We start from the raw sequence: 104341 nt of genomic DNA on the forward strand, positions 1-104341 counted from the left end.
TTTAGAGGTTTATTTTTCTCAAATTATACAATGATCAGCATTCAAGGCTCCACATTTATTTGCCTAATAAGGCAGAATCATTTTTCACGCTGTTCTGCCCTGTACCAAGGAGGGTGGTTGCATGATGATCTGAGACTGAAGCGAACATGACATCAGAAGCGGACTCGTCACTCATATATGGTCACAGCTGGAGTTTTAGAATTGTATTGGATGTTTTGGCTGCATAAAGTTTTAGATAAACTCTCTGATAATGTCTAAAAAGGTGAATGTTGTTTCTATTGGTTCCTTCTGGCAGCTGATGCTAGTGTCTGAATCTATATATTTCCCTGCAACTGCTTTGTTGTCACTTGTTAGACACAGAGAAGCCAGTGCAGTGTCAGGAGGGCACAGGGGTCAGGATGGCAATGAAGGGACATATCTCTGCTCAGCTGCTTTGGCTGTTTCTCCTCTCTCTTCAGGTCACCATGGGTAAGTGCCTGCTTTATTTCTCTTACTGAGCCGGGCAGTCTGGAACTGAGAATCCACTAGAAATGTGTTTTATTCCAGAAGTCAGTGGACAAAAGGCAAGCAGGCAATTGAGTTAAAGTAAATTTGTGTCTCAAATTAGCTCCCAAAGGTGATTTTGAGAGAGGAGGTTTATATATTTACAGTAATCATAGATTTTACCCAGTCACCGACTGTGCGTATTTATGAATTGTCCCACTCTTGTAGCACTGTGAGCCCAGATTTGGTTTCAAGGAAAGACTGACTTCAGTGCTTAGAAATTCCTGATAAAGAAACTTGCTACAAGACAAGCAAAGTGGGCTTCTATATTGTGAAATCCAGTCTCATCCCCCTGTCCAGCTCTGTGCCTGAGTATGGGGCCTGTAAATAATTCCAGACATACAGTCCATACAATTTAAATAACACTGCTATGCTGTGTGTGTCAAATGTTCTGGGCCAACTTCAGCAGGGTTTGAGCGATCCATGTGTCAGGACATTGAACGGTCCAGTAGCAGCCTGTTTCTTTGAATTGGTGCAGTGTGAGACACTGAAGTATAAATCGGTGAAGTTGAAGATGGGAATCAGATTTTAAAACCTCAAATATTTTGCTAGAGACAAACCGTGGTATCACACCTGGTAAGTGCAGATCACAGATAGCTCTGCAACATCTCTGTGTCTGGGAGGGTAGAAGCTGGGGATTGCAGAGCAAGACATATTCAGGAGCAGTTAATGTGAGGTCAGGGCTGTGGTTAGGGAAATTGGTGCCCTGGGCAAACTTGTATTTTGGCCTCCTTGCCCCCCATTGCCCTGGGCCCTGATGCCTCCCTGAACTCCCCCTCACCCCCCATGGGCCCTGCTGCCTCCCTGGGCTCCCCCCATCACCCCTGACCCCCACTCCCTATCGGGACTCTCCTCTGGCCCCCATTGCCTCTCTGGGCTCCCCCTATCACCCTGTGGGCCCACTGCCTCCCCTGCTCATTGCCCCAAGCTCCCTTCCACGACCTCACACCCTAGGACTGCCCTGCTCCTTGCCTCTTGGCCATGGTGCCCCCCTGACCACAACGCCCTGGGCAGTTGTCCACCATCGTCCTCTCTGTCTGGAGTTTGTACCTGAACTTCCCAAGAAATTCAAACAGAATTAGCTGGAGTTTGATCTCACAATAAAACTGAACTTCACCAGAGAGAAGCAGTAGAGAATTCCACTGGGATTCCTGGGTAACCACACTGACAGGCTTAATGTGAAAATATGGGACCCTATTCTCTCCACATGGTCAGAATGATTTCCATTAGCTACCATGGGCGTAACTTGTACCTTTCAGAGAGAGAGGGTGGCTGCGGATTCCATTTATGAACAGTCTGGTGAGAGTATTAATAGGAGTTGGTTACAGTATTGCTTTTCTTGCCTTTAATGTGGCTCTGTGGAACAGGAATATCATCATCACACTTGTGTCTAGTTAAAAGTTCATAATCCAACAGACCATGAGCATGTTGTATGAGCTTGAAATTAAATAACAGTTTAAAATGGCACGGGAGTTCTCTGCCACCCTCCCTCAGTAATGGGGTGCTTTTCAAATCTACAAATGCCCATTTATATATGGGCCAGATTCTCACTCTTGAGAAACTTCTCGTGCTGTGTAGGCCCTTGCTGCATGAATAGTCCTGCTGAGTCCAGTGGGACCACTTGTAGAGTTAGGTGGTGCTCGGCATGAGGAAGAGTGTCAGAATCTGGCTATCTCTCTCTAAACACAATCCCTCATAGGATATACTAGAGGAAATATAGATTAATGTTATGGGGAATGTTCCCCCTTAGTGTATGGAGTACCCCCAACAAAGGCTCTGATTAAAGAATCCCATGAAATTTAGTATGCTGAAAAGAACATGTGCTAAAGGACTTAAAATTCAAGCATGGAAGAGCTGAAATCATTCAGCTGTAAGACCATTTCCTTTAATCCCCAAAATGGTCAAGAGAAGGAGAGTAAATATTGTTTGGTTAACTTAACTGTGAATTTTAAACCTTAATTTAGAGGTTCCATGTTTTTCTTATTTGTGGGTTTGTTTGTTTTTTTCCAAAATCTAAAATATTCTCAACGATTTGTGTGCTTTAAATTACCCATACTTTTCCAATCTGTATTCCAATTTAACAAGGGCTTTTGGTTTTTGCCTTGGGATAATAATTTACAATGGGCTAAAGGGGATTTTGTTGTTAAAGCAGTAGTACTATATACATTACTGACTTTTTTTGCTAAAATTCGTAACTAGAAGAGTACTTTAATTCCCTTACTCTAAGAAGTTATTGGAGGAGCATTCACTTGAATAATCCACTGTTGACTTCCAGTGGCTTTGAGTCAGAGATACCAGCAAATGCTATGTGGAGGTCCAGCAGTAGTGTCATGGATATATGACCCTTGCCCATGTATGGCTCTTGCCCATGGCCAGGAGTAAATCATCCATCAGGGCCACTAGTGCCATCTCTGCTGCATGTCCTCATGTGAAGCCTGATAGGGAGAGGACCGGCTGTTGGCCCTACAGGTAGAGTTGGAGGGACCTTTGGGTACATCTACACTGTGTTTTAAAACCTGCAGCAACCAGTCTCGGAGTCCAGGTCTACAGACTTTTTGGGTTTGTGGGGCTCATGTTACAGCACTGTGTAGATGCTTAACCTATGAAACCCATGGAAGGGAAGGGATTAGGAAGGGAAGGGATTAGGGTTCAGAGCCCAGACAGCCGTGTGAGTGGCAGCTTCTGCACTGCTGTTTGTAGTGCAGGGGAGTGAGCCTGTGTCTGTAGACCTGTGCTCTCAGGCTTATGGCAGTGGGTTGTAAAACACAGCGTACCCTCGGTGAACCTCACCATTAGCCTGCACAGGAATGGGAGATTAGATACCCGTTAGTAGCTGCAGAGATTGGCTGAATCAAGCAATGGTTTATTAAGTAATGGCTGGATTATGTTAAATTTAGGGGGATGTTTCGGCACTGACTCCATGGGTGCTCCAGGGCTGGACCATCCACGGAAAATTTAGTGGATGCTGAGCACCCACCAGCAACCAAGCTCCCCCCTCCCCCCTGGCACCTCCCACCCGCCACAGTCAGCTGTTTTTCAGCATGCAGGAGGCGTTGGAGGAGCAGGGACAAGGCATGCTCAGAGGAGGGGGCAGATCTGGGTGGGAAGAGGCAGGGCAGGGGTTGGGGCTTGGAGGAAGGGGGCAGGTGGAGGCGGGGTCTGGGGTGGAGCAGGAGTGGGAAGAGATGGTGTGGGGGCTTGGGGAAAGGGGGTGGTTGGAGGTGGGGCATGGGATGGAGCAGGGGGTTGAGCACCCCCAGAGCCCGGAGGAAGCCAGCGCTTGTGGGGGGATGATGGTGAGGGGCAGTAGTGGACAATCAGTTTGTAAACAGCTATAGGGTAATAGGTCTATAAGGAATAGCCAACATGGATTTGTTAAGAATAAATTACGCAAAAGCAACCTAATACCTTCGTTGACAGGGTTATTGGCTAATGGATGAGGGAAGCAATAGACATGCTATATTTTGACTTTAGTAATGTTTTTGATATAGTCCCATGTGACATTCTCATAAGCAGACTAGGAAAATGTGGTCCAGCATCCGATGAAGTGAGCTGTAGGTCACGAAAGCTTATGCTCTAATAAATTTGTTAGTCTCTTAAGTGCCACAAGCTCTCCTTTCCTTTTTACAGATAAAATTGGAGGTTTTTAAGAGAAGGTTAGTCAAACGCCTGTCAGGAATATTCTACGTTTACTTGGTCTTGCCTCAATGCAGGAGGATGGACTAAACAAGTCTCTTCCATCCCTTCTTTCTATGATTCTCACCTCAAAGGAAGTGAGGATGATTTCTATTAGAAGGGGTCCGAGGCGCACTCAACTTTCACTGGGCAAGAAAGACTAGGATCAAAGTCGCAATGTGATGGCTTGGAGTTTCTGGGATCCTCTTAGATTTTCAGTTGGGTGAATGGGTCAAATTAAAAGAAAGGTTGCATTCTCTGGCTTTTGTCTGATCTGTAGTTATTAGTGTCCTGAGAAGCCCTCTGGCATGCAGGTGATTTTTTCTAAGAAGTGAGCTGACAGTTCAGTGCAGCAGAAGGTGCTGAGTTCTGGAGCTGTGTAGACACTTAGTGGGCTGATAAAATTATTTATTGTGTCTCAGTCTTGCATCCTTTAAGCAGGGAACACTTAAGATGAAGTTCTATCTCTAAGGCTGGCAACATTCTGATCTGTTGACCCATGAGCAGCTGCTCAAGGTTATTCTGATAACTGACATGGGGCCTGCCCTACAAATGAGCTGATATGGGTCTTTTTGCTACAGAATTTTGTTAGCAATGTGAGCTGCTATTTCCAGCATTTTATTCCCTCATGGGTGGGGGAGGTGGAAATAATATACTTGAAATCATACTATACCCTGAAAAGGTTCTAATTCAGAGATGGCAAACTGTGGTCCATAATACCAAAATGAGAGGAGATGCCTTTTAATGTTGACAATGGTGCTGCAAATCTAGAAGAACACCCATGGCTATTGGGCCCAGGTGTGTCCCTTTTTCTCACACAGATCTAATTAGAGATGGTTGAATTGTTCGTGTGGAAAGTTTTTTTTCTCCAAAAAGATGGTTTTGTTATAAACAATTTTTTTTACAGGAAAATTTCTATTTGGTTGAAAAATTTCAATTTTCACATAAGGACTATTAAAATGATTTCATTTTATCTTGATGTAATGTTCTATTTCAGCATTTTAGTTTAAAGAATCAAAACACAGGGACAAATTTTCATCTTGTTTCAAAATGTTGCCTGGAATTTTTTTTTCTTTAAATCTGTTCAAAAAATATTTCTGGCAAAAAAAAAAAATTTCAGTAAAAAATATTGGTTTTCTGAGGGAAATTTTGATTTTCCAATCAGCTTTTGTTCTAAAGTTGTTCCTTTCCACAGCCTATCAAGTGACACAATAAGTAGGGAAGGATCTTTGAGTTGTATCTTCCTGGTCATTCTGCAAGACTTTCATGACTCTCCATGTGCTACCAAACCAACATTCAGGCTCATTCCTGGCATTTTGTGAGGCCCTGGTTGTCTCTCCTGTTTCCAGTACCACAACAGGAATATCATAGGTAACCAGAGTTCACTGTTGGAGAGCTCCTGTCATTGCACAAAAGTCACAGGCTGAATGGGGATCTCTGAGATATAGTTGAGCCAAGCAAGTCTAATAAACTTGGATGTAATTTGCAGTTGTGTATCAGCAATAGTGCCTTTCAAATAAGTTCTATTTCTGGGCTGAGGCTGGCAGGGCATTCAAAATGGCACCCATGTGTCCTTGTATATCAACCTGAGCCTCTAGGCAACCTGTGTGATCAGTCAGGCTCCTTTAGAATGTGTTATTCCTTATGTGGTGTACAGAGAACTGTTAAAATTACAAACAACCACCTTAAATTGTAAGAGGGTTCCTGGTCCTGCTTGCAGGCTAGGGACCTCTGAGAGAAACCCTCTGACCTGTGTCCTCTTAGGCAACCTGCAGAGAGCTAGCCTTGAGCAAGGTGGGTGGAATTGTGCATCTCTGCTTTAGGGACCATCCTTCTTTTTTTTGCGGGGGGGGAGTTGTTCCTGTGTGTTAGGGTTCTGGAGTCTAAGAAATAAAATTGTGTTCCATTGCAACCTTCCAGAAAGAGTATTTATATTTTCTTCTACTTCTCTGGGTGTACGCTGTGTTTAAAAAAAAAAAACAACAACAACAAAAACCTCACTAGGGACTTCCATGGTTCATAGTCTCCTAATGGTTTAAATCTCACCACTTGCATGAGCAGTCTTGTAATAAGGGACTAGCTCTTTACTGTTTATTTGTGTCACTAGTGGCTGTTGGTTTCTCATAAGCTTGAAATTATCAAACCTTGCAACTATCTTGTGTACCACGTTCACACCCATACATTTGCCAGATTATCTCTCCCTAGTTGGGTGTAACTGCTCTTGGAATCTGAAACCCTCACAGAATAATATTGTTACCTCTTTTGACCTGAGCAGTTAAAAGCATAAGAACGGCCATATTGGGTCAGACCAAAGGTCCATCTAGCCCAGTATCCTGTCTTCTGACAGTGGCCAGAACAGGTAATCCATTCCCCAGAGGGAATGAACAGAACGGTGATCCATTCCCTGTTGCTCATTCCCTGCCCATCCTGGCTAATAGCTATCTGTAGACCTACCCTCCATGAATTTTGAGGCTTGGGGCAGAATTTTGAGGTTTTGCAGGTTGTCCCAGTTAGGAGAAATTATTGGTAGAATCTGATATTTCTTTGATGCATTCCTGTTTATTTCCAAGGAATGTACGAAGTGCTTTCCTCCAGAACATGGCAGGAATAAAACAAGAGACAATTTCTTTGCTCACAGCTCCAAGCCCCCTTTCCAGTCAGCACTTAGCCCAAAAGCTCTGTCTCTAGGCTTTTCTCAGGGCCATGTTCCCAGTGTTTATTATGGCTGTGTCCTTGTATTTGCTGCTGCTTCTACACTCTGGTGTTTTCTCCTGCAGTTCTGCTTATCTCAAAAACACAGTAACACACATAGTGCCACCAGTCAATACCCCAACCCTGCATTTGCTATATCAGCCCCTGGGAAATCCTTTGGGCCATATCATACAGCTTCTGCTCAGCCTTGCCATATGGGCCTATGTTTGGGGCAGTCGCCTCTATTGTTTCAGCTATTGATGAACAAAGGGGCATTTAAATTCTCGGTCATTTAGCCAGAATGGAAGGGCAACTGTTACATCTACCAGTTTCAATGGGGTTTAACCCAGCCATAACAATAAGCTACAGACAGCCAATCATCACTGGAATAGCACCTCAATGTGCAACCACAGCTGTTTAGTTTGTGGAAATGACTGGAACCGTCAGAAGATGCTAGTACTGGGGATGTGGTCAACAGATTGTTAAATGATCAAAAACACGTTCTGCTTTGTCCCAGAATCACACAAAGGCCTGGCTGTCCACTTCTTGAACCTTTTACCAGGCAAAGTGCATATGAAGTATTGCCATTCTGAATACATCGTGTTTGAAACCCACTGTACATGCAGATTGCACAGGCAGAAATAACTACCCAAAGTGCAAACCAAAGGAGAACCAGACACAAGGCTGTTTTAAGCAGTTCATAAATAATTCCAGCTGGTAGAACTCAGAGTATTTTGTAACCTGCTGTAAATTATACTGTTGTCCAACATGCCCTGGCTGACTCACCTGCACGATGCAAATGTAAGCAAGGTAAAGGGGCTTGACCCTGTATTGGGATATATCATTTAGGGTGTGTTCAGGGTGAATGCGCTGTCTTTGTTTCATGGAGCGGCGATAGCCCCTCCCTCTGAGAAAGTGGGAGTAGGTGGCCTCTCCCCTTGTGGGGTTGGCGGGGAGAGTGGCAATTGGAGGAGAAGGACGGTTGAGGGACAGGGGCAGGGAAAGCCTGAGAAAGAGACAGAGAGAAACAGAGTCTGGGACTAAATGGAGAGAAACAGGGTGAGGGGACAGGGCAGCCAGAGGGATAGAGGGAAACTGGGACTGAGAGGAACCCAGAGTGAGTGGAGAGGCAGAGGCTGGGCAGGACAGGCAGGCAGGCAGGAGAGGGTCTCTGTCAGTTTAAAGCTGGCTGGTCAAGTCAGTTCATGTTTGACGATGTGTTCCTGAGCATCCGTCCCTGTTTGTTCCTGAGCATCGGTTCCAGTGAGTCAGGTCTAATGACCAGTGAATATCATGAGTCAAGTTCATCCTGTCAGGAACTCACAAGAGGCACCTAATGCTCAAAATCTGACTTGGTCATTATCCAGCACCAAGTGAGATATTTGGGTAAAGGGGAACCTTGAAGAAAATAATAATAATAACCTAGAAAATAATAGCTTGTGCATACAGAGATATAGATATATTTTTTTATTTAAGTGCGTTACATTTAGTTAAGTACACTTAGTAGTAAATGATAGAATGATTTGAACACACACACACACACACAGTTTTTTATATTATCTATATTCATCTATTTAGTGTTATTGTAGTTAGGTGGAATCCAGTTTTGTTTGTTCCAGGTTAAATATGTTATGTAATTTTTTTGACAACCAGTTGTAGTGTCTTGTCTACCATTAAATAACCTTTTATCATGCTGTAACACTACCCTGCCCCCAGCTCTCACCTGCTGAGTAAATTATGCCGCCACAGTGTTGGACTCTTAATAAATCTTGGTCGGTGGTTTTGGGACAGGGTGACCCTCAGGTGTATTTCAAATTATAACACAAATAACTCTCCTCTGAGAAAAGAAAAGGAGTACTTGTGGCACCTTAGACTAACCAATTTATCTGAGCATAAGCTTATTTCTTTTTGCGAATACAGACCTACACGGCTGTTACTTTGAAACCTTCTCTGAGAAGTCAGTTTACACAAAGCTCCATTCAGGTGTGGGTCTGGTCTTGTATCTTCTGTGCTGTGAGGAATACAGTTTTTTTTTTCTCCTTATTCCTTCATCGATCCTCTCTAGGGGTTAGTTTACATTAGAATTCCTACAGTGGCATAGTTGATAAAGTGACCATTCGGAACCTCATGTACCTGATATATTTGATGCCAAGAAGGTCAAGGATGGGTCTTAAACCTCCTTTGTGTGTGGGTACCAGAAAGTACTAGCAGCAGTGAGTGGTCCTGATCAAGGAGCAGTATCTCATGAGACAGGTCCCTGAAGAGGGATATGAAGAGAGGGTGAAGAGGAGATGTGGAGAGGAATTGGATGGCATAACCCGATCTGAAGATACTTAGGACCCAGCTGTCGGTAGTGACTGAGCCCCAAGCATTGTAAAAGTGGGCTAGCCAGTCCTAAAAGGGGAGGGAGGAGCAATGACAAGAACAGTGCTCTGGACCAAGGAGTCAAAATGGACACTTGGGGGGTGCCAGGGTCGGTCATGTGGACTGGCCAACCCTGAGTCCGACTGCTTCCTCCTGTGGGATCTGTCCCTTTCTGGAGTAGTCCCATTGCGCCTGAGGAGGGAAAAGCTGGCCAAAGGTGCACTGTGGATGATATTACTGCTGCTGCCCAACGCCATAGCGGTATGTCTGCACTGCTGGTATGTACACCCCCAAGAATCACAGGGTAGCCCTGGAGTCCTTGAGGGAGTGCAGCATCTTATCAGTTTTGTTGGAGAACAGCGTTTGGCTGTCAAATGGCTAATCCTCAATAGTTTGCTGGACAGCTGGACCAATGCCTGAATTCTGCAGCTAGGAAGCCCTCCTCATGGTGATCTCAGGCCATCACGATGGCCGAGGTATCTGCAACATCTAGCGTGGACTGCAAGGACATCTTAGCCACGAAGCAGCCTTCAGTGACAAATGCCCCAAATTCCTCTTGCGAGGCCTCAGGGCAGCTGGTCTGCAAACTTTGACATAGCTGCCCAGTTAACAAAATTGTATTTGGACAGCAAGGCTTTCTGGTTAGCAATTCGCATCTGTAAGGAAGATGCGGTGTAACTTTTCCTGCCCATGAGGGCCATTTGTTTACAGTCCCTTTCCTTGGAGGTGGACTTAAAATTGCCCTGCTGGGCTCTGTCATTCACTGCAGTTACAGCTAGGGAATTTGGGGCGAGATGGGAGTGAAACCCCTCAAACCCCTACACCGGAATGAATGTGTGCTTTTTCATGCATTTAGCTGCAAGCAGTACCCAAACCAGAATGCTCCAGAGGGCCTTAGCCAGTTCAAGGACCGCCTCATTGATAGGGAGGGCAATTCTCCCAGGAGCAGATGGCTGCAGTATATCCACTAATTTGTGGGTGTTCTCTTGCAATAAGTCCACTTGGATACTGAGGGAAGCAGTTACATGTTGCAAAAGGTCTTGTTATGCCTTAATCCTCTGGTACTGAAAGGAAGGACGAGTCAGGCAGCACAGAGTCGTCCAGAGAACAAGACAAGGTCTTTAATTGGGTCAAAGCTGGATTCTGTTACAGAGCTGACAGACCTGGGCAGAATGGCTCTGGAGGCTCTGCAGGGAGAAGGACCTCTGGTGCCTGGCCCTGTAGCAGATTGATGGTCACCAACACAGACCTCACCAGCAATCTTGTCTTCAAGTGTGACAAAGGGTGGGAGCTCCATGATCTCAGCTGACAGACGGGGAGGATGATGACCCTGACCCAGACACCAAGGAGCCTCAGGATCCTAGGGATATTGGAGGAGCAAAACCAGACGGAGTGAGTAACCGTTCTGACATCTGTTGCCCAGAACGAGGCAGGAAACAGCATGGAAATGTAAGCAGTACCATTGGTACCAAGCATGCAGGTGCTGGAAGCGGTGTCAATCCCAAAGTCAACAGCAGTACCAGAGTGTCTGATGGTACTGATGTCGAGGGTGGTAAAAGCTGCCAAGGTAACATTTGTGGTGCCACCTGCAGCAGAGCCAAGGAGATTCCCAGTACTGAGGTCCCCTGTACCAATCCCAACATGTGGAAGGGGAACATTGGGGTGCAGTGCCTCCAGACCTGGGGGTTCAGCGGCAAGCAGTTGATGGGGCTCTAGAAGTATTGGACCAAAGGAGAGGTCAGGGCCAAAAGGTAGAATAGGCCTGTAGCTGCCTTGTATGCTGCCAAGGTGGAAACAGTCAGTGCCGGCATCTCCCTTGTTGGTATGGATTCAATGGATGCCCAGGGGCCAGAACTGGAGTCAACAATATGGGGTTTCTAACCTCCCTACTTGGTACTGGGGAAGGGCTAGAGGTACCCATGCCATCCTGCACACTAGCACCAACTGCGTGCCAGTCCATGCTTTTCCTAGGGGAGGCAGAAGTGTTCCCCTGAGAACATGAGCTGTCTTGACTAGTCTTATGTGACCTTGTCCTTGGCACAGTTGACAGGGAGCGGCCCCTCTGTTTCTTCAGAGAGGTGCTACTCTGAACGTGAAGCAACAGTACTCTTGGAGCCCGAGGGTGACCTCCGACCCAACAAGGGCCTTGGTGCTGAAACAACCTCATAGCCTGTTTGAGCAGGTGCTGTTTCGGGCAAAGCCTCTTGAATCTGTTTCTTGAACAATATGCAGATCACACAACACTCTTTAATGTGGGCCTCACTGAGACAGAGCAAGCACAGTATGTGAGTGTAACGGGGCACACTCACCTCTCATGAGCACCCCCTTGGCCAAGTGCATGTACCTGGGATAGAGCAGTGTCCCAGGGCACCCACCCTGGTGACAATGTCTTCATCCTCTTGGGCTTTCTGGCTGCAGCTCTCCAGCGGGGCCACTATAGTTCATTTCCTGCTCTGGGGTGCATCAGTGTCCAGACCACTTCCCCCCCCAGTGGCTAATGGGGCATGGGGGCAGAACTTGAGCTCGCCACTACTCCATCTGCTGTGTCCCTTTAATTAGCTTCTCTAATTCCCTTGTCCATTTCCCACACCCCCGTGCCTTATCCTAATGGAGTCCCATCAACCAGCTCAGGGTTCCTTCTCGCTCTCCCCAGCTTCTGGCAGCGCTGCCCTGTCTGAGGTTTTGCAGCTCTGCCAGTCAGCCACACACCATCCACATTCCTACAGCTTCTGCAAGGAACTGAATTCCCTCTGGCCCTGCAGCATGGTCTGTGAGGAATTCGAACGGGGCTCTCAGTAATTAGTAGCACAGTGCCACCACTGCCCAGCAGACAGCCAAGCACTCTTGTTCTATGGTGGAGTACCTAGTTGCCCACAGCTGAAGTTTTTTGCTCAGATAGAGGATTGGATGTTCTGTCCCTTGGAAGTTCTGGGACAGTACAGCCCCCAAACCTACATTGGATGCGTCTGTGTGCAGGATAAATGGTAAGTAAAAGTTGATGCATCAGACCACTGGCTGCTGCCCCAAAATGTCTTTTATACTTTGAAACACCACCTGGAATTCCTATATGCATAGTACCATATTCGGTGCCAACATCTTGGTCAGGTCTGTCAGTGGTTCTGCTACTGTTGCAAAATGGGGGATAAACCCACGGTAATAACTGGCCAGGCCTAAAAAGGCCCAAACCTGTTTTTTGTTTTGTTTTTTGAATTGGAGTTTGTTCTAGAGCTTTGGTTTTATCTTGTACGGGCTGTATCTTCCCATTCCCTACCAGATACCCAAGGTATTTTGATTTCCTGCATACCAAAGTTACATTTCTTTGGCTTTGCTGTGAGCCCAGCCTCTCTCAGTGACTGCAGAATGGATGCTACCTGCATTAGATATGACCACCAATCTTCACTGAAGATCACTACATCATCTAAATAGGAAGCTGCAAATTGCCCATGGTGATGCAGTACCTGATCCATCAGGTGTTGGAAGGTGGCTGGCATCCCATGTAATCTAAAGGGCATAGCTATAAAATGGAACAGCCCTAGGGGTATGGCAAGTGTAGATCCCCTCCCTTTCCCCTCCCCCGGAATCTTTTGTAAGGGGTATTTGCCAATACCCCTTGGTTAATTCCAATGTTATGTACCTTGCCTGTCCAAGCTGATCAACTGGGGGCATGGGATAAGCATTGAACTGTAGGGCTGCATTTAGGGCCCTGAAATTGGGTGGTGCCATCAGATTTGGGCACCAGGACCATTGGGCTGCACCAAGGGCTTTGGGATTCCTCAATGACCCCCAACTCCAGCATTGCCTGAACCTCTTGTTCTAGAGCCTCACAGAGCTTTTCAGGAACTTGGTAGGTATTGTGTTCAGGCTTGGCAGTCAGATTTGCATGGATTTGATGGGCAGTAGATGATTCCAACCTGGCTGAGAGGAGAAGAGATCATCAAATTATCCCAGAAGATTCTTGTCCTGCCATTGCAGACGTGGAGGGAGGCATTCTGCTATGGGTACATCTGCAGCACCTGCTGGGGATTGCACCACTGGTCTCAAATCATCCGGCAGGTCCTGGAGGTCTATAAATAGGCCCTCCTGTGCTTTCCATGCTTTTAACAAGGTTACATGGAAAATTTGTTTTTCCCTCCTCTTATGTGGGCAACAGATTTCACAGTCCACATCCTCTATTTGTTTTATGACCTCATAGGGCCCTTGCCATTTGGCTAAGAGCTTACTCTCGGAGCTGGTAACAATAGTAAGACACAGTCACTGGGTTGGTAGACTTTCTCCTGGGCTCCTTTATTATAATGGTGAGCCTAGGTTTGTTGGGCCCACTCCAGATTCTCTCTAGCAAACCTGGCCACCTGATCTAGTCATTCACGCATTTGTAACATACCGAATTACAATTTGGGCTTGGGTAGGTTGCTCTTTCCATCAAGGCTGGCTCCAGGCACCAGCGAACCAAGCAGGTGCCTGAGGCGGCAAATGTAAAGGGTGGGGCTGTGGGGGCACATTTCTAGGGGCGGTATGGCCGGTGCCGGAATGCCGCCCCTAGAAATGTGCCGCCCCAAGCACCTGCTTGTTTTGCTGTGCCTGGAGCCAGCCCTGTATACTGTTAGTAGTTGGGAGAGCGGGGTCAGTAGTGGAAGCAGATGCTTTTGTGTCCACAAGAATTGTGCATGGCCAGCCCCTTATTCATGCTTGTAAGTCTGGCCTCAAGGGATCTATATCTGCATTAGCAGTACGGACGAGCAAGCGTGCAGGGGGTGCGCTGGATTTTAGTGGGTCATGGAATTTAAAAGCCTGGCCATTTCCTTTTTGCTTAGGTGTGAGTAAGGGTTGGCAGCTGGTTGATATACAAGTTGGGGCCGGTTGCCCAGGGCTACTCGGCATGGGTATCTAGCTTGGGCATGATTTCCCCACATACAAAACACTGTGAGGTGTGTGAGGGGGTGGGGACGGGACGAGGACCAGATTGGCAAGGGCAGTGAGATGCTGCAGGGGGATTCAACTGGCCATGATGTGGTCCCTGACTAGGCTTTTGGGCCTTGCGCCTGCAGTTTTTTTGGGTATGCCCGAGACACCCACAATTATAGCAGGCTACATTACTGTTTGCTGTTACCACAGAAACGCGAGTAGCCTTGCTCTTTATTTATTTTTTTTTAGCTTATTTGGCTTTGCATTTGGAGGCCCACATATAGATGGATTAGAGCCTGGGTTCACTCCCAAATTAAGGGCTGTTTACAGGTGGGAGTTAAAACCTTCCTTTAACATTTTTAGAAATGCCTGATCAGTTTTCTTTGAGTCCGCAATACCTGCATTGCTGGAATACATCTCCCATTTTCTCTCACAATACTGAGAAGCAGGCTGGTCCTTGCCTTATCCCCAGTTACCGGCTCCATTCCCCAAGGCTTCTTGGATGGCTTCCTTAAACTCAGTGGAGGCACAGGTCATATCATTTTCAGATTCAAATTTTACAGAGGCCCAAACGCTGTTTCGGTGCCCTTCTGTAGGGATCTTGGCCCATGATAGGTTGGGGCATTTAGCTTTTGTTAAGATATAAAAATCCCTGGGATATAACGTATAGGTGATAACCATTTGGCTTATTCTTTTTCAGAATATCAAATTTGGGTCTTTGGGCTTTATATCAGGGAGATCTTCCAGTAATCCCCTTATTTCCTTTGTGCTGAGAGGAGTGTACTTGTGAGTATTATGGGCCACTCTGTTTTCACCTGTCCCTGACCACCAAGTGGTCACTTGGAGAGGGGCCAAGGGAGCACTGGCACTTAATTCTGGGTTAAAGGGCAGGAGGAGGAGGAAGAGGGGGCCAATTATCTCGATCTTCGCCTGTGTGTGCCAGGTTCCAATTTTGAATTTGTTTTTTAAGGTGTTTCCAATTAGTTTCATTTTGTTTTTTATTAATATTGCTGCCTAAACCAAAGTCGGTGAAATTACCCTTTTATTGTTTGCTAGCAACAATATGCCACGCAGAGGAGTTGTTTACTTTTAGTTTTGCTTTTAGAGCTTTGTTTTCTGCTTCAAGCTTGCTCATCTTACAGTTGCAATTTGCCTTTTGATTTAGCTCTGATGGTAAGAGCCTTTTGGAGTATTTCTAACTTTTGTAATTTCCATTTATATTTACAATACATTATTACAGTCCTCTTCTTTAATTTTTTTTTCTCTGACCAGACTATTGACACACTATCTATCATACTCATATCCTCATTCCATCCATTTTTTGCCATTGTCTTTTGAATCGTCTCATGTTTCCCCTTTTATAAAATCAATGAGTCTCCTTCCTGTAGAGGGTATCATTGGTTCACCCTGGGGCACGCCAACGAGTCCCCCTCCCTTAGATGGAATTGTTGACACCACCCTATACTGGAAACCTACTGACCACTATACTTACCTACATGCCTCCAGCTTTCATCCAGATCACACCACAAGATCCATTGTCTACACCAAGCTCTACGATACAATTGCATTTGCTCCAACCCCTCAGACAGAGACAAACACCTACAAGATCTCTATCAAGCGTTCTTAAAACTACAATACCCACCTGCTGAAGCAAAGAAACAGATTGACAGAGCCAGAAGAGTTCCCAAAAGTCACCTACTACAGGACAGGCCTAACAAAGAAAATAACAGAATGCCTCTAGCCGTCACCTTCAGCCCCCAACTAAAACCTCTCCAACACATTATCAAGGATCTACAACCTATCCTGAAGGATGACCCATCACTCTCTCAGATCTTGGGAGACAGGCCAGTCCTTGCTTACAGACAGCCCCACAACCTGAAGCAAATACTCACCAGCAACCACACACCACACAACAAAAACACTAACTCAGGAACCTATCCTTGCAACAAAGCCCGTTGCCAACTGTGCCCACATATCTATTCAGGGGACACCATCATAGGGCCTAATCACATCAGCCACACTGTCAGAGGCTTGTTCACCTGCACATCCACCAATGTGATATATGCCATCATGTGCCAGCAATGCCCCTCTGCCATGTACATTGGCCAAACCGGACAGTCTCTACGTAAAAGAATAAATGGACACAAATCAGACGTCAAGAATTGTAACATTCAAAAACCAGTCGGAGAACACTTCAATCTGTTTGGTCACTCGATTACAGACCTAAAAGTGGCAATTCTTCAACAAAAAAACTTCAAAAACAGACTCCAACGAGAGACTGCTGAATTGGAATTAATTTGCAAACTGGATACAATTAACTTAGGCTTGAAAAAAGACTGGGAGTGGATGTGTCATTACACAAAGTTAAAACTATTTCCCCTTGTTTATTTCCCGTCCTACTGTTCTTGTCAACTGCTGGAAATGGCCCACCTTGATTATCACTACAAAAGGTCCCCGCCCCCCCGGCTCTCCTGCTGGTAATAGCTCACCTTTCCTGGTCACTCTCGTTACAGTGTGTATGGTAACACCCATTGTTTCATGTTTTCTGTGTCTATAAAATCTCCCCACTATATTTTCAACTGTTTGCATCCGAAGAAGTGAGCTGTAGCTCACGAAAGCTTATGCTCAAATAAATTGGTTAGTCTCTAAGGTGCCACAAGTACCCCTTTTCTTTTTGCGAATACAGACTAACACGGCTGCTACTCTGAAACCTGTTACTTTGTTCTCTCCATTATTACTTGGAACCACTTAAATCCTACTTTTTATATCTAATAAAATCACTTTTGCTTATTAATTAACCCAGAGTAAGTAAGTAATACCTGGGGGAGCAAACAGCTGTGCATCTCTCTCTCTCTGTGTTATAGAGGGTGGACAATTTATGAGTTTACCCTGTATAAGCTTTATACAGAGTAAAACAGATTCAATTGGGGTTTGGATCCCATTGGGAGCTGGGTGTCTGGGTGCTGGAGACAGGAGCACTTCTTAAGCTGTTTTCGGTTAAGTCTGCAGCTTTGGGGCATGTGGTTCAGACCCTGGGTCTGTGCTGGAGCAGACTGATATGTCTGGCTTGACAAAGCAGGGCTCTGGAGGCCCTAATTGGCAGAGAAAACGGGCTCAGAGGTAGTCTCAGCACATCAGGTAACAGTCCCAAGGGGGTTTATGTGACTGAACCTGTCACACCTGCCTTGAACCCTTTGGTGGAACCTGCTGACAGTCTCGACAGGACACACAGAAATTAGTGGCATCCTTATAGATCTCTGGCCAGAAGAACTGAGCCAATAAGTGGGCTAATGTTTTTTCCCCAAACAAGATGGACAACTGACAGTATTGAATGAGCCAGCCACAAGACCTCCCTCCTGAGGTCACTAGGAGTTACTAGTAGGCTTCCCTTGTTTTCAGGTCAAGGTCAACTTGATAGAGCATATCATTCTTTAGTTCAAAATGGGGAAATTGGGCAGCTTGGGCCTCCTGGATAACCGTCCTGTCAACCATCGCTATCCAGGTGTATGATTCTCTCAAAGTGTCATCTTCCTTTTGCCCACGTATAAAGTCATAGGTCTGCGTTAAATGGGCTAAGTCTATGTGGGGAGAGGATCTCCTGATCAGAAGGCGCTTCTCCCCCTTTGCACTGGGCGTCATCCATCTGGTGAGACAGTTCCCCTGGTCCCATCTCCCCAGCCAGATGGGCCTGTAACTAGGCACTCCCTTCTTCTGGGTGTTGTCTTCAGGATTTCCTAATCCTCTGGGTTTGTGTAGACCTCTCCAAAAGGTCAGATTTCAGTACTGGAAATATCTCATCCAGTTTTTGGGGTATTGGTTCAGACGGAGCAGGAGGTCCGGATCGGGGGAGGAGCAAAGGGGGGAACTGTTGTCAGTCTCTCAGAATTATAACCTTTCAAGGAAGGCATTTTGTTATGCCAACCTGATTTTTGCTTCATGATCGCCCAAAATCAATTGTATCCAAACCATGGGATAGGAGTGGACATCCCCATGTCATGACATGTCACCTTCAGGGAGCAGCCATATTGGAGGGTGCTAAAGTCAAACAGGGACTCTTGAACCAGGGTTTGGGAGCACCCTGAGTCCACCATCCAGAGCATAGTGCATCCCCACATGTTAACTTGGCCCACATAGGCCTTATGCCACTGGTGCAGCCTGGGCACAGAGCTGCTACATGTTTCAGTGACCCCACAGTCTAAGAAATCACATTCCATGACAGGACAAGATTGGCTGAAGTGTCCTGGCCTCCCACAGCAAAAGCATACCAGCAGGCCATTAATAGGGTCTGGCTGACCCCTTCTCTTTGGGGCTTCTGGGGTGCAGCTCTGGGATGGGAGTGGGGCAGGCACCCATTGTGACCGGTGCTCTGGGGCTGGATCCAGAGGCACTTCCCTCCTGGTTGGTTTAGGTCTCTTGGGTGCCCCCTTTGGCAACCAGGCAGAGTTCCCTGGACTCCGGGCCTGCCAGTTGTCAGATCTCAGCGGGGTATATTTGAAAGGCCTGGCAGCTAACGAATACTCCTTTTGTAATCTGTACCACAGTGGCAAGCGAGTCAGAGCTATGCTGTCAAGCCCATGTTGGAATTGACATTGGCAATATGTCTAGGTACTGCTCTAAGACTATCACGTCTATGATGGCCACAGTTGTGTGGACCTCAGGGCGTAGCCATCGGGTGGCCCAGTCTTTAAGGCATTGGGCTACAGCCCGGGGGTGAGCCCCTGAGGCAAAAAACTCTGAGCAGAACCTGCACTGGTAGGTTTCTGGGGATACTCCCAGGCAGTCGAATATGGCAGCCTTCACTGTCCGATAATCTCTCACTCATTCGTCATATGAATGGGGATATGGGGAAAGCGGTGGACACGATATATCTTGACTTTAGCAAAGCTTTTGATATGATCTCCCACAGTATTCTTGCCAGCAAGTTAAAGAAGTATGGATTGGATGAATGGACTATAAGGTGGATAGAAAGCTGGCTAGATTGTCGGGCTCAACTTGTACTGATCAACGGCTCGATGTCTGGTTGGCAGCTGGTATCAAGAGGAGTGCCCCAGGGGTCGGTCTTGGGACCGGTTTTGTTCAACATCTTCATTAATGATCTGGATGATGGGTTGGATTGCACCCTCAGCAAGTTCGTGGATGACACTAAGCTGTGGGGAGAGGTAGATATGCTGGAGGGTAGGGATAGAGTCCAGAGTGACCTAGAGAAATTGGAGGATTGGGCCAAAAGAAATCTGATGAGGTTCAATGAGACAAATGCAGAGTCCTGCACTTAGGAAGGAAGAATCCCGTGCCCTGCTACAGGCTGGGGACCGACTGGCAAAGCGGCAGTTCTGCAGAAAAGGACCTGGGGATTACAGTGGACAAGATGCTGGATATGAGTCAGCCGTGTGCCCTTGTTGCCAAGAAGGCTAACAGCATATTGGGCTGCATTAGTAGGAGCATTGCCAGGAGATCAAGGGACATGATTATTCCCCTCTATTAGGCACTGGTGAGGCCACATCTGGAGTATTGCATCCAGTTTTGGGCCCCCCCACTACAGAAAGGATGTGGAAAAATTGGAGAGAGTCCAGTGGAGGGCAATGAAAATGATTAGGGGCTGGGACACATGATTTATGAGGAGAGGCTGAGAGAACTGGGCTTATTTAGTCTACAGGAGAGAAGAGCGAGGGGGGAGGGGGGGATTTGATAGCAGCCTTCAACTACCTGAAGGGGAGTTCCAAAGAGGATGGAGCTTGGCTGTTCTCAGTGATGGCAAATGGCAGAACAAGAAGCAACGGTCTCAAGTTGCAGTGGGGGAGATCTAGGTTGGATATTAGGAAAAACTATGTCACTATGAGGGTGGTGAAGCACTGGAATGGGTTACCTAGGGAGGTGGTGGAATCTTCTTCCTTAGAGGTTTTTAAGGCCCAGCTTGACAAAGCCCTGGCTGGAATGATTTAGTTGGTGTTGGTCCTGCTTTGAGCAGGGGGTTAGACTAGATGACCTCCTGAGGTCCCTTCCAACCCTGATCTTTTATGATTCTGTGATCATCCAGGGCCTGGTAAGCCACCTGAGCTTCCCAGACAGGAACAGAGCCAGGTGAGTGGCGTAGGTCTCTTTATCCCAAGCTGTGGTTGTGGCTACCCGCTCAAAGGTGACTAAATAGGCCTCCGGATCATCATGTGGGCTCAGCTTGGCCAGCAGTATACCCAGCCCAGAGTTCAACTGATTTTGAGGAGGCTGAGCTAGTTAGTCGCTGCGACAATGCCTCTGGGAATTGCTGCTCCTGCTGCTGCCAGTGCTGCTGGAGCTGAAGCCTCTCCAGTGGTACAGCCTGCTTTTATTGAGCAGCCTGCTGCACCGCATGTTGTGCTTCAGCTAAGACCCTCTCGGTTTCAGTAGAGCTGTGCTGCTGCTGGGCCAGCAGCCTTACCAACTTTTCCATTGGCCCCTTGTTTCAGGGGTTGGTCACCGAATCCCCACTTCTGGTACCAGTGTAATGGGGCACACTCACCTCTCGTGAGTGCCCCCTTGGCTGAGTGCGTGTGCCTGCACTCTCTCTTTGAGTTTGTCCCTGCTCCAGGATAGAGCAGTGGCCCCAAGGCTACCACCTTCATGACAATGTCTTTGTCCACTTGGGCTTTCTGGCTACAGCCCTCCAGCTGCGCCACTATAGTTCAGTTCCCACTCTGGGATGCCTCAGTGTCCAGGCCACTTCCTCCCTGTGGCTAATGGAGGATGGGTTCAGAACCTGGTCTCACTCACTACTCTGGGTCCCAGCCCAGGGACCCTGCTGATAGCAGCCATCTGCTGTGTCATTTAACTGTGCCACACAGCTTCTCTAATTCCCTGGGCCACTTCCCCACAACTATGCGCTGAAGGAATTGGCGGCTGTGATTGCAGAGCCATTGGCCATTATCTTTGAAAACTCGTGGCGAACCGGGGAAGTCCCGGATGACTGGAAAAAGGCTAATGTAGTGCCAATCTTTAAAAAAGGGAAGAAGGAGGATCCTGGGAACTACAAGCCAGTCAGCCTCACTTCAGTCCCTGGAAAAATCATGGAGCAGGTCCTCAAAGAATCAATCCTGAAGCACTTGCATGAGAGGAAAGTGATCAGGAACAGCCAGCATGGATTCACCAAGGGAAGGTCATGCCTGACTAATCTAATCGCCTTTTATGATGAGATTACTGGTTCTGTGGATGAAGGGAAAGCAGTGGATGTATTGTTTCTTGACTTTAGCAAAGCTTTTGACACGGTCTCCCACAGTATTCTTGTCAGCAAGTTAAGGAAGTATGGGCTGGATGAATGCACTACAAGGTGGGTAGAAAGCTGGCTAGATTGTCGGGCTCAACGGGTAGTGATCAATGGCTCCATATCTAGTTGGCAGCCGGTATCAAGTGGAGTACCCCAAGGGTCGGTCCTGGGGCCGGTTTTGTTCAATATCTTCATAAATGATCTGGAGGATGGTGTGGATTGCACTCTCAGCAAATTTGCGGATGATACTAAACTGGGAGGAGTGGTAGATACGCTGGAGGGGAGGGATAGGATACAGAAGGACCTAGACAAATTGGAGGATTGGGCCAAAAGAAATCTGATGAGGTTCAATAAGGATAAGTGCAGGGTCCTGCACTTAGGACGGAAGAACCCAATGCACAGCTACAGACTAGGGACCGAATGGCTAGGCAGCAGTTCTGCGGAAAAGGACCTAGGGGTGACAGTGGACGAGAAGCTGGATATGAGTCAGCAGTGTGCCCTTGTTGCCAAGAAGGCCAATGGCATTTTGGGATGTATAAGTAGGGGCATAGCGAGCAGATCGAGGGACGTGATCATTCCCCTCTATTCGACATTGGTGAGGCCTCATCTGGAGTACTGTGTCCAGTTTTGGGCCCCACACTTCAAGAAGGATGTGGATAAATTGGAGAGAGTCCAGCGAAGGGCAACAAAAATGATTAGGGGACTGGAACACATGATTTATGAGGAGAGGCTGAGGGAGCTGGGATTGTTTAGCCTGCAGAAGAGAAGAATGAGGGGGGATTTGATAGCTGCTTTCAACTACCTGAAAGGGGTTTCCAAAGAGGATGGCTCTAGACTGTTCTCAATGGTAGCAGATGACAGAACGAGGAGTAATGGTCTCAAGTTACAGTGGGGGAGGTTTAGGTTGGATATTAGGAAAAACTTTTTCACTAAGAGGGTGGTGAAACACTGGAATGCGTTACCTAGGGAGGTGGTAGAATCTCCTTCCTTAGAGGTTTTTAAGGTCAGGCTTGACAAAGCCCTGGCTGGGATGATTTAACTGGGAATTGGTCCTGCTTTGAGCAGGGGGTTGGACTAGATGACCTTCTGGGGTCCCTTCCAACCCTGATATTCTATGATTCTATGATTCTATGATTCTTCACCCTTACCTCAGGTTCTTGTCCTAATGGAGTCTCATCAACCAGCTCAGGGCTCCTTCTTGCTCTCCCCAGTTTCTGGAAGCCCTGCCCTGTCTGGAGTTCTCACAAGAGTGATGTAGTGGTGGGAGTCTGCTATAGACCACCGGACCAGGGGGATGAGGTGGATGAGGCTTTCTTCTGGCAACTTGCAGAAGCTACTAGATCGCACGCCCTGGTTGTCATGGGCGACTTTAATCATCCTGATATCTGCTGGGAGAGCACTACAGCGGTGCACAGACAATCCAGGAAGTTTTTGGAAAATGTAGGGGACAATTTCCTGGTGCAAGTGCTGGAGGAGCCAACTAGGGGGAGAGCTTTTCTTGACCTGCTGCTCACAAATCAGGAAGAATTAGTAGGGGAAGCAAAAGTGGATGGGAATCTGGGAGGCAGTGACCATGAGTTGGTTGAGTTCAGGATCCTGACACAGGGAAGAAAGGTAAGCAGCAGAATACAGACCCTGGACTTCAGGAAAGCAGACTTCGACTCCCTCAGGGAACGGATGGGTAGGATCCCCTGGGGGAATAACATGAGGGGGAAAGGAGTCCAGGAGAGCTGGCTGTATTTCAAAGAATCCCTATTGAGGTTACAGTGACAAACCATCCCGATGTGTCGAAAGAATAGTAAATATGGCAGGCGACCAGCTTGGCTTAATGGTGAAATCCTAGCGGATCTTAAACATAAAAAAGAAGCTTACAAGAAGTGGAAGATTGGACAAATGACCAGGGAAGAGTATAAAAATGTTGCTCGGGCATGTAGGAATGAAATCAGGAGGGCCAAATCTCACCTGGAGCTGCAGCTAGCAAGAGATGTTAAGAGTAACAAGAAGGGTTTCTTCAGGTATGTTGGCAACAAGAAGAAATTCAAGGAAAGGGTGGGCCCCTTACTGAATGAGGGAGGCAACCTAGTGACAGAGGATGTGGAAAAAGCTAATGTACTCAATGCTTTTTTTGCCTCTGTCTTCACGAACAAGGTCAGCTCCCAGACTGTTGCGCTGGGCAACACAGCATGGGGAGTAGGTGGCCAGCCCTCTGTGGAGAAAGGAGTGGTTAGGGACTATTTAGAAAAGCTGGACGTGCACAAGTCCATGGGGCCGGATGAGTTGCATCCGAGAGTGCTAAAGGAGTTGGCGGATGTGATTGCAGAGCCATTGGCCAATATCTTTGAAAACTCATGGCGATCGGGGGAAGTCCCGGATGACTGGAAAAAGGCTAATGTAGTGCCCATCTTTAAAAAAGGGAAGAAGGAGGATCCGGGGAACTACAGGCCAGTCAGCCTCACCTCAAAATCCCCAGAAAAATCATGGAGCAGGTCCTCAGGGAATCAATCCTGAAGCACTTACACGAGAGGAAAGTGATCAGGAACAGTCAGCATGGATTCACCAAGGGAAGGTCATGCCTGACTAATCTAATCGCCTTCTATGATGAGATTACTGGTTCTGTGGATGAAGGGAAAGCAGTGGATGCATTGTTTCTTGACTTTAGCAAAGCTTTTGACATGGTCTCCCACAGTATTCTTGTCAGCAAGTTAAAGAAGTATGGGCTGGATGAATGCATTATAAGGTGGATAGAAAGTTGGCTAGATTGTCGGGCTCAACGGCTAGTGATCAATGGCTCCATGTCTAGATGGCAGCCAGTATCAAGTGGAGTGCCCCAAGGGTCGGTCCTGGGGCCAGTTTTATTCAATATCTTCATAAATGATCTGGAGGATGGTGTGGATTGCACTCTCAGCAAATTTGCAGATGATACTAAACTAGGAGGAGTGGTAGATACGGTGGCAGGTAGGGATAGGATACAGAGGGCCCTAGACAAATTAGAGGATTGGAACAAAAGAAATCTGATGAGGTTCAACAAGGACAAGTGCAGAGTCCTGCACTTAGGACGGAAGAATCCAATGCGCCGCTACAGACTGGGGACCGAATGGCTCGGCAGCAGTTCTGCGGAAAAGGACCTAGGGGTTACAGTGGACAAGAATCTGGGTATGAGTCAACAGTGTGCCCTTGTTGCCAAGAAGGCCAATGGCATTTTGGGATGTATAAGCAGGGGCATAGCCAGCAAATCGAGGGACGTGATCGTTCCCCTCTATTCGACACTGGTGAGGCCTCATCTGGAGTCCAGTTTTGGGCCCCATACTACAAGAAGGATGTGGAAAAATTGGAGAGAGTCCAGTGAAGGGCAACAAAAATGATTAGGGGTCTGGAACACATGACTTATGAGGAGAGGCTGAGGGAACTGGGATTGTTTAGTCTGCGGAAGAGAAGAATGAGGGGGGATTTGATAGCTGCTTTCAACTACCTGAGAGGTGGTTCCAAAGAGGATGGTTCTAGACTATTCTCAGTGGTAGAAGATGACAGGACAAGGAGTAATGGTCTCAAGTTGCAGTGGGGGAGGTTTAGGTTGGATATTAGGAAAAACTTTTTCACTAGGAGGGTGGTGAAACACTGGAATGCGTTACCTAGGGAGGTGGTAGAATCTTCTTCCTTAGAAGTTTTTAAGGTCAGGCTTGACAAAGCTCTGGCTGGGATGATTTAGTTGGGGATTGGTCTTGCTTTGAGCAGGGGGTTGGACTAGATGACCTCCTGAGGTCCCTTCCAACCCTGATATTCTATGAGCTTCGTCAGCCAGCCACACACCATCCACATTTCTGCAGCACCTGCAAGGAACTGAACTCCTTCTGGCCCTGCAGCTCTTCTTATACTAGGCTGCTGGCCCTGATTAGCTGCTTCTCACACAGCCATTCTAGGCAGCTTGGAGGACCCTCTTCACTTTCCTTTTTTGGGTGGGGTGTTGCAGGGCCCGGAGGCCTCCAGCAGGGGGCCTCAGAGGGTCTGGTATACCTCATCACAGTGAGGATTACTATTGGTATCACTACCCCACATGAAGGACTGTGTTTAAACCCCATTGAAGGCATCACTGAGGAAAACTAAACAAATACAACTAATGCTAATCTAACAATAAGGATACTAATAACTATATGCAACAAAAGAAAACTAAACTGATTGAGAGGTTGTGAGGTTAAGACCACACACAGCTCCAACTCCAGCCTCGGCAGTAAAGAGGAACTGAGGGTTGGTTGAGGTGGCAGTGTTACCTCCACGGCCGGATTTACACCTTATGCACCCATAGGCACAGCATCTTCAGTACCCCCCTCCTCCGCCTACAGCTGACCTCCAGGCTTTCTGTAAAAAATTAAACTTTTAACTCACTTTTAAGTTTTAAGCGCCCCTAGAATGCCGGTCCCCCTAGGCATGTGCCTACTGTGACTAATTGGAAATCCGTCCATCATCACCTCATGTAGTTGGGGAGGGGCAATGGCCACAAGATGCAAGTGCTGCCCCTTGACAGGTATTGCTAAGCAAATTTTTCTTGCTCTGGAGTGCTGGGTGCGTGCGCGTGCACACACACACACACACCCCCCCCTGAGTGGCATGCACAGCTGCCTCTACTGGAAGAAGAATCTGCATTTATACTTTATAACAAGCAGATGAAATGCAGATGGTGGAAGAGCCCCTGTGACTGAGGACCTGGGGTCAGTCAGTAATTTACATGTTAAGATAAGGTAAAATTGAGCAGAAGGATTTAACACGAGCTAAATCCATGCTACTTCTGTGATTTAGCTAATACAGAAACTGGATACATCCCACATGAGGGTGCAGCTCTTGAGTAGTGCTGGAATGCTCCAGAATGCCTTTCTGGCATTTGGTTTAGGAGCCAGAACAGTGTCCCGGTACTTGTCATAACTGTAAAGCTAAAAATATTTGAATTTTTTAAGAGACCTTTTCCAAAAATCCTACATCAACCCCCTGCTAATTCTAGCATTCTGGCACTTATGTTTTTTTAGGACTCAAGCACAGTGAGGATAGGATCTAACACATAGTCAAGAGGGGAGGACATGCAAATTGAGCTGACTGCATGGGCGGCAGATATAATAGGCCAGGGGAGGCTTGCTGCTGGTGCTGGACACCTGGGTGTGGGTTTTGGGAGAAGTTTTTTGTTTGTTGTGGCCCATGCAGATTCCAGGGCATCTGAGGAGGTGGTATGTGCTATTCTGCTTCCTGGGTACATCAGTAATCTCCCTGGACTCCAGAGAGATTACTGATGAACCCAAGAAGCTGAGTAGCAGATACCACCTCCTCAGCCGTGCTGGTACCTGCATGGGGCATATCAAAATCCCAGGTTCTTCTTTGGGGGGAGATGCTGTCATGTTTTTGAGGATTTTCCGAGGTGGCTTGTGGTCTGGGGAGGGGAGGGAAGGTTGCAGTGCGGCTAGGGTTGCCAACTTTCTAATCACACAAAACCGAACATCCTAGCCCCGTTCTTCCCCAAGGCCCCGCTGTGACCCTCTGTATCTCAGCGGAACACCCTGCATCCCCTTGTTCATCCTTATAATATGATTGTGTGGTATCCAATGCAAAGTTTGTCATGTCAGGTGTCTTCGGAAGGCTCATGATGCACTGAGCATTGTTGTTATAGTAATGTTATAGCTTGTAGTTTTATGTATAAAGTTACGAGGCTGAAAATGTGTCCTTGTAGCTTAAAACAATCCCAGGCAAAACTCTCCAGGAACAGAGGGGCAGTTCACACCTCATCAGGGCATGTATAGGACAAACCCAGTGAGGAACAAAGGACACTGGCCTAGGCAGCAAGAAGTGATATGTTGGACTCCTGAGTGAGTCACCCCCTTCCCTTGGTCAGTTTGGGACTATGATGAGGTAATGCTCACCTGAACCTGAAGGTGGGGGGGGGGCAACGCCAAGAGGGAAGAAAGAACATGATAAAAGGGAGAGACATTTGCCATGCTCTTCGTCTCTCTTCCACCTCCATCTACAGATATCACCACCAACTGACTGAAGCGCTGATCAAAGAGCCTGGCTGAAGGCCAACCAGCAGCCTGTGGTGAGAAGCATCTAAGTTTGTAAGGGCACTGAACGTGTTGAGATCATCTTAGAATGTGTTCTTGCTTTTATTTCATTTGATCAAATCCGACTTGTTGTGCTTTGACTTATAATCACTTAAAATCTATCTTTTGTAGTTAATAAGTTTGTTTGTTTGTTCTACCTGAAGCAGTGCGTCTGGTTTGAAGTGTGTCGGAGGGTCCCCTTGGGATAACAAGCCTGGTACATATCAATTTCTTTGTTAAATTGACAAACTCATATAAGCTTGCAATGTCTAGTGGGCATAACTGGACACTGCAAGACAGAGGTTCGTAGGGTTGAGTCTGGGCTCGGCGATATTAGCTAGTGTCATTCGGTTGCAGAATCCAAACAATGACTGGCCAAAAGTGCTCACTCACATAGCTGGGAACAGCTTACATGCCAGAGGCTGTGCATGAACAGCCCAGGAGTGGGGGTTCTCACAGCGGCACAGAGTAAGGCTGGCTCCCAGACTCGAGGATTGGAGTGACCTAGCAGATCACCAGTCCAGATAACACCAGAGGAACTTCACAACTGCCCCCTGCTCACTACATTACCCCTCCCTCAGTGGCTCTCTCTCCCCCACCCTCACTCACTTTCACTGGGCTGGGGGTGCAGGCTCTCCGGTGGGATCAGGGATGAGAGATTTGGGGTGCAGGAGGGGGCTCCAGGCTGGGGGGTGGGGCCAAGGAATTTGAAGTATGGGAGGGGGCTGCGGGTTGAGGCAGGGGGTTGGGGTGTGGAAGGGGGTATGATATCTGGGCTGGGGGTGCAGGCTCTGGGGTGGGGCCAGGGATGAGGGGTTCAGGGGCAGCAGGCAGAGAGGGATGAGGTCTGACTGGGGCAGCAGGGGGTAAACCCCATGTTTGATACTGTCCAGGCCAGAGGGATTATTACCAACAACAAGGGGGCTCTGTGCTGTCTGTAACTCTGCTCTTTGTCTCTCTTTGAAGGTGCTGATGAACTGAGGCTGGCGGATGGAGGCAGCCCCTGTGCCGGGAGAGTGGAGGTTAAACACAACAATCAGTGGGGGACGGTGTGTGATGATCGCTGGGACATGGAAGATGCTGAGGTGGTTTGTAAGCAGCTGGGATGTGGATCTGCTGTCAGCGCCCATGTTTGGGCTCATTTTGGACAAGGATCTGGACCAACTTGGCTGATTGTAGTTGATTGTGATGGTGACGAGTCAGCTCTCTGGGACTGCAAACATCCAGGATGGGGTATAATCACGTGCTCTCATTCTGCTGATACTGGAGTGATCTGCTCAGGTAAGAACTTGGCAAATCTGCCCCCATAGAAAACTCACCACGAAAGAGAAGGGACTGAACCCATGTGTGTGACATTCCTGATGAGTCAGAACTGAACCATGCCCTGCACTGGGGTCCATGTGGAGCTGACCAGTCTCTCCCTGAGCTCCTCTGGGCAAACTGGGGATGAGTAGGCTGCAACATCCTCTAGGCTTCCAGTATGGGGCAGGTGGAGGTCAGGTGGTCCCATTAGAAGGTCTGTGCTGGTAGGTGCCTGTGTACAGAAGCCCAGTATCTCACCAGAGTCTCAGCAGCAGGTCGTGACAGTGGCTGCTGGATCTGGGACAGGAGCCAATGGGGGTTGAGTGCTGTGGAGCTTTCCCTAGAGTTCACTGAGGCAGCAGGAGAGGAGCCATGAACCTGAACTTGGCAAGGGGGAGGCAATCAAAACAACTGCACCAACTGTTAATACATCCCAGAATGATGTTCGTTGTTTGGTTTTTTTTGCAATGGTGTTACACTGTTGACTCATATTTAGCTTATGGTCCACTATGACCCCCAGATCCTTTTCCACAGTACTCCTTCCTAGGTAGTCATTTCCCATTTTGTATGTGTGCAGCTGATCTTTATTGATCTTTATTAATGACCTGGACATAGGAATAGAGAGCACACTGATCAAGTTTACAGATGACTCAAAGCTGGGGCTGGGGGTTGTCAACACTTTGGAGGACAGAGCTAAAATTCAGTGGGATATTGATAAATTGGAGAACTGTCCTATATACAACAAAATGAAACTCAACAAAGACAAATGTAAGGTGTTACACTTAGGGAAGAAAAACCAAATACACAAATACAGAATGGGGGATAACTGGCTTGGCAGCAGCACTGCTGAGAAGGATCTGGGAGTTGTGGTGAATCACAACCTCAACATTAGTCAGCAATGCAATGCTGTTGGAAAAAAGAAAATGAAATTTTAGGTTCCATTAACAGAGGCATAGCATGCAAGTCATGGGATGTGATAGTACTGCTCTACTCAGCACTGGTTAGGCCTTACCTGGAGTACTGTGACCAATTTTGGTCACCAATGTACAGAAAGGATGTGGAGAAACTGGAAAGGATCCAGAGGTGAGCAACAAAGATGATCAAAGGGATGGAATGCAAGGCATATGAGCAAAGGCTGAAGGAACTGGGTATGTTTAACTTGGAAAAGAGGAGATACGGGGAGGACATGATAGTGGTCTACAAATACTTGAAACGCTTCCATAAAAAAATTGAGAAAAGTTGTTCTCTTTTGCTACAGAGGACAGGACAAGAGGTAATGGATTCAAACTACAGCATAGCAGATTTAGATTAAATCTCAGGAAAAATTTCCTAACTGTAAGTACAGTAGGACAATGGAGCAGACTGTCCAGGGAGGTTGTGAAAGCTCCTTCACTGGATGTTTTCAAAAGCAAGATGGATAACCATCTGTCTTGGATGGTTTAGACACAACAATTCCTGCACCTTGGCAGGGGGTTAGACTAGATGACCCTTGAGGTCCCTTCTAACCATATGATTCTATGATTCAAACTCTCTCATCACTGGAGCACAGAAATTGTCAGAGTGGGTAAAGGATTCCTGCCTATTTAAAACTATCTGTTACTGGGAGAAGAAGGTGCCCTTCGTTTTGTCTCTATGAAAGTGTATGGAGGGCTATGGGATGTCAGTGCAACCCCTGCTTACTGATGGATTTATTGACTTTCTAGGTCACATTGAGCTCCGGCTGGTTGGAGGGGGCACTGCCTGCTCAGGACGTGTTGAAGTAAAACATGGAGAAACATGGGAGACAGTCTGTGATTCACACTTAGATTTCAAAGCCGCTACAGTTATCTGTAATGAATTAGGGTGTGGACAGGCTGTAGCCACCTTGGGAACAGCTCACTTTGGAGAAGGACATGATCTGATCTGGAAGGAAGCATTCCAGTGTGTGGGGAATGAGACTGTCCTTTCAAACTGTCCCAGGATGTCCCATTCTAATGAGACATGCTCCCACGCTAATGATGTTGGCCTATTGTGCTCAGGTAAGAATTCAGATTGATGACTTTAACATACCATAAACATGGGTCCGGCAGCTGGGATACTCAGTCTATTTTCTCCCACATCCACCTATTTCTCCTGTGAACGCACATCTCAGAATCCTTTGCATGTTTCCATGATGCTTCAGAGGATTCCAGTTTGCTAGCAAGGGTGGCTTCACTCTCTCTCCCCTCAATGGGAGCCAGAAGGGATGGCAGGAAACCACATTATCTCTCTCACATTCCTCACTCTATTTCAGGTATCCTCAATAAATGGGGGGACAAGGTGGGTGAGGTAATATCTTTTATTGGACCAACTTTTGTTGATGAGAGAGACAAGCTTTCAAGCTACATCAACTGCAGTTGGTCCAATAAAAGATATTACCTCAACCACTTTGTCTCTCTAATAGCTGGGACCAATAAGACTACAACAAGACTGCATCCAATAAATGGAGACACTTCTATTTACTTTTCTTCCTCTATTACATCACAGTCCCAGCAATGCTCTGATTCTCCTTCATCCTTCATTAGGGGTACATGTTCTCCAATGCGCTTCCAGTGCTGAGAACTCCGTTTCCTACACTCCCTACATTTGTAAAGGGATAGGGCATGGTCTGGTGGCTTGAGAACAGAACCAGCACCTGGGAGACATGGTTCCAGCTTTGCCATTTTGTTCATTAATCCCCGTGCCTCAGTTTCCCCATCTGTAATAATAATTACCTACCTCAGCGAATAGTTATGAAGCTTAATTCATTAATGCTTGTAAAGTGCTTTCAGGCACTTGGATACCTCATGCTACATACGGGCCATGTGTTGTTTCAGATCTTTACTGACAGAATTTGTGCAGTTGTCGCCACTTATGTATGTTATTGCCCTGTAACAGGGGTTGGCTTCGTGGCCCCCATTAATATGGATCTGGTTTTCAGAGATAACAGACACTGTCTTCTTGTTAGGGCCAAGATCTTGTCAGGACACAAATCTAAATGGGTGAGTTAAAATAAGGGCTGGACCATCTAGTGCGTAGCCTTTCCCATCACCGCTAGTAGCACAGCCTGGAAAGGATCTGTACTGCCCACCAGCCTGCCTGTGGAACACACGGTTGCCTGAAAGAGCCATCCATTGCAGCCAGCCAGTTAGCCTGTCTCTGTGTGAATAAAGAGCCCATGGTCATGCTGCTAGGTTGGGTATTGGGATGGGTGGGGGAAATGGAAAACATAATGGTCCTTTTTCCTAAAAGGTAAAGTCCTGGGGAGAGGAGGCCAGGATCTGAGAGGGAGCTCATTCCTCCATAAAGAGGGGCAGAGAGAGAGAGAGAGAGAGAGAGAGAGAGAGAGAGAGAGAGAGAGAGCCTAGTCCTCTGGTGCTCATTACTGCAAATGTCTCTGTGAGAGCTCCTAGAGATAAAGCTTTCTCCTCTCCCTGCCCCTTCCCCAATTTTCCCTTCAGTGGTGTGTTTCACTCCCTGTCTGATCTGGCAGTGGCAGTTGAGGGATCTGCTCCATATCTTGTGCGATTGAGCTCTGTATTTGGGGGACTGTGACACACCAGGGCACAGTCCAGACTAACGAATAGCTGTGTCACCCCTACCCTCTAACCTAGGGTGCCCTTTATAATATCTTGAGGCTGTAGCCTCCAACCTGGACTTCTCACAAACAGCCTCCAGCATGTAAGTCACTTCCAGTTATGTTTGTGCTGCTGCCAGTCAGCCACACCTTGGTTCTTACCAGCCTTGGTTATACTGCAGGGTGACCCCAGGACACCTCCATTGCCAGATCTTCCCCTAGAAAAGTATGTCCTGTATTGCCCAGTCCTCTCCTGGACAGTACAAATATATTAAGTTGATTATTCCTTTAAGGGAATGATATGCCAGTTTATTGCTTTAAATCAAGTACCCAGACACTTCAATTTAAACACCCTGGATTAGATAAAACAGTAAAACAAATTTATTAACTACAAAACAATTTTAAGTGTGTATAAGTAATGAGGCATAAAAGTCAGAAATGGTTACAAGAAAAATGTTTAATAGTGCCTAACTCCACAAACTATGCTAGATTCAAGCAAAAATTCTCATCACATGTTTCCAGCCAGGTTACTGACCAAACTCTTCAGGTCAGGGCCCCTCTTCCAAATTCCAGGGGCAGTTTCCTTTTGTCTTCTCAGGTGCAGAGAACGCAATGGGCAGGGAGAGAGAGAGAGAGCGGTCCGTTGGGGTGTTAGTCCCTCCTTTTTAAAAAGTCGCCCTCTTGAAAAACATTTCCAGCTGAGACCCAGGAGCGAAAGTGTCTTTGTGGAAAGTTATTCCCTGCTGGTTTTTAAACCTGTTTAAATTTTTTTGTCTTCCCTTCCTGCTTGATGCCTCTGTTTAATGCTTAACTGAAAATTAAGGCAAGCACACAATCCTTCCTTTGTTTAGGGCAGACATGACTTCTGCCAGGGCAGGGATGTGGGGTTTGGAACATGTGTCAGTCACACCATAGACTCATAGAATATCAGGGTTGGAAGGGACCTCAAGAAGTCATCTAGTCCACCCCCCTGCTCAAAGCGGGACCAATCCCCAACTAAATCATTCCAGCCAGGGCTTTGTCAAGTCTGACCTTAAAAATATCTAAGGAAGGAGATTCCACCACCTCCCTAGGTAAAGCATTCCAGTGTTTCACCGCCCTCCTAGTGAAAAAGTTTTTCCTAATATCCAACCTAAACCTCCCCCACTACTCCTTGTTCTGTCATCAGCTACCACTGAGAACAGTCTAGATCCATCCTCTTTGGAACCCCCTTTCAGGTAGTTGAAAGCAGCTATCAAATCCCCCCTCATTCTTCTCTTCCACAGACTAAACAATCCCAGTTCCCTCAGCCTCTCCTCATAACTCATGTGTTCCCGTCCCCTAATAATTTTTGTTGCCCTCCGCTGGACGTTTTCCAGTTTTTCCACATCCTTCTTGTAGTGTGGGGCCCAATACTGGACACAATACTCCAGGTGAGGCCTCACCAATGTTGAATAGAGGGGAACGATCACTTCCCTCGATCTACTGGCAATGCCCCTACATATACATCCCAAAATGCCATTGGCCTTCTTGGCAACAAGGGAACACTGTTGACTCGTATCCGGCTTCTCATCCACTGTAACCCCTAGGTCCTTTTCTGCAGAACTGCTGCCGAGCCATTCGGTCCCTAGTCTGTAGCAGTGCATGGGGTTCTTCTGTCCTAAGTGCAGGACTCTACACTTGTCCTTGTTGAACCTCATCAGATTTCTTTTGGCCCAATCCTCCAATTTGTCTAGGGCCCGCTGTATCCTATCCCTACCCTCCAGTATATCTACCTCTCCTCCCAGTTTAGTGTCATCTGCAAACTTGCTGATGGTGCAATCCAGGCAATCCTCCAGATCATTAATGAAGATATTGAACAAAACCGGCCGCAGGACCGATCCGTGGGGCACTCCACTTGATACCGGCTGCCAACTAGACATGGAGCCATTGATCACTACCCGTTGAGGTAATGATCTAGTTAGCTTTCTATCCACCTTATGGTCCATTCATCCATCCCATGCTTCTTTAACTTGCTGGCAAGAATACTGTGGGAGACCGTGTCAAAAGCTTTGCTAAAGTCAAGGAACAATACGTCCACCGCTTTCCCCTCATCCACAGAGCCAGTTATCTCGTCATAGAAGGCAATTAGATTAGTCAGGCATGACTTGCCCTTGGTGAATCCATGCTGACTGTTCCTGATCACTTTCCTCTCCTCTAAGTGCTTCAGAATTGATTCCTTGAGAACCTGCTCCATGATTTTTTCAGGGACTGAGGTGAGGCTGACTGGCCTGTAGTTCCCCGGATCCTCCTCCTTCCCTTTTTTAAAGATGGGCACTACATTAGCCTTTTTCCAGTCATCCGGGACCTCCCCTGATCACCATGAGTTTTCAAAGATAATGGCCAATGGCTCTGCAATCACATCCGCCAACTCCTTTAGCACTCTCGGATGCAGCGTATCCAGCCCCATGGACTTGTGCTCGTCCAGCTTTTCTAAATAGTCCCGAACCACTCCTTTCTCCACAGAGGGCTGGTCACCTCCTCCCCATGCTGTGCTGCCCAGTGCAGCAGTCTGGGAGCTGACCTTGTTCGTGAAGACAGAGGCAAAAAAAGCCTTGAGTACATTAGCTTTTTCCACATCCTCTGTCACTAGGTTGCCTCCCTCATTCAGTAAGGGGCCCACCCTTTCCTTGACTTTCTTCTTGTTGCTAACATACCTGAAGAAACCCTTCTTGTTACTCTTAACATCTCTTGCTAGCTGCAACTCCAGGTGTGATTTGGCCTTCCTGATTACATTCCTGCATCCCTGAGCAATATTTTTATTCTCTTCCCTGGTCATTTGTCCAATCTTCCACTTCTTGTAAGCTTCCTTTTTGTGTTCAAGGTCAGCAAGGATTTCACTGTTAAGCCAAGCTGGTCACCTGCCATATTTACTATTCTTTCTACACATCAGGATGGCTTGTCCCTGTAACCTCAACAAAGATTCTTTAAAATACAGCCAGCTCTCCTGGATTCCTTTCCCCCTCATGTTATTCTCCCTAAGGATCCTGCCCATCAGTTCCCTGAGGGAGTCAGAGTCTGCTTTTCTGAAGTCCAGGGTCCATATCCTGCTGCTCTCCTTTCTTCCCTGTGTCAGGATCCTGAACTCAACCATCTCATGATCACTGCCTCCCAGGTTCCCATCCACTTTTGCTTCCCCTACTAATTCTTCCCGGTTTGTGAGCAGCAGGTCAAGAAGAGCTCTGCCCCTCGTTGGTTCCTCCAGCACCTGCACCAGGAAATTGTCCCCTACCCTTTCCAAAACTTTTTGGATTGTCTGGGCACCGCTGTATTGCTCTCCCAGCAGATACCAGGGTGATTGAAGTCTCCCATGAGAACCAGGGCCTGAGATCTAGTAACTTCCGTGAGTTGCCGGAAGAAAGCCTCGTCCACTTCATCCCCCTGGTCCGGTCGTCTACAGCAGACTCCCACCACAACATCACCCTTGTTGCTCACACTTCTAAACTTAATCCAGAGACACTCAGGTTTTTCTGCAGTTTCATACTTGATCTCTGAGCAGTCATACTGCTCCCTTACATACAGTGCAACTCCCCCACCTTTTCTGCCCTGCCTGTCCTTCCTGAACAGTTTATATCCACCCATGACAGTACTCCAGTCATGCGAGTTATCCCACCAAGTCTCTGTTATTCCAATCACATCATACAGGGGAATCTTATAACTTCACATACACTGTTGCCCCACATAATTTACCAGGACAATACTGAACAGCAAATTATGAGTTTTCAAATGATACCTTAAGAGGCATACTTTGTACAAAGTTTATTAAGTAGTATGTACAGTGTGAATACTGGGGTATATTCCATCCCAGGGACCCTCCCTTGGGACATCAGTGTTATCCAATGTAAAGAGCCACAGGGTAAAAGGGGATGTGCTGTGTCCTGCAGTGTGAACATGCACAATAAAGCTGTTACATTTATTAATGCTATCAGCAGGGGATGGGTTGATCGAGGATTCAGGGGTACAATGTGCTAATGCTTTTCTTGGGCAGCATCAAATGCTCCATAATTTAAGCTTCTGTTAAAAAAAACAACAACAAAACAAAACCCCAAAGACTCAATAAGATAAAAGGACACATTTTCATATTTGGGTACCTCAAGTTAGGCACCTAAATCCATACTTAATCAGCTAAATAAATGGTCATATCTTCCTTGGTGAAGAGCTGCCTGGTGCTTCCATTAACATCAGTGAAACAAGAGCTCCAAGAGATGTGAATTGCCTCAGTGAACAGTGTTTAATTTGAGACTTTATGACTAATCAAGCACCAGTGACTATTTCACTGCCCCTCATTTTAGAGCTGATCTGGGACTGGGGTAGAACTGGAGACTGAGGCCAGAGTTTGGGTAGAATATCTCCATTCTTTATTTTTCTCTAGTCAGACCCCTGAGTCCTAATGCTTTGATTAAATGAACTTCCAGTAACTTAGAACACAGTAGCAGTGACATGTAAGAACCCCATTTCCTTCACATGACACTTATATGAAGTCTTGGGGACAGTCCCTGCAGAATCCTGACTAAGATTTTGGAACAGTCAAAGGAGAGACTGGCCCAGCCCTCAGAGAACCCATCCGAGGTGTGACACTGAACCCAGAGCAGTATATGCTGGGGCAGAGTTTGGTGAGTGCTGCAAGACCCCTCAGGCAGGGCAGACATCAGACATGGGCAATAACACCAAGCAGCTAGTCCTGGAACCCACCAGAGGAGAGGTAATCCTTGATTTAGTCCTAAGTGGAGCATAGGATCTGGTCCAAGAAGTGAATATAGGTGGAACGCTTGGTAATAGTGACCATAATATAATTACATTTAACATCCCTGTGGCAGGCAAAACACCACAGCAGCCCATCATGGTAGCATTTAATTTCAGAAAGGGGAACTACACAAAAATGAGGAAGTTAGTTAAATAGAAATTAAAAGGTACAATGCCAAAAGTAAAGGAGTACTTGTGGCACCTTAGAGACTAACCAATTTATTTGAGCATAAGCTTTCGTGAGCTACAGCTCACTTCATCGGATGCATACTGTGGAAAGTACAGAAGATCTTTTTATACACACAAACCATGAAAAAATGGGTGTTTACCACTACAAAAGGTTTTCTCTCCCCCCACCCCACTCTCCTACTGGTAATAGCCTATCTAAAGTGACCACTCTCCTTACAATGTGTATGATAATCAAGGTGGGCCATTTCCAGCACAAATCCAGGGTGGAACGTCGGGGAAGGGGGGAGGAAAAAACAAGGGCAAATCACACCTGGAGTTGCAGCTAGCAAGAGATGTTAAGAGTAACAAGAAGGGTTTCTTCAGGTATGTTGGCAACAAGAAGAAAGTCAAGGAAAGGGTGGGCCCCTTACTGAATGAGGGAGGCAACCTAGTGACAGAGGATGTGGAAAAAGCTAATGTACTCAATGCTTTTTTTGCATCTGTCTTCACAAACAAGGTCAGCTCCCAGACTGCTGCACTGGGCAGCACAGCATGGGGAGGAGGTGACCAGCCCTCTGTGGAGAAAGGAGTGGTTCGGGACTATTTAGAAAAGCTGGACGAGCACAAGTCCATGGGGCTGGATACGCTGCATCCGAGAGTGCTAAAGGAGTTGGCGGATGTGATTGCAGAGCCATTGGCCATTATCTTTGAAAACTCATGGTGATCAGGGGAGGTCCCGGACGACAGGAAAAAGGCTAATGTAGTGCCCATCTTTAAAAAAGGGAAGAAGGAGGATCCTGGGAACTACAGTCCAGTCAGCCTCACCTCAGTCCCTGAAAAAATCATGGAGCAGGTTCTCAAGGAATCAATTCTGAAGCACTTAGAGGAGAGGAAAGTGATCAGGAACAGTCAGCATGGATTCACCAAGGGCAAGTCATGCCTGACTAATCTAATTGCCTTCTATGACGAGATAACTGGCTCTGTGGATGAGGGGAAAGCGGTAGACGTGTTGTTCCTTGACTTTAGCAAAGCTTTTGACACTGTATCCCACAGTTTTCTTGCCAGCAAGCTAAAGAAGTATGGGCTGGATGAATGGACTATAAGGTGGCTAGAATGTTGGGCTTAACGGGTAGTGATCAATGGCTCCATGTCTAGTTGGCAGCCGGTATCAAGAGGAGTGCCCCAAGGGTCGGTCCTGCGGCCAGTTTTGTTCAATATCTTCATAAATGATCTGGAGGATTGCCTGGATTGCACCATCAGCAAGTTTGCAGATGACACTAAACTGGGAGGAGAGGTAGATATGCTGGAGGGAGGGATAGGATACAGAGGGCCCTAGACAAATTGGAGGATTGGGCCAAAAGAAATCTGATGAGGCTCAACAAGGACAAGGGCAGAATCCTGCACTTAGGACGGAAGAATCCCATGCACTGCTACAGACTAGGGACCGAATGGCTCGGCAGCAGTTCTGCAGAAAAGGACCTAGGGGTTACAGTGGACGAGAAGCTGTATATGAATCAACAATGTGCCGTTGTTGCCAAGAAGGTGAATGGCATTTTGGGCTGTTTAAGTAGGAGCATTGCCAGCAGATCAAGGGACGTGATTGTTCCCTTCTATTTGACATTGGTGAGGCCTTATCTGGAGTACTGTGTTCAGTTTTGGGCCTCACACTACAAGAAGGATGTGGAAAAATTGGAAAACGTCCAGCGGAGGGCAACAAAAACGATTAGGGGCTGAAGCACATGACTTATGAGGAGAGGCTGAGGGAACTGGGATTGTTTAGTCTGTGGAAGAGAAGAATGAGGGGGGATTTGATAGCTGCTTTCAACTACCTGAAAGGGGGTTCCAAAGAGGATGGATCTAGACTGTTCTGTCATCTGCTACCACTGAGAACAAGGAGTAATGGTCTCAAGTTGCAGTGGGGGAGGTTTAGGTTGGATATTAGGAAAAACTTTTTCACTAGGAGGGTAGTCAAACACTGGAATGCGTTACCTAGGGAGGTGGTGGAATCTCCTTCCTTAGATATTTTTAAGGTCAGGCTTGAGAAAGCCCTGGCTGAGATGATTTAGTTGGGGATTGGTCCTGCTTTGAGCAGGGGGTTGGATTAGATGAGCTCCTGAGGTCCCTTCCAATCCTGATATTCTATGATAAGCTGTCATGAGATAAGAGGGAAGGTCCTCTCATGGATTGGTAACTGGTTAAAAGATAGGAAACAAAGAGTAGGAATAAATGGTCAGTTTTCAGAATGGAGAGAGGTAAATAGTAGTGTCCCCCAGAGGTCTGTACTGGGATCAGTACTATGCAACACATTCATAAATGATCTGGAAAAAAGGGTAAATAGTGAGCTGGCATAATTTGCTGATGATACAAAACCACTCAAGATAGTTAAGTCCAAAGCGGAGTGAGAAGAGTTACAAAGGGATCTCACAAAACTGGATGACTGGGCTACAAAATGCGATAGCTGATGGATTCCTTCATCAAGTAGTTGCCTAACCGACTAGAGGGGATGCCATTTTAGATTTGGTTTTGGTGAGTAGTGAGGACCTCATAGAAGAAATGGTTATAGGGGATAATCTTGGTTCAAGTGATCATGAGCTAATTCAGTTCAAACTGAACAGAAGGATTTACAAAAATAAATCTGCGACTAGGGTTTTTGATTTCAAAAGGGCTGACTTTCAAAAATTAAGGAAATTAGTTAGGGAAGTGGATTGGACTGAAGAATTTATGGATCTAACGGTAGAGGAGGCCTGGGATTATTTTAAATCAAAGCTGCAGAAGCTATTGGAAGCCTGCATCCCAAGAAAGGAAAAAATTCATAGGCAGGAGTTGTAGACTAAGTTGGATGAGAAGCATCTCAGAGAGGTGATTAAGAAAAAGCAGAAAGCATACAGGGAGTGGAAGATGGGAGGAATCAGCAAGGAAAGCTACCTTATTGAGGTCAAAACATGTAGGGATAAAGTGAGACAGGCTAAAAGTCAAGTAGAGTTGGACCTTGCCAAGGGAATTAAAACCAATAGTTAAAGGTTCTATAGCCATATAAATCAGAAGAAAACAAAGAAAGAAGAAGTGGGACCGCTAAACACTGAGGATGGAGTGGAGGTTAAGGATAATCTAGGCATGGCCCAATATCTGAACTAATACTTTGCCTCAGTCTTTAATAAGACTAAAGAGGGATAATGGTAGCATGACAAATGGGAATGAGGATATGGAGGTAGATATTACCATATCTGAGGTAGAAGCGAAACTCAAACAGCTTAATGGGACTAAATCGGGGGGCCCAGATAATCTTCATCCAAGTATATTAAAGGAATTGGCACATGAAATTGCAAGCCCATTAGCAAGAATTTTTAATGAATCTGTAAACTCAGGGGTTGTACCGTATGATTGGAGAATTGCTAACATAGTTCCTATTTTTAAGACGAAAGGGAAAAAAAGTGATCCGGGTAACTATAGGCCTGTTAGTTTGACATCTGTAGTATGCAAAGTCTTGGAAAAAATTTTGAAGGAGAAGGTAGTTAAGGACATTGAAGTCAATGGTAAATGGGACAAAATACAACATGGTTTTACAAAAGGTAGATCGTGCCAAACCAACCTGCTCTCCTACATGATTTTTTAGACAAAGGAAACGCAGTGGATCTAATTTACCTAGATTTCAGTAAGGCGTTTGATACTGTGCCACATGGGGAATTATTAGTTAAATTGGGTAAGATGGGGATCAATAGGAAAATTGAAAGGTGGATAAGGAATTGGTTAAAGAGGAGACTACAACGGGTCCTACTGAAAGGTGAACTGTCAGGCTGGAGGGAGGTTACCAGTGGAGTTCCTCAAGGATCAGTTTTGGGACCAATCTTATTTAATCTTTTTATTACTGACCTCAGCACAAAAAGTGGGAGTGTGCTAATAAAGTTTGCGGATGATACAAAGCTGGGAGGTATTGCCAATTTAGAGAAGGACAGGGATATCCTACAGGAGGATCTGGATGACCTTGTAAACTGGAGTAATAGTAATAGGATGAAATTTAATAGTGAGAAGTGTAAGGTCATGCATTTAGGGATTAATAACAAGAATTTTAGTTATAAGCTGAGGACGCATCAATTAGAAGTAACGGAGAAGGAGAAGGACCTTGGAGTATTGGTTGATCATAGGATGACTATGAGCTGCCAATGTGATATGGCTGTGAAAAAAGCTAATGTGGTCCTGGGATGCATCAGGAGAGGTATTTCCAGTAGGGATAAGGAGGTTTTAGTACCGTTATATAAGGCACTGGTGAGACCTCACCTGGAATACTGTGTGCAGTTCTGGTCTCCTATTTTTAAGAAGGATGAATTCAAACTGGAACAGGTACAGAGAAGGGCTACTAGGATGATCTGAGGAATGGAAAACTTGTCTTATGAAAGGAGACTCAAGGAGCTTGGCTTGTTTAGCCTAACTAAAAGAAGGCTGAGGGGAGATATGATTGCTCTCTATAAATATATCAGAGGGATAAATACCAGAGAGGGAGAGGAATTATTTAAGCTCAATACCAATGTGGACACAAGAACAAATGGATATAAACTGGCCATCGGGAATCATAGAATCACAGAATCATAGAATATCAGGGTTGGAAGGGACCCCAGAAGGTCATCTAGTCCAACCCCCTGCTCAAAGCAGGACCAATTCCCAGTTAAATCATCCCAGCCAGGGCTTTGTCAAGCCTGACCTTAAAAACCTCTAAGGAAGGAGATTCTACCACCTCCCTAGGTAAAGCATTCCAGTGTTTCACCACCCTCTTAGTGAAAAAGTTTTTCCTAATATCCAATCTAAACCTTCCCCACTGCAACTTGAGACCATTACTCCTCGTTCTGTCATCTGCTACCATTGAGAACAGTCTAGAGCCATCCTCTTTGGAACCCCCTTTCAGGTAGTTGAAAGCAGCTATCAAATCCCCCCTCATTCTTCTCTTCTGCAGGCTAAACAATCCCAGCTCCCTCAGCCTCTCCTCATAACTCATGTGTTCCAGTCCCCTAATCATTTTTGTTGCCCTTCGCTGGACTCTCTCCAATTTATCCACATCCTTCTTGAAGTGTGGGGCCCAAAACTGGACACAGTACTCCAGATGAGGCCTCACCAATGTCGAAAAGAGGGGAACGATCACGTCCCTCGATCTGCTCGCTATGCCCCTACTTATACATCCCAAAATGCCATTGGCCTTCTTGGCAACAAGGGCACACTGCTGACTCATATCCAGCTTCTCGTCCACTGTCACCCCTAGGTCCTTTTCCGCAGAACTGCTGCCTAGCCATTCGGTCCCTAGTCTGTAGCTGTGCATTGGGTTCTTCCGTCCTAAGTGCAGGACCCTGCACTTATCCTTCTTGAACCTCATCAGATTTCTTTTGGCCCAATCCTCCAATTTGTCTAGGTCTTTCTGTATCCTATCCCTCCCCTCCAGCGTATCTACCACTCCTCCCAGTTTAGTATCATCCGCAAATTTGCTGAGAGTGCAATCCACACCATCCTCTAGATCATTTATGAAGATATTGAACAAAACTGGCCCCAGGACCGACCCTTGGGGTACTCCACTTGATACCGGCTGCCAACTAGATATGGAGCCATTGATCACTACCCGTTGAGCCCGACAATCTAGCCAGCTTTCTACCCACCTTGTAGTGCATTCATCCAGCCCATACTTCCTTAACTTGCTGACAAGAATACTGTGGGAGACCGTGTCAAAAGCTTTGCTAAAGTCAAGAAACAATACATCCACTGCTTTCCCTTCATCCACAGAACCAGTAATCTCATCATAAAAGGCAATTAGATTAGTCAGGCATGACCTTCCCTTGGTGAATCCATGCTGGCTGTTCCTGATCACTTTCCTCTCATGCAAGTGCTTCAGGATTGATTCTTTGAGGACCTGCTCCATGATTTTTCCAGGGACTGAAGTGAGGCTGACTGGCCTGTAGTTCCCAGGATCCTCCTTCTTCCCTTTTTTAAAGATTGACACTACATTAGCCTTTTTCCAGTCATCCGGGACTTCCTCGGTTCGCCACGAGTTTTCAAAGATAATGGCCAATGGCTCTGCAATCACAGCCACCAATTCCTTCAGCACTCTCGGATGCAACTCGTCCGGCCCCATGGACTTGTGCACGTCCAGCTTTTCTAAATAGTCCCTAACCACCTCTATCTCCACAGAGGGCTGGCCATCTCTTCCCCATTTTGTGATGCCCAGCGCAGCAGTCTGGGAGCTGACCTTGTTAGTGAAAACAGAGGCAAAAAAAGCATTGAGTACATTAGCTTTTTCCACATCCTCTGTCACTAGGTTGCCTCCCTCATTCAGTAAGGGGCCCACACATTCCTTGGCTTTCTTCTTGTTGCCAACATACCTGAAGAAACCCTTCTTGTTACTCTTGACATCTCTGGCTAGCTGCAGCTCCAGGTGCGATTTGGCCCTCCTGATAACATTCCTACATGCCCGAGCAATATTTTTATACTCTTCCCTGGTCATATGTCCAACCTTCCACTTCTTGTAAGCTTCTTTTTTATGTTTAAGATCCGCTAGGATTTCACCATTAAGCCAAGCTGGTCGCCTGCCATATTTACTATTCTTTCGACTCATCGGGATGGTTTGTCCCTGTAACCTCAACAGGGATTCCTTGAAATACAGCCAGCTCTCCTGGACTCCTTTCCCCTTCAAGTTAGTCCCCCAGGGGATCCTGGCCATCCGTTCCCTGAGGGAGTCGAAGTCTGCTTTCCTGAAGTCCAGGGTCCGTATCTTGCTGCTTACCTTTCTTCCCTGCGTCAGGATCCTGAACTCAACCAACTCATGGTCACTGCCTCCCAGATTCCCATCCACTTTTGCTTCTCCCACTAATTCTACCCGGTTTGTGAGCAGCAGGTCAAGAAAAGCGCCCCCCCTAGTTGGCTCCTCTAGCACTTGCGCCAGGAAATTGTCCCCTACGCTTTCCAAAAACTTCCTGGATTGTCTATGCGCCGCTGTATTGCTCTCCCAGCAGATATCAGGAAAATTAAAGTCACCCATGAGAATCAGGGCATGCGATCTAGTAGCTTCCGTGAGCTGCCGGAAGAAAGCCTCATCTACCTCATCCCCCTGGTCCGGTGGTCTATAGCAGACTCCCACCACTACATCACTCTTGTTGCACACACTTCTAAACTTAATCCAGAGACACTCAGGTTTTTCTGCAGTTTCGTACCAGAGCTCTGAGCAGTCATACTGCTCCCTTACATACAGGGCTACTCCCCCACCTTTTCTGCCCTGCCTGTCCTTCCTGAACAGTTTATAACCATCCATGACAGTACTCCAGTCATGTGAGTTATCCCACCAAGTCTCTGTTATTCCGATCATGTCATAGTTCCTTGACATCACCAGGACCTCCAGTTCTCCCTGCTTGTTTCCAAGGCTTTGTGCATTTGTATATAAGCACTTGAGATAACCTGCTGATCGCCCCTCATTCCCAGTATGAGGCAGGAGCCCTCCCCTCACAGACATTCCTGCCTGTGCTTCCTCCCGGTATCCCGCTTTCCCACTTACCTCAGGGCTTTGGTCTCCTTCCCCCGATGAACCTAGTTTAAAGCCCTCCTCACTAGGTTAGCCAGCCTGCTGGCAAAGATGCTCTTCCCTCTCTTCGTAAGATGGAGCCCGTCTCTGCCCAGCACTCCTCCTTCATGGAACACCATCCCATGGTCAAAGAAACCAAAGCCTTCTCTCCAACACCACCTGCGTAGCCATTCATTGACTTCCACGATTCGACGCTCCCTACCTAGGCCTTTTCCTTCCACGGGGAGGATGGACGAGAACACCACTTGCGCCTCCAACTCCTTTATCCTTCTTCCTAGAGCCACATAGTCCGCAGTGATCCGCTTAAGGTCATTCTTGGCAGTACCTTCCCTGCTTCCCTCCTCTACCACCTTCCTGGGCTAATAGCGGGACCCTTGGCACCCAAGAGCAGGGGCAAGGGGTGGCATCTTAGCCCCTCCCCAAGAAAAGCGCAGGACCCACCATATAAACATCGGCCATCTTGCCACATGTGGTGTCAGGGGTGGGATTTCTGTTCCGTGAACATAATCCAGGGTGGGTCATGACCACCCTGCCCCAAGGTGGAGGACATGGTCAAAGCACTGGTGCAAGCCACTGCTGCCCAGCAGGCGGCTACCCGGGTCCAGGCAGATGCCCAACAGGAGGCCATGAGGCTGCAGCAAGAGACCAATCACCTGCTGATGACCCAGGCCACCCAAGGTCAGCCCATGCTGCAGGAACTAGTGAACCAGGTGAAGGCCCTTACGGAGCTGAGCCATGGGTATGATGGAACACAGACCATACGGGCCACCTACTGTCTGCAGAAAATGACCTGAGAGGATGATGTGGAGGCATACCTCCTGGGCTTTGAGAGGACAGCCCTGCAGGAGGCCTGGCCCCGAGACCAGTGGTCAGGCATACTCACCCCATTTTTGTGCGGGGAGGCCCAGAAGGCCTACTATGATATAACTGCAGAGGAGGCAGCAGATTACACCTGACTGAAGGGGGAGATTCTGGCCAGGGCAGGGGTAATGACAGCCTTGCGAGCCCAGAGGTTCCATGAATGGCAGTACTGTGAGGACAAGACACCACGGTCACAACTATTTGATCTAATCCACCTAGCCCGGAAGTGGTTACGCCCAGAGGCTCTCAGCTCGGAGAAAATGATGGAGCTTCTGGTGCTGGACCACTATACAAGGGGACTACCCTTGGGCCTCTAAGCCGGGGTAGGCCAGAATGACCCCTCCACCTATAATGAACTGGCCACCCTTGTAAAGAGACAACTGGCAACCCGTGAACTGGTCGAAACCCCGGGAGGTGAAACACGGCGTTCCAGGAAACCAGTCCCGACCCTCAGGCCCCGGATCATCGAGAACTCCATGAAAGCCATAGTGGGAAGAACAGGCACCAAGGAGCGGCCTGAGGCCCCAAAGGGACCTGTGGGTCTTGGGGGAGAGGGCTGGCAGAGCGTGTCAGTGGGCCCAAGACAGAGGGCGACCTCTGGGATGAGATATTGCTGTTATGAGTGTGGGGAGTTGGGGCATATAGCAGCCCAGTGTCCCAACAGGGAGGAGCCCATGCAATGCAACTTCGGGGATCCCAGACACCAATGTGGCCTAATCAGGCTGGTGGAGGTCGTGATGGCCCCACATGAGTACACCGGGCCAGTAAGGATAAATGGCATCCAGACCACAGCTTTGCTGGACTCTGGAAGTGCTGTCACATTGGTCTCAGGAAAGTTAGTGGGGCAAGACCAACTGAGCCGGGCCAAGAGCACCAGAGTGACATGTGTCCACGGCACAGAACATTTCTACCCCACAATTCCAATATGGATTGAGATCCAGGGAAACACTACCAAGATGACTGCAGGGGTGGTCCCCAAACTTCCCTACCCAGTCTTAATTGGCAGAGACTTTTCTGGGTTTGAGAGCTTACTCCCCCCGCATCGAGTTAGGGGAGGGAAGTAAACCCCAAGCAGAGTTCAAGGCATCCATGGATGGCCCTACCATATTTTTTGCTGGGTTTTCCCCAGAGTTATTTTCACCCCCCGGGAAGTCTTGGAAATCCAGATGGGAAAGGAGGGCAGATAAAAGACTAGGAACCAGGATTTTGGCAGCAAACCAAAGAGCTGCCCTGGTTGGGAGGAAGTCCCGTGGAGACCCAGAAATGGCCCCCAGCACAAGCAGAAGCACCACAAGAGAAGGAGGGGAGCCCATTCCGATAGAATCAGGCCAGATCGGTCCCACACGCAAATATTTTGGGCAGGACCAAGCTGATGACCCACTGTATGTGAACGTGAGGGACGATGTAGTAGAGGTAAATGGTGTGCAAGTAGAAGGGAAAACCAAAGGCCCAGGGCCCTACTATTATTATCAAGCAGGATCTGTTGTACCAGGTAGTGCCAATACGGGGGGGAAGTAGTCGAACAGCTCTTGGTGCCACGGAAGCACACAAGGGCCGTATTAGAGTTAGCTCACAGTCATCTGTTTGGGGGACATTTAGGAGTAGACAAGACCCTGGATAGAGTCCTAAGGAGGTTCTACTGGCCGGGGTTACGGGCAGAAGTCTGGCGCTATTGCACCTCCTGCCCAGAGTGCCAGCTGCATAGTCCCCGACCTCAGTTAAGGGCCCCGTTGGTACCCTTGCCTATAATTGAAGTTCCTTTTGAAAGGATAGCAATGGATCTAGTGGGACCACTAGAAAACAGCCCGGGGCCACCGAAGCATACTCGTCATTCTGGACTACGCTACACGGTACCACGAAGCCATTCCTTTAAGAAACCCCATGTCCAAGGTGATTGCAAAAGAACTGGTGCAGGTTTTTGCTAGGGTAGGCATCCCTAAGGAGATCCTGACAGACCAAGGGACTTCCTTCATGTCGAGAGTAATGAAAGACTTATGTACCCTGCTTCACATCCAAGCCTTGTGAACCTCGGTCTACCATCCCCAAACAGATGGTCTGGTTGAGTGATTTAACCAAACTCTCAAGAGTATGATACAAAAGGTGGTAGCCCAAGATGGAAAAGACTGGGATACCCTCCTCCCATACCTGATGTTTGTAATACAAGAAGTTCCCCAAGCATCTACTGGATTCTCCCCCTTCGAGTTACTGTATGGATGTCACCCACATGGCATATTAGACATTGCGAAGGAGGAATAGGAGGAAAAACCCAACCCAGGGAAGCACGTCATTACACATGTAGCCCAGATGAGAGAATGAATAGCCCAAGTGACCCCCATAGTAAGAGAACATTTGGAAAAAGCACAAGAGAACCAGCGAACCTACTACAATCGGGCAAAAACACGGTAATTGGTGCTGGTACCAACCACAGAAAGTAAGCTCCTGGCCAGTTGGCATGGACCCTATGAGATCGTGGAAGCCATTGGGGAGGTGAATTATAAGGTGAAGCAGCCAGACTGCTGAAGGCCAGAGCAGATATACCACATCAACTTACTGAAACCCTGGCATGATCGGGAGACATGCCCGGCTGTCCTGCCAGTTCCATCCCAGGCAGATGGCCCACAAGGGCAGGTAAAGATATTCCCCGAATTAGCCCCAGAACAATGAACAGAGGTTGTCGAATGATCCAGAGGAACCAAGATGTGTTCTTTACACAACCAGGCCATACAACGCTGATCCAGCACCACATTGTCACCTCTCCCAGAGCAAGGGTGACGACAAAGCCATATCGCTTTGTCTATGCCCAATGGCCTTTTCCAATATACCATCCTCCCTTTTGGGCTCCATGGGGCCCCCGCGACTTTCCAACGATTGATGGACAGATTACTTAGATCCCACGCCAAGTATGCTGCCACCTATTTAGATGATGTGGTAATCCATAGCCCTGACTGGGAGAAAGTGGAAGTGGTACTAGATACTCTTAGACAGGCTGGCCTCACCGCTAACCTGTCCAAATGTGCAACAGGGTTAGCCGAGGCCAGATACCTCGGGTATGTACTTGGAAGGGGCCTGTTGAAGCCCCAGTGGAACAAAGTGAAGGCAATACAGGAATGGCCCCGCCCAATCCAGAAGAAGCAAGTCAGAGCATTCTTAGGGATAGTGGGGTACTATTGCCGGTTCATCCATCACAAGAGCTCGGGGCCCGGAGATAGTTAAGTGGACCGAAGCGGCAGAAGAAGCTTTCAGAGACCTAAGGATGGCCCTTTGCAGTCATCCAGTGCTCATAGCCCCAGATTTTAAAAACAAATTCATCTTTCAGATGCCTCGGAGGTAGGACTTGGGGTTGTCCTTTCACAGATGGTGGGGGATGAGAAGCACCCAATCCTTTACCTTAGCCAAAAGCTCCTGCCCAGGGAGCAACGATATGCCGTAGTAGAAAAAGAATACCTAGCGGTTAAATGGGCCATGGAAATTCTACAGTATTATCTGCTTGGGTGGCGGTTCACTCTTGTGATAGACCATGCCCCGCTCCAATGGATGCACACAAACATGGAGAAGAATGCACAAGTGATTAGATGGTTTCTATCCCTACAACAGGTTTCAGAGTAGCAGCCGTGTTAGTCTGTATTCGCAAAAAGAAAAGGAGGACTTGTGGCACCTTAGAGACTAACCAATTTATTAGAGCATAAGCTTTCGTGAGCTACAGCTCACTTCCTCAGATGCAGTGAGCTGTAGCTCACGAAAGCTTATGCTCTAATAAATTGGTTAGTCTCTAAGGTGCCACAAGTCCTCCTTTTCTTTATCCCTACAACCTTTCCACTTCTGGATACAGCATAGAGCTGGAAGCCAACACGGCAAAGCGGATAGCCTGTCACGACAACACTGTCACTCGTCCCAAGTAGCCCAACCCCATGGTATTGAGTGGTGGTGGTGGTGGTGGTGGTATGTGATACAGAAGGGCCAGGGAGCAGCGGTAGAGTGGTCAAGGAGAAATATATAAACCCTAGGCTAATTAAGGCGTGGTTCCTTGTAGACTAGAGAGGGTTGCTACAGATTAATTGGAGCACTGTGGTCAATTAAACCCTGTCAGGAACCTAATAAAACCCCCTGCTTCAGGCAGTCGGAGGAGGAGGAAGGAGAGAGGACTGGAGCTTGGAGGTTTGTTGAGAGATTTGGAAGACCTGAGAATTGAAGTAAGGGAGACCCTGCCCCAGTGGGACAGGGGGATTCCCTTCCCCCCAACACCTAAGGACGGAGGGTAACCCCACCTAAGGGGGACGAGAGTAAGAAACCCGCAGGGATTGAGAGGGGCTGGGACTCAGAGTGAGGAGCAAACCCAGACCCCTTCCCTGCTTCCCTCCTCTACCACCTTCCCGGGCTAATAGCGGGACCCTCGGCACCCAAGAGCAGGGGCAAGGGGTGGCATCTTAGCCCCGCCCCAAGAAAAGCGCAGGACCCACCATATAAACATCGGCCATCTTGCCACACTATAAAATGATGGGGTCTAAATTAGCTGTTACCACTCAAAGAGATCTTGGAGTCATTGTGGATAGTTCTTTGAAAACATCCACTCAATGTGCAGCGGCAGTCAAAAAAGCTTACAAAATGTTGGGAATCATCAAGAAAGGGACAGATAATAAGACGGAGAATATCGAATTCATAGAATCATAGAATCATAGAATATCAGGGTTGGAAGGGACCCCAGAAGGTCATCTAGTCCAACCCCCTGCTCAAAGCAGGACCAAATTCCCAGTTAAATCATCCCAGCCAGGGCTTTGTCAAGCCTGACCTTAAAAACCTCTAAGGAAGGAGATTCTACCACCTCCCTAGGTAACGCATTCCAGTGTTTCACCACCCTCTTAGTGAAAAAGTTTTTCCTAATATCCAATCTAAACCTCCCCCACTGCAACTTGAGACCATTACTCCTTGTTCTGTCATCTGCTACCATTGAGAACAGTCTAGAGCCATCCTCTTTGGAACCCCCTTTCAGGTAGTTGAAAGCAGCTATCAAATCCCCCCTCATTCTTCTCTTCTGCAGGCTAAACAATCCCAGCTCCCTCAGCCTCTCCTCATAAATCATGTGTTCCAGTCCCCTAATCATTTTTGTTGCCCTTCGCTGGACTCTCTCCAATTTATCCACATCCTTCTTGAAGTGTGGGGCCCAAAACTGGACACAGTACTCCAGATGAGGCCTCATGAATTGCCTCTATATAAATCCATGGTATGTCCACATCTTGAATACTGTGTGCAGACCTGGTCGTCCCATCTCAGAAAAATATATATGTTTTGGAATTGGAAAAGGTTCAGAAAAAAGCAACAAAAATGATAGGGGTATGGAACAGCTTCCATATGAGGAAAGATTGAAAAGACTGGGATTTTTCAGCTTTCAAAAGAGATGACTAAGGGGGGATATGATAGAGGTCTATAAAATCATGACTGGTGTGGAGAAAGTAAATAAGGAAGTGTTATTTACTCCTCATAATTCGGGCTCCATGTCTGTCACAGAGGTCGCAGAAGTCACAGATTCTGTGACTTTTCGCAACCTCCGTGACTTCTGCAGCGGCCAGTATGGGTGGCCTTGGGACCACCTGAGCAGCTAGTTTGGGGGCCAGCTGCTCAGGTGCCCCAGGGACAGCCGCACTGGCCACTGCTGGAGCAGCCCGGGGCTAGTCGCACCAGCTGCTGCTCTGGCAGCCCCAGGTAGCTGGCCCTGGGGACTTCCCGAGCAGCAGTTCCCGGGATAGTCAGAGCAACCGCTGCTCTGGTGCTCCCAGTAGTGGTTCCTGGGTGGCTGAAGAAGCCGCTGTTCTGGTGGCTCCTGGCAGTTGTCCCCAGGGCGGCCGGAGCAGCTGCTGCTCCAGTGGACCCCCGGCTGCAGGTGCCGCTGGCCCCAGCCCCCTCCTCCAGCAGCAGCCCCCTGGGGTGCGCCCCCGCAGCAGCCATCCCAAGATTTAGTCAGGAGTATTTATAGTATAAGTCATGAGCAGGTCATGGGCCGTGAATTTTTGTTTATTGCCGATGACCTGTCCATGACTTTTATTAAAAATACCCATGACTGAGTCGTACCCTTACTTATAACATAAGAACTAAGGGTCACCAAATTAAATTATTAGGCAGCAGGTTTAAAACAAGCAAAAGGAAGTATTTGTTCATACAACGCACAGTCAACCTGTGGAACTCCTTGCCAGAGGATGTTGTGAATGCCAAAACTATAAACAGGGTTCCAAAAAAAACTAGATACATTCATGGAGAATAGGTCCATCAATGGCTATTAGCCAGGATGGGCAGGAATGGTGTCCCTAGCCTTAGTTTTGCCAGAAATTGAGAATGGGGAACAGGGGATGGATCACTTGATGGTTACATATTCTGTTCATTCCCTCTGAAGCACCTGGCATTGGCCACTGTTGAAAGACAGGATACTGGGCTAGATGGACTTTTGGTCTGACTCAGTATGGCAATTCTTATGTTCTTAGTGTAAGAGCCTGATTATAAAGTCTGTGTGCCCTGAGTTAAAAAAGTCCCCAGTAAGCTGTGAATTAATTATTATTGATCCCAGGTAACTGGGGCTCCTTTATCTCATCTCTGTAGACAATTGTGTAAGAGAAATGTCCCTCTGATCTCCCTTTTCCTTGTTCTCAGGGTATGCCGGGTACAGGCTGGCAAATGGCAGCACAGGGTGTTCGGGGAGAGTGGAGCTTCACCATGGAGGCGCCTGGGGAACCCTCTGTGATTCCCAGTGGGATTTACAGGCTGCCCACACCCTCTGCCAGCAGCTTGACTGTGGATTCGCCCTGTCAATGCCAGCAGGGCAGCTCTTTGGGACAGGAGATGGGCCTGTCTGGAACGGCACGTTTGGCTGCGAGAGGAACGAATCCCGTCTGAGGGACTGTCCTGTTACTGCTCTGGGTACAACTGAGTGTCCCCCTGGGAGCAAAGCCAGCGTGGTGTGTTCAGGTGAGCTGCAGTGGGAAGAGGAGCTGAAAGCAGAGGAAGGAATGTCCAGTGGTTAGAGCACTAGCCTGGGCCGTGGGAGAGCTGTGTTCAGTTCCTGCTCCACCACAAAATCCTATATGACCCGGGGGAAGTTCCTTAGTCTCTCTGGGCCTCAATTCCCCTCCTGTAAAATGGGGATAACTGTACTTCCCTATCTCACAGGGGTGGTATGAAGATGCATATATGAAAGACTCTTGTCCTCCCTTTGCACTAAATGGGATGGATCAAGTATCAGTTTGTGCATATGCTGATGGAGAAAAGCCACACAGCCCCGACAGAGTAACTGCTAGCATTGAGCACGAGCAACAATCCCTTCCTGTTCCCCACTCCCTTCCCTGTTGTTGCCATTAACACTGATCACTGCGCCATCTCAACACTTACTTTCCCTTGTACTCAGAGTGCTCAGGCGGCAGGTTAGTGAACGGCACCGAGTGCTCCGGGAGAGTGGAGATCCGACATGGAGACACATGGGGAAGCCTCTGTGACTCCCACTGGGATTTGCAAGACGCCAATGTCCTCTGCCATCAGCTGAACTGTGGATACGCCGAGTCAACCTGGGGAGGAGCCCATTTTGGGGAAGGGAGAGGAACCGTATGGAGCGATGCTTTTCATTGTGAAGGGACTGAATCCTGTCTGTGGGATTGTTCTCGCACAGCCCTGGGCAACCCAGCCTGCTCCCCCAGAGACACAGCCAGGGTTATTTGCTCAGGTAAGTTTAATATAGACGTGTATATGTTAGTTACAGTGCAATGTAATGCCCAGATTAGTACATTCATGAGTAGTCCCATTGACTACAGTATTCAATGTAGATAGGGGTACCAGAACCTTACTTTCTTCATTTCATGTTCCCCAGAACAGAGACCCCTCTGGATGCAGTGAGTGGGGTCGGGAGGTAGATCCTAGTACTACAGTAGAGTGAACTGGAGAGAATGGCTATGCACTGTAAACTTGAGTTTTGCAGTTCACAGATTCCTTCAGACCTCAGCAGGACTGATCCAGCCATTCATCAGGTTGAGGCTGGCATTTCAGAAGTGAGCTATGTGCAGAGATGTCATCCAAGCTGTTGTGCCATTACAATCCAGTTTTACTCTCTGGAAAAGTAGGTGTTTGCCCCGGTGTTCTGGACAAAATGCTTCCTCTTCTCCCTCCCCCACTTATCCAAACTGTGTCACATGCTTTTACTCTGCAGCCCTAATCTGCAGATTTTGCAGTGTGTGTGTGTATATGTTTATAGATAACTAATACCCCCAAACACTTCATATAATAGTAATTTCTTTACCAAAGATCTTGGTTTTCAGGGAAGTGTTCAGATGTTCTCTTGAGCAGGCTTAGATGTCCCTAAGAGCAGGGTCTTTGTGAAATTTAGTACCTGACTCAGATCTTGCTCTCAGGGTAGGTTTACACTACCACATATGTTGATATAACGTCCATTGCTCAGGGGTGTGAAAAAGCTACCCCCCTGAGCATCACAAGTTATAGCGACCTAACTTCTGTCCACTTATAACGTTATGTCGGCAGGAGACGTTTTCCCACTGACATAGCTTCCAGCTCTCATGGAGGTGGAGTAATTATGCTGAAGGCAGAACTCTCTCCCATTAGCATAGACCATCTTCCCTAGATGATCTACAGCTGTGCAGGCTGCATCAGTAGAGTTGTGCTGATTTAGCACTTCTAGTGTAGACTAGCGCTTAGTGACAGCAGCTGGTGCTTTGCTGAAGATCTTCCTCTACAAAGCAACACAAATACTGCAGGGGTCTTTTTTTCCTCAAGGTTTCTCTGAAGCTTTCCCTCAATCAACTTCAAAGGCTTTTTCATGACACACTGGAGAACAGAAGTAGCTGACGGAGTATGTTTCATAGATTTATAGATTCCAAGGCCAGAAAGTACCATTGTGATCTAGTCTGATCTCCTGTATAACAGAAGCCATAGACCTTCCTCAAAATAATTTCTTTTCAACTAGACCATATGGTTTTAAAAAAACACCCAGTCTTGATTTAAAATTTGACAGTGATGGAGAATCCACCATGACCCTTGGTAAATCGTTCCAATGGTTAATTATGCTCACTGTTTTCTATTCTGAATCTGTCTAGCTTCAACTTCCAGCCACTGGGTCTTATTATACCTTCATCTTTTAATCTGAAGAGCCTATTATCAAATATTTGTTCCCCATGTAGATATACAGAGTGATCAAGTCACCCCTTAACCTTCTCTTTGTCAAGTTAAATAGATCGAGCTCCTTGAGTCTAGCACTCTAAAGCATGCTTCCAATCCTTCAATTATTATTCTGGTTCTTTTCTGAACCCTCTCCAATTGATAACATTCTTCCTGAATTGTGGATACCAGAACAAGATGTCATATTACAACAGTGGTTGCACCAGTGCCAAATACAGGGGTAAAATAATTTCTCTACTCCTACTCAAGATTCCCCTCTTTATGCATCCAAGGATCGCATCAGCTCTTTTGACTACAGTGTTGCTCTGATAATTTATGTTCAGGAGATTATCCACCATGACCCCAAAATCTTTTCCAGAGTCAGTGCTTCCCAGGATAGAATCCCCCATCATGTAAGTATGGCCGACATTCTTTGCTCCTAGATACATTTAACCATATTAAAACATATATTGTTTGCTTCTGTCTATCTTACTAAGGGTATGTCTACACTACGAAATTAGGTTGAATTTATAGAAGTTGGTTTTGTAGAAAGCGTTTTTATATAGTCAATTGTGTGTGTCCCCACACAAATGCTCTAAGTGCATGTAGTCGGCGGAGTGTGTCCACAGTACCGAGGCAACCATCGACTTCCGGAGCCTTGCACTGTGGGTAGCTATCCCACAGTTCCCGCAGGCTCCGCCACCCATTTGAATTCTGGGTAGAAATCCCAGTGCCTGATGGGGCTAAAACATTGTCGCGGGTGGTTCTGGGTACATATCGTCAGGCCCCCCTTCCCTCCCTCCTTCCGTGAGAGCAAGGGCAGACAATCGTTTTGCGCCTTTTTTCTTGAGTTACCTGTGCAGATGCCATACCATGGCAAGCATGGAGCCCGCTCAGGTAACCGTCACCGTATGTCTCCTGGGTGCTGGCAGACGTGGTATTGCATTGCTACACAGCAGCAGTTTATTGCCTTTTGGCAGCAGACAGTGCAGTATGACTGGTAGCCATCGTTGACGTAGTCCTGGGTGCTCTTTTAACCGACCTTGATGAGGTCGGGGCGCCTGGGCAAACATGGGAGTGACTCAGACAGGTCATTTCCCTTTTAAGTTTCATCTCATGGCGATTCAGTCCTACCGGCAGTGTACTGTCTTTTAATCAGCAGCCAGCAGAAGATGATGGCCAGCAGTCATACTGCACTGTCTTCTGCCAAGCACCTAGGAGATGACGATGGCTAGCAGTCATACTGTACAGTCTGCTGCCAGCAAGATCTATAAAGATAGATGAAGTGGCTCAAAACAAGAAATAGACCAGATTTGTTTTGTATTCATTTTCTCCTTCCTCCCTCCATGAAATCAACGGCCTGCTAAACCCAGTTTTGAGTTCTATCCTTGAGGGGGCCGTTCAGTTTCTCGCAAAGCCACCCCCTTTGTTGATTTTAATTCCCTGTAAGCCATGTTGTCAGTTGCCCCTCCTTCCATCAGGGCAACGGCAGACAATTGTTCTGCGCCTTTTTTCTGTGAAGACGCCATACCCCAGCAAGCATGGAGCCCACTCAGATCACTTTGGAAATTAGGAGCACATTAAACACCACATGCATTATCCAGCAGTATATGCAGCACCAGAACCTGGCAAAGCAAAACCGGGCAAGTAGGCAACATCAGTGCGGTGACGAGAGTGATGAGGACATGGACACAGACTTCTCTCAAAGCACGGGCCCTGGCAATGTGGGCATCATGGTGCTAATGGGGCAGGTTCATGCGGTGGAACACTGATTCGGGGCTTGGGCAACAAGCACAGACTGGTGGGACCGCATAGTGTTGGAAGTCTGGGACGATTCCCAGTGGCTGTGAAACTTTCGCATGCATAAGGGCACTTTCATGGAACTTTGACTTGCTTTCCCCTGCCCTGAGGTGCAAGAATACCAAGATGAGAGCAGCCCTCACAGTTAAGAAGTGAGTGGCACTAGCCCTGTGGAAGCTTGCAACGCCAGACAGCTACCGGTCAGTCAGGAATCAATTTGGAGTGGGCAAATCTACTGTGGGGGATGCTGTGATGCAAGTAGCCAACACAATCAAAGATCTGCTGATATCAAGGGTAGTGACCCTGGGAAATGTGCAGGTCATAGTGGATGGCTTTGCTGCAATGGGATTCCCTAACTGTGGTGGGGCCATAGACGGAACCTATATCCCTATCTTGGCACCGGAGCACCAAGCCGGCGAGTACATAAACCGCAAGGGGTACTTTTCAATAGTGCTGTAAGCACTGGTGGATCACAAGGGACGTTTCACCAACATCAATGTGGGATGGCTGGGAAAGGTACATGACGCTTGCATCTTCAGGAACTCTGGTCTGTTTCAAAAACTGCGGGAAGGGACTTTATTCCCAGACCAGAAAATAACCGTTGGGGATGTTGAAATGCCTATAGTTATCCTTGGGGACCCAGCCTACCCCTTAATGCCATGGCTCATGAAGCCATACACAGGCAGCCTGGACAGTAGTCAGGAGCTGTTCAACTACAGGCTGAACAAGTGCAGAATGGGGGTAGAATGTGCATTTGGACGTTTAAAAGCACGCTGGTGCAGTTTACTGACTCAGTTAGACCTCAGCGAAACCAATATTCCCACTGTTATTACTGCTTGCTGTGCTCTCCACAATATCTGTGAGAGTAAGGGGGAAACGTTTATGGTGGGGTGGGAGGTTGAGGCAAATCGCCTGGCTGCTGGGTACGCACAGCCAGACACCAGGGCGGTTAGAAGAGCACAGGAGGGCGCAGTGCGCATCAGAGAAGCTTTGAAAACCAGTTTCATGACTGGCCAGGCTACGGTGTGAAAGTTCTGTTTGTTTCTCCTTGATGAAACCCCCCCGCTCCTTGGTTCACTCTACTTCCCTGTAAGCTAACCAGCCTCCCCTCCTCCCTTCGATCACCATTTGCAAAGGCAATAAAGTCACTGTTGCTTCACATTCATGCATTCTTTATTAATTCATCACACAAATAGGGAGATAACTACCAAGGTAGCCCAGGAGGGGTGGTGGAGGAGAGAAGCACCAGGAGGGGTGATGGAGGAGGGAAGGACAAGGCCACATAGCACTTTAAAAGTTTAAAACTTTTGAATGCCAGCCTTCTGTTGCTTGGGCAATCCTCTGGGGTGGAGTGGTTGGGTGGCTGGAGGCCCCCCCCACCGTGCTCTTGGGCATCTGGGTGAGGAGGCTATGGAACTTGGGGAGGAGGGTGGTTGGTTACACAGGGGCTGTAACAGCGGTCTGTGATCCTGCTGCCTTTCCTGCAGCTCAACCATACGCTGGAGCATATTAGTTTGATCCTCCAGCAGCCTCAGCATTGAATCCTGCCTCCTCTCATCATGCTGTTGCCACCTTTCAGCTTCAGCTCTCTCTTCAGCCCGCCACTTACACTGTCTGCCTCCACGCATTCGTCTGTGCTCTGTCAGTGTGGGAGGACAGCATGACCTCAGAGAACATGTCATCGCGAGTGTGTTTTTTTCACCTTCTAATCTTTGCTAGCCTCTGGGAAGGAGAAGATCCTGTGATCCTTGAAACACATGCAGCTGGTGGAGGAAAAAAAAGAGACAGTGATATTTAAAAAGACACATTTTATAGAACAATGGGTACACTCTTTCACAGTAAACCTTGCTGTTAACATTACATACATAGCACATGTGCTTTCGTTCCAAGGTCGCATTTTGCCTCCCCCCACAACATGGCTAGCCTCTTCCCCCTCCCCTCCGTGGCTAACAGCGGGGAACATTTCTGTTCAGCTACAGGCAAACAGCCCAGCAGGAACAGGCACCTCTGTATGTCCCCTTAAGAAAAGTACCCTATTTCAACCAGGTGACCATGAATGATATCACTCTCTGGAGGATAACAAAGAGATAAAGAACGGATGTTGATTGAATGCCAGGAAACATACACTGCAATGCTTTGTTCTACAATGATTCCCGAGTACATGCTACTGGCCTGGAGTGGTAAAGTGTCCTACCATGGTGGACAGAATAAGGCTGCCTTCCCCAGAAACCTTTTGCAAAGGCTTTGGGAGTACATCCAGGAGAGCCGCGAATGCTAGGGCAAATTAATCATTAAATATGCTTGCTTTTAAACCATGTATAGTATTTTAAAAGGTACACTCACCAGAGGTCCCTTCTCTGCCTGGCGGGTCCAGGAGGCAGCCTTGGGTGGGTTCGGGGGGTACTGGCTCCAGGTCCAGGGTGAGAAACAGTTCCTGGCTGTCGGGGAAAACCGGTTTCTCCGCTTGCTTGCTGTGAGCTATCTACAACCTCATCGTCATCATTTTCCTCGTCCCCAAAACCTGCTTCCGTGTTGCCTCCATCTCCATTGAAGGAGTCAAACAACACGGCTCGGGTAGTGGTGGCTGAACCCCCTAAAATGGCATGCAGCTCATCATAGAAGCAGCATGTTTTGGGCTCTGACCCGGAGCGGCCGTTCGCCTCTCTGGTTTTCTGGTAGGCTTGCCTCAGCTCCTTAAGTTTCACGCGGCACTGCTTCAGGTCTCTGTTATGGCCTCTGTCCTTCATGCCCTGGGAGATTTTGACAAATGTTTTGGCATTTCGAAAACTGGAACGAGTTCTGATAGCACAGATTCCTCTCCCCATACAGTGATCAGATCCTGTACCTTCCGTTCGGTCCTTGCTGGAGCTCTTTTGCGATTCTGGGACTCCATCATGGTCACCTCTGCTGATGAGCTCTTCATGGTCACGTCTGCTGATGAGCTCTGCATGGTCACCTGCAGCTTGCCACGCTGGCCAAACAGGAAATTGAAATTCAAAACTTCGCGGGCCTTTTCCTGTCTACCTGGCCAGTGCATCTGACTTGAGAGTGCTGTCCAGAGCGGTCAGAATGGAGCACTCTGGGATAGCTCCCGGAGGCCAATACCGTTTAATTGTGTCCACAGTACCCCAAATTCGACCGGGCAAGGCCAATTTCAGCGCTAATCCCCTTGTCGGGGGTGGAGTAAGGAAATCGATTTTAAGAGTCCTTTAAGTCAAAAAAAAAAAAGGGCTTCGTTGTGTGGACGGGTGCAGGGTTAAATCGATTTAACGCTGCTAAATTTAACCTCAACTCCTAGTGTAGACCAAGGCTAAGTGATTCAGATTGCTCTGTATTAGTGACTTGCCCTTTTCATTATTTACCACTTCCTAATTTTTGTGTCATCTGCATACTTTATCAGTGATGACTTTATGTTCTCTTCCAGGTCACTGGTAAAAATGTTAAATAGTGTAGGGCCTAGAACCAATCCATCTGGGACCCCACTAGAAGCACACCCACTCCATGAGGATTTTGCATTTACAGTTATACTGTGAGACCTATCAGTTAGCCAGTTTTTAATGCATGTAATATGTGCCATCTTCATTATGTATTGTTCTAGTTTCTTAATCAAAATATGGTGCTATACCAAGTCAATTTTTTTACATAAGTCTAAGGCTATGTGTAACTTTGGAGTTAGGGGTGTGATTCCCACCTCACGAAGACATACTTACGCTAGCTTTCATTGAGCTACCATACTAAAAATAGTAGCGAAGCCATGTAGCACAGGCAGCAATGAGTGGCAGCATGGCTTAGCTGCCCCAAATATGTACCCAGGAGGTCCAGGCAGCTTTGTGCTCAGGGCAGATAGCCTGTATCTCTGCTCACTGTTGCCCATGCTACCATGCTACCACTCTGTTATTCTGCACAGGCTTGATCTCAGATTGACAGGCTTATAATTACTCAGGTCACCCTGTTTACCCTTTTTAAATATTGGTACAACATTAACTTTCTTCCTGCCTTCTGGAACTTCCTCAGTATTTTAAGACTTATTGAAAATCAACATTAATGATACACTGAGCTCCACAATCTCTTTAAACTCTTAGATGCAACTTAACTTAGTAGCTGCTGTTTATCCTCCTGAGTTACCATTGAAATGTGCAACACAATCATGTTATGATTACATCATCTGTCTTTTTTCCAAATACAGAATAAAAATATTTATTGAACACTTCTGTCTTTCCTACATTGTTATTGACAATTTTACCATTTCCATCCAGTAATGGACCAATACTATTGTTAAGATTCCTTTTATTCCTAATATACCTTATTGTCCTTAACTCTGCTGGCCATAGATTTCTCTTTGAGTCCCTTTGCTTTCCTTATCAATTTTCTACTTCCCCATTCTTCTTTTTGTTATATATTGAATTTTTATAGCTGCTTTCACTCCCTCTCTAAGCCAGGTTCTGTATATTGGTCTCTGGAAACTGTTGGATTATTTTAAGGATAAAATGTAAAAATCCATAATCAGCTAGTCCTCTTCACAGCTGCCAAGGGAGACACCTCTTTGTCCTTTTTCAGGAAAAACGGAGACTCTGAAACAGAAGAAGGCAGCCCGCAATGCACCCCTGGCCTAGGAGCAGGGGCACTGTAATTCCGCACATAGGGAACTGGGACCATTCATACTCTATAATTCAGGGAGGGGGAATGTTTGCTTTGTTTATGGAGGAGATTGGGCTCCTGTTGGCCACCGTGCCCCATGCCAGCCCTCTTACCATGTCCACACAGCAAAGTCTTGCCTATATCCATTAAACTGTACACCTTCCACTCCTTGCACATGAGATGGAAGAGCCATGTCTAATCTCCTGCTTCATCACTCCCTAGCAAATGATTCTTCTGTCCATCTTTGCCAATTAAATCTTTCATCCCTGAGCACTGGAGCCAAACAGCAGTGATGTGGGTGGCAGCAGATGAGGTCAGAGCAAAGCTGCAGTTGGATAGGTGGGTCCCTGTGTTTGGACTGGGTAGGTTAGGGAGTGGAGTGTGTCGCTAGGCCTAGAGCACAAGCTTCTCACATGTAGTGTGAAGCACAGAGTGGAGGTGGGTGGGGCAAGTGGTGACTCCAGCCTGGAGCAGTTTACATGGTCAGGCTTTCACCGAGCCGCAGAACCTGGCAGTCTGTCCCAGGACCTGCAGGCTACCAGCTCCATGGGAGTGAGCCAGGAATCCCTGAAAGCCCCAGCTCAAATTAGGCTTCTCAGGACTTCCAGGTTCTCTGCCGTAGAACCCAGAGCCAAGCTCTAGTTAGAATTAGGGCTTCCAGGCTTTCTGCTGCAGAGCTGAAAGCCCAGAATTCCTGAGATTCCTGGCTTAAACTGAGTCTCCCAGGGCTTCCAGGGCTGTCAGGCTCCCAGTTCCATGGTGGGGACTCTGGAAGTCTGGCAAGGCAGAGCTTCCCCAGAGCCATGGGCCATAGAAATGTGGGTCCCCAGTCCCAGGGCAGTCAACATGGTGGGGCTGCCCCAGAGCTTCCAAGACTAGAAGTCTGGGGTCTCCAGGCCTGGGGCAGTAAGCACAATGGGGCTGCCCCAGGGCCAGAGCCAAGAATACTAGAAGCCTGTGGTATCCAGTCCTGGGGCAGCCTGCATGGCAAGGCTCCCCAGAAGCCCTCCAGGCAAGTAAACCTACCTGGCAGAAAGGTTTCATGGGAGTACTGCCTTTGATTCAGTGAAAGTTAATTAAACACAACTGGCTTTTGTGAGAAATTTTGGGTTTGGTGAACCGGCATTTTTAATTTCATTGTAAAATTTCCAACCAGCTCTAGTCATTGCTGTCCTCTGTGACATACATATATACTTTTTTTCTTACAGCTATTTATTTAGGAAATTTTAACAGGTTTATAAATCATAATATTTTTAAACAACATGGATTCTTTGGAATGCAAGGTACTTTATGCACTTTATAAATCTGCAATAACAGTAATTAACTGAAAGAGTATGGACTTCTCCCACTAAGAACTTCAACACATTTATATGCTCAGTGGTCACAATTTTAAAATAAAAAAAAAAAGCTTTTAAAAATTAGGATGGTCTTCCCCATTTCCTGGGAGGTCATTCATCCTTCTATGCATCCTCTCCAACCAGGACAATAGGTAGAGTTCATGAGAAAGGTAATTCAGGCATCCAGAGTTGCTGACCTGGCCTGGAAAAACCCTAAAAAAAAATTATTTTGTTGGCTTCTTATGAGTTTGGAGCTGACTCGGTGATCGTGGGTCACTAACATGCATTGAACAGGGACAAAGAGGACAGGGGGGCTATTTAAAGGAACCACGTGTCCTGGCAGTGCTGGCTTTGGGAATTGTAGCAGGGAAGTGAGGAGCTTGGTGCACTCGTTGCAGTCCGATACTCAGACGCCTGTTAATCACAGCTATCCTACAGCACTGCCACTATCAGTATGTTGGGTGAGCGCTGAGCTCTTTTGCACTGGGCACTTTCGTAACCAAGGGCCTGATCTGCACAGTGCTCCTGAGCACCCCCTGCTCACATTGACTTCAGAGGGAGGTGAGAACCCTTCACACTGAATAGGAGGTGCCCAGCTCCTCACAGGATCTGGCCTCAGAGCTGGGGAAGCCTTTCCCACCATCACCCCCTGCATTTCTGAGTACAGAGACAAATGAAGCCCTTGCTAGAGGCTGCTCCCAGTATCGCAGAACAATAATGAGGGTTATCTTCCACTTAGCCACTTAGCACAGAAATTTGTGTTTCCCTTTACATCTGTGCATTATTTCTAATGCAGTACCAGCGGGGAGTGATATTCAGTGTATTTCCCATCTCTCCTGAGCCCAGGTCGTTCAGCATCACTCCGACTGTTGAATGGAGAGAGCCGGTGCGATGGGAGAGTTGAGATTTCACTCCGTGGTGCTTGGGGCAGAGTGCTGGATGACCAGTGGGACATGAACGATGCCAGCGTGGTGTGCAGGCAGCTCCAGTGTGGAGTCTCTGAGAAAGCTTTTAACCTCCCTAAGTCTGGGCGAGAAACGGGCCCTGTGGGGCTGAGAAGTGTCCAGTGTGCAGGAAATGAGACTCATCTGACTCTCTGCAACGTCTCCACATCTGAGACCACTCAGGCACGAATTGCTGAGGATGTCGGTGTTGTTTGCTCAGGTGACTTACCGTGAAATCTTAAAAATATCCTGTCCTTGTTCAATAGGAACATAACCCACCCCAGGGTCTGCCTCCAGCTCATCTTGTGCTGTGAGCTCATCAGAGCTCAAAAAAATATAGATCTGAGGTTCAAACGTTGACACTTTTATAGTAAACATATTGTTTTATAAACAGAAAAAACATAGCCACATTATAGGGGTAACCTGCAGCAACCTCTGCAGCAACCTCTCTCTCTTTGTCTTGTATTTATTAGAGCTGGTCAAGAACCGTTTTTTATCAAACTTTTTTCTGCTGAAAAATATTTGCAACAGAACATAAATTTTCACAAAAGGCTGTTTTTATTGACAATGTTCAGGTTTTTATGGAAAGACGTTTTTATTTTTTTGAAAAAAAAATATTCATTTTTGTCTAATTTTTTTCCAGGAAAATAAAAATTCTGAGCAGTTCTAATATTTTTAGTGACTTCTTAATCTTAAATCATGTGCTGTCCTACTCAGAAAGGAATAATAGGAAAAGAAAGTCATATGTAAGCCAATTTGATCAAGAGGGCCACAAATAGTGGCTCTGTGACTCAGAAGTTAAGTAGGTTTCAGAGTAGCAGCCGTGTTAGTGTGATATAGTTATGTTCAAATCTTATAACTATGTAATTTTGCTTCATTTAAAGGGAAAAATGAAGACTGTTATTGTTATTGATTGTGCATATTACCATTGTAAAAGATAATTCTATTGTTCTCTTTGCTGATATATTTACTTACTTTAAGAGTCCACAGTAAACATAAACATAGGCCCTTCACACTGGTAACTGTCAAGCAACAGATTTGTTTGTATGTACTGTGCACTGTAATGTTACTGCACCAAAACTTTTATTCATGCATATTCCGGTTGCAGGGTAATTACAGTGCATTAAGGGCCCATTCCTCCACCCATTGTGTTAGTGGAGGTGTTGCTGTTGACTTCACCAGGAGCAGAATTGAGCCCTACCTATTTGGGACTTGCATCAAATTGCCTTTCTTTTTTTATTTGCAAAATAAATTGGTACCATGTTTGCTTTTCTCAAATCCCAGGTACCTCCCAGTTCTGTGAGAATTTAAAAGAAAATTAGAGTTTTTGATAAATGTATTAGCTAATCATAAATTCCTCAAACACCCTTGATGCTTATAATCTTAGAGCTGTTTGAAAAAAATCAGTTTTTCCAGTAAGGGCTGATCCTGAAAACCCTTACTCTCACAATTACTGTCGTTCTTATTTATTTGGGGAATTCCATACGAATTACTCAGATGAGGAACGAATTCACAATTAGGCTCTTACCTTTACATACTTTTTCACAATAGCTTTCTCTAAAAAGTCTTCATAATTTCCTTACTCTACAGATTTTTTTCTTTTCTAAGTTTCTGGTTAAAGACAGATGTTTAAAAGCATTTATGTCTCAGCCATTGTAGCAACCTCACTGACTGGCATGGAAGCTGTTCACTTATCATTTTATTGCACATTAACAGTTAGGATTTATTGCTGCAGGAAGCAGGCGGATCAGGCTGGTGAATGGGGCGGGTCGCTGTGCTGGGAGAGTGGAGATCTATTACAATGGCACCTGGGGGACAGTCTGTGATGATTCCTGGGACCTACTGGACTCCAATGTTGTTTGCAAACAACTGGGATGTGGCCATGCCATAAGTGCAACTCTCACTGCTCATTATGGACAAGGATCCGGGCAGATCTGGCTGGATGATGTGAACTGCTCTGGGAAGGAATCTGATCTCTGGGAGTGTCCTTCCGGGGGCTGGGGCCAGCACAACTGCAGACACAAACAGGACGCAGGAGTTCTCTGCTCAGGTTTGTTCTGTGAATGCTTTGATGGTTGCCAGGGAATTTAATGCGGGGCTGATGTTTGAGGAGAGTGAGAATGATAGAGCCTCTCCCTCGCTGTCGTTGTCTCTTGTCTCGCTCCTACCTCCCTACAAACCACAGACCCAACTGAAAGTCACCAGTTACTATCAGTTCCCACCCAGGGGTATTGGAGATATCACAGCATTTCCATAGTGGTAGGAGGGTCAGTCACTGCTGTATCTTGGCTATCTGTGTGTGTAACTGTTGGGAAATGGTGACTTTCCCGAAGGGTTCACTGTATTGCTAATGGGCCTGTAGTGTCCAGAAGAGTCTCTGATTCTTGGAGTGATTCTCTCTGGCATTTGTACCTGCAGAATAATGCACAGGATCATTAGCGATCACTGGCATTTCATTCTTCACAGCCAGATAGTTGACCTATGTTCGGTTGACTTACAGCCACTGCAGTAATTACTCAGGTGGTTCATGTCCACACTGCCCTCCTTCTGCCAGTGGTGTGCATCCTCACCAGGAGCACTTCCACTGACTTAAGAGGGGCAGTGGAGGAGGGGGGGCTGAGAGCCTGGGCTCTTAGCTCCATGCACAGCTCCCTGTCAGGAGCCCGGCCACTGCCCCAAGGCTCTCAGCTCCCTGCCCCCTGCCAGTAGCACAACTGCACCCCCACACCCAGGTTCTCAGCTCCCTGCTGTCCACTAGGACCACAGCAGCTACCCAGTGGGGAGCTGGGAGCCTGCGCGAGGGAGCTGTGCTCCTGGCAGGGAGCTGGGAACCTTGGGGCAGCAGGGAGTGGGAAGCTGGGAGCCTCTGGGCAGCACCCAGGCTCCTGGCTGGGAGCAGGGAGCTGGGAGCCCAGGCAACAGCCCAGCTGGGAGCAGAGAGCTGTGTGGATGCAGCCCAGCTCCAAAAAGGGAGCTGGGAACTGGGAGTTTCAGGGAAGCACCTGGGCTCCCAGAGGGGAGCCAGGCGCCTTGGTGCAGCCAGGCTCCCCACATGGAGCGGGGAGCTCGAGCAGCAACACAGCTGGAAGCAGGGAGCCAGGATCCTAGGGAGTAACCAGCTCCGAGCGTGGAGGAGGTAGTCTGGGCAGCAATCTGGCAGGGAGCAGGGAGCCTGGGGGCACCTGGGCTCTAGCTGAAGCCCCCACACAACTTTCTTGTCAATTTCATGGTTCTAGCATGGAGCTGTGAAATTGACATGAATCATAGAATCATAGAATATCAGGGTTGGAAGGGACCTCAGGAGGTCATCTAGTCCAACCCCCTGCTCAAAAGCAGGACCCATCCCCAATTAAATCATCCCAGCCAGGGCTTTGTCAAGCCTGACCTTAAAAACTTCTAAGGAAGGAGATTCCACCACCTCCCTAGGCAACGCATTCCAGTGTTTCACCACCCTCCTAGTGAAAAAGTTTTTCCTAATATCCAACCTAAACCTCCCCCACTGCAACTTGAGACCATTACTCCTTGTCCTGTCCTCTTCCACCACTGAGAATAGTCTAGAACCATCCTCTCTGGAACCACCTCTCAGGTAGTTGAAAGCAGCTATCAAATCCCCCCTCATTCTTCTCTTCCTCAGACTAAACAATCCCAGTTCCCTCAGCCTCTCCTCATAAGTCATGTGTTCCAGACCCCTAATCATTTTTGTTGCCCTTCGCTGGACTCTTTCCAATTTATCCACATCCTTCTTGTAGTGTGGGGCCCAAAACTGGACACAGTACTCCAGATGAGGCCTCACCAATGTCGAATAGAGGGGGACGATCACGTACCTTGATCTGCTCGCTATGCCCCTACTTATACATCCCAAAATGACAGCCAACAGCTGATGTAAGTAACCCTCAGTGTCCACATGGACACTGCATTGCCCTAACTCCATAGACATAAGCCCTACACCTCTCGTGGAGGTGGAGTTATTATGTTGATGTAGCAGGGCACTTACATTGGTGGGAGCAAGGCTATAGTGGGTACACTGACATAATCAGTCAACCTTACGCTGTAGTGTAGACCAAAAACTTTCAGGATCATCAATTTAAATTCCCTTTTTGTGCATTTCCTTCTAGAGTTCACAGATCTGAGGCTGGTGAGCAGCAGTGACTGTGCTGGGCGCCTGGAGGTTTTCTACAATGGGACATGGGGCAGTGTTTGCTCAAATCAGATGACTGGCATCACCCCGACAATTGTATGCAAACAGCTGAACTGTGGAGATGGAGTGCTAACTGCAGGAGAATTTCAACATGGGGAAGGTTCTGGTCTCACGTGGCTGGACCATGTTAAGTGCACTGAGCAGCACAGCTCCCTTTGGCAGTGTCCCTCAGGCCCATGGAAATGGCAGTCATGTGATCACCGAGCAGAAGAGACCCATATTATTTGCAATGATTCTTCAAATGGTAATTATAAAAAAATGTATAAAAGAAGTGGGGACCCATGGTGCAATCCACTAGTAAGACCCCAGAAAAGCCTCTCAGTAGAAAGCATAATTTGTGCAGCTCTTTGGCTATTGAGCCTTTTGGGATGAACAATCAGAGATGGGTCCAGGATGTGCAGTTCGGGTCAGGATCAGAATTCCCCACAAGTCTGTTTGTGAGGATGTGTGTGTGAGAGAGGGGTGTTGTGGGTGAGTTTCAGTTCCATTTTGAGCCCAACTGTAATAACAATATTTCTCTTCTATGGATTTTTATACTAACGTGGGTGACTTTCAGATGATTAATCTGTGCACATTTGAACCCCTTGTATGAAGTGAGCTGTAGCTCATGAAAGCTTATGCTCAAATAAATTTGTTAGTCTTTAAGGTGCCACAAGTACTCCTTTTCTTTGAACAGACTCAGATATACAAAAACAAACACAGCAGCAGAAGCTATGCCTAAAGATTTCAGCATCCATAGTAAAAACTGAATAGCAAATCCATAAATGATAAAATACACCAATTTTTCGATTTTTCCATTATAAAGTGCTGAAATTAATGGTTTAATATGCAGATAAACTCTATTATCATCTGTGTCATGCACACTACTCAATTTGTTGTCTCAGAATTTTATTTCCATAAGAAGAAAAGGGAAACCATCTCAGACACTGTTTGACAAATGTCCACACACAGAGACTTTGAGAGTGGATGTTCTCCCATGTAACAAACACATCACCTGCCCCTTACTTCAGACTCTAACTCTCTTTTCCTTTCCCTTTGCAGGTGTGATGAAGACAACAGCTTCACTGTTTAGAAGAGGTAAAATATTCCCCTCCCATCAAGGATTAAATTTACCTGGTGCCAGGGTCACAGAGGAATGAGCTGGAACCTCCAGCCTGAGCGAATGAGCTCCTTTATACTGAGTGTGAAATCTAAGGACTGAATGACACATGTGTGAATGACACCTGGGTGGGAGCTGCAGGCTGTGCTGAGCAGGATGATTCCTGTCTATTGGTTCTAGCCACCAGAGCAGGGCCCATGATTTAAACAGCAGCCTGTGAGCTGCCCCTGTAGCGCACAGACTGTGTCCCAGCCCGTTACCCTGCTGCCCTGGGCCATGCAATGAGTGACTGAGGAGCTCCCTGGGGCCCCCTGACTCTCACAGGATAATTACTCCTTGTTGCATATTCATTTCCACCCAGCTCCCCCGCGCCGCCCTCCGACCGACAGTGGGAGAGTCACAGTGCCCGTGGTCATCTGCATTATCCTGGGGGCCTTGCTCTGCCTGGTCTTAATCATTCTGGGCGCACAGGTGCGAAGTGCCAAGGCACAGCGCAAAGGTGGGTGCTGATTAGTGTCACTGTCTGAAATGCCTCTGCAATAGCAGGGGGAGCTGCAGGTGTGGAGAGGGCCAAGGCTGTGAGAGGACCTAGAGCTGGATCAGCGCAGGGTGAGGGGAGGATGTAGCTGAGGAGAGGGAGGACCCTTGGTAAAACTATGAGGTTCCATGTGAAATCTTGTTTTATTTAATATTTTCCTTGATGATCTGGCCCTGGAAATGAACAGCACAGCAGAGACACTTGCACATGACACTGAATTGGGAGGAGTTGAGAGCAGTGATGAGGACAGAGAAATAATTCAAAGAGGATTAAAGAGATTGCAATAGTGGCAGAAAATAACATGTAGAGATTCCATTTGGAAATCTGCAAGAAAATCCATGTGGGGCAAAGTTTCTGAACAGAGAGATTGAGTGGGAGAGAGGGTATGAAGAAGGAGAAATGCTGGAAAAGAGCCTTGGTGATAATGTCTAAAAGATCAAAACACTGATATTAATCCATGGCACTTAGAGTACTTTCCATTGATAAATCACTGCACAACCATTAGTTAATTCCTCCCCACAGGGTCACTGGCCAGTAGATAAGTAAGTACTATTATTTCCACTTTGCAATTGGTGTAAACACCAAGTTGGTGGAAGAATTATTTAAGGTGATACAAGGAGGACTAACCAGGAGCAATGGGATGAGAGCATGAGGGAACATTTAGGATGAACACGAGGAAAGACATTATGATAGTAAACCTGTCCATGGAATCGTCTCCAAAGGGACGTTGTGGAATGGGATGTGGCTCCCATCAGCTGGGACACTCACTTGAATATAGCCTGGACAGAGCAGTGGGAATGTGCTGTAAGGCTCAATCTTGCACTGCCCCCAGAGGGAGGGGCTGGATGATCTAATAGGTTTTCCCAGCTCTACTTTCTATGACCCTGGGCAAATCCTGACCTTTGTTTCCAGACTCCAGAAGATCCTCGGACCCTTTCACTGAAGCCATATATGAGGAGATCGATTATAACCTGAATGGAGAGAAGCAGATGTTGGGTCGCTCAGGTCCGTGTGTCTCATTCCTAACGGAGCAAATATCTACTGCACTTTCCATCCCGAGGCCCTGACCCAGAGCTAAAATCTCAGCCCTCATCCCTGGGATCCCTGGCACACTGTGGATACAGATTTCTTAGTGATTTACTCCCACATAGCACTCACTCTCCATTGGTGTAAATGACACCACAAGGTGCATCTATCTCCAGGTTTGTTGTGTGATGAACTCATGAAGATGACAGGTTTCAGAGTAACAGCCGTGTTAGTCTGTCTTTGCAAAAAGAAAAGGAGTACTTGTGGCACCTTAGAGACTAACCAATTTATTTGAGCATGAGCTTTCGTGAGCTACAGCTCACTTCATCGGATGCATACCGTGGAAACTGCAGTAGACATTATATACACACAGAGAATGGTCTCTGTGTGTATATAATGTCTACTGCAGTTTCCACGGTATGCATCCGATGAAGTGAGCTGTAGCTCACGAAAGCTCATGCTCAAATAAATTGGTTAGTCTCTAAGGTGCCACAAGTACTCCTTTTCTTTTTTCATGAAGATGAGCTTCCTCCCCACTCTTCTCTGCTTGTTCCCATTCTTGGAACAGACATCCTGCAGCCTTGGGCCTTGTCTTCACTGAAAAGAAAAGGTGTGTTCTTAACTTGGGATAACTAACACAAGGTAACACCTCAGTGTAGACAAGACAGTTTGTAGCTTTCACATGAGTTAGCAGGTGGAGTTGGAGATTTTTAAATTCCTTGTTAAAGGTCACACTCAGTCCCCCCCGCACCTCCTAGGTTCAGCATGGATGTTCCCAGCATCTTCCCAGTCTGATTTTATCCTCCCCAAACCCACGTTTACCACAATAAAATGGATATTTCTCAGTGTCACTGTGCATTCAGCATCTTCCCTAAAAGAAGGAGACCAGAAATCTTTCTCCCAGCCCCCAGATGCACCAGCCATTTGTCAACTTAGCTGCTCTCACTTTGATAACATCTCATTTGTTGTCCCTACAATCTCCTATTCAGATGATTCACTGATGAAACTTCGGTATTACACCAGGGACAGCGAGGTGGGAAATGATCCTGCATCAGAACAAGGTAATGGGGAAGGAGAGATACAGAGACCATATCTGGGTGGAGAATTTAACCTCCACAGCATTTTCTGTAAAGGCTGTCATTTCCCCTCAATCAATTTCATGACCCAGAACAGATTTTATACATTCTGATGGGATTAGATTTAACCAGACTTTCAAAGATTTCTGTCAACCTTTGTGATGGAAACGTGTGATAAAATCATCACCTTTCCTGTATGTGGTTTGTGATGCCCTCCACTCGGGGAGGAGCTTCAGGGAATGCGGTCCAGAACTATTCGCTTGGCATGAAAGTACTGAAAGTCACAGCTGGAGCCTACCAGTAAACAAACCCTGATCTGTACCTATGGTTTTACCAGCTGGCATAAGCAAGTAGCCCAAGTCACAATCTAGTCCATATAAACTAAGAGACTATAAACCATCATTATAGAGTTTGGTTGGAGTCACAAAGGTCAGCTCTGGTGCAGCAGCTACCATCTTCCAGTGTGTCTAGTGTTAGCTTAGCACCAACACAGATCCTGATCCCACTGAAATGCATGAGAAAATTTCACAGAATATCAATCATGCTTTTCCCCTGGATCACCCTGTGACTTTCTCCTACAAACTCCATGGTAAACAGCCCATGCTCCAAGGCAACAGGCACTTAATGGGGAACTAGAAACCTGCTCAGGAACTGGGTGTGTTCAGGGGACACTGAGTGTGCTGTTTGCTGTTACAGAGGGAGTTTCCCCTTGGGGGTCTCAGTTGGATTTCGATAATGTGGAGGACCCTGTGTCGAGTGATGTGCTCCTGACTTCAGACAGCCAAGGTGAGGAGTAAATCTATAGCCTTGAAGCAATGATACCCTGTGGAAGAACTAGTAATTAATAACACCTAGCTTCTATGTAGGGCTTTTCATACATAGACCTCAAAGCACTTTAAAAAGGAGGGTGGTACTATTATCTCCATTTTACAGATGGGAAAACTGAGGCACAGAGTAGTGAAGTGATTTGCCCAAGATCATTTAGCAGGGCAGTGGCAGAACTGAGAAAAGAACCCAGGTTTCTGCATCCCTGTCTAGACCTCCGCCCAATAGATCACAGTGTCTGTCTATACAGGCAAAAATTGTCATTTATGGCTTGATCTTGTGAGGTGCTGAGCATCTTTAGTACTTGTTAGGGGCTTTCCCTTCACCCCTCCCCTGGTTCTTGTCATGCAGACAGAAAGCAGAAGACTGGAACTCCGAAGTACAGGCAATGCAATGTTTATTGGTGTTAATTGAAGCAAGCATATCCATAGCTCTGATGCCGCAGAGCCTTTTTCCCAGTGTCACTGTTCTCCTTCCTTAGCAGGCATAATTATACCTGTAATGCATGCCCTTGGTCCCACCCCTTACAGTTTATGGTCATGTTCCATTTTGAAGGGTCTTGTTGTGACATGTTCCCCGCACCCCATTTGGGGTGCCGCTTGGAACTGGGGTACAACTGAACCCACCTGAACCACCAGCCTGGATTCCCTTCTCAGTGTACTGCTGAGACAAGCCTGCCAAGCCCATCCTCAGGTTTCAGACTGCACCTTACCAGCACACGTAAAGGTAGGGACACACCCATCTGCAGCTTTACACACACATGTTGAGATCAGCTCTGCATGGGAAGGCTCAGCTAAGCAATTGCCCAGCAATTGTGTGCACCCCCCTCTGGGGTGTAAACCCAAAATTATACTGCCTTGCAGTTCACTGAGAACTGTACAGCATAAGCTCATGAAATTCGTCCCCTCCCTCAATGTGGAGAGAGATATGCAACAGCTTTTTGCTCCCCAATTATAGTTTCCACACACACTGGTTTTAGACAAAACCAAAAACAAGTTTATTAACTACAAAAGATAGATTTTACATGATTATAAGGGTTAACAAACAGATCAAAGCAGATTACCTAGCCAAAAACAAACAAAAACAATAAAAACCACGCAAGCTAAGCTTAATATACTAAAGAAACTGGATATGTGTAACAAATTCTCACCCTAAATGATGTTTTAGGCAGATTGCAAAGGTTCCTGAAGGCAAGCTGCACTTGCTTGCAGCTTAAATCTCCAGGTATTTCTTTCACAGGCTGGAACTCCCTCTAGCCTGGGTTCAGTCCTTTCTTAGAATCATAGAATACCAGGGTTGGAAGGGACCTCAGGAGGTCATCTAGTCCAACCCCCTGCTCAAAGCAGGACCAACCCCAATTTTTGCCCCAGATCCCAAATGGCCCCCTCAAGAATTGAACTTACAACCCTGGGTTTAGCAGGCCCATACTCAAACCACTGAGCTATCCCTCCCCCCAGGTTCAGTCTTAGGTGTTTACAGCAGTCATCATAGGTGAGGAGACAATGAAGAACCAACCACGATGATATCACTGCCCTGCTGTTAGGGGGCTTATTCCTTCACCCACTTAGAATCATAGAATCATAGAATATCAGGGTTGGAAGGGACCCATGAAGGTCATCTAGTCCAACCCCCTGCTCGAAGCAGGACCAATTCCCAGTTAAATCATCCCAGCCAGGGCTTTGTCAGGCCTGACCTTAAAAACCTCTAAGGAAGGAGATTCTACCACCTCCCTAGGTAACGCATTCCAGTGTTTCACCACCCTCCTAGTGAAAAAGTTTTTCCTAATATCCAATCTAAACCTCCCCCACTGCAACTTGAGACCATTACTCCTCGTTCTGTCATCTGCTACCATTGAGAACAGTCTAGAGCCATCCTCTTTGGAACCCCCTTTCAGGTAGTTGAAAGCAGCTATCAAATCCCCCCTCATTCTTCTCTTCTGCAGGCTAAACAATCCCAGCTCCCTCAGCCTCTCCTCATAAATCATGTGTTCTAGACCCCTAATAATTTTTGTTGCCCTTCGCTGGACTCTCTCCAATTTATCCACATCCTTCTTGTAGTGTGGGGCCCAAAACTGGACACAGTACTCCAGATGAGGCCTCACCAATGTCGAATAGAGAGGAACGATCACGTCCCTCGATCTGCTCGCTATGCCCCTACTTATACATCCCAAAATGCCATTGGCCTTCTTGGCAACAAGGGCACACTGCTGACTCATATCCAGCTTCTCGTCCACTGTCACCCCTATGTCCTTTTCCGCAGAACTGCTGCCTAGCCATTCGGTCCCTAGTCTGTAGCTGTGCAATGGATTCTTCCATCCTAAGTGCAGGACCCTGCACTTATCCTTATTGAACCTCATCAGATTTCTTTTGGCCCAATCCTCCAATTTGTCTAGGTCCTTCTGTATCCTATCCCTCCTCTCCAGCATATCTACCACTCCTCCCAGTTTAGTATCATCCGCAAATTTGCTGAGAGTGCAATCTACACCATCCTCCAGATCATTTATGAAGATATTGAACAAAACCGGCCCCAGGACCAACCCTTGGGGCACTCCACTTGATACCGGCTGCCAACTAGATATGGAGCCATTGATCACTACCCGTTGAGCCCGACAATCTAGCCAGCTTTTTACCCACCTTATAGTGCATTCATCCAGCCCATACTTCCTTAACTTGCTGACAAGAATACTGTGGGAGATCGTGTCAAAAGCTTTGCTAAAGTCAAGAAACAATACATCCACTGCTTTCCCTTCATCTACAGAACCAGTAATCTCATCATAAAAGGCGATTAGATTAGTCAGGCATGACCTTCCCTTGGTGAATCCATGCTGGCTGTTCCTGATCACTTTCCTCTCATGCAAGTGCTTCAGGATTGATTCTTTGAGGACCTGCTCCATGATTTTTCCAGGGACTGAGGTGAGGCTGACTGGCCTGTAGTTCCCAGGATCCTCCTTCTTCCCTTTTTTAAAGATTGGCACTACTTTAGCCTTTTTCCAGTCGTCTGGGACTTCCCCGGTTCGCCACGAGTTTTCAAAGATAATGGCCAATGGCTCTGCAATCACAGCCGCCAATTCCTTCAGCACTCTCGGATGCAACTCGTCCGGCCCCATGGACTTGTGGACGTCCAGCTTTTCTAAATAGTCCCTAATCAGCTCTATCTCCTCAGAGGGCTGGCCATCTCTTCCCCATTTTGTGATGCCCAGCGCAGCAGTCTGGGAGCTGACCTTGTTAGTGAAAACAGAGGCAAAAAAAGCATTGAGTACATTAGCTTTTTCCACATCCTCTGTCACTAGGTTGCCTCCCTCATTCAGTAAGGGGCCCACACTTTCCTTGGCTTTCTTCTTGTTGCCAACATACCTGAAAAAACCCTTCTTGTTACTCTTGACATCTCTCGCTAGCTGCTGCTCCAGGTGCGATTTGGCCCTCCTGATTTCATTCCTACATGCCCGAGCCATATTTTTATACTCTTCCCTGGTCATATGTCCAACCTTCCACTTCTTGTAAGCTTCTTTTTTATGTTTAAGATCCGCTAGGATTTCACCATTAAGCCAAGCTGGTCGCCTGCCATATTTACTATTCTTTCAACTCATTGGGATGGTTTGTCCCTGTAACCTCAACAGGGATTCCTTGATATACAGCCAGCTCTCCTGGACTCCTTTCCCCTTCAAGTTAGTCCCCCAGGGGATCCTGGCCATCCGTTCCCTGAGGGAGTCGAAGTCTGCTTTCCTGAAGTCCAGGGTCCGTATCCTGCTGCTTACCTTTCTTCCCTGCGTCAGGATCCTGAACTCAACCAACTCATGGTCACTGCCTCCCAGATTCCCATCCACTTTTGCTTCCCCCACTAATTCTACCCGGTTTGTGAGCAGCAGGTCAAGAAAAGCGCCCCCCCTAGTTGGCTCCTCTAGCACTTGCACCAGGAAATTGTCCCCTACGCTTTCCAAAAACTTCCTGGATTGTCTATGCGCCGCTGTATTGCTCTCCCAGCAGATATCAGGAAAATTAAAGTCACCCATGAGAATCAGGGCATGCAATCTAGTAGCTTCCGTGAGCTGCCGGAAGAAAGCCTCATCTACCTCATCCCCCTGGTCCGGTGGTCTATAGCAGACTCCCACCACTACATCACTCTTGTTGCACACACTTCTAAACTTAATCCAGAGACACTCAGGTTTTACTACAGTTTCGTACCGGAGCTCTGAGCAGTCATACTGCTCCCTTACATACAGTGCTACTCCCCCACTTACTTCCTTCTCGCATGAACAGAGAGCAACAATACCCGAAGTCCAAAGGTTCAAACAATTCGATGTTTATTGGGGTGAACTTCCATCAAGCATGATTCCAGTTTGCTTCCTTAGTGTCCCCCTTCCCAGCTCTGACACCACAGAGTCTTACCTGTGTCCCTGTTCCCATTCCTGCTCTTAGCTAAACATGATTCCAGTTTCCCCACCCCCATTTCCTGTTCCCATTCCCCCCTTTAGCAAAACATGATTCCAGTTTCCCCACCCCCATTCCCTGTTCCCATTTCCCCCACCCACACACCCACCTACTTCCTGATTGACTGCAGACTATATAGTAAAACTTGAGTTCTGCTTAGCTATACCTTATCCAATCATTTTCCTGAAATTTAACTAACCAATCCTAACACATTGTAGCATGATTATGTAACCAATTATATCCCACCACCTTAATTAGTTTACACCCAGCAAAATTAATTATACAGCAGACAGAAACAATCATAGAACCAGACAGAGATTATGCAGACAAACAATAGGGAAATGGGGACTACAGTGATAGAACAAACACAGAAGTGAGGATTTCACATCCCAGCTATTGATAAGTGAGTTCTTGCCAGACAGGCTGCTATCAAACTAAGTTTCCTTTTACATCTTCTAGGCACTTCCCTTTCTCTGGAGGTGATAGGCATTATCAGGACAGGACTGTATTCCTAACAGCCCAATAGCACCTTATTTCAATGTGACTACGTTGGAATGTGAGGAACCGTTCGCTTCCCAGCTTATGGCTGCCTCTGCTGCTTAGCCAAAGGCCTTAGCCTAAGAACAGGGTCTCAGACTGTCACAGTAAGAGAAGGCTCTTACACTGGCAGACAGTGATTTTGATTGTTTCTTTTATACCTCTATAACTAGCCAAGTGGTAAGAATACACCTAAATTCTTAGAGTATAGCCCTTTACAGACAGGACTGAATATCTATATCCTAACACCTGCCTTAACTAGTTTTTGCATATGGCGGGAATCCTTTGTCTCCCAGTTTGATTTCCACCCCCAGCCAGTAGGAAAATACTAGTATTATCATGGTGTCCAATACCAGGTGAGTTGGTCACATGTCCCTGCAGTCATAACTCAGAGGCTGTTTGCAGCATCCCCATGAAGACTTCCCAGGAAGGTGGGAGATTAGCATCTTCAAAGACCTATTGTTCTCTCTAATGGTCCATTGACTTGTTCCTAGCTAGCCATCTAGACTGATTGCATTCTGTCTAGTGGGCGTTCCCCATGTGTAAACACAATTTGTAGTACAGATACATAGTCAATATTCCTAACTTCAGATACAGAAATGATACATGCATTCAAGTAGGATAATCATATTCAGTATATCAGTGATATTTCACATACCTTATCTTGCATCAAATACATCATAATTATGCCATACTCATATCATAATAATATTTCTATGAAGAATATGGGGGCATAGTGTCACACTGGGGGCTTTGGTGCCACTTCTTTTGTATCCCATGGGAGGGGTAGGGAGTGAGATTATGTATCAGCCAGCGTCAGGATTTTCTTTGGCTTTTAGTGTTTCTTATACCTTCCCCACCATCCACCTCACTCCTCCCAACTGGTTGCTTGACCTTGCCTTGAGATAGGAGTCGAGGCAGTCTTCAAGTGTACGCTCATATATTACACTCCCACCGTACCTAGCAACACTTTAGGTCTATCTCTTATCTTTTCACATTGTACTAAAAGCCCCATCTGGTTGTGGGAAATGCAACACACAGTCTCTTTGTTTCTTGTCCACACATATTAGTAAGGATATAAGAGTATCAAAAATCAAACTCAAAATTCTATCTCAGGCTAACAAACAGGCCTATTTTCTAACAGTACTGATGCAATCAGTGGGAGCTGATCAATGGAGAAAATGCCTTACATGGGGAAATTTAAAGTGCTCAATCTGTTTAGCTTGACTAAAAGAAGATTGAGAGGTGCCTTAATAAAGAATCTTCACAGGGAGAAAATACTGATATTAAAGGGCTCTTTAACTGAGTATAAAAAGGCATAGCAAGAATCACTGGCTGGAAGCTGAAGCAAAACAAATAAAAATTAGAAATTAGGTGCAAATTTTTAACAGTATGGGTGATTAATCACTGGAACAAACTACCAAGGGAAATGATAAGTTCCCCATCTCTTGATGTCTTCAAATCAAGAATGAATGCTATGGCAGATATGGCAATTTCCTACATATCATTGGGCGGCCTTATTGAATTAAGTTTAAATATATCTGGGGTCCACTGTATTAAATGCAAAGGTTATGTATTACCATGGGCCAGGATTACATATACGCTATTTGAGGGGAGGTGTGATATGAGTTCTGGGAGTTCAAAAGACTATATTGAAAATGTGCCAGACAAGAATGGACTTTTGGGAAAATAAGTGTGAAGTGGATTTCCTGGAGAATCCCTAGGGAGCGGTTAATGCAAATTGCACCATTGCGGGTTATGTAAAAATCCAGTCTTTTGAAGCTACACCCCGAGGAGTAGGTCATTGTGTGCGGATTACCTGTTCCCAGAGATGAGTTAAAAAGCCAGAGCTGTGTAAAGAAACAGCTGTACCACCCAACCTGGGTTCGGGTTCTGAATCTGAGACAGTTGTGAACTTGTAACTCTGGAGAAAACCCATTTGTGGGTTGTGAAGGACTGGCACCTGCCAGAGCCTGAGGTTTGAGTTGGGGTGCTCTCTGGTAAGCTTTTTAGCTTGTGTTTAGGTTCTTTTATTGCTCTATGTTTTCTTTGTAATGCTTTTACCTTAAGAATAAATGTGCTTGCTTGGAAGGAGGTGCATGGCAACTTACAACTGCAGGCAATATACTGGAAATAACTTCTGGAGAGAAAGCAAAGCATACACACTGGCCCTTAGGCAATCTGACTTGCTGGGAATATCACCATGTAGGCAGAGAACTGTGAAGGCTGGAAAAATCCCGGTCAGAAGGGATGGAGGTATCTTTCCAAGAGAGGAGACAGCTGAGGAGCCGGGAGCCTAGAGTGGGTGCCCTTGGTGGCCCACAGAGGGGGAATACAGGTGCAGTTGTCCTGAACTGTGACAGACATACCTTAGCCAAACACGGGTTATTCTCCTTAATAGAGGGGCAACTAGGTAAAATTCAGTGGCCTGTTATATATACAGGCCGTCAGCCAAGATGAGCTAATGGTCCCTTTTGGCCTTGAACTCTATAAATCTGTGACTCTCAGGGTGCTCAGCATGTCATAGGATCTTCTAACTCTTCTCCCACAGAGCATGGCTGTGGGTGCTGGTTTAGGTCAGAGCTGTATGGAGGGGAAATAGTAAAGCATGTGGTACCACACAGGCCAACCAGTGTGACTCTAGAAGAAGTTTATTCAGTGCCTGCCCATGGTGCCCCTGACTCTAGTCACTGCTCCCTGACCTTCACTTTAATGTGCACTAACATTACTCACAAAGTTAGGAGACAAGCTCTCTGAGCACAGCCCTCTGCTCTGTGGTAATGGTCTCCCTCAGCCATCCCTGTCTTTGCTAAGTCCACTGATCTATACTTGAGTTTCACACATGAAAGGGATGTACAGATTTCACACCCACAGGCCCATAGAATCATACAATATCAGGGTTGGAAGGGAGCTCAGGAGGACATCTAGTCCAACCCCCTGCTCAAAGCAGGACCGATCCCCAATTAAATCATCTCAGCCACAGCTTTGTCAAGCCTGACCTTAAAAACCTCTAAGGAAGGAGATTCCACCACCTTCCTAGGTAACTCATTCCAGTGCTTCACCACCCTCCTAGTGAAAAAGTTTTTCCTATGCTTGGCCTGACTTGGTGGTGTGTGTTCCAGACACTGCAGATCAGGGGTGGGTTATGGGCCAAACTCGTTTAGAGAAATGGAACAAAATGAGCTTTTCACAATAATGGAAAGTTTAGAATAAGTGATAGAACAAATTAAAGTATCATTTATCTGTATAATTAGTATAACAACAAAGTACCATGGGCAAATCTTCCTCTGACATAAACCCCACTCCTAGCCACCTCTTCCCAAATCTCCCACAACCTTCATTTCAGTTTCTGTTTGAGGCTCCTTTGAGTAATTTACAGTTATATCAGGTCCTTGAAATGTGTCAGACAAACGTTACATGAATGAAATTCCTCTGACACTAAGGTTGGTGAGGGAGGGACTTTTGGTTTCTCATCCCCCTTGGGGTGTCAGTACCTCAGGCTGTTTGTACCTGGTGTATAATTTATTTCTCTATTCAGTGGAAGTTCTCTCCTCATTACCATTAATTCTTGCCTCTTTTTCAGAGGCTCCTGCACTGCCTGGAAATGTCACAGAGAACGGTTATGATGATGTCAAAGAAGTTTCTGACCCCAATGATAACCACGGCCCCGGGCAGTGTGCCTGGGAAGACACTGGAGCCCCAGGAGAGAGTGACAGGAACAGGGATTCACAGACAGGTGAGTGGGGAAATGCACTTTTGCCAATTCTTGCAGTTTATTGCTAGTCTCATGATATCTAGTATTTTTAAAAGTTCAAACTCCAGGAGACATGAGAGTCTCTGCTTTAATTTTTTAAAAAGCAAGTTCTCTAGCCCTGATGGTTGCAGAAAGAAGCTTCAGAACATGAACTGAGTTTCACCTAAAGGCTCAGAAACCAGAGGACAAAAAAAAGACCAAAAAAAGTCTTTTTAATCTACTGATTTTTAAGCCAATCTCATGATATGTTGAGGCCTAACTTCTGTCAGTGACTGAGACATAGGTAGTCGTGTCCAATAGTTAGACCCAGAATCAGGCTCAGTGGTTAGAGCTGGAGTCAGAGCTAAAGTCAGAAATTGGAGCCAAGGGGCAGAACTGGAGTCAGGAATTGGAGCTGAGGGTCAGGACCAGGTAACCTGGAGTAAAGCAAGGCAGGGGTAAGGCTGAGGTAAAGCAGGAACAGAAGTGGGAACAAGGCAGGAGCGATGGCAGCCATGGGTGAATGCTACAAGTAGCTGCTGAACTGCAGCTCTGCTGGACTAATGAGCCACTCTGAGGACTCTTCCAGCCAATAAGGCAGATTATTAGGTTCTCTGGAGATTGGCTCTGCTGCAGGCCCCGCATCCTGTCAACTTCTAATTTTTGAACGCTTGGGGTTGGCAAAGCTGGAAATGTCTGTGTTTCCCAGTGATCCACGGGACCAATGTCTGGATGGGAATATGGATTATGCAGCAAGGAAGTGACCCTGGCCAAATTACTTGTTGTGAGGACAAAGTTACACAGGTGCGTTTGCAGGATCACAGCCTGTGTGTCTTCCCCCAAACAAGGTGTCAGTGCCCAGTATGGTAATGGGAAGAGCAGGGCCCTGCAGTGGGGTTAGTTAGAGGCCTGGCATCAGGTTTGAAATCACTCTCTTCAATATGTAAATGGCTCCATTAGCCTTGTATGAGAGCAACTCACAGTCTGGAGCTGACGGCTGAGCTCCCACTTTGCACCTCAGAGGAAAGTGGGTTAGGATGAAATGTGCATTTCTTTGTTCTTGTTGAGAGAAACATTCAAACTCATATTGTGTGGGCAGTTGAGATCTATGATGTCCCCTGTTTTTTGGCTTCTTGTCCTTGAATGTCTTGTGGGATAGAAGCTCCAGCCTGCTCCACCCTACCTGGTTTCAGCTGGTGTATGTACCCTTAGGGACTATACCAGCCATCGGGAGTTAGAGCAGCCCCTGCTTGAGCATCAGGGAGGCGTCACCAGCTCACTGACATCTCCACACTACTCCTGCAACAGGCAGGTCTCAGCACAGAATGAATGCACTCCCAGATGTTTTCTTTGTAGGCTATAGAGAGATAATGGATTAAACTTGTAGGGCCCCAATCACAGGAACAGAAGGGATATGTCATAGCCTATACTGTGAGTATACATGGGTGTAGAATGGTTACATTGACTGCAATGTGGCCCCTTGTTCATTTTCAGATTGGAGTCTGCACTTGCTAAGAAGTGAAGAGGTCTCTGAGGCTGAGAGAGACGCCCTGTCCCTACTTCCTGGAGACCCAGGTTATGATGACGTTGAAGATGGGGTCTCTGGGACATCACTATAAGAATGCTGAGTTCAGATCAAATATCCTGTGAGGACATAAATGTTGTATGATTGGGCTATTCTTCTTTCAAATGCTCTCTGGGCCATCAGAAACAATCCCTACCTGGGAACTAGTTCATACAGCTTTTATATTGCAGTTTTGTCTGCTTGCAAGAAATATGTGTGACTGAGACAGGATCTGTGGTTTCCCCTGTAATTCCCAATTGATCAGACTGTCTGGAACTGTCCTGCTTTTTTATTCCTGCTGTTTTATTTGTAACATGAAATATTATTTCTTCCTTGTGAATTTTTACTTTCTTAGTAAACTGTTTTTGAAAGACTGTTCCAGGGCTGATGCTTCTCCAATGAGGTGTGTTGGGCAGCTCCCTGGAGACCATTGGGGGAAAAATTGAGATTGAACCACCAAAAAATTATAATGGTAAAATGTCACCCCTCGGGTATCTCAGGTTGTTGGACAGGGTGTTACATTGAGAATGAATATTCTGCCAGGTGTGTGGTAATAGTGAGATACCTAGCAACAGAATATTCCTCACTCCAAAGATGGCCCTAACACCCAGTCCAGACTTTCCTTTGAAATTCTGGAGGATAAATAGGATGCTATTTACAGGTATCTTAATGCCCATACACACACAATCAGATAGCAGTGAAAATATGCCCCTATCCTTTCCTCTTCTCTTCTATATAAATTCATGTGCCATGCCCATCATTCTGGCATCAGAGCACCTTCCAATGATTTACTTTCAGTGTACATGTGTACTTTTATTCCTCCCCAGAGCAAAAACACATGGATTTTTTATGGTGGGTCATGGGTGGTTATCGGTGAGTTTATTTTATGATGTGATATGGGCTTATATTAGCAAAAGCAGACTGAGGAACCCCGCAAGTGGAACAGAAAGAGGTTTCAGGTGATTTTTTAGATCTTGTGGGATTTTGTTCTAGAGTCTTTGATCAGCCCCCAAGAAAACTGTCTCCTGTACAAATGAGTTTTCCCCTTGCAGGAGACAGCTCCTTTGTGTCTAAGGCAGTGGTTCCCAAACTTGTTCCGCCACTTGTGCAGGGAAAGCCCCTGCCAGGCCGGGCCAGTTTGTTTACCTGCCTTGTCCGCACGTTCGGCTGATCGCGGCTCCCAGTGGCTGCGGTTCGCTGCTTCAGGACAATGGGAGCTGTGGGAAGCAGCGCAGGCCGAGGGATGTACTGGCCGGCGCTTCCAGCAGCCCCCATTGGCCTGGAGCAGCGAACTGCGGCCAGTGGGAGCCGCGATTGGCCGAACCTGTGGACGCGGCATGTAAACAAACTGGCCCGGCCCAGCAGGGGCTTTCCCTGCACAAGCGGTGGAACAAGTTTGGGAACCACTGATCTAAGGGATAAAGCTGATGGGCACAGTCCTGGAATGAGTGGGAATCTCTTAAGCGTCCCAGGCCCAAATCATGAAGTTCCTTGAATGACTGAGACATTACATTAGACATAGTGTTCTGTGGGAGGCCAGTGTAGTGAGCCCAGGACAGGCTTGGTGTGCCCTGGTGACCTGGGTTGCCAGGAGGTGCTCTGTTGCTATCTATAGCAGTGGTTGTTTCCTCAGGACTGGGCACTACATACCCAGGCAGAGTCCAATTAACCATTGGAACAACTCACCTAGGAAAATGGTGGATTCTCCATCACTTGCAGTATTGAGATCATGATTGGATATTAGAGCTGTTCAAAAAACAGAATTCCCATCGTACCAGAAATACCAACATTTCAAAATTTTGTTTAATCTCAAATCATTCATAGTGGAATTCATAGTCATTCATAATAAGACTGGATAGTCATTGGGCCAAGGACAATAGCAGATGACTCTATAGCTTGGTGGCTAGGATACTCACTTAAGATGTGGGAGACCCGACGTCAAGTCCCTACTGCAATAGCTATTTATAAATAGAACAGCTTTGGCATGTGAAAGTTTCACATCAGAATAGCCCAGTTGCCAGAGCACTTGTCTGCAATGTGAGATACCCAAGTTCAAATGTCCTCTCCACATCAGGCAGTTTGGAGATTTGAACCTGAATCTCACAAAAGCCAGGTGAGGGATTTAACCACTGGGTTGGTGCCTATGTCCCATAGCTCTTTTGTGAATCTACTCGTCTATTGCTTTTTTGAAAATATCCTAAATTGAAACATAAAATTTTGAGTTAGGTTGAATGAACCTAAGCAGAACTGGACAGGACACAGCATTCTAGTGCAGTGTTACCAGTGCTGTGTACACAGGCAAAACTTCTCCCTACTTCTACTTGATATTTCCCTTTTTATGCATCAAAGAATCACATTAGCCCTTTCTGCCACAGCGCTGAGAGCTCACGTTGAGGTGCATATCTATGATGACTTTCTCTGAGGCATTGCTTTCCAAGACAGAGTCTTCCATCTTGTAGGTATAACCTGCATTCTTTGTTTCCAGGTGTACTACTTTGAATTTGTCTATATTAAAATGTGTGTTGTTGGACTGCGACCATTTTACCAGGAGGATCTCTGTAACAATGACCAGTCCTCCTCATTGTTTATTACCCCACCGATCTCTGTGTCATCTTCAAACTTTACCACAAAAGATTTCATATGATCATTGATGATACTATTGAATAGCATTGGATCAAGAATTGATCTCTAGGGGACCCTCCACTAAAAACAGCCTCGCTCACTTATATCTCCCCATTAACAACTAGACTTTGTGATCTGTCAGTGAGCCAGTTTTTAATCTATCTAATGCATGCCCTCTTCATTCCATATAATGCAACTTTTAAAATCAAAATATATGTGGTACTAAGGCAAATGCCTTGGAGAAATGGAAGTTGAGTATATCAACACAGTTACCTTCATCTGCCAGATTTGTAATCCTGTCAAAAAAAGACAACAGGTCTGCTTGATAAGACGTATGTTCCATGGAACCAGGCCAATAGATATTATAGCAGAGCACCAAAGACAAGCTTTTTGTTTAAAGCTCAACTCTTCTATAGGTATGTCTACACAGCAATGTAAGCCTAGGGTTAGTGGGACTTGAGTCAGCTAACTCATGTCATGGGCCCCTGGGCTTGAGCATCTACATTGCATTTTAATCCTAGGTTAAGGATTTTCTGACCCATACTCAAACCTCTGCACAGACCTGAGTCAAAGTAAACATATCACAAAGTGCCTAGCTCCCCACTCCCCACAGGTGTCAACACTCTAGCCCTGTGAATGGGGTGCACTGTGGGAAAATTCCACTGCCCACCCTGTTTCCTAACTGTGAGTGTGCTATTGATGAAACTCAGGTGCCCATAAGGAGCACAAGTACATAAACTGTATAATTAGCTCTTTTGGTGGCTGTTTCAGTAGAATGACTGCAATTTGGGAAGGCTTTATACTCTAATCTGAGAACTGGACTCCCCACCTGTAGGCTGAGTCACATTGGCAGGACAATGCCCATGTGCACCTGCTCTGAGTTATTAGCCAATATAAACTTATTAGCCAACTATTTTGGTTCTCCAGTTAGGTGTGCTGCAAGCATTTCTAAGGCTCATGTGCAAAATGGGTTACATTGTACATGTGCAGAGACAGAGGCTAAGGGGGTTGAAAGCTAGCTATGCTTACAGGTACTGAATAGCTCAAGGGGCCTGTTATAGTAATTGAAATTAAGCGGCACACAGGTGCTGTAAAGTCAAATTCAGCTACAGGCAGGCATCTGAAATAAAGAAAGAGGGGTCTTGCTACAATCTGCATCTGTCAAAATATTTTTATTTATTATATTGGGGAGATGTCACCTGAGCACAGCACAGTATTCAGCAGGCACTGAAACCATTTTTTAAAAAAGAAAATAAATTACATATGCAAATGCTCACTGGGTGGGAAGGATGATTAGGGTTGGAAGAGTAGATGGAAATAGGGAGAGAGGTGTTTGGACTGCAATGAGGGTAGGGGATAAATGGGAGTGGGTGGGTAGGAAAGGGGTTTGGGTGAAGTGATAGGGAAGGACTACATATTGAGAGAAGGGAAGGGGGGACACCAGGAAGGGGTCATGTGTGTGAGTGGCAAGGGGACTGGGAGAGAACAGGGGTAGGGGGGCCTGTCAGCCCCACATTCTCCCCTCCCCTGTGTGTGCCATGATCAGCAGGGTGTTGCCTCTCTTGTGACCCAGGTTCTGTGTGTGGGGGGGTTCTCTTTCTGCAGGTGCCTGAGCCTCTCAACCTACCCCACTCACCAGGATCTGGGGGCCCTTGCCCCTTTGGGTATCTGAGCCTCTTTCCCTGACCCACCATGTGAGCTGGGATCTGGGGGGGAGCTTGTCAGAGCTCCTCTCCGTGCCAGCATCTGGGGAAGCTCTGCCCCTCTGGGTGTGAAGCTGAGAACAAGCATAGTAGACTCGTACACCAGGAACACACTGCTGATACTGGAGTGAGGCGCTGAGAAAGGGCATGCTTGATCATGGTAGCAGTGGAGATGTGGAGTGTGGGAACACTTCCTGACATGAATGGAGCAGTTCACGTCTCAGCAGTGTACTACTGTTTTAGGCTGTATTTACTTCTATGGGGAGTTCCTACTCCCTTGAAAACATCTCACTGAGATGAATGGACCACGAGGTTGCATGGGCATGTACCTTAGCTCTGTATTTCCTGGTTTTCACAAGTATGACTTTTGCTGAACTTGATGTTTTGGCAGGGTGTGAGCAGTCACCGACCAACCTTAACTCTGCATTAACAATTTTTTTTGCCATTTAATTAATTATATTTTTAGTCTCTAACTCTTTGTTAGTAGAGTCGTGAATTAATTGTACCATTATTTTACCCAGGATTCCTGTCAGGCTAACTGGTCTATAGTACCCTGGGTCATCCCTTTTACCTTTTATAAATATTGGAACTACATGGGCAGTTCTCCATTCATTTGGAATTTCCCCAGTTTTCCAAGATTTGATCAAAATTAACTCATGTCCTCATTAGCCATGTAATGCCCTTCATGGTACAGGAGAGACGGGAATCAATAGCACTGGCTACACATGAGATCCTCTATTCACACTGATGGGAATGTACAGGACCCTGGGGTTCTCTCCAGCTGCCTGTTCTGCCTAGAGTTACCACACAGGGTAGCCCTAGATACTGACCTGGACTAAGAGTCCTGGATTGGATCGCTACCTACACTACTGTATGAGCAATGGTCACTCATAATCTAATCAGTAAGCGTTAAGAACAAGTTCTAAGAGGGTGAACAGGAAGCCCTACAAGACTCTGCTGCCACTGATGGTCACTCTTAGAAGAAAAAAAAGCAGGTTGACCCAGAGGCAGATATGAGTACAGGCTTCTTTATTGCGATACTTGGTTTTTTGGACCCCATTGTTTAGTGAGCATTGAATTAGTTACAGGACAGTCTTTTTGTTTGGGTTAGTATGTACATGCCTACATCCGGTACAACTCTCCCAAAACCGTTATTAAGTAATAGAAACACCTACTGTTAGTAAACCCACCTCTATCTGTTACTCATAGCATTACACATACTTTTACCTTGAAGATACATTTCTTTGCAATAATTTGTTGCCATAAATTTTCCTTGTCAGCAGTTCTCAGGGGAGGCAGGAAGGGGCTATGACCAGTTCTCAGGGAAGGGGAAGGAAGGGGCCCTAAGCCAGGACTGGTTTATGTAGCTGAGAAAGGGAGGTAAAACATTCCTTTTACCTTCTTTTACACAAGGGCATTTCTCCTGCAGCTTCTACAGCTGCATTTTATTAATCTTTATGAGCAACAGAGAAGGGAAGAATCTGGCAACTTATATTTTAGACAAATACTGAAAAATTTTCAACTTATGTATTAGACACGAAAATATTGCCTACATATGCCTTTGTCCACTAATACCATGTCAGCACATTAGTAGCTTATTGTTATGCTTAACCCTGAAATATCCCAACAGTCACATCTGAAGAAGGAAACACTCCTAATGCCAATGCACCACTGACATTCCTGTTCCATTCAGGAAGCCCTGAGCACTGGGTTCCACAGAAGGAGCAGGGGTTGTTCACTGTGTTTCTGATACAGCTGATCCCAGGGGTACCATCCCAGATCTGTGGTTTTAGTGGCATGGCTATAATTGTGAAAGCAGGGTCTGAATGAGTTCTCCCGACAGATAGCTGGGATGCGGAGAGACTTCAGGAACAAACTGTATTTACATGAACACACGTACTCTGCCAAGATATCCAGTAGATAGAGCGGTGTTGCTCAAAGTGATCAAATCTGGCTGGTGTTGGGTGACAAATCACTTTAGTACTGAATGCAGGCATAGTGAAATGTTATCAATATTGTCTGTTGCAGTGCCTCCTAAACTCTCCAGCCTGGGCTGTCTCTCACGATGCCTTGCTAGTGACAAGTAGCAAGCCCCTCCAGGCACAGTTATCACTCAGCACAACTGCATGTGGAGCCCCATACCCAGCTAGATTGCATGAATGGATTTGTTCCTGGATATTTGTTTGTTCCTCATGTTCCTGTGGTTAATTAAGTTAGTTCTGTTTCTCTGATCTTTTCCTGAGGACTGCACCTTGATGTGGCAGGGGAGCTTCTGTGTTCCAGTGACTGGAAAGCTATGCTAGCAGGAGTGTAAATCCTGATAGGGCCACCCAAGCTGGACAGGCCAAAGGGGAGCTGAAAAGCAGATGAAAAGCAGTAGACTCGTCACCCAGGTTGAGGGTGGAGTGGTAGGCCAGCAACCCATCCTTCTAAAAAATGTTAAATTATAGAAGCAATCAGGGCAGCCATTCCTGCATACAACATGACAGACGGGGAAGGTGAAGCCTTGTTCATGTCCTAAGCAACATCTGAACAGCTGTGCTTTGCTTAGCATCTCTTCCTCCATCTCCTACTTTGAGGGGTTTGGGTGTGTCCCTGATCATCACTCCTTTGTTATGTTCCTAAAGACTTTCTAAAGAAACCATTCTGGGGTCCATAATTACTCATTGTCAACAAACATTTGTTTTATTTAGGTAACTGTTGTCCAAAACAACACATGGGAAACATTAGTCATCACTTCTACTACCTATTTGTGGGCTAGGTTATAGTAATAGCACAAGTGATCCAAAATCCTCACAGTGTACTCCCCCAAAATGCCCCGTGCATACACTTCACCCACCTACTCTGTGGCTTTTACACTGAAACCAGAAGCAGACCAGGGGTGAGAGAAATTCTGAAAATCTATGCATGGAATTGTTCTGCAAACATGAAACACAAATAACAGTAAATAAATCATATGTGGTGCCAAGCCAGTTGTCCAGTGTTGTCTGGGGGGAAAGAGGGGAAGTTCAACAGGAAATAAAAGTGCGAGTGTCCCTTCCTTACACAATTTCTCTCAACTAAAGTTGCCCCTTCCCCACACCCAACAAACACAGCAAAGACAGGAGCAATATTAGTTCTGTAGACATGAACACATTGAATAAACCAAATGTGGTGCAAAACCACTCGCTGTTCCACAGAATTTGGAACTGAACAAAGTTAAAGGCAAGAAGTGGGGGATGGGGGAAAAGGTTTCTTCATTCAACTCCTTACAGTTCCCCCCACCAACATCAACTTAGCACAGCAGCAATATTTGTTCTGTGGCTGGGATCTTCAAACAGAAAAGCAAATAAACCTAACATTGTCAGGGGCTACAAGTAAGAACAGTTGCTTGCTGCTTTTTCCATGTTATTTGGAAGAAAACTAGTTAGCTTATGAGACCGTCATGTGGGACTGTGTCAAAAGCCTTGCTAAAATTCAGGTACATTATGTTCACCTCATTCCCCCTATCCACCAAACCAGTTACCTTGTCAAAGAAGGAAATCAAGCTGGTTTGGTATGATTTGTTCTTGGTAAATGCATTCTGGCTGCTAGTGATTACTCCTTCATCCTCCAGGTATTTGCAAATAGAATGTTTTATACATTGCTCTGATAGCTTCACACTGAAGTCAGGCTGACTAATCCATGGTTCTATCTTTCTATCTTTGCTGTTCTTTTTTCTTCCCTTTCGTGTGTGTTTGTCTTGTTCTGTCTTCTAGGAAATGGGTTTGGACTTTAACAACAACAGCAACAACAATAGCTCCAAACTACCTTAATTAACATCTTCTCTTTTCTCCAAAAAAGACAGTTATTGTCATCTTTGATACCATCTAAAAGCCTCTCAGACAAGAGGGGTTTTTCCTTCTACAAACTCTCTCCAGCTAAAGGGAGCGTGAACAAGGGATGTTGTTAAGATAAAAGCCCCTTATTTAATACTGTGATGGGTTTGGTCACAGAGACCCCCTTGAGACTGTCACCTGATGTGTTGGAATTACCTCTGAGCCCATTTTCCCTGCCAGCTTGGGACTCCAGAACCCTGCCTTGTTGAGCGAGACATGCTAGCCCGCTGCACCACAGAACCAGGTCTGGTCCATGCCCCCAAAGCTGCAGTCTTTAACCAAAAACTGCTCAGCAGGTCACCTATCTCTAGCACCCAGTCACCCAGTTACCAGTGGGATCCAAACCCAAAATAAATCTGTTTTACTCTGTATAAAGCTTATACAGGGTTAACTCATAAATTGTCCACCCTCTATAACACTGATAGAGAGATATGCACAGCTGTTTGCTCCCCCAGGTATTAATCACTTACTCTGGCTTTACTAATAAACAAAAGTGATTTTATTAAGTATAAAAAGTAGGATTTAAGTGATTTCAAGTAATAACAGACAGAACAAACGAAGTCACCAAACAAAATAAAGCAAAAACACGCAAGTCTAAGCCTAATAAATTAAGAAATTGATTACAGGTAAAATCTCACCCTCAAGATAGGTTTCAGAGTAACAGCCGTGTTAGTCTGTATTTGCAAAAAGAAAAGGAGTACTTGTGGCACCTTAGAGACTAACCAATTTATTAGAGCATGGGCTTTCGTGAGCTACAGCTCACTTCATCGGATGCATACCGTGGAAACTGCAGAAGACATTATATACACACAGAGACCATGAAACAATACCCCCTCCCACCCCACTGTGGGAGGGGGTATTGTTTCATGGTCTCTGTGTGTATATAATGTCTTCTGCAGTTTCCACGGTATGCATCCGATGAAGTGAGCTGTAGCTCACGAAAGCCCATGCTCTAATAAATTGGTTAGTCTCTAAGGTGCCACAAGTACTCCTTTTCTTTTTACCCTCAAGATAAACTTCTTTTACAGACTAGCTTCCTTCCTAGTTTTGGCCCCATCCTTTCCCCTGATACAGTCCTTGTTAGTTCCTGCAGACATCTTAGGTGGAAACTAGGGGTTTTCTCACAACTGGCAGCCTGCTTTATTCTGTTCCACCCCCTTTTATAGCTTTGGCACAAGGCAGGATTCTTTTGTCTCTCTGGGTCCCCACCCCTCCTTCTAAATTGAAAACCACCAGGTTTAAAATGGATTCCAGTATCAGGTGACATGTTCACATGTCCTGTGAGACCACAGCCTCTATTCTTCCAGGGCTCGCCTGCATGGACCCAGGAAGGTTTGCAAGTAAACAGAGCCATTTATAGGTCATTGATTCTGAAGCACCCTTAATGGATTCCACTTAACATGTTTACATCAGTAATACAAGTTTATATCTTATTCTCAGGTTTCAGAGTAACAGCCGTGTTAGTCTGTATTCGCAAAAAGAAAAGGAGTACTTGTGGCACCTTAGAGACTAACCAATTTATTAGAGCATAAGCTTTCATGAGCTACAGCTCACTTCCTCACGAAAGCTTATGCTCTAATAAATTGGTTAGTCTCTAAGGTGCCACAAGTACTCCTTTTCTTTTATCTTATTCTCCTAACTCCAGACATAGAAAAAATACATGCAAACAAATGGGATGAACACACTCAGTAGAGCATATGCTTTGTAATGATACCTTACAAGAGACCTTTTGCCTAAAGCATATTCCAGTTATATCATATTCATATTCATCAGTATATTTCCATAAAACATATGGAGTGCAACGTCACAAATACTTTACATTTTAAATGCTTTAACTATTTTTCCTTCTTTTCTGTATCTTTAATAAAAGGTTAAGAAGGATATTAATTGTGTGTTTGCCATTCTGCTAAGTAAGCTGAGGTCTCTGTATACCCAACTTGAATCTTGTTTAAAATTGTTTAATGTTGGATTGTAACAGGGTTATTTTAATACCTTTTGTCCACGTATTCCATCTAAATCGGTGGTTCTTAACCTGCAGGCCGCTTGTGGCCCAATCAGCGCACAGCTACCACCCATGTGACATCCTCAGGTCCATACAGGTAGTATATATGTTGTGTGGATGTGGTCCACATAATCCATAGAGAGCTGCATATGTGCCCACAATGGTAAATAGGTTGAGAACCACAGATCTACAGTAATATAACATGGTTCTCCTGCAATGTCAATCTAGGCCACAAGGGGGTGCACAGGGATGGCACAGTCCCTTAGGGTCTCCATTGTCCCTGCAGGGTTGGAATGTCTCCTGTTAGCTTCAAGACAGATCTCGAACTCTGTGGAGACAGAAAGTGGCTGCAGACAATACTGATGAACAGTCTAGTCAGAGTACTAATAGGAGCTGGTTACAACATTGCTTTTCTTGCCTTTAATTTGACTCTGTGTGGAACCAGAATATCATCATCCCACTTGTGTCTGGTTAAAAATTCATAAGGAAACAGACCGAGAGCATGTGTATGAGCCACTATTAAATATGAGCTGAAAATGACTTATGGGGTTGGCAGCAGGGAGGAAGGCAGGAAGTGGTTTCCCTCCTCAAAGGAAGTGTGGATGATCTCTGTTACTGTAGTAGGGGTCCCAGGTGCTTCTGACGCTTTCACAAACCAAAAAATGCAAATATCAAAATCACAGGGGGTGGCTTGCATTTCTGAGATCCTTCTAGATTTCTTATTCTGTGAATGGGGGAAATTATAAAGGGAAGGTGTTGTGTCATGGACCTGTGTCCACTGTGTTGTTCTTAAAAAGAAAAGCAGTACTTGTGGCACCTTAGAGACTAACCAATTTATTTGAGTATAAGCTTTCATGAGCTACAGCTCACTTCATCGGATGCATACTGTGGAAAAGCAGGAGAGTGGGGTGGGAGGAGGTATTGTTTCATGGTCTCTGTGTATATAATGTCTTCTGCAGTTTCCACAGTATGCATCCGATGAAGTGAGCTGTAGCTCACGAAAGCTCATGCTCAAATAAATTGGTTAGTCTCTAAGGTGCCACAAGTACTTCTTTTCTTTTTGCCAATACAGACTAACACGGCTGTTACTCTGAAACCTGTGTTGTTCTTGGTGCTCTGAGAAGTCATCTAGGGTAGGATGCAGGTGATTTCCTCTAAGAAATGAGCTGACAGTGCAGCGTGGCAGATGGTGCTGCACTCTGGAGCTGTGTGGATACATAATGGGTAGATAAAATGATTTGTCTGTCAGCCTTACATCTTTTAAGCAGGACATTTGAGATGGCAGCATTCTGCTTTGTTGACCCATAAGCATCTGAGCTGAGTTTACTCCAATGGTTAACCTGGGGCCTACCCTACAGCCCAGCTAAGCTTGTGGGGGGGGGGGGGTCTTTTAATGCAGAATTCTCTTAGCAATGTATATTGCTCTTTCTGTAAAATCCACTCCCTTGTTGGTGTGGGGAACTGGAAGTAATATGATTGAAATCACACTGTTTTAAAAACAGTTTTATTCAGAGCTGGTAAACGGTGGCTCATTGTCAGTGATTATTTCCTCCAGAATGCCGAAGTGACAGAAGATTCCTTTCAACATGTGTATGGTGGTGCTGTAAATCTGGAATATCAATGGCAACTATGCCTAGGCATGTCCCCTTTCTCCATATGGGCCTAATTAGAGCTGGTGAAACTGTCTGAGGGGAAAGGTTTCTCTCCAAAATGTATGGTTTTATCAAACATTTTTTTTTTATCATAAAATGTCAATTCTGATGAAAAATTTCATTTTTCCCCACAGAAAAGATCAAAATGACAATTTTCATTTCAAATTAAAATGTTCTTTCATTTAATCATTTTGACTTTAGAAAATAAAACAAAATGGCAATTTTCATTTTGTTTCAAATGTTGACTCAAAAAATATTTTTGCTTCAAATCAGTTTGAAACTGATGCCCTAGGAGCAGTCTGGGAAAGTGCAAGGTGTCCCAAGGAGTCAGAGAAGCTAACTGCTACATTTAATTTTGGATAAATTAAATAGAAACATTTTGATTTTTCTGAAACAAATTTTATTCAGAATTTCCTTTCCTTTACACTCTCCTTACAACCAGTCAGCTGCCCACACATAATGCTGTGGCGAAATGAGCCATCTGTGCATATAGCCCTGCAGTCGCTGCTAGGGCTGAACTTCAATCCACACTGGTGACCTGTTTATTATCATTAATGTCTAAGAGTCCCTCCAAGGACAGGAGGCAGTTCTTCATTCATTGTAACCAAGGCCAGGCTCTCCTTACTGCCTGAGAACAGACAACTTTGCATGTCAGTCACTGTGGAGTTACATTAGAATTACATAACTCTTGTGTCAAAAGTGACACAATCCCCCCTCCACAGAGAGGAGGAAACAAAGGGATGGGGAGAAAAGCAAGGAATAAATGAAACACTTCAGCTGTGGGAAGGGAGAGTTTCAGTCCCTCACCCCAAGCGCTGAGTAGGCTGGGGCTGAAAGGGGAGAGCAGAAAAAGCTCTGGGAAGGGCTGCGGGGTCAGGAAAAGCCCCAGCCCAGAGAAGTGGAGACTAGAAGCAAAACAGGCAGAGCACAGAACACTAAACTCTCTTCAGATCGACAGCAAGAAGCCATAGACAGAGAAAGGGGGATCCAGAGGAGCAATGAGAGAGAGAGCTGCTTCACAGGGCTAGAAGCATCGGAAAGAAGCAAATACTGTAGTTTGGAAAGGAAGAAGGGTGATGGAGCTGATGGTTCCTATAATCCCCCTCCCCAGGTGCTTTAACCTTATTAATAAATGATAGTGAAAGAAATTGAGGCACCATTTTGAGCAGCTTTGCGAGGCATCCAGCCATGTGAGAAATAGCATGTTAGCTGCCTCCTGTTTGACATGGGGGATGAGTCAGGTCGAATGCTGATGATCTCCAGCCTCACTCCAAAACCTTGGGGAACTCAGGGGAGATAATCAAAAGGCACAAATGGCAGTTAGGGACCTATTGGCTTTCAATGAGCTTGGCACCTAACTGCCATTTGTGCCTTGGGTGATTTCCCCCAAGGTCTATAAATATTTCCCCTCTCAACAGAGGTCACTGAGAATAAATGAGGAGTGCTTCACACTGCAACCTGTGTTCCATGTACCACACTGTGTTGGGATTAGGTCAACATGCTAGGGTCTTACTCATTCAAAGCAATCTGAGCAGCTGTGGTGCAGAACATTCTCTACTTCATTCCCCATGAGCATCTTATCTAATTTGTTCTGGGCTATCTTCACTCATGGTGGCTCAGTCACTTCCCTTTATGTTTATCTCATTGCCTCCTCCTTCCACTGCTGGGGAATTATTCCTCATCTCCATCCTTTGCTATTCCTTTCTGAACTCTTGGTTATTATTCTAGCATTGTCAAATAAAATGAATAAGCACTTCCATGGCTTGTTATTCCTGTGTGATACTTGCATTTGTTGTCCCTTCCCTCTCCTTCTCCTTTATTCTCCAGTATCACAGATGGAGACTTTTCCCAGCCTCCAGTTCTGAGAACTGTTGGTTTATCATTATCCTTCCTATAAAAGGACAGATGCTCACAATATTGCAGCTGAGGATGGGCTAAGTCTATGTAAGCACTCCTCATTCCCACCTGATTCTCTCACCCACCACCACCGCCCCACACACGCACACACAATCTGGCATCTACCTATTCACTCCCAAGAATTATGTCACTGACTTGCCCCTCCCCACGTTCCAGATGCTCTCTTATTCAGTTTCTTTGCCCCTGCAACACAAGAATTGCCATAGTGGGTAAAGGGCTCTGTCTTGCCTGTTTAAAAATGGCTTTGCTATTGGGGAAAAGAAAGAAGAAAGCAACTTTCATTTCATGCCCATGAAGGTGCAAGAGGGTTTATGGAATGTCACAGTAACTAACACTCACTGATGGGTTGATCTGGGAATGTCAAAAGGGCCTGAGGCAGCTGTGTGTACAGCTTCCATTGAAATTACATGGGACTTAGACATGTAACTTGCTCCCTAAGGCCCCTTTGAAAACTCCAGCCTTTGTTGACTTTCTAGGACACATTAAGCCCTGGCTTGTTGGAGGGGACAGTGCCTGCTCAGGATGTGTGGAGATAAGACACGGAAATGTGAGCTACCATCTGTGATGCACACTTTAATTCATTATAGATAACACTGGCAGCTTTGAGATCAGAGTGTGGAACAGCTTTATCTGTCCCAGGAAGAGCTCTTTGGAGGAGGACATGGGCTGATCTGGACTGAAGAGTTCCAGTACGTGGGGAATGAGTTACACCTTGTGTACAGTCCCAGGATATCACATGTGAATCAGATGTGCTCACATGCAAATGATACTGGCACCATATGCTCATGTAAGAATTCAGCATCCCAGTGATAACTGGACATCCAGAGATGTTCCAGAGATAACTGGACATCCAACACCTTTGTGGCCTCCTTGAGGAACCCCACTTGGCTCTCTGGCCTCTAGCCATCATCTTTCTCATAGCAGGATCCTGCAATCTGCTCCTTTCAGATCAGGGACTTCTGCAATTCACTGGGATCACCTCATCAGATCTAACTTTAGTTCAGCACCTGCACTCCTGTTCTCTAAGGGGCAATGACAGGGTTAACCAGTAGCCAGCCAGCTTCCCTAAAGCAAAAGTATTATTTATTCAGCACAAAAGCATTACAGAGAAGACATATCTTAAAGAAAAACAACAAACAGCTTCATGCATACCTGGCTTACCAGGGGTCGCCTATCCTCCCCATGGAGATGCTGGCAGGTTTCAAGCAACTTCAGTTCCTTTGCATGGCCTATCTGTGGTCACTGGTTCATGTCTGTCCATTCTTGGAAAGAGTGTGAGAGACTCTTTCCCCAGATCATGGCAGTTTCTTTACACAGTTTTCAGTTCTTCATTTGCCAGGCCTCTTGAACCAGGTCAGATCAGCATATGCTATTGGCCCAGCAGTGAAACTTCCCTGATACCTGGCATTACAGATTTGCATAAATAGCCCCCAGTGATTTTAGTTTCTATCAGAAGCGTCCTTTAACTCAACCATTGAGCCAGGAATACAATCACTCGCCAGCCCATAAAGATACATATAAAACATAGATAAAGTTGATACAATAGTCTCTGATAATTCAATGTTTTCAAATCACCACATCTGTCAGAATGTGTATTCTAGATTAGGGTGCAGCAATAAGACAATCTCACTATATAGGGAGCTGGGATGATAGGGTGCCATCAGCTTCTGGTAAAACCCAAACAATCCAAGATAATAAGAAAGGGATCAGTCACCCCAACTTCCCGTACTTATCAATTTGATATAAAATTGCTCCAAGGCTCCTTCTCTAAACCCCTTCTCCCTTGGGCACACAGGGTTCCTGCTGGTGAACGGCAGCACAGCGTGCTCAGGGAGGGTGGAGATCCAGGTTCTTGGTGCCTGGGGAACCCTCTGTGACTCACGCTGGGATCTATCAGATGCCAACATTCTCCATCATCAGCTCCACTGCTGGTTCGCTGTATCAGCTCCAGGAGGATGGTATTTTGGGAAGGGAACTGGCTGTCTGGACAGACACATTTTACTGTACAGGACTCAACCCCATTTGGGGCATTGCCCTGTTACTGCTCTGGGGGCCTCTCTGTGCCCACATGACCATGATGCCAGTGTGATTTGCTCAGGTAAGTGCAGCAGAAATGCTGCCCCTCAGTGTGTGACACTGGCCCCAGAGCAGGGGAGCCTCAGGGCAGAGACATAAGCTAAATCCTAGTTCAAAGATTATACAATATGATAATTATTAGTACCTGGAAAAATCTCTGTGTTTCTGTGACAGGGTGCTGGCTAAGGAAATCTAAGCCAGGCCTCTGTCATGCCAGCTCCAGTCAAGAAAGGGGGATTGGAGCTGGCTGAGTAAGCCCAGGCCTGATTGGCAAATGGGGAACAGTTGCTGGCCTCATTAGCAAGGGCTACATAAAGGCTGGCAGGAAAAAAAAGCCAAAGGGGAGAAGGAAAGGGAGGAGTCAGAGAGTTCATAGAAGATTAGGGTTGGAAGAGATCTCAGGAGGTCATCTAGTCCAACCCCCTGCTCAAAGCAGGACCAATCCCCAACTAAATCATCCCAGCCAGGGCTTTGTCAAGCCTGACCTTAAAAACCTCTAAGGAAGGAGATTCCACCACCTCCCTAGGTAACCCATTCCAGTGCTTCACCACCCTCCTAGTGAAATAGTGTTTCCTAATATCCAATCTAAACCTCCCCCACTGCAACTTGAGACCATCACTCCTCGTTCTGTCATCAGCTACCACTGAGAACAGTCTAGATCCATCCTCTTTGGAACCCCCTTTCAGGTAGTTGAAAGCAGCTATCAAATCCCCCCTCATTCTTCTCTTCTGCAGACTAAATAATCCCATCTCCCCATAAATCATGTGCTCCAGACCCCTAATAATTTTTGTTCCCTCCGCTGGACTCTTGCCAATTTTTCCACATCCTCTTGTAGTGTGGGGCCCCAAAAGTGGACACAGTACTCCAGATGAGGCCTCACCAATGCCGAAAAGAGGGGAATAATTACTTCCCTCGATCTGCTGGCAATGCTCCTACTAATGCAGCCCAATATGCCGTTAGCCTTCTTGGCAACAAGGGCACACTGTTGACTCATATCCAGCTTCTTGTGCACTGTAATCCCCAGGTCCTTTTCTCCAGTTAGTCCCCAGCCTGTAGCAGTACATGGGATTCTTCCGTCCTAAGTTAAGGACATGGCACTTGTCGTTGTTGAACCTCATCAGATTTCTTTTGGCCCAATCCTCTAATTTATCTAGGTCCCTCTGTATCCTATCCTTACCCTCAAGTGTATCTATCACTCCTCCCAGTTTGTCATCTGCACTAAATTGATTCCATCATCCAGATCATTAATGAAGATGTTGAACAAAACCGGACCCAGGACCCCTCCCTCCCTGTCCCGGGCACTCAGCTTGATACCGGCTGCCAACTAGACATCAAGCTGTTGATCACTACCCATTGAGCCCAATGATCCAGCCAGTTTTCTATCCACCTTATAGTCCATTCATCCAATCCATACTTTCTTAACTTGCTGGCAAGAATACTGTGGGAGACTACAGCAAAAGCCTTGCTAAAGTCAAGGTATATCACGTCCACTGCTTTCCCCATTTCCATAGAGCCAGTTATCTTATCAGAGAAGGCAATCAGATTGGTCATGAATGACTTGCCCTTGGTGAATCCATGTTGACTGTTCCTGATCATCTTCCTCTCCTCCAATTGCTTCAGAATGGATTCCTTGAGGACCTGCTCCATGATTTTTACAGGGACTGAGGTGAGGCTGACTGGTCTGTAGTTCCCTGGCTTCTCCTTCCCTTTTTCAAGATGGGCACTATATTTGCCTTTTTCCAATCATCCAGGACTTCCCCCAGTCACCACAAGTTTTCAAAGATAATGGCCAATGGGTCTGCAATCACATCAGCCAACAACCTCAGCACCCTCGGATGCATTAGATCCAGCCCCATGGACTTGTGCACATCCAGCTTTTCTAAATAGACCTTAACCCGTTCTTTTACCACTGAGGGCTGCTCACCTCCTCCCCATATTGTGCTGCCCAGTGCAGCAGTCTGGGAGCTGACCTTGTGTGTGAAGACCGAGGCAAAAAAAAAAAAAAAAAAAAAAGAAAGAAAAAAAGGGTTTTTTTTTTTTTAGTACTTCAGCTTTTTCCACATCATCTGTCACTAGGTTGCCTCCCCCATTCAATAACGGGCCCACACTTTCCCTGACCACCTTCTTGTTGCTGACATACCTTTAGAAACCCTTCACATCCCTTGCTAGCTGCAACTGCAATTGTGCTTTGGCCTTCCTGATTACACCCCTGCATGTTTGAGCAATATTTTTATACCCCTCCAAATTTCCACTTCTTGTAAGCTTCCTTTTTGTTTTTAAGCTCACCAAAGATTTCTCTGTTAAGCCAAGCTGGTCTCCTGCCATATTGCTATTCTTTCTGCACATTGGGATGATTTTTTTCCTGCACCCTCAATATGGCTTCTTTAAAATTCAGCGAGCTGTCCTGGACTGCTTTCCCCCTCATATTAGCCTCCCAGGGGATCCTGCCCATCACTTCCCTGAGGGAGTCAAAGTCCAGGGTCCATATTCTGCTGCTCTCCTTTCTTCCTTTTGTCAGGATCCTGACCTTGACCATCTCATGGTCACTGCTGTCCAGGTTGCCACCCACTTCTACTTCCCCTATCAATTTTTCCCTGTTTGTGAGCAGCAGGTCAAGAGGATCATGGCCTCTGGTTGGGTCCTCCTGCACTTGCACCCAGAAGTTGTCCCCAACATTCTCCAAAAACTTCCTGAATTGTCAGTGTACTGCTGTATTGCTCTCCCAGCAGATGTCAGGGTGATTGAAGTCCCCCATGAGAACCACGCCTGTGATCTGGAAACTTCTGTTAGTTGTCTGAAGAAAGCTATAGACCACCAGATCAGGAGGAGGAGGTAGACGAGGCTGACACCCACCACGACATCACCCTTGTTGCTCTCGCCTCTAAACTTAACCCAAAGACTCTCAACAGGCTTTTCTCCAGTTTCATACTGGAGCTCTGAGCAATCATACTGCTCTCTGACATACAGTGCAACTCCTCCAGACTTTTCCCCCCGCCTGTCCTTCCTGAAAAGTTTATACCCATCCATGACAGTGCTCCAGACATGTGAGTTACCCCACCAAGTTTCTGTTATTCCAATCACATCATAGTTCCTTGATTGTGCCAGGACTTCCAATTCTTCCTGTTTGTTTCTCAGACTTCTTGTGTTCGTGTACAGGCACCCATGATAACTAGAGAATTGCCCTACTTTCTCAGTAGGGATCAGGAGGCTTCCCCTGTTGCACCCTCCTCCTTGTGTTTCCTCATGGTATCCTACTTCCCCACTTACCTCTGGGGTTAGGTCACCATCCCCCGGCAAACCTAGTTTAAAGCTCTCCTCACTAGGTTAACAAGCCTGCCTGCCAAGATGCTTTTCCCTCTCTTCATTAGGTGGATCCCATCTCTTCCTAACAATCCTTATTCCTGCAACAACATCCCATGATCGAAGAACCCAAAGCCCTCTCTCAAACATCACCAGCATAACCACACATTTACCTCCACAATTCAATGTCCCTACCTGGGCCTTTTCCTTCAACAGGGGGGATGGGCAAGAACATGACTTGCGCCTCAAACTCCTTTATCTTTCTTCCCAGCGCCACAGTCTGCAGTGACCCACTCAAGGTCATTCTTGGCAGTATCAGTGGTGCCCATGTGGAGAAGTAGGAAGGGGCAGAAGTCGGAGAGCTTGATCAGTCTCGGCAGACACTCCGCGACATCCTGAATTCTAGTTCCAGACAAGCAGCACAGTTCTTGAGTCTCCCAAGACTCTGGATGGATGGATGACTGTCCCCCTTAGGAGGGAGTCCCCGACCACCACCATCCATCTCCTCCTCTTGGGAGTGGTGGTCATGGAACCCCCATCCCTAGGGCAATGCATCTCATGCCTTCCAGTCGATGGGGTCTCCTTCTGATCCCTTCCCTCAGATAACTCTTCCAAATCAATCTCTGCTGTAGTACCTGTGCAGACAGCCTGAAAACAGTTTCTTACCGCTATCTGCATTGGGGATACATGGGTTCTCCCCTTTCTTCTTCTGGATGTCACATGATGCCAATTTTCTTCCCCATTCTGCACTGCCCTCTGATTCTTCAGCATGCTGTGCCTGCAGTACCAAACTCTGACTTCTATCCAGAAAGTCTTCATTTTCTCTGATGCAATGCAGGGTTGATACTTGGGTCTCTAGTCCTTTAACTTTCTCTTCCAATATGGAATCCAACTTGCACTTCATACAGACGAAGTCGCTTCTATCCCCTGAGAGAAAGACAAACATGGCACATCCTGTGTAGGTCACAACAGCTGATCCCTCACTATCCATAATGTCTTCCTTCTAAGAGCCTCTTCAGATGTTCTATTTACTGCTGACAGAAGACTGAAAGGCAAGAACACAAAAAACCCTCTGAGGGAACTCCCTCTGTTTGCCTGTCCTCCGTTCACAACTGGCTGCTTTTTTATAAGGCTACTGGCTCAAAGCAGTTGGCTCGGCTCAAAGCTTTCCCTCCTATCAACCACTCAAGGCCCACCTGGAACAAAGCACTCCCAATTCACACTTTTCAAACAAACAACCACACAGTCAAACAGTCCCTGCCACTAGCTCCAGACAAACCAATGGTCACAGCAGACAGACACTCAGATATTCACCCCACCACCTCACAACACAGCCCCCCTAATGCAACACTCACTGTAGCTCTTATCAGACAGCTCCCAGGCAAACTCCCCCTGCTTGCCATTCACTCGGTTCGCAACTGGCTGCTTTTTTATAAGGCTGCTGGCTCACAGAAGATGGTTGCCCTAGTCCTAGAATAATTGCTACAGGGCCTCCCCAAGAACATCTGAGTCAGGGTCAGGCGACATCAGCCAAGTACGGTCAATGCAGCAGTCAAGCTGACTGAGGAATACACGGAGACAGACCTCCCCTGAATGAAGGGCCAACCATATAAAGACCTAGAGTTGGGGAAGAAGCCGAGGGAACCCTTCCCTGGGAAAGGCCCAAAGAGGAAGAAGGAGGAACTCCAAGGAGCTCCCAATAGAGCCGGTGCGATCATTTGCTGGCAGTGTGGGTGGCCCAGGTGCCCCTAGAAGTGCAGGGCAGATTTAAATAGAAGCGAGTCATGGTCATAGAGGAGTTACCATACCCCATTGTGTTGGGTATGGACTGGGGCCCTCTCCCCAGAGGGAAAAGGAAAAGTTCCTCAAAGAAGGGGGTGGGGACACCTAGACTGAAAAGCCCCAGGGAGGAAGAGGAGCAGGGTCATCGGGGAAGCAAATACAGAAGTCCCAGACAACAGAGCCCAGATGGGATAGAAAGAGATGGAGGATGTGTGGGTGAGATGGCCAGCCCTAGCCCCTTAGTGGGAGAAAAGGGGCAACTGAAGCTCCCCACAACACAGCTCGCTGGAGAGGAGATATGGACCCCGCATGGTGGCTTGGGAGAACCAGAGGCCCAGAATGTCCTGCAGAAGGTCAGGATTGACCCCGACCCCTTACTGGATGAAAAAGGGATAAAAGAGAAGGGACGCCCACGGGGGTGTGACTGATGTGAGGACCTGTGGGTGGTGGCAGAGCTATGGGGGGCATCCACCCCCTACATAGGGTATGTTCTGCAGGTTGGGGATGAAGGAACTCCCCCAGAAATGGCACCAGGGATCACCCAAAAGAAGGAGAGAGACTCCCCTGGACGAACCCCACTGGCAGGGGATATAGAGGATGAGGAAGGATGAACCTGGTGGTTCATAAGCGGGGAGGTTTGCTGGCTAAGAAACTCTGAGCCAGGCTTCTGTCACGTCAGCTCCAATGAAGAAAGGGAGATTGGAGCTGGCTGAGTAAGCATAGGCCTGACTGGCAAATGGGGAACAGCTGCCAGCCTTGTTAGCCAGGGGATACATAAAAGGCTGGCAGGAAAGATGCCAAAAGGGAGAAGGAAAGGGAGGAGAGTGCCTGTCTGTAGCTAGAAAGTGG

The 104341-nt window shown here is 46.6% G+C and overlaps 1 protein-coding gene across 1 annotated transcript; it reads left to right on the top strand.

The window, feature by feature from the left end:
• Window positions 1-398: 398 nt before the first annotated feature.
• On the top strand, window positions 399-82874 carry LOC311514758 (scavenger receptor cysteine-rich type 1 protein M130-like; the record flags this gene model as incomplete). The annotated part of the gene is made up of 15 exons (XM_084617451.1): window positions 399-468; window positions 28450-28764; window positions 30489-30803; window positions 52335-52649; window positions 53086-53397; window positions 63461-63778; window positions 65294-65608; window positions 67674-68000; window positions 68798-68833; window positions 69217-69354; window positions 70306-70398; window positions 71409-71480; window positions 72192-72281; window positions 80868-81020; window positions 82512-82874. The coding sequence occupies 15 exons, from the start codon at window positions 399-401 to the stop codon at window positions 82634-82636; spliced, it is 2994 nt and encodes a 997-aa protein (XP_084473577.1). The 3' UTR covers window positions 82637-82874.
• Between the last annotated feature and the right edge of the window lie 21467 nt (window positions 82875-104341).

This window comes from Lepidochelys olivacea (assembly GCF_965140295.1).
Source record: "Lepidochelys olivacea isolate rLepOli2 genome assembly, chromosome: 1".
NCBI classification, from domain to species: Eukaryota; Metazoa; Chordata; order Testudines; family Cheloniidae; genus Lepidochelys; species Lepidochelys olivacea.